The sequence below is a fragment of the Cricetulus griseus genome, chromosome 7 (genome assembly GCF_003668045.3).
Source record: "Cricetulus griseus strain 17A/GY chromosome 7, alternate assembly CriGri-PICRH-1.0, whole genome shotgun sequence".
Taxonomy (NCBI): Eukaryota; Metazoa; Chordata; class Mammalia; order Rodentia; family Cricetidae; genus Cricetulus; species Cricetulus griseus.
Genome location: NC_048600.1, coordinates 1,627,943 through 1,760,162, shown reverse-complemented (window position 1 = coordinate 1,760,162; position 132,220 = coordinate 1,627,943). Strand labels below are relative to the sequence as shown.

Below are 132,220 nucleotides of genomic sequence, written 5' to 3'. Positions count from 1 at the left end.
TCCGGCATGAACCACTGGTCACTAACAATCACCAGCTACTGAAACTATATCCAGGTCCTCTGTAATGTTCATGAATGCTTCTAACTGCAGATCAACCTTTTCAGTCCCCAGGTTTTTATTTTACTTATTTAAGACAAAAATCTCAAGAAGGAAAGGAGGGAGCATGGAAGGGAAGAAGAGAGGAAGGGAGGAAGGAAGGAAGGAAGGAAGGAAGGAAGGAAGGAAGGAAGGAAGGAAGGAGGGAAGAAAGGAAGGAAAACAGGCAGGCAGTTGGCTCATGAGAGTATTCCGGCTCACTGGGTGAATGTGGAATCTGTTTGAACTGTCCTGGTCTGTGACCTTTCACATACCTCTTTGTGAGTAGGCCATACAAAGACTATCATCTCGTTTGAATTTTCCATGTGTGCTGAGTCCACATCTCACCCACAAATATAATGTGCACAGAATAGACAGTTTTTCTCTTGCTGGCTTCAGATGTTGTTATTGTTGTTTAAAGCCTCTTCCTTGGGTAGTCTATTAATCAGGGTTCTCTAGAGGAAACAGAACTGATAGGATGAATCTATACCTTAAAAGGGGATTGTTAGAGTGGTTTACAGGCTGTGGTCTGAGTAGTCCAACGAAGCTGTCTCCTGATGGAAAGACCAAGAATCCCACAGTCGTTCAGTCTACAAGGTTGAGTATCAAAATGGCTGGTCTTCAGTAAGTTGGAGTTGCAAAGAAATAAGATTCTAGTATTTGTGAAGTAATGCCTCAGCTGCAGGATAGATGCCAGCAAGTGAGGGCAAACAGGTAAAGAGCAAAAGCTTCCTTCTTTCATGTTCTTTATGTGGGCTGCCTCCAGGAGGTGTGGCCTAGATTTAGGGTTGCTCTTCCCACCTCAAATGATCCAATCAAGAGAAAAGACTCAAAGATGTGCCCAGTTGCCTGGGTTAACTTAACTTCCCTTTACCATTCCCATGTATGTACTTACGTTCCAGGATCGCCAGTGAATACTTCTGGTGTTGTGGATTGCCCATCAATGCTAACATCCTCTGGGGCTGCTATGACTTTGAGCCTCATTGCAAAGTCATAGCAGACTTTGGTTAAGACCTTTGGTTAAGGCCTCTTCTTTGTATGCAGCCATCAGTTTTCCTATAGTTTGATCAGGTGATCTGAGACATGCTCACTTAAAATTCATTCTGTAGCCAATAGTGGCTTTGATCTCCTCATCCTCCTGCCTCCTCCTGGGATCACAGTTGAGTAGCATACTCTGTTTAGTCTTTTGGCCCTCTAAATGCAGCCAGAATGTCTGCAGACTTCCCTAAGTCTCAGTTCCATCTGATCAGTGCGGTAAGGAAGGTCAGGCCGCTTTTCTCAAGGACTGAGGACCTAACTCTCATCACTTCTCCCCTTAACTCTCCCTTCCCTCAGTTTCCAGACTGAAAGCCAGATTCCTCTGTTTATTTCTTTGTTTTCCTCTCTCTGTTGTCAGTTGCTGCAGGTCTGCTCAGTTCCCCCCAGGGACTAGAGTTTGAAACTCTATCTATCTATCTATCTATCTATCTATCTATCTATCTATCTATCTATCTATCATCTATCTATCTATCTATCATCCATCTACCTTATCTCTGTCTGTCTGTCTATCATCCATCTATCTCAGTTGTCGCCTGCTGCATGTTTCATTCTTTCATTTTGGAATTCTTACCATCAGTGGTAAAGTGAAAACACACACTCCATGACAACAATTGCCCTTTGCCCCGTTGATGTGATCTTTCATTAATATAGATTCTAGCAAAATGACCACATTTATATATATGCCAGTCTTAGGTTTGTGTATGTACATGTAGGCACGCTGCAGGCTCTGTGTCTGCGGGTCCAACTCCCTGACTCTGAAACGCACCTTATTGCTGGATTATTTAGGGGAGAAGATGTATGCTGCATCCTCACATGGTGAAGGAATGGGAAGGCAACAGATGATATCTTAGTCTCATCCCCGAGGGAGGATCCCTAGTGGTTTAATCTTCTAAAGCCACCAGCTCTTAACGTTGTTACATTTGAGATTAAGTTTCAGTGTGAATTTTGAAAGATTCCATTGGCTAACCTTGTTAAAAATCTTTGGTTTTGCATAGAGAATGCTATTTTCAGCCATATTGTTAGGAAATAAGATTATTTTCTCTTTTAAACATTCTTTTGTAGAACTGAGTCACTACACTCTTCAGGCTACAGAGAAAATGGGGCCAGGCTTGCTCCTCTCTCTTTCCAAGAAGTGTCAAAGACACCACACAAGAAGCACCTAACTCCCCCATTCCCATGGTCTGAACTCTTAAAGGTGCTGCCACCTTCAACAGTGCCATCGCCAGAACCAACTCTTCAGCCTGTAGTGGACCTTGAGGGCCCAGACTGTTTTCACGTTAATCCACCAGATGGGAGAAGAAACCTGGTCTTTTGTTTGGGAATTTGAGAGAAATTTCATGAAGGCAACAGAAGGGTAACACTTCGTGCTTATGAAGGCATCCTGGTAGCCGGTTCTGCTTCCTCAGTCATTGAGTAGCCAAGTCTGCCTCCTTTGGAACTTGAAACTCTCTTCCCTCTGCTTCTAAGATCACATACACTCTAAAATCTCTTTTAGATGGATTGTATTTTAGGTTTATTTTTATTAATTGATTGCTTTATTGATTCAGTGTGGTTGCATGTGGCCCAACCCAATCTTGAACTTCCCGCATAGCTGAGGCTCCTGATCTTGCCTCCACGTCCCCTGTGCTGGGATTGCAGTGTGTGCCATCATGGCTGCTATGATTATCTTTTTTTTCATTCTTCAACTCCTCTTTCCATCTTTCTTTTCACTGTCTGCTCATCCCTACTTCTAAATTAACTTCTCCAGTGTTCTCTTAACAAATGCTTATTCTGTTCTTATTATATGCAGATACCACACCAAGTAAAGGAAATAAAAATCTATCCAAAAATACAGTCTAGTATGGAAAACATACCAGTCATTAATTATAGCTCAGTGTGGTAGGACCTGTGAAAGGGCAGGCTCAGTGTGTGTGTGTGTGTGTGTGTGTGTGTGTGTGTGTGTGTGTGTGTTTAAAAAATCAGCTTGGAAACTAAGAAAACCTTAGAGAAGGAGATCTTTTTTGGGGGGTGGTGGTTTTGAGACAGGGTTTCTCTGTGGCTTTGGAGACTGTCCTGGAACTAGCTCTTGTAGACCAGGCTGGTCTCGAACTCACAGAGATCCACCTGCCTCTGTCTCCCGAGTGCTGGGATTAAAGGCATGCGCCACCAACACCCAACAAAAAGGAGATCTTGAATGGAATTCTTCAAAGAAGTTTGGGATGAGACAAAGGAAGGAAGGCCTGGAGTAAAGACAGAGTGACACTCACTCAGGCTCGGCTGCCATTTGCTGAACTGGTCAGTCAGTTTGGGGTGTGTTGGAAGAAGTACCAGGAGCTTCTACAAGGAGATTCATGGGCCACAAACAAAACTGTGTATAGAGGTTATCCAGATAAGGCCAGCAACCAAAGCAGTCTGAATTTGTTACAACAGAGCACAGACTGTGACAAACCAGAGAACACATCTTCGGTCCAGACGGGCAACTGCTTCTCATTCCAGCTTAACGTCGCCTCTGTCTCCAATACTGCCAGATTCTTCTTGTTGTTTTCCAAGGGAAGGTTGAAACTGCAGATTTTTATATGAGAATTTCCCCAAGTATTAAAGACTCATGGAACCAGAAAGAATACATCTGCTTGCAAGACCCAAGTCAAATAATGACTTGTACATGTAGATTAAGACACTACACCTATCTAAACATGGCAGCAGGGCATTGCTGGACATTTGGATGTGGGGACTGACATCTCAGACTTAGGTTTTGTAAAGATGATAGTATGCTTGTACAAGCTAGGAAGGAGAGAGATTAGAAAATGGTTACTTGCTACAATCTTGTGGTAGGAACCCAAATACAGCAGTGAGAGAAGAGGCTGTGGTGGTGGTGGAGAATGCAAGGTCAGTGTGGGATCTGCAATAGGTGGTGGCAGATTAAACAGAAAAGATAAAAAGAAAGGAACGATCCAGAGTAAATCCTTTGTTCTGTGCACAAAAATAGTGTGTAGAAGCCCATGGGCAGTTCTTTTTGAAGAAGAATTCTGCAGCTGAGATAGGAAACAGCAAAATAATACAGAAAGTTGTGTGGTGAAATACCCAACCATCTGTAAGTGCTTTATGAGCCCAGTGACAAGGCTCTGCTGGGCACAGTGTCCATTCTGCATGGGAACTGGTTATACCCATGGAGTCAGTGAATTTCCACTACACAATTTTCCTTTCAGAATGCCCATGTTCTAGTTTCATTTCTGTTGCTGTGACATATGGTTACAGTCTTTCATCAATAGGAAAGTTAAGGTAGAAACTCAAACCAGTTAGTCACATGATATCCACTCACAGCTGAGAGCAGAAAGGAGCACATGTATTCCTGTTGCCTGCTTACTTTCTACTCTGCTAGCTTTCTCTACTGTGACACAGCCCAGGATGCCTGTCTAGGGAACGGCGCTGCCCATAGTGGGCTCAGTCTTCCTACATAAATTAACAATCAAGACAGTCCCCCCACAGATAGGGGCCTGCAGGCCAATCTGATACAGGTCATTCCTCATTAAGACCCTCTTCCTGGGTGATAGTCAAGACAGTCTTAGACACACCCAACAGGCCAACTTGATCTAGGTAATTTCTCATTAAGATTCTCTTCCTGGGTCACTCTAGGTGGTGCTGAATTGACAGTTAAAACTAAACAATATAATATGTTCCAATACTTTTGCTTAATTACTTATTTTAGTTGTGCTATGTGTGGAGCCCAGGCCTCACAAACGTGTTAGACAAACACTCTCCCACTGAGCTCCATCTGTAGCCAGGTTGTCTCTGCCATACAGCAACCAATTTAGTTCATATCATCAGGCCTTGGTTATGACAAAGGAGACCTCATTAAGTCTCCCTGAGTTCTAGTCTCCATTCTTTAACTGGTCTTCAATGCACAACTTCTTTCTGACCATGTCACAGTGAAACTCCATTTTCTGGTTTTCAAGGCCCTCCAAATATCCATACCTGACCCTTCCTATATATTGGCTTTCTAATTCTTCCTATAAACTGTTTTCCCAAATGTGGTCTGTTCTGTACTTCATGTTCTTTGTACATCAGTCTCAGCAAAGCCTTTTATCTCTGTGACCCAACTTTCTGGTCCCCCTAGAATTCAAAGTTTGCTCCTTCTTCCTGGAAATCCCTTGCTTGCCTTCTTATTGTTCCTGTGGCTTCCTCAGGCAGGCTGTGGCCTCTCTGAAGCATTAGTCTGCCTGGCCCAGGGGGGACTGGCCAGCTTCTTCTTTCTGTGTACCCTGTAGTCATTTTAGTAGGAGGAGTTCTGTGAACTCAACTCAGTGTCTCAGCCACAGCTGGCTGGACCAGATGCATTGGCTCAGCCAGCTCAGAGATGGCTTGTCATGAACACATCCCACTGTGGCCAGTTTTCTTTTAGGAAAGGATAACACACTAGGAGAATGGCTTATTTGCCTTGGGCTTATTGTGACAAATACAACATTCTTGATTCTTCGTGGCAGCCACTACATCCACCAGTACCGGATCCAGGTTCTCCAAGTGGCCTGGGAAGCAATCCCCTCTGCTACTCCAGAGTTCTGCATATTTTTTAATGATCTCATTCAACTACAGTAAGTCAGTGCATGTCTTTTATTTAAGTCAAGATGTGGGTTTTTTTCCCCCTCAGAAATATTTCAGATGGAAAGCACTTGGGTGACTCCAGGCAAGATCAATTGGCTGTTTTCCAAGAGACTCCCCAAGATGAATTATCTCGGTGGATTTATCACAGCCCATACGCTGGTTCTCAGCCTATAGATTTAGATTCTAGAGACTGGATTTTATCAACACAACAGATCTATCTGTCATTACTGGCACACATTAATCAGCTCACAAAGACCGATAGGAAAAGCCAGTTTACGTATGTATTAGTAGCTGTCCTGAAGACTGGAATGCTGGATGGAGCATCACATTCTGCAAAGATTAGAGTAAGGAGAGTCTCTGTGCTCTAACATCCAGGGAGGGAGGTGGGTAAACTAATCCTAGGAACTGCACAGAACCTTCTTCAGCTTGATGTTATTGCTGAGGAAGCTGGCAGCAAACCACCCTGTCCGGCAGGTTCGTTGTAGAAGTGATGATCTTTCTTGGGTTCAGTATTTGGCCATGGATTATCTGTAATGGAGATTTATCCATTCCTGGGACAAGGATCTTCTTGCATCTGTGTCCAAGGGTGCTTTCTCTTCTAGATGATGACAACACTAAATCACATCTAAGAAGTTGACTCAATAATCGGGTCTGGGGGATTGAGGTAGAAGTGGGGATTAAAGGTGCCCCCTCCCAGTTGCTTGATGAGTCAAATATTTGGATGCACAATAGAGCTGTTTTATTTATGTCGAGATAAGATTGTGGGTTTGATTTTGGACACAGAGTGATATAGGGATGCCTTTGATTATTTCCAAATTGAGTTGTGGTGGAGGCAGTTCTCTATGCGGACCTGTTACTCAGAATTGGGAGCTGTGCCAGAGACAAAAATTTGGGATTTGTCAGTATATATAAGACTGAAGTCATAGGAGTTGATATAGGAATCTATGGTGTTTTCCCCAGAGGACTGCACAGAGAACAAAGAGTAGAAGGCCTAGGATAGGATTCAGAGATCGCCAGTGTTTAACTGTTGGGAAGAAAATGAAAAGCAGGCATAAGAGACTAGGAAAGAGTGGTAGCCAGCAAATCTGCTTATGTGGACACCAAGGTCTGAGACGACTTGCACAAAGTGTATAGGTGCTTTGGATAGATGCAAGTTCTGAGTACAAAACAACAACCAGGTACCGCCAAGAATAAAGTGTCTGAGATTTAGCACACCAGGCACTGTTATAGACCAGACAAGGAACTCACAAGCCTCCTGTTAAGGACTTCAAGGAGACCACATTGCATCTGCCCTCTAAGGTCCCTTCACTTATTTGCTACATACATATGATGAGGAACTTAACAGGATTAGCAACAAAGGAGCGAGAGAAGTTGCTGTTGGTGACCTCCCAAGAAGTAGTATTAGCAGTAGTAATGGGCAAATGAGGGTGAGATTCGATTAAGTAGGGAAGCCCAGCATTTGTCTAGAAGAAAGAAATGTATTCGTGTGTGCACACATGCATGCATGTGTATGCATGCATGCCTGTCAGAGAGACAGAGTCAAATATGTGTTACTAAAGAGTGTGTTGGAGGAAACTAAATCAGAGTACTGCAAAATACCTTTTAGAGGGTTGGAAATTAGTGTGGGAGACTTGGCATGTAGCCTAGGGTGGCCTGGAGCTAGCTCACTATGTAGATCAGGCTGCCCCTGAACTCACAAGCCTTCCTGTATTTGCCTCCTTGGTGCTGGGTTTACAAGTATGCGCTGCCAAGACTGACTCAAAATACCACACACACACACACACACACACACACACACACACACACACACACACACAATGTTATTATGTGTGGGCACCTGAGTAAGCATGCAAGAGTGTGTGTGTGGAAGCTGGTGTCTTCCTGAAACACTCTCCACCCTATATTTTGAGACAAGGTCTCTCACTGAACCCTGAATTCACCAACTAGCTAGACTGGCCTGCTAACTAACCCCAGAGACCCTCCTGTTTCTTCCCTAGCCCTGAGAGATCACACTTGGGTTGTGAAACTCCAGCTACAGGCATTTTACCAAATGAAACCCTGCCATTCCATAAAAATACCCTGTATGAAGTTACTTTCTAATTTAGCTATAGGAACTCTGATGTGTAAAGTAGAATTTACTCTTTAAAACAATGGATCATTAATCACTTTACTGCCCAAAGAAGAGAGCTTCGTTGGAGACAGTTAAAGTAATTTTCAAGGTCTAGAGATATAAACTAAATCACAACCATGCAGGGGAGCTGAGTTCAGTGGGGTAAGTGGTTAAAAGTGACAAATTAGGAAGCCACCAGGGCACATGCAGAAGCAGAAACATAACCTCCAGGAGGTGACACTGAATAAAAGATTGGGTTGGGAATAAAAAAGGAAAGGCGTATCCACTTAGCTTGCAGGCCATGAGGTGGTAGCAATGGAAAGGAAAAGAAGGAGAGAATGACCAGGATATCATGTAGGAGACACCATTTAGGGCTCCTGACCACATCTCTTTTCTTGAGAATGTAAGAATACCCCCAGGTCGCTGTATTTATGTTTCTTGAGTCTGTGCCTTGTCCATAGTTAGCTCGGCCAGGCAGAAATCTCTGATCTAAACTGAGCCAGGTACCTACCTGTCTTGAAATCTGGAATTTGAATCAAGACATCTGGTATGTCTGAAATCTCATAAATGGAGGTGATACTAATTTAGAGGTTATGTAGTTAAGAAAAACAGGGAAACTTTGGAAGAAAAGTAGTGATGATGGGGATTTGTCTTATTATTGCTGCAGTTTTAGGAACTGTCTTGAAGGATGCTAAGATTGGTGTTAGAGAAAGAGGCAAAATTGGGAATACTATCTGTCTTAGGGCTTCTATTGCTGTAGGGGAAACCATGACTGTGACAACTCTTACAAAGGAAAACATTTAATTGGGGTGGCTTATATTTTCAGAGGTTTAGTCCATTATCATCATGGTGCAACATAGTGGTGTGAAGACAGACTTGGTGCTGGAGAAGAAGACAAATGTCTTACATCTTGATATTCAGGCAACAGGAAGTGCTCTGAGACCTCAAAGTCCACCCCAACAGTGATACGCTTCCTCCTAAAAGGCCACACCTCCCAGTAGTGCCATTCCATTTGAGCTTATGGGAACCAATTACATTCAAATTACCACACTCCCTGGCTCCTGTAAGCTTGTAACCATATAATAATGCAAAAATGCATTCATTCCAACTTCAATAGTCCTCATAGTCTATAACTTATTTAAAAATCTAAAGTTCAAAGTCCCTTCTGAGATTCATGCAATCTCTTAACTGTAATCCCCTGTAAAATCAAAAAAAAAATCAGACCACATATTTCCAACAAATAATGGTACAGAATATACATTATCGTTTCAAAATATAGGGAAGGGAGTATAGTGAGGAAATACTGAACCAAAGCAAGACCGAAAACCAGCGACGCAAACTCCAAACTCCAAACTCCAAACTCTGATGTCAAAGTGCTCTTCAGATCTCAGCTTTGTTGACCGTAACACACTTCTCTCTCTTGGGCTGGTTTCACTCCCTGTTAGCAGCTCTCCTCGGCAGGTATCCCATGACTCTGGTCTCTCTAACATCTTTGGGGTCTCCAAGGCAATCCAGGCTTCAACTTCACAGCTTCAGGCTATGGCCTCTTTAGGCCCCGGACAATACCTGGCCTCAGTCGCTTTCTTTAGTCCATGAGGAAGGTTCCATAATTCCTTTCTTCTATCCTTAAAGCCAGAACCATGTGGCTGAAGCTGCCAAATTCTGCTGATTTCTAGGGTTGGATACCCCTCCCCTAGTTCAATTTCATCTTCACCAGCTTTCTGGTTTTGATGGTTTCCTTCACTGCCTAAATTTGGCTATCCTGAAACTTGCTCTGTGACCAGGCTGGCCTTGAACTCTGAGTGTTGGGATTAAAGGCGTGAGCCAATGCTGCCCCACCTAAGCTTTTCTTTAGTTTCTTTTCACAAGTTGGAAACTTAGCTGGGTGGGATCTTGTCCTGAGATTGACACTCCCTTCATTCCATTTCTTAATCTGTTTATCTCTTTGAACACAGGGCTTAGCTCCATTCCACTTTCTTGTACTCCTATATATTTTTCCTTGTTCAGCTTGTTCCTTTTCATTATATATCTTCTTTAGAGTTAACACTAGTATCCATACAATAGAGTCTATACTAGGTTGTTTTGAGATTTTTCTCTGCCAACAGAATCAATCCAATAAAAGCAAGTGTCTAGACTATTGCTCAACAGTGGAGTGCTTGGTTGGTATGTATAAGGCCCTGGGTTGCATCTCCAGCAACACACACCAGCTTTATAAAGTAGACTGTATTTGATCAAACTAAATGTTAAAGCATGCAAGTCGCTTTATAATGGCTAAGTTTTAGTGTAACAGATTTAAAATTTTGATATATATATATATATATATATATATATATATACTGAAAAATAAAATTCCAAATAACCAAGGTTTATTAATTGAATATTGATCAAAAAAAACCTGTTAAACACTGGTTACTCTGCACTGGGGACAGAAATATAAATGCGTAGCAAAAGTCTAAACTCAATGGGTGTTAGACATGCAGTGGTTTTATCTCCTTCTGCCCTCGCTTTTGCAGGAAAATCTATAACAGAGGCGCTTGGCCTAGTCATCTTAAACACCGGTCTTATCTTTTTTGCTTACACAGCCTCGGCTTGCTCGTCGCTTGAGAACAAGGTCAGAGAACCAAGAGCCTCATTACCTCCGCTGTCTGCTCCCTCATCCTCTGCCAGGTTTCTGGGCTTGAGGGCAGGGAGGAGAACTGAAGCAGAAAAGGCATTATTCTTTTTACTTGGTTGAACCCATTGCTGAAAACCCTGTGCATAACTGCTTCTCTCAGAAATGTTTCCTGGCATCTGTGCCCTCTCTACAGCAGGTTTCTAACGTCTGGTGTCTGTGGGGACACCTGTGGAGTTCTTTAAAGAAATTACTTCCATGAGACACTCATGGGAGTTATAATATACTGCTTCTTACTGCTGGCATCCCTTCATACCCATCCAGCAGGGATACCCACAGTATCACTCTAGTCCTTCTGCACTATTAAATTTCATCCATGGGAAACATGTAGTCTTGTTTTTTGTTTGTTTGTTTGTTTTGTTTTGTTTTTTCAAGACAGGGATTCTCTGTGTAACAGACCAGGCGATCCTGGAACTCACTCTGTAGACCAGGCTGGCCTTGAACTCACAGGCATGTCTCAGCCTCCTGAGTGCTGGGATTAAAGGCGTGCAATACCACTGCCCAGAGAAACATGTATTCTTGTTATGCCTATGTGAAAAACATCTCTCTGTGCCCATCAGTTGACTCTCATAGTTACAGAGTGGGCTAATGAGACTCCTTCCTAGGAAAGCATCCACCTGAAGAATGAGATTCTAGTTTACTTGCATCGTGAGCACCCCAAATGCTAAAGCTCTTTTCTTGGTACCCCATGGTTTGAGTGTTGTGAGCTCTATGAGAGTTTATGGATCCCAGCACAGGGAGGCAAGAGTTAGATGGAATCTGGGAGAGTCTTTGAGTTGACAACTGAGAGTATAAATTAAGCTTCACTTAAAATGACACGGTGGGGGCAGGAGGGAGCAAGAGATGCAGGGGAGGGGGGAGTTCGGCTGGACACTGATAAGCACAGTTATTGACGGAAAGATGTCCCTATGCCAGGGTTTGATTGAGAGGCTTTGGCTCAATGAATAAAGTAAAAAGTGATTGAGGGTGATTTCCCAACATCAGTGCCAGGTCTCCATGTGCATGTGTGCACACTCATGCTCCCACACATATGCAAAACATACATATACACATATGACTAACACACTCATAAAAATGGAAAAAGAAAAAAGTTTTCTCATGTTCATATCACAATTAGAAAGGAAGAACTCCTTTAGTATACATATGTAAATAGAGACATACCTTCTTAAATATAATAAAACTTAACTTTTCATTTTTAACAAATATTTGATAATATCACAATTAATAACAGAATAGCCCTCACAATGTAATTTACTGTGCCAGGCTCTAGTTTTGCAATTGCAGTTCATCCGCACCGTTTGAGGTGGGTATTGCTTCTTATGTTTCATAGGTGAAGAAATTGGAGAACAGTGAGCTACAACACGGTCCAGATATAGCCAGTGCTCACACTCTTAGTCACAGCCTGTTTCTCCCCACAGCCCCTCTCCAATAACAAACTCGGTGATAAGTTAAAACAAATCATTTACCCATTAAGTGTTATTCCAAGTCCATAAGAGTTTCCAGGATAACCTAAGACAGTGATGTCTCTGTGAGAAGTAGGAAGATTATCCTTATGATCTCAGAGGAAGTCTATCAACATGAATTTGCTAAGCACCTACTGTGTGCACATTTTCTGGAAAACCTCATTTCAAGTTTAAGTTCTCCATAATAGAATTTGGTTGACTTAATCTTTCTTTTGTAGGAAATCAAAATCTGTGAACTTCTCAGTCATAGAGAGTATGGATTTCAGAAGATCTTATTGTTGTGCTTAGGTCAAAAGTAAAGTATAGCAAGATTTCTACTTGTTTTCATCCCCTTCTAACAACAACAACAAAATGGTCTGAGGACTTATGATAAAATTACTGTAAACCCCGAGATGAAACAAAGAAGCACACTGAGCCTGACAGAAGTGTACATAGATCCCAGCAGCAAGTATCAGCTGTTCCTGTGAACCCCGCAGATGGTGAGCTGAGACCACAGGACCTAAAGAAACCCATCAAAGCAGGAATTGTCTGGAGGGAGCAGAGTAACCCACCCATCTCCTAAGGTGTTGAGCTTAAAATATTAAAGACGAGGCTGTGCGTTAGCTGTAGCTGCTGTGAAGACAGATTTTGCTCCAGGACTGTGGTTCAGTGCACCAAAGCTGGTTCCCTGAAGCAGTTTTATCCTATCCAGTTCCTCTGTTCCAGGAACACTGTGATTAAAGGGCTACAGACTCACAGAAAACTTGGATGCTGTTGATTCCCCCTCAAATTTCTTTCAGACGGAGTTGGGCAACACATATTTTAGAATAAAAAAAGATTTGTTGAGGTCACGAGTTTTAAAAAGATAGATGTAAATGACTGTCAGTTTGTGCCCTTTTGGCTCAGATCGAAGGTAGAAGTTGTAAATGCAGTGGCATTAGCTGTATTGCAGATGTGCTGTTTTTTTGTTTTTTGTTTTTGTTTGTTTTTTATATATATATTATGACTCTCTTATACAAAAGTTGTATATTGTATTTTTCTATTTATGTAGATTATAGAAGCAATGACCAACTGAACATTCATTGACTCTTTGTGCTGGAGACTGTACTGTGTTTTTAGGGTTCCTTCTGCCACTCAGATTTGGGAGGCTTTCCATCTTCTGTGACCCTGTGGAGCCTGTGTTTGGTCCTGTTCTAGCTTGGACTACCCATGTTGTTCTACTGTTATTGTTTGGTTGTATATCCTTCCCTAAAGGGCCTCGTTGCCCTCTGTCCAGGCACTCAGGATTTAGCTGGTAGAAACTGGTGCATCTTACTGTCTGAGTCAGATGCGCCCACTACACTTTCATCGGGCTTTGTTGGCAGGAATTCAGACACATTGGAGTGCCTCATCCCATCCCTAGTATGGTGGGCCTAGTCATAACTTCATTTGTATGGAGGAGGAGGAAATGGACTTTAGTGAATATTTGTTAGTATTAACCTGGGCAGAGTAGAGAGAGGAAACAGAATTGTTAAGATTCTGTACATAGGTTGTATTCCCAATCCCCGTGTATCTTTAAATGGCCACGATTTATAATCTACACCCTTAATTTCCTGCCTCATCCTATCCTAAATCAAACCATTAGGATAAAAAGCAAACATTTTGAATTATTCAAGAGATGAGGATAATATAGGAAGAAAACAGAAGTTGGGTGTGATGACACATGCCTGTAAATCCAGAGATCAGAGGATTGTCATGTGTCTGAGCCGGGCTGGGCTACACATCGAGGTCAAAACCAGTGTGTTTGAGATCAGCCTGGGGTATCCAGGCAACAAAAGTAAAAGAGAGAATAAGGAGATATCCCACTGACTACTAAGAACTGACAGATCCCAGAGCAGACCCCAAATGTCAGTGCCACTGGCAATGTCCTAAAATGATGTCCAGGAAACAACCAGGGCAGATTCTTTTTTCTTTTTATTTACTTTTTTTTTTTTTTGCTGATGTTTTTTGTTTGAATTAGAAACAAGATTGTTTTACATGTCAATCCCAGTTCCCTCTCCCTCCCCTCCTCCCCTCCTAGCCCCCTCAACTAAAACCCTACCTATCCTTTCTGTGCCCCCTGGAGGGTGAGGCCAGGGCAGATTCTTACCCGGAAAACAGAATCATTCTTGTTTTTATTATTGTTGTTTTTTTTAAAAAGTCTTTATTTTATTTTATGAGTCTTTTGCCTAAATGTACATCGTTGTACCATGTGCATGAAATGTCTGCAGAGTCCAGAAAAGGTCACTGGACTCCTTGGGACCAGAGTTTCAGCTAGTTGTGCCCTGCCCTGTGGATGCTGAGAATCAAACCTGGGTCCTCTGAAAGATGAGCCAGTGCTCTTAACCGCTGAGCCATCTCCCCAGTCCCCCAAAGGAGGACTCTTATCAGGTAAACATAAACCCAATGGACTGGAGAGATGGCTCAGGGGTAAAGAGCATTGGCTGTTCTTCCAGAGGTCCTCAGTTCGAATCCCAACAACCATCTATAATGGGAAAATAAAATAAACAAGCACTTCTAGAAATATGGGATATCTGTATGAAAGAAACAGCAAAGACAAGCTAGTTTTACTTCACACTGCAAAAAAATTAACTCAAATGCTTGAAAGACCTAAAGGTAAAGCTGAATGTATAAACCTGCCAGAAAATAAAGTGGAAAATATCTTTGCCAACTTGTGACTGGCAAAAAACACAAGTCACAAAGTTAAACAATCATGAACCAAACTTTCCCCAAATGAAATATTTTCTGTTTTAAAGAGGAAAAGGAGGCCACAGTGTAGGTGAAAGTATTCTCTATCAGACTCCTGTATCAAAGGACTGACTGATATTCAGAGAAAAAAGAATTCAACAAGATCACAAGCTCACTAGCAGCTCGTGAGAGCATGTTGAATAATGGAGAGATCTTTAATTTCATTAATTATCGGAGACATGAAAAGATGCCATTGCAACCATTAGAAACAGCCTAGTCGGGGCTGGAGAGATGGCTCAGAGGTTAAGAGCACTGACTGCTCTTCCAGAGGTCCTGAGTTCAATTCCCAGCAACCACATGGTGGCTCACAACCATCCCTTATGAGATCTGGTGCCCTCTTCTGGTGTGCAGATATACATGGAAGCAGAATGTTGTATACATAATAATAAATAAACTCTTTAAAAAAAAAAAAAAAAAAAGATTAAAAAAAAAAAAAAAAAGAAACAGCCTATTCTACAAAGTGAGTCTACAAAGTGAGTTCCAGGACACTTATGGTTGCCTCACTGAGAAACCCTGTCTCAAAAATGGCAAAACAGGAAAGCTTGACATTAAGAAATGTTATCTGTTTGTCTTAGTTACTGTTATTAGTTACTGTTCTATTACTGTGTGGATACTCCATGGCAAAGACTGGAGTTAAATGCCATGGCATTTAACTGGGGGAGTGCGTATTGCTTCAGAGGGCGAGCCCATCATCACCATGGTCATGCAGGCAGGCAGGTATGGGGTTGGAACAGTAGAGAGCTCTACATCCTGACCCAGGGGCAGCAGATCCACCAAATTCTGATCCTGGGCCTGGCATGAGCTCTTGAAACCTCAACTCCCTCTCCCCCCAGCTCCCAGAAATACCTGGTCCAACAAGGCCACACCTCCTAATTCTTATCAAACAGTTCATCAAACAGGGACTAAGCATGCAAACATATGAGCCCGTTGGGCCATTCTTATTCAAACCACCACACAGCTGAAAATAAAATCATATGGCCACTTTGGAGAACAATGTAGAACTTTCTTTTTAAAGTGTAGAATGCACTGTGGTACAAACATTCGTTCTTCTCCAATATACAAACAAGAAAATGAAAACAGATAGCCATCTAAATACTTTTACAGAGAGGCTGGAGGGATGAGTAAAGACTCCTGCCATCAAGCCTGATTTACCTGAGCTTAATCCCTCAGACCCCCAGGGTGGTGGGAGGAGAGAACAGACCCCTGCAAGCTCTTCTCTGGTCTCCACACACATGCAGTGGCACATGTGTTCATCCCTCTCCACCCGCACATGCACGAAACAAATAAAAATACAGCAAAAAGTTTAAAAAATCTTTACAGCTTTATTCGTAACAAGGCCAAATTGGAAACATAGGTGAATGGACAAACACACTGTAGCATATCCATACAAGCACTGTATGGTCAACAGTAGTAAAATGAGCAACACGGAATAGCAGTAATCCAAAGGGTTAAGGTGCTGGTATACAAACTATAGGCTGAAACTGACAATGAGTAGGCAGAAAGAGAAACCAGACCCAAGATATCCACTGATGGAGAATAAGAAATGTTCCTTATGGATGAGAAGCAGATCAGTGGTGGCTGGGAGACCAGGGTAGGCAGGGCAATTGATTGAAGAAAGGAAGGTCTCAGGGGTCCAGGAAATGCTCTGTGGTGTTTTCTATTAAGATAGTGACTTCTTGAATCTATACAGCTGTTATAACTCATTGAGATGTATTTTTAAGTGGATAAAGTTTAAGATACATAGATTTTATACATAAATTTTATGATAAAAAACAGAAAGGCTGCAATCTACTTCTCACTCAGCAGTGGTTTTGACTCGGCAATTCTGGGTCTGCTTTCAGAAACCATGCCAATGAAAGCATAGCCAGAGAATGTTCATCCTGCTACCAGAGTCCCTTGAACATCTGAAGGAAGCCAGCTATCTCCTGAGTCTTTTCTCCTCTGTATTACATACTTCAGAGTTCCATCCTCCTAGTCTGGGTTTTAGATATTCTTTAAGCCTTCGGCTGCCTAGTTTTCCTATTTTCCCATGGTAGTTTATCATCAGTCCTTACAGAACGACTCACCCAAAGTTGAAGGCAACACTCTAGGAATTAATTACCTGCAAAGTCTTGCTCAAGAGGAGTGGCAAAAGAAGAGCCAGGGCCAAATAAACAATGTGAGTTTTCTGGTTCTGCTCACGACTACTCTTTTTAGTCTTTATAATTATTTTATTTTAGTGTTCTATGTATATGGGCTTTGTGTCTACATGCATTTCTATGCATTGTGTGCATGCCTGGTTTCAGCCAGAAAAGGGCATAGGAGTCTCTGAACTGGTGTAACACACAGTTGTGAGCTGCCCCACTGGTGCTGGGAATCAAACCCGAGTCCTCTGGAAGAGCAGCAGCAGTGCTCTTAACCACTGAGCCATCTCTCCAGGTCCTAGTTTCTAAATCTTAAAGAAATTAATTATAGAATTAGCAGTATATTTCAGGAGTTAAATTATTTATTTTGCTTAAGTTTTTACTCCATTTTAGAATCCAGATATGAAAATAGATAAGAAAGTTCTGAGAAATCTTCTCTTTTAAGAACTAGAATCAGGCTGGATAGATGGCTCAGAGGTTAAGAGCACTGACTGCTCTTCCAGAGGTCCTGAGTTCAATTCCCAGCAACCACATGGTGGCTCACAACCATCCCTTATGAGATCTGGTGCCCTCTTCTGGTGTGCAGATATACGTGGAGGCAGAATGTTGTACGCATAATAAATAAATAAAATCTTTTTAAAAAAAGAACTAGAATCCACCAGAGATAAGCTGTTTATAAGTGAGGCCTAAAAATTGGTTTTGTGCTGAAAATTCAGTGCAGTAGCGGCAGCAGCTAAATGGTGGTGACAGGGCTCACTTGTCAATGCCCACTGCAAAAGGATTTTGGTGGATTAATTTTAGCAAGGACTCATTATGACCTCTTTAACTTCTTTTGAATTTTCTTATATTTATAAAATATGCAACTGACTAGATAATTAATTCCCCAATTTTATAAGAGACATAGTTAAGCACTGAGCTGAACTCCTAGAGTCCAGTAGTAGATAGGGAGAAGTGATAATATGATCAAAGGGGTCAAGACCATGATGGATGGGGAAACCTGAGCTCACTGACTCCAGACTGACAGGTGAAGAACCTACAAAAGACCAAATTAGGCCCTCTGAATGTGGGTGACAGTTGTGTGGCTTTGGCAGTGCGTGGGGCCACCAGCAAGGGAAGCAGTATTAACCCTTAGTTCATGAACTGGGTTTTGGAGCCCATTCTCTTTAGAGGGATACCTTGCTCAACCTAGATAGAGGGGGAAGGGCCTTGGTCCTCAAGTGATGTCGATTCCCCATGGGAGGTCTCACCCTCTCTGAGGAGTGGATGGGGGTGGGGTGCAGAGAGGGTAGGGGGAGCAGGAGGACAGGAGGGAGATGGAACTGGGATTGGTTTGTATAATAAAATTGTTTTAAAAATAAAGAGAAATACAAAAATTAAAAAGGTTTTGTGGCTTGTGAGGGTTATTTGGCTTTGTGTCTGATCTGCAGAGGTTTGCATTCCCATTTGCATCACAATTCCTACCGCTTGCAGCTAGACTTCCCAGCAGCACCTTGCTCTGAGCCGGGCTGAAGAGGCCAGAAAGCTGTGACCATGTGCTTTATACTAAGGTGTGCAAAGCAATCTCTGTGGATTGGAAAACTCAAAGCATCTGGTGGCTGGGATGGGTGGTTGTGGAAAATAAAATATTAACACATTTCAGAGCTGCTTAGAGGCTGCTGTATCACATACATGTTTTATGTGAACCAAGCTTATGACTTGTATGGTGGGCAAAGCTGCCACTTAGGAGTAAAGTCAAAAGGAAAAAAATACTTTGTATACTTTATTGAAATCTACCCTAAATAAACAGTAGAAGTTGCAAATACAATGGAAATTTGTTTCAAAGTTTTTAAACTTTTTTTGTTTTGTGTTTATTTTTTTTGAGACAGGGCTTCTCTTTGTAGCCTTGGCTGTCCTGGAACTAGCTCTGTAGACCAGTCTAGGCTACTCAAAGAGATGCACCTGCCCCTGCCTCCTAAATGCTGGGATTAAAGGTGTGCACCACCACTGGCTTCCATTATCAAATATTTATAAGAAGGATATTTTCTAACCTACCTCTGGATAAAATGTTTGAATTCAGTTTTGCAGCTTGCAAGAAGCAAAGTCACTTTTTTATTTATTTTGTTTTCAAGATTTATTTTTATGCTTATTGGGTGTCTTTTTTTTGTTTGTTTGTTTGTTTTTTCCTGTGTGCATGTCCCCTGGAACTGGAGTTACAGACAGTTGTAATCCACTACATGGGTGTTGGGAATTGAACCCAGGTCCTCTGGAAGAATAGCCATTGCTCTTAACCACTGAATCATCTCTGCAGCCTCATCTGTGTTTGAGACAGGTCTTGCTGTATAGTGCTGGTTGGCCCCGGAGCCCACTCTGGAGATAAGCCTGCCTTTGCCACCTCAGTGCAGGGATTAAAAGCAAGCACCATTAGGGACTTGCCATGCCCAGCATTTTACTGGAAGGCTCCCACTGGCTGCTTGTCACTCACAGCATGTGTGAGTAGAACAGGAAGTCTCTGCAACAAAGTCTGCCAACAGCCCCTGATGAATTCCCCATTGCCTAAATTCCTTTTTTGCTTTTGACTAGCATTTCAACCTTCTGGGGTCCCTAACTTCGCCCCAAAGTCAGCAGGAAGTAACTTGGGAAAGAATTCACAGCCCATTTTCCCTGGTTAAAATGCTAAGTCAGGAGGGACTCCCTTGCATGGGGATGCCAATATCTCTCACTCCCTGATGGGAGAGTGAGAGACAGCAATTCCATGATTGGAATTTCCAAAAAAGAAAATGAGGGAATGAAGGGACCAGCTCCCCTTTTGGCAGTCATAACGGCCGAACACGTGCTTGTCTGATCTTGTCCTAGACACTACAAAGTCAGATGCCTGCCTCATGACAAGGAACCAATCAGAAGTTAGCTGGTGGCGCTATGCTCGCAACAGCACTTAGGTTATACCAGGAAACAGAACATTTTAAAACCAGTATACATAAATTACTTGAGAAATAAACAGGACTTTTAAAACAGAATTAGCTTAATATGGTTAAAATTTTAACTTATATTACTATTTTTAAAATTTACTATTTGTAGACATGAGAAACCATAGCAAACAGTTTACATTTTTCTCTTTTAACAACCTTTTCTCTGACCTTCTACGACTTGCTTTAACTCTCTATAACTTTATATACCTTTAGTTCATTCTTCTGATTTTCTTAGACATTCTTAGACAAATTTCTTTTTCCCTTTCCCTCTTTATTACTTTAGTACATTCTCATTTCTCAGTCAACATAAAAATTCTTATCAAAGTCCTTTCCATAGTTTTCAATAACTTTAAGGCCCCCCCCTTTTTTTTTTAGAACATCTAAATTAGACCAGATAGTTCACCCGCTCGAGCTCCACGAGTTTAGGGACGAGAACTGGGGTGGGGGTGCTGCTGGTAACTCCAGACCCTCGGCCAATGCAGGGGTGGGAAAAAGACCTCCGTGGCCCCCCTGCATACCATGTGTGTGGAGCACAGAGAAGGCCGGGCAGCCAGGCAGATGGCGGCCTTGTAGCCATGTTCCCTCAGAGCAGGGAAACTCCCGAGGCAGGCAGGACGGCAGCTGGGGCAGAAACAGCCCCACTTGGCATGCCTCACAGACCCGCAGGTGGGGATAGAAAGGGGGTGGCGTGGTGGATCCTGAATTGAAAACCAATGATGATAACACAGAATAGACAGGAAAGAACAGACGCCAACCCAATCCACCCGCGCCGCTTATAAGGCAATGGTGCCGGGAAGACGGGCGGCAGAAGCCGGCAGCTACAATCGCTGCTAACTGAGGAGGATCCAAGTGTCCTTGGCCTCCGTTCATACCTCCTGGGTGTCCTCAGAGCAGCAGTCTGTAATCCTCCTGGCACATCTGCCGATCACAGTTGAGGTGGAATCCAGGGATGGGGTGGTTAGTATGGAGACAGATTCTAACAGCTAAAACAGGACAGACATCAGACAGGACAAACCGAGCGGCAAAGAAATGGTGCCCCAAACCAAAATTACAAACAACCCTCGGACTTTCATCCAGGGCGGAACCAAGGGTTCTAGAAACACAGTTTCTCACATGTCTGCTTTCCCTATGGTCCAAATTATACAAATATGAGTCATGAGTCCTGCGCAGGCTCAGATCAACAAAACAGCAAATTCAAGTGGCACCAAACCAACAAAACAGCAAATTCAAGTGGCATCAAACCAATAACACAGCAAGAGACATAACAAGCAAACATATAACATTGAACATATAAGTTACGAGCTCGAATCATCTTACCTCCAAGATTGAATCCACTCAGGTGAGGGGTGGTCGCAAATGGCGGACATGCCCCCAAATGTTAGACCCCCGGAAAACTCAGGAATCCGGGGTCCCAGGCCATGATCGCGGTCACCCTAATCACCAGGCAGATTCGAGAGCTTGATGCAAACTGCATGAGGCTTTATTGTAATTTAATGAGCTAACCCCATGTTAGCTCTGGTCTTTCACCCACCTGCCATGGCGGATGGCTAGCAAAGACAAGACCTAGGGCCTCTCAAGAGGTCTTGTAGGGCATCATAAGGGGAGTGTCTAGGGGTACGCACAGGCTCACTATTGGTGTGCCTCCAGCCTTGGAGGGTTTGCCCTGTGTTGATTGGTCAACTGGTTGTTATAGCCCATAGGCCCTCCCAGGGTGGTTGCTATGCTCTGCGTCATTGCTGGTGTGCTTGTCCGTAAAGTACACACAGGGTCGTAAAGCATAGCACCACCAGCTAACTTCTGATTGGTTCCTTGTCACGAGGCAGGCATCTGACTTTCTAGTGTCTAGGACAAGGTCAGACAAGCACGCGTTCGGCCGTTATGACTGCCGAAAGGGGAGCTGGTCCCTTCACTCACTATGTACTAAATGAGAAAACGCTTGTAACTTGTTGAGGGGTCTCTTGTGTCCTTTTCCTGCTTCAGCTCCCAGCTTCGGGGGACACAGGCAAGTGTCCCTGCACCCACCAAGCCTTCTGATTTCCTATAGGGCCACAAATTTTACTCACAAAAGCTCTACTTTGAACTGATTGTTCCTCAAAGACTCCACCTCTAAATACCATCATATTGGGAATTGGATTTCAACATTTGAATTTTATAAACACCTGGTCCATAACAAATGGATCCTATTTTGCTAAGACACTTTCCTTCATTAAGCATAATGGGTCCAGCTTCTGGTTTAGTGCTTAGGAGTGTTAGCTGTTCTTGCACAGAACCTGAGTTCAGTTGCTAGCATATATTACATCAGGAGACTCCCATTTGCCTGCAACTTCCCAGAATCCTCTTTGACTCCTAGTCCTGTCTAACTTGCTGTCTCATTGGCCAAATAGTATTTTATTTAACTATCAATAATTAAACATATACAGTACATTCCCCATCACTCTAGCTTGAGTGGAGTCATTTTCTAGCCTCTGAGAGCTCTCCATGAACATATATGTATTATTTTAATCCTAAAATCAAATGAACAAACAAACAAACAAAAACCATATATAAGGGTCCAATGCCTTTGAAAGAAATGGTAATTCAGTCTTTCTACTATGAACTGTTTATGGAGCCAAGTTTTCTACTTATAAGAAATAGTCAGGCCAGGTGGTGGTGGCTCACGCCTTTGATCCCAGCACTTGGGAAGCAGAGGCAGGCAGATCTCTCTGAGTTCAAGGCCAGCCTGGTTTACAGAACGAGTTCCAGGACAGCTAGGGTTACCCAGAGAAACCCTGTCTCAACCTCCTCCAACGCCCCCCCCCCCCCGCAAAACCCAACAACAACAAAATAAACAGAAGTTAAGTAATAGTGAAGGGACCAGCCCCCCCCATTTCGGCAGCCATGACAGTAACACATGCTCACTGTGACCTTGCCTTAGTCACTAGAGGTTAGGTGCCTGCCTTGTGACAAGGAACCAATCAGAAGTTAGCTGGTGGCGCTATGCTTTACGACACTAGGTGTACTTTACGGACAAGCGCACAGCAATGACTCGAAGAGCACAGCAACCACCCTGGGGGGGCCTCTGGGCCATAACAACCAATTGGCCAATCAACACAGGGCAAGCCCTCCAAGGCTGGAGGCACACCAATCCTGAGCCTGTGCGTACCCCTAGACACTCCCCTTACGATGCCCTACAAGATCCATCGGCAGCCGGTTCGAGGGGTCTTTGCTAGCCATCCGCCATGGCGGGTGGGTGAAAGACCCAAGCTAACATGGGGTTAACTCGTTAAAAAAACAATAAAGCTTCATGCAGTTTGCATCAAGCTCTCGAATCTGCCTGGTGATTGGGGTGACCGAGGTCCTGGGCTGGGATCCTGGATACCTGAGTTTTTCCGGGGGGGTCTAACAATAGTCCATTTATCTGTTTATGTTATTAAATAGTAGGTTTCTCAACTTACAGGGGCTGATTTTTATAGTCTAGGAGATTTGAAAGAAATTTACATTACTGAGCATTTGTTATGTATTGAATCTTTGCAAGAACATTTATAAGTTAGGAATTAATGTCATTAAGGATCACAAATTAAGAATTGAAGTTTTTCTCAAAGTTTATAGGTTATATAGCTGTTAGGCATCAGAGTTGCAAAGAAAAAAAAAAGGAATAAGTCAGTTACAGAATTTTGTGGGGCCTAGTGGACAGATGTGGAGGAGTTTTAAGAAGTCTAAACATCTCTGGGGGAAAAGATGTCATGGAATTGCTGCTATTTTACCAGCTATAAATTTTCCTATGAAGATAACCCCTGCCAGTCACCACAAAACAATTTTGCCAATGTAATTTACATTTGTAATTTGGTTTTGCAGCTTAAGAAACACCACTCTTGACTTTGTCATTCACCTTTAATCAATTTTAATTCATTGTGACTTTTAAATTTTTATTTAGTCAGGGTTTCTCTGTAGCTTTGGAGGCTGTCCTGGCACTCACTCTGTAGATCTGGCTGGTCTCGAACTCACAGAGACCTGCCTGCCTCTGCCTCCCGAGTGCTGGGATTAAAGGCGTGTGCCACCAACGCCCGGCTGCACTGTGACTTGTAAAAATACTTGTTTCTGAAATAAATTTGTCACGGTAGCAGTACCTAATGCTTGCCATTTTAAGTGAGATAGCTGACATACTTCCTTGGTGACAACAGGGCTCCCAGAGCTGTGGCCTAGCTAAAGCCTGGCAAGCTCAGAGGCTGGGGGGCGGGGAGGAGCGGGGCTGTCAATCCACTCCTCAGACTTTGATTAAACAGGCTTGGCGGTCCTTCCAGGAGCCAGGAATTGGCGCTCGGCTTAGGCGCAGAGGCCTGGGGACCAGGTGTGCGCGGGGTCGCGTGGGCGGGGCTGAGGGGTCGTGTGGGCGGGGACTGACGGCTCACGGGGGCGCGCGGTCCCTGGCGCCATCTGCTGGGTCGGCGAGGGTGCGGATTCTACTCTTGCGTTCCTGTAGTAAGGGTGAGAGGCCAGAGCAGAGCAGGGCTGCCCTGGGGGAGAGGGTAGGGGTAGGGGTGAAGGGTGAGGGGCCAGGGGCGAGGGGTGGAGGGGGAGGGGTGAGGGGCGAGGTGAGGGTGAGGGGGTGAGGGGTGAGGGGTGAGGGGGCAGTGAACGCACACCCTCACTTACCCCTGCCTTGTGGCGGTACCTTTATTATCCTGGCACGGGTCTCCTGATGCCTCTGCACAGGCCACGCCTCTGACTCTGCCCTTCCTCCTCCTGTCATAGCCCGTTTGGCTTTCCCGCCCAACTGTATCCTGGTCCGCTATTGGCCAGCCGGCCTGTCTATTCAACCAATCACAGTGAGGTGTGTCTACAGAGTTTGCGGGGAATCTCCCACGGCAATGGACTTTTGCCATGAGATGGTATTCATGCAGTTGAAAAATGTTTAATTTCTGTCCCGAGGACGGCCACCACACAAGAAATGGAAATGTGGTTTATGTCTTAAGATTTGTGCATCTAACCCATGTTTGATAACTTAGGAAAATGAGATGTAGTTTTGATGTGCAGTGGGGGTGATAGCCGAAATGAAAAAGCAGCCGTGTGTGCTTCTAACGATGGTGACACTGAGGGTGCTCTAGAATTTGCCAGGGGAAGAATGGAGCACAGTCTAAGCGTTAGCGCAGTTGACGAGAGGCGGGAAAACACATGCATGAGCAGAGAATAGTAGGCATTTTCTGTTGAGGCATTTTCAAGGAACCCGCAGAAGACAAAGAGTTGTCTGTGATTATATTTTAGGAAGCATTCTGGGAAGTTAATGATTCTCATTTACTACATCCCTGTAAACAAGTATAAACTTATTATTATTATTATTATTTTGTATCTTGTAGATTTGAGACAAAGTCCGGTTTTCAACAATGCTGAAATCAAACGATTGCCTTTTTTCCATGGATAATTTGTTTTTCAGTAGTCCAAATGAAACTGAAAAGTAAGTGTGCTGAAAATAAAAGGTTATCTAATGTATTATTTTCAGTTTTATATTTAGGGGCTTTTAACTTTTAATAGTTATAATCTAGAATATAGTAATGGTTATACATATTGATAACCCATGATGATAGGTGAGGTATGTCACAAGTAATTGGTTGTATTCAGTAGTTCAAATGCTAAAGTTTGAGTGAGGAGAAAATGAAGTGGAGTCATAGCTATCATTTGCTTATTTATCTATTTATTTACTTAGTTTTTTTGAGACGGGGTTTCTCTGTGGCTTTGGAGGCTGTCCTGGAAGTCACTCTCTAGACCAGGCTGGTCTTGAACTCACAGAGACCTGCCTGCCTCTGCCTCCCAAGCGTTGGGATTAAAGGCGTGCACCACCACACCTGGCTATCAAGCTATCGTTTCACTAGTGTTCCTCACACAGCGGTGTGTATCAGTCCTGTGACACACAGGGAAATGATGTCGAGAGCATTGCCACACAGGGATAAAGCAAAACCATGATAGAAAGTTTACTTATGGAAGCTTTGTCTGAGAGTTTGTGTTTGGATAATGTTAAATGGATTTTGATAGCCTGTCCTTACTAACGTATACTCACATCTTGTTTCCTGTGTAGCCTTCCAGTGAAGGAAAAATCACTGGATTGGTTTCTCCCTCCAGCTCCACTCATTTCAGAAATTCCAGACTCTCAAGAGTTAGAGGAAGAAATTGAAAGTTACAAACTATCAGGTAAATTGTCATGTTTTCTTGTGAAGTCAAACTCATGCAGTTTATGTCTGTATAAAAGAGTTACTAATGTATTTAAGTATTAATTCCTTTTGTGTGTGTTCATCAGATATCAAGATCTAGAACTTTCACCTTCTCTACAAACACATTCACAGAGTGCATAATACACACAGTGCATAAACAATAGTGCATAATATACACAGTCCATAAACAATAGTGCATAATATACACAGTCCATAAACAATAGTGTATAATATACACAGTCCATAAACAATAGTGCATAATATACACAGTCTATAAACAATAGTGCATAAACAATAGTGCATAAACATAGTGCATGAACACATAGTGCATAACACACTATCACATGCTTGTTTGTACTGCTGATCTCTGAATAGGTTTCTCCTCTTATTACTAAAACTTTTGCTACTGTAATTCTGTTTTGTTCTTTGCAAAAAGTAAAGTTTTCTGAGATCCAGATATCTAAGTGTTCTCAGTGAAAACAAACAAGATGCAGAAGATTATCTATAGTTTGAGATGAGTTTAAACATGACTGTGTTAATGATGAGCAGAGTGTGTATAGCATGCAGGGGGCCTCAGTCATGCCCAATGCTACAAAAGTTTCTCCCCCAAACAAGTTAGTTTTCATTGACAATACTCAAAACTTTAATGTTTTATTATGGTTCATAATTTATACATGTTTGCATATGCAGTTTCGTATGTTTTTAAAGCAGGGCCTCTTTGTGCAGCCTTGGCTAGCCTGAAACACTATGTAGATGAAGCTGGCCTTGAACTCACAGAGGTCAGTCTGCCTTTGCTTCCAGAAATAGCCATCTTTATTTCATGACAATAGTAGTACAGATTATCTTATTAATGTTGAGTCTTTTAATTTTTGTAGTTATCTAGTAAGCTCTTTAGAAAAATTTTAATTTTGTTAATGTTTACTAAGTATCTGTGTGTATGAGGGCTACAGTATTTGTGGGCTCAGAGGACAACTTGTAGGAGTCAGGTCTCTCCTTCCACCATGAGGGTCCTGGGGACAGTAGTCAGATTTTCCGGCTTGACAGCAGATATTTTTACCCACTAAACCATGTCACTGTCCCTCTTTAGAAATACTTAAATGAAATTTTTGTCATTATTTAGAAAATTTATTTTCACTAAGAACATGTAATATAATAATTAATAATTAGTATATATTTTTTCCGTAGGTCAAGGAAAGATGCCAAAAATGTTAACATCAAATTTGAAGATCATTAATGAAGACAAAAATTGTATTTTGCCAACACAAAAATTCCATTTTCCCTGTAATGTGCGTAAACAGGATTACCTAAATTTAGGAGGATCAAGTAACAAGGACTCATCCCGTGTTGCCGGCAAGCTGGTGTATGGCTCTTCTCAGAAATATAAAGATCACATGGGCACTGAGATTCCACCTGGTGATTCAAGACTGCCTAAGGCTTCAGAAGATATGGGGGAGGGCACGCAAGCATTCAAAGAAAGGTAACTAATTAGTTAAATAACACTCTGAGAAAATCTGAAAAGAATTAAATTTAATAGGAGGTGGGTGAGGAAAACAGGAGCAACAAATAGTTTATGTGCTAGACGTTATCAGGTCTGTAATTATGCTCATAGGAGTTCTAAGTTCTTGCCTTTCAGGGGCATAAGATTGACTGGAGGCATGACCAGTGACTAAAACTGACTCATTGAATGTGTTGTACTGTGGCATTTATTTTAACAACATATATGGTTAGAGAAAGATTCTCAAGCTTTTCTTATTAGTACCTTTAATATTTAAACTTTACTAAGAAATATCAGTTTTTGTTTAGATGCATTATGTCTGTTATTACTTAGCCATTCTGAAAGTTAAAACTGAAAGCTAGAATTTAAGGTTTAAGTTCACCTTAAAACAATGCAAAACCTGCCTATAGTTAACCTAACACACACACACACACACACACACACATATTTTTATTTTGAGATGGGATCTCATTTTGTAGTGCTGGGTGAAATGGAACTTATTATGTAGACACGGCTGAGCTCAAAATTATAGAAATACTGTCTTTACCCCTGAATACTGGCATTAAAGTCCTCACCCCTGAATACTGGCATTAAAGTCCTCACCCCTGAATACTGGCATTAAAGTCCTCACCCATGAGTACTGGCATTAAAGTCCTTACCCCTGAGTACTGGCATTAAAGTCCTCACCCCTGAGTACTGGCATTAAGGACATGTGCTGCCATGCTTGGCTCTAAATGATATGTTTCTGACTATACTCCAAAAGGACCCTTTTCATACATTGGTGGATGAACCGATTAAAAGTAATGTGACAAACCAGGGACAGAGACTAAGTATGTATATTGTATGATCTCACATGTGTTAGCTTCATACTGCTTTCGACATACGTCAGAAAAACAACTTGAAAACAGAAAAATTTTACTTTAGCAGGCGGATTTTGTCCTATTTTGCTCTTGGTCTCTTGATTTTGAGAGTTTCTCTGCATTAGCCTCCTGAGAGCTACAATTATTTCAGATTATATTTCTGATTGTATTTCTTTTTATTTTATTTATTTATTTATTTTGGTTTTTCAAGACAGGGTTTCTCTGTGGCTTTGGAGGCTGTCCTGGAACTAACTCTTGTAGACCAGGCTGGTCTCGAATTCACAGAGATCCGCCTGCCTCTACTTCCCGAGTGTTGGGATTAAAGGCGTGTGCCACCACTGCCTGGCCCTGTATTTCTTTTTAAAAATTATCTTTTATTCTTTGAGATTATAATAAATTACATCATTCCCCCTTCCTTTCTTCCCTCTAAACCTTCCCTTAACTCCTTGTTGTCTTTCAAAAGCATAGTCTATTTTTGTTGAATGTTATATGTATACATACTTATATTTACCTAAATATATAACTACAGCCTGTTCAGTATGATGATGTTACTGGTATGTATGTTTTCAGGCAGGGCTGGGATTTGGTACTGGATAACCTTGGTTTGCTCTTGCCTAGGGAAGACTATTTCTCCCATTTTCAGCATTCCTTAGTTGCCTGTAGTTCTTTGTGTAGGGTTGAGGCCTCCTGGGGTTCCTCCCATCTCTCTCTTAGCATGTCTGTTGTCCTTGTTCAGCTCATGTTTTCACAGTTACAAGAGTGAGATTTTATGGGTTGTAGCTTCTGACATTCCTAGGAAACACAATCTCACTACAAAATCCCTGATCCTCTGGCTCTTACAATCTTCCTTCATCCTCTTCTGTGGTGTTCCTTGAGCCCTGGGTTTGGGAGTGTTTTATAGATGTATCCATTGGAACTGGGCTCTACAACTCTGCATTTTGATTAGTTATACTTTTCTGGAATGGTTGAAGTGTGTTACAAAGAGAAGTTTTCTTGATAAGGAATGAGGACCACATATTATCTGTGGGTATAAGGACTGACAAATGTTTCTAACAATGTTAGAAGTGATGCTGGTTTAGTAAAATGGTGGTTGTAGGTTCTCCATAAAGATTCATGACTTCACTAGCCCTGGGTAGTTGGTTAGGTTTCTGTTGAGCATGTCTTAGCATCCAATTAGAGATGTGAGACCCAGCAGGTATGAGGGCTGCTACTGCACCCATGTTGATAGTTGTTGTGGTTCATAGGTATCATAGCTGGGTAGGACTGTTGGTTCTCTCCCTTCTGTGGGAGTTTGCATGGATCTTCTGGTACCAGCAAAGCTAGTCCTTGGGGAGGAGCATTTCAGGTCAGATCCAATATGTGTAATTCTTTGTGCCTTTTTTTCCCCCAGTCTACCTTTAGCCAAGCTACATCCTTGTTTCTTTTGTTACATGTTTCTGTTTACTTTTATGTCCTCTATTTCTCTGTGTGTAATCCTAATACTAACTACTTGTTTTTCTCACTTATTATCGCCAAACACAGTACTATCAGTGTTTCTCTATTTCCTAAAATTATTGGAGTTGAGATTCTTTTTAATTATGACTGTATTTTCATGTGGAGGCTATGGTTTGACTCTCTTTGCTGTTATATTTAAAACACTAACTGTGAAAACAAAGACACAAAAGTAACCCTATCAGAGCAGACTTCTCAATAGAAACTGAAAACCCAGAGGGCATGGAATGAATTATTTAGATCATTCAAAGTTGCTAACTGCCAATACAGATTACTATATCCAGAAAATTTGTCTGTCGTAATTGAAGGAGAGAGACTTTACACCATGAAAACAAGCTGAAGAATCCATGCCACTCAGTCATCACCATATAAGGTACTTGAAGGAATTCTCTGGATATAGAGAAACAAACCTGTCTGTAAGGTTGAAGGCATGTGTGTAATGATTTCACTAGACCCAAGATAAGTGATAAATGGATGCTTTATTGGGGAACAATTTAAACAGAACAATAAAGAACACGGCAGCATTTCTCTGCCTTTCTGATCCCATCTACAATCCAAGAGAGAGAGCTCCAAAGAGAAAGACAGTGCCTCCTCATGTTTTCCTGTTTCCAATTCCTTCTGACCTGAAGCCACGCCCAAAGGGGTGTGGCCACTGTTACAGGTTGACAGACAAGATGCTGCTACATAAGGCTGTAGGAACTATAATAGAGGAGAAAGCTGTAGTGCGAATTCTAATTCATCCTAATAATAAAAACCCAGAGTCAGCTATGGGGTAAATGCTGAAAGATCAGAGAAGTAAAGGAGCCAGCAACTAGAGAGACTTCTTACCTGTCCCAAATCCTTAGACCAAAGGGGTGACACTCTCTCTCCTCTCGCCTTATATTTCTCTCTCGGAGCCATATCACTTCCTGTTTCCATCTCCCTGGTGCTGGGAGGCCTGCCTCCCACGTGCTGGTATGAGATCCTAAGTGCTGGGATTAAAGGTGTGCGCCACCACTGCCTGGTCTCTATGGCTAACTAGTTGCCACCTCTGTTCTCTGATCTTCAGGCAAGTTTTGTTAGAGCACAAACAAAATACCACTACAGGAAGCAGCTGGGCTTTCTCTGCCTCTGGCTCCCAAGTGTTTATTGATAAAATAGAACAATAGGGACTTAGTTAAAAACAACACAAATATAAATGGCATCAGAGATCAAAGATCTCAGAAACATCTACTGAAATCCCATCAAACGCTGCTGAATGCACAATGAAACATTTTCTAAAGTAGAACACAAAGCACATCTTAACAAATGCATAAAGGCTGAAATAATTTCTTATATTCTATCTGACCACAATAGAATAAGACTACAATTCAAAGCAAAAGAAAGTAAAGAGCATGCAGAAACTCATGGAGATTGACAACATACAAAACATTCCTGAATCAAATGAAAACAAAATGTTCCTAAAATCAAGTGAAATGAAAACACAACACACCCAAGCCTACTTAATACAGTGAAGGTGGCCATAAGAGGGAAGCGTATGCTTCAGATGCCTACATAAAACAAAAGAAACAGAAACAGGATAACTCTGGCAAGGCAACATACCTGTTATATCAGCACTTAGAGCCAAGAGAATCATCAAATGTTCAAGGCTGACTGGATTTACAGGGCAAGTTCTAGGTTAACCAGGACTATGCAGTGAGACCATATCTCAAAAACAAAAAAAATGAAAACCATAGTTCAAGTAAACAGTGATGAACTCTGAGGTATTGGAAAAGCAAGCCAAAGTCAGCATCAATAAGTGGAAAGAAATATCAGGGCAGATGTTAAGAAAATGTGAACAAACAATACTCATTCTTTAGAATTTTTCAGGGCAGAGCCATGTTTTTTTAAGACGATGGCTAAAATAAAGCATCTGTGAAGTTGAAAACATAAAGGACTTCATAGAGTGGGATTTTTAGAGGACTAGAAAGCTCCATAGAATGTTGGTGGCTGGTGGTGTAATTTAAGAAAAGCTGTGTATGAGAGAGGAAGATGCCACGTGTCAGGGTTCAAACAGAGGTTTTTTTTTTTTTTTTTTTTTTTTTTTATTAGGGAAAGGGATCATAAAAAGGGGAAAGGAAAGGGGGAGACCAGCTTCCAGAGACAGGAGCAGCAGGAGAGAGGGAGAGTGGGGGAGAGAGAGAAGAAAAAGGGGAGGACAGGGAAGGAGGAAGGAGGGAGGGAGGGAGGGAGGGAGGGAGGGAGAGAGGGAGAGAGAGGGGGATGGGAGGTGGGCAGGGCTCTTTTAAAAAGGGAACATAGTGAATATTCACAGGTGGTGCTCTTAGTGGCTGCAGCTGAGGGCGTATCCTATCAGAACCCCAAGGACAGGCCAGTACAGATGCCTGAATACTAACAGCTGGGATCTACACCTTTATAGTTTATTAGGCTTATGTAAAACTCATAATAACTTTGAAATCACACAGCTAGAAAGTGGACGAGCTTTGTACTTAGGTCCAGATTTGCCTGGTTCCAGTTGTTGATTTTACCCAGGATCCCAGCACACTGTGTGCAGTTAGCTATGGTGTTAAGTTAGTTCCCATTCCCAGGATCATTTTATAATGAATCTGTTTATCACCTGTCTGCATTTGGAGTTTCTGTCTTCAATGATAGAATTGTTGGCAGCTGAGTATGAAATTTCACAAAGTTTATTCTCAACTTTTTTGTAGATTTTTGAAAGATTTGGGGTTTTTTTCTTACACAAAAAATATATCAACTAAGTAAAAAAAATTTTTAAATTTAGAAATTCTATCTTTACACAGTGCTCCTTTGGATTTATACCTATAAGGAATAAATTATGGATAAAAATTCCTATAAGGAATTTTATGTATGAAATTTGTTGTTGTTATTGTTTTTTGAGACAGGGTTTCACTGTGTTGTGTAAAGGCTGGCCTCAGATTCAGAGATCCTGCCTGCCTCTGCCTCCTGAGTGCTGGACTTAGAGGTATATGCCACCACCACCTGGTTAAGTATGGAAGAAATTTAATGAAAAGCTTTAAAAGACAGCAACAAAAAATAATTTTGATATTTACAAGTACATATTCCAAAGTAATGTTGGCTAAACTTACTTTGGACAATAGGAGAACAATATTATTTCATTCTTAATCCTTACCCTGGATAATTTCTGTAAGTTGTGAATGTTGTATTAGGAACCTTGATTATTTCATTTTAAGGCTATCATGAACAATTTATTTTGATCAGCTAGATAACAAAGAATAGTTTTAAAGATGGTGTCTCCTTTTTAGTTATTTTTCTGATTCTGTAACAAAGTACCATGACCAAGGCACCTTACATATGAAAGTATGTGTTGGCCTCTAGTTCCAGAAGAATAAGAGTGCATCATGACTGGGAGGTGTACAGCAAGCATCAGGAGTGGGGTCAGGGACAGGAAGCTGAGAGGTAGCATCTTCAGATGCAAGCACAAAGTAGGAGGAAAAATCTGGAAATCCTCCAACAGGGCTGCATCATCTAAACCGCCCCAAACAGCTGGGAACTAAGTGACTGCCCTCTCAGAGGACCCAGGTTCAACTCCCAGCACCCACATGGCAGCTCACAGCCATCTGTAACTCTAATTTCAAGGAATTTCTTGTGGCCTCCATGGCCAGTGTACACGCTCACTCACATAGACAGACAGACAGACAGACAGACACACACACACACACACACACACACACACACACACACACAGATATACATGTAGGCAAGACATCTGCACATATAATTTTTTTTTAAAATCTCAAAAATCTTTAAATAAAAAATAAGAAGAAATATACTTATTTTACTTCTTTTCCATTTGTAGGGAAGAGAAGTTGGGTATACAACACAGACTTGGTTGACCAGGAACATATAGATATATGTGTCATCATTTTCTGGCACAAATGGCATGATTGATATCATATGCTTTATAAATGATGTTATGCTTGTTGGTAATACACTTTTCAGATGTAGATAACAGGCACCTTCTCCCCAGAGGAAACACACACACACACACACACACACACACACACACACACACACACACACACACAAAGACTGTGTTAAAGACAAAATCCTGTTTCATAACCTAAAGACCAGCCTAAGGCTGAAAAATGAAAAGAAATATGACTGAAGGCAATATATAAAAATGGGAGGTAAAACTGTCCCCTTAGAGCATTGCTTCTTCACCTGTGACTCATGACCCCTCTAGGGGTCCAATGCCCCTTTCACGAGTGGCCTAAGGCCATCAGAAAATACATACAGGTATTTTCATTATGATGCATTACAGTAGCAAAATTGCAGCTATGAAGTAGCAATGAAAATAATTTTGTGGTTGGGGTCACCACAACCTGAGGAACTGTGTAAAAGGGTCACAGTGTTAGGAAGGGTGAGAAATCCTGATATAGAGGGACATAAACTAATGCACACCAGAAGCTCCTCCCTCCATTCTGACTTTAAACTCAAAATGCCGCCCCCTCTCCCTCCTCTTCTAGTTCCTTCCTCACAGTTGTGGAGACAACATGCTTGGCTGCCTTATAGTTCTCTCCCTAACTTCCATAAGCCACCCTCATATCCCCTCTGTGCTCCTTTTGAATCCTTTCATCTGAAAGGCCAGGACCTTACTACAGGAACCCAAATAGAGAAACTGCTGTGGTTATAGTTTAGTTTGTGAGTCCCTCACCTCAGCACTTCTCTGGTTTCCAACAGTTTAATTAGATACCTATTGATGTTTACTTCAAAGCTTAATATCTTAAAACATCAGTAAGTTTTGTTAGTTTTCATGGGTTAGGAACAAGTTAATTAGTAGTTTAATTCTGGGGTCTCCCATGAAAAGCATAATTGGGGTTTTGCAAAGGGTCACAAACAAAATGCCACATTGTATGCTGTTACCTGACACTTCCCAAGGACTCTTGGTCCATTTTTGTCAGTTACTCAGTTTGTCTATCAAGTTGGTGTTGATTGTTGACAGGAGTCTTCAGTTCCTCTCCACATGGGCCTGTCCACGGTTTTTAAGTGTTTCCATGGTATGCTAATTCTTCTCAGCATGAGCTATCCAAAAATCCCTATGGAGGGAGAGTGTCTTTATGACTTAGCTTTGGAAGTCACCTGCTGAAAGTACTACATACTAGGGTGCTCTACAAGTTATGAGGGCCAGTTCTGATTGAGTGACTGAGTTTGTAGACATAAAAAGCCTGTGGCTACCAGGAGACATGAATCACCAGAGAGCCATCTTGGAGACAACTGCCTTAAAGTCTTAGATGAGCTTTGGGAAAATGAAGAGACAGACATCAGTGGTAAACTGTAGTTATGGACATTTTTAAGAGGATATTTTGTGCTAGCTTTTAAGCAAATGTTAGAAGCCTAAAATGTGTGGGTTTTTTTTTTCAGATTATTTAGAACATGTGACAATATACATGAATGTGATTATGCCAATGGAAATACTGACTTGGATTCTCATATCAGCTCAGCAAAACTTGCCCAAGCAAAAATAAACAAAGAGAAATCATGGAACTGTGGCAATAGTAAGCAGAAACTTCAATATTCTACAAATAAACTGAAAGGAAATGACACCTTTTCTGCTTCTGGAATTGGAGAAAATATATTCCCAGTACCTTCTTTTTCTGTTGCATCTCAGCCTTGTGACAGTCAAGGTAATTCCTATTCAGTTGCTTATTTGAGTGCTTTTTATGAAAATTCAAACCAATTTGCATTTCTTAGCATAAGGAAGAATAAAAATAGAGTTAAGTTCTCTCTCCATGTGCAATTTATGCATTTCTTTATTGTTGCATTATTTTGTAGCTGTATCTCAATATTTTTAACATACCTCTTAGTAAAATGTTGTACAAATTTTATTGAAAATGGTTAAAATATCCACATAAATATGTAGTATCTTTTATTTATTTATTTTTTAGGTATTTTAGAACCAAATGGCTTAGGTTCCTTGAAGGCTGTCACAGAAATCCGTATCCTTTATTTATTTTACAGTAGCTACTTTACATTTATGAAATCGTATATTTAAAGTATTTTGTTTCAATGTACTCCTGTGTGTATTTACTTAAATATAGATAATTTCTTTTGGTGGAAAAGAATAGATATTGGATTAAATCAAATAGGGGAACTCAAAAGTTTTGTGGATTTGAGGACTTTTTTTTGAAGGGATGTTGAGACAGGGTTTTTCTCTGTAGCTTTGGAGCCTGTCCTAGAACTAACTCTGTAGACCAGGCTCAAATTCACAGTGATCAGCTTGCCTCTGCCTCCCTTGAGTGCTGGGATTAATGGTGTATACCACCAAAGCCTGTCGAGGACATTTTTACTGTTTTAGAAGGAATCTTGTTTGAAGGTTATAAATAATCAAGTTTGTATGCTTGGCTATTTCTAATATGAATACTTGAGTATATTCAGAATATTCTGGTAATAATATCCCTTTTACATCTGAAAAGCAGAAAGTGAATTTCAGTTATTGAGCTCATAATAATATCTTTATTATTTTTTATTGCTGTGATAAAACAGCATGGCCAAAGCAATTTATAAAAGAAAGTGTTTAATGTGGCTTACAGCTTTAGAGGGTTGAGAGTCCATCATGGCAGGGCACAGTGGCAGCAAGCTACAGGCATCTGAGAGTTCATATCTTTATCAGCAAGTGGAAGGCAGAAAGAGAGCCCGAGAAAGGTGGCCATCTTTGAAACCTGAAAGCCCATCCCCCAGTGACACATCTCCAACAAGGCCACACTGCCTAATCCTTCCTAAACAGTTCCACAAACTGAGAGCTAATCCCAGAATCCAGTAAAAGCTGGATTGGCACCATAGCCTGTCATGGAACTAGAGAGGTGGAGACAGAATCACCAGAGCAAGCTGACTAGATAGAAAAGCTTGAGACAGCAAGCTCTAGTTTTAGCACAAGCCTGCCTCAACTTATGAAATAGAGAGCTAAGAAAAAGCACCTGAGGTCAACTTTCGGGGTTCCACATTGTGGTAGTTTGGAAGAAAATGGCCCTCAAAGGTGTGGCTTTGTTGGAGAAAGTGTGTCATTGTGGGGGTGGGCTTTGAGGTCTTCTGTGCTCAAGATATGCCCAGTGTCACAGACCTTACATCTGAATCAAGATGTAAGGACTGTCACATGTCTGCCAGTACCATGTCTGCCTACATGCTGCCATGTCCTGTCATGATGATAATGGACTGAACCTCTGAACTGTAAGCCACCCCGATTAAATGCATTCCCTTTATAAGAGTTACTATAGTCATGGTGTCTCTTCACAGCAATAGAAACCCTAAGACACACATATGTATTTGCACCAATAGAAGAGGAACCTAAGAAATAGTTTAGTAGCAGGCAATTAGCTATTGTCTAGTTAGACCTAAATATCCCATCTCTGAGGACTAGCTTTCATAGTACCAGAAAGTACTATGCAAGATTCCAGAAGAGAGAGCAACCAATTGATGAGCTATGATGCTCATGGTACAGTAACTGTAAGGGTGTATACCTTGGTGGTGACTAACAGCTCTCTAGTTGGACTTTAGACCTACTCAATAAGAGAGAAGTCATGCTGGTACTAGAAAGCTTGCAACTCAGTTAGTAGCACCAGTACTACTGTCTATATGTGTATCCATTGATTATTTTTTAACAGTTTCGTATGTTTATAATAACGTCATTATTTAAAAGCATGTGTCCGAATTGAAAGACAGAAGAGTTTGTAGATCATTTGGACACATATATTTGCAGATTCTTTCTCGGTATGCTACTCTAATTGAATCTTCAGGACATCACGAGTTTTACCATATAGCTCTGTCCGTAGTGCTGCCATCTTCAGTTGTGCAGACATCTCCAGTAGGACAAATAATTGCAGCAGTGCTGCTGCAAGTTTATGGAACAAAGGAAAAATTTGATTTTGAGCATTCACAGTTATCATGATAGATGATATATTTAATGGCTGAGGTTTATCGTGCACTGGGAATCAGAGATTCAGTTTTGTGAATATAAATTGGCACAGGCCTATCTAATGAGAGAGAAACCAGCATGATAGGCCATTCTTAGGCTTGTTATAAATAAATATTTTATGGGGAAAAACATTCCTTGAGGGAAAATGATTCTTTAAAAAGCCAATGGACTCTAAATTTTGTGTTTATTTTGTCACATATTTTCAAATATATTTTTAAAGTTTTCATTTTCACATGTGTGTGTGTGTGTGTGTGTGTGTGTGTGTGTGTGTGTGTGTGCTTGTCTGTGTGAATTATGACAATATCGTGACATGCTAAGAGTAAAATGAAGATTTAGAAATTAGCCATATGGCTTAATAAGTGCAAACCTACAGTCAGTGAGGCACTGTGCTGAACTTGTGGAATATGCCAATTAAGAAAAGAGATAGTGAGTCTTCACCCTTGAGTTACAATGGAAGATGGGGGTGAGGTAGATCTGAACAATAATAACTGTGTAAAAATAAGTCATATGATATTTTAGAAGGTGAAGAGTACTATGGGGAAAGAAAATGTAGGGTAGGGTAAAAGAATTAAATGGAGACTGCTGGAATTGAAGGCTCAAGATACAGAATTTAATAAAATAAACAGGGCAAACCTTAAGGTGGTGAGAAGTAAGCAATGAGATGAAAGAGCAAAGAAATTGGAGAGAAGAATGAAGCATAAAGGCAGAGGAAAAATGTCATGGCAAGTCCGTGGCTGATGTTTTTGAATAGTAGAGCCCATTATAACTAGAGGAGATGAGCATGGGGTTACAAGAACAGAGGATCTGAAACAGAGCCGGTGGGAGATTGGAGGGAGAGAGATGGGAGATAGGATGAAGGATCTTGCAGGGAAAGGGGGAAATTTAGACAGAAAAGTCATATAATTTGTTTTAAAAATTCTTAAAGCATTACTACAACAAGCTATAAGCATTTAAATATCTCATAAAAATAGTTTTTAGAGAACTATGTTTGTTCTTACAAATATATATATATATATATATATATATATATATATATACAGTTTTTATTCATTTGTGTGTATGTGTGTGTACTTTCTTGTCTGTATATGCACTACCTGCATGAAGGTGTCCTTAGGGGCCAAAAGAGGGCAGTGGGTCCCTGGAACTGGACCACAGGTGTTTGTGAGCTGCATGATGTTGGTGCTAGGATGGAATTCAGATTCTCTGAGCCATTGTTCCTGCCCCCAGTAAATCCTAAAGACCTTACTTGTTGGAACTCATTCTTTTTTTGTAGTATCTTAGATCTAGTAATGCATTTGCATATGGTGCTAATAACTGGAGTTGACCAATTGCAACTTAATATGAAGAATGCTATTAAAATATTCCTGAATCTGGCAGTAGAGTCTCACCTTAGAGAATGGGATGATTATTTACTATCCTATTAATAGTTTTAAACTTTCTAATATGGGAAGTATAATCCAAGTTCATTTACTCAGCAAGTATGCTAGTAATTATAATTAAATCAAATAGCACAAGTAATTTAAAATGCAGAAATTCAATATTAACTAACCAGAAACACATCAATTAATAAAACACAGTCAAAATCAGTTAATAGGTGAAAATTTGAACATTAAAGACAATATAAAAATTAAGTGTCTTAGTCAAGGCAAGTAAGAAAAGGCAGACTAAAATAGCTCTAATAGGCATGTCTGCATATATTCAGATCTCCAAAATATTTAACTCTCAGGTTTTATTCCTTATATAACCTTTCATTTTTTTCCACAGGAATTTTATCAGTTATTTTTAGAATAAGGAATGTGGAAGCAGAGTGCAATAACTTCCATTATTTTTTAATTTAAAAATCACATTTGTCTGTGTGTTTTGCTTGCATGTGTGTGTGCCGTGTGCTTGGTGCCTAATGACATCAGGAGAAGGCATCAGATCCTCTGTAACTTGAACTATGGCTATGAACTGGTGCTAGGAACCAAACCCAGGTTCTCTGCCAGAACAAGTGTTTTTAACTGCCTTGTCATCTCTCCAGTTACCTTCCATTAATTCTTAAGATGCTAAAATAGCAAATGTTAAAACCGTATCATTGAATACTGTGAGTCAATAGCATTAAAATGAATTTTTAAATTAAAAGCAAACATTCTTAAATTCTGAAATATTTAACTCCTTAATGTTCTTCTAAGCGGCAAAATTTAGAAGCATATTCAAAGAATTCCCTTATTTCAACTATATACAGTCCAAAGCCTTTGATGATGTAAGTATTTTATAATTACTTATCTTTCTCTTCTTACTAACTGTGGCTCTCTGAAGAGAGGGAAAAGTCACCATCACATTCAACTACGAGTCCATTTCAGGAGATTAGGGAAGGCTTATTAAAGAGTGCAGGTGAGTCACATTGGTGGATTGGCTTGTATTTATTAAATTCATAAGAATTTCTCTTAAGGGTAAAGGAATGATTTTCTCTTAGGGCCAGCATTCATTTTGACAAAACAGGATGATGTAACACAATGTGTTGTTTTAGAGGTTGAAATGACTAGAGCAGGACCATACTTACAAGTTGTAGACGTAAACATATTTGAAGTAATATTCCTAATCTTCTGAAAACACATTTCCCAGAATATGGAACATGCATATAAAAACGCTACCTATTAATGATCAGTTGACTTTGTATCTCTCAGCTTCTTTACACAGATAGGAATTTTGTGATTTGTGCCCCCACTGGTTCTGGGAAAACCGTAGTGTTTGAACTTGCGATAACTAGATTGTTAATGGAAGTACCATTGCCATGGCTCAACATGAAAATTGTTTACAGTAAGTACATATTGTAAAAATGTTGATTAATTATAATCAAAGAGTGAAGCAGAAATGAAGTCATTTCAACTCTGATCATGAGGATTATTATATGGTAGCTCGGTAGCTCATACATTAGAAATATTAGTTTATCTAGTTGTGGTGCTGTGACTGAACCTATTGGCAAGAACTCTGGCAGTGAGCACTGCTCACCTACAGTCTCTCTCTCTCTATCTCTCTCCCTCTCCCTCTCCCTCTCCCTCTCTCCCTTTCTCCCTCCCTCCCTCCCCTCCCTCCCTCCTCCTCCCTCCCCCTCCCTCCCTCCCTCCCTCCTCTCCTCTCTCTCCCCTCTCTCTCTCTCTCTCTCTCTCTCTCTCTCTCTCTCTCTCTCTCTCTATGTGTGTATGTGGTGCTAGACATTGAGCTCAGGGAGGGTCTTGCACAAGCTAGGTAAGAGCTCTACCACTTAGCTGTAATCCTAGCACTCTGTACATTTTTAAGAAAGACATATTGCAGTAGGTTTCCTCTGTTACATTAAATTTGGGACACCTCTTCCCAGAGTTGTACATAAAAAAATATTTGAATCGAGGATTTGAACTTTACATTTAAAAAATGTAAATGAACAAATGGTCAAAATGAACAAATGGTCATGTATTTTACAATTCTAGAATTCTTCTTTTTGGGTGCATATTTCATTAAATTCCCCAAATTATGTACACAGTCTAAAAGAAATGACTAATCACAAAAGGCTTCCTGCGAAAAAGCATTAATCACTTGTTCCATCTCTCTCCATCTTTAGATTCCTTGAGCAATTATTTCTGTTTCAGATTTTAGTTCTTCTGGGTGATTGCTTTTTAGCCTACTATGTTTGTATTTTTAGCTTTTACTTTACCAGTATTACACAGCAGTGTGTTTTTAGACTAACTTTATTAATTAGAGCCTGAGAAAACAATTTTAAAATTACACTGGTGTTCAAAATAAATATATTATTTTAGTGGCACCAATAAAAGCCCTTTGTAGTCAGCGGTTTGATGACTGGAAAGAAAAGTTTGGACCAATGGGCTTGAACTGTAAAGAACTTACTGGAGATACAGTAATGGATGACCTGTTTGAGATTCAACATGCCAATATAATTATGACAACTCCAGTAAGTATTATTTATGTTTCATTATTTGCTTGAAGATACTTGTTTATTTCCATTAAGAAAATTTGTTAAAAGAAAATACAAAGTACAAGAATGCAATTGCAATGTAAAACCTTACCATAAAAGTACTAATATTCAAGATATGGAGAGAGTATCTATAGATAAAAAAGTGGAAGAGAAATGATCACATATATGAACGAGTAAAACAAACCAATATGTAATCTATAACCATGTTGTTTCCTTATATTCATTTGTCCAAGTATGCATTCTAGAAGTAATACCTTGGTGGGGCTTAAAAATATATAATTAGTGGGCTGGGTTCAGTGGTTAAGAGCCTTGGCTGCTCGTCCTACACGCTCCAGTCTCAGGAGACCCCATGTCCTTTTCTAGTCTTCACACGCACTACATGCATGTGTTGCACAGACATAAATGCAAGCAAAACACCCACACACATCAAATATGCAGAGGGTAATTAGATTCTGACTTGTGATTATTTCAAAGATTGAAGACCTTGTCTTTTAAGACTCTTAAAATCATTTAAATAACTTTTTATCCTCACCTCTTTGGTGAAGATTTTAAAGAATCAAGTAAAACCATGCCTTTTGTAATACGTCTGATAAGGTATATCAGACGTATTAAATACTTAAATTTAATACTTGTAAACAATACTTGTAATTCCTTATTAGAATAAACTGCTTGTATTTTTCCCTGTAGGAGAAGTGGGACACCATGACTAGGAAGTGGAGAGCTAACTCTTTAGTCCAGCTGGTTCGACTGTTTCTCATTGATGAGGTAGTGAGCACATTTACCTTCAGAGATAAACAGAAAGTGATCTTTAAAATGGATAGAAATGGCATTTTCAGTAAAATAATGTTTTTGGGCTTTCAAATTGGAAAATGCTTATTTTTCCAAGGAAAAATATTAATATTGTATTTTTAATTGATTAATTAGATTTTTAGTTTTATACTTAATGATTCTCTCTTGATTTCTTACCTAGGTGCATATTATAAAAGATGAAAACCGTGGTCCAACTCTTGAGGTTGTTGTTAGTAGAATGAAAACTATACAGTCTTTATCTAGGACCTTACAAAATGCCAGCCCTGTCCCTATGAGGTTTGTGGCTGTATCTGCAACAATTCCCAATGCTGAGGATGTAAGTCACAATCTTCACTTGCTTGACTTTATAATTTATGGAATTTATGGAATATTTAGTCAATTTGACCTCAGAGAAGATGGTATTTTCTGTCAGTCACTTAATAAGTTTAATATATAAAGTTAGTGCTAGATTTCATTGGCATAACAAAGTTATGGTGATAAATTTAATAAGATATTTTCAGTACAAATCTTTTATTTGCTTTTATCTAAAATTTATAGTTTTCATTTTTTTTGGACACCTTGTAATTTGGATAGAAATGTGTCATGATCGTTGAATGAGATGACACTTTCCCTCATTCTGTATGCCTGTATTGCAGCAGCACTAGTGACTGTTTCAAAAGGGACAGATGTTTGTACTTGTCCTTGTTTAACCAGGATGATGATTTCATGGTTATTGGGACATGGATGTGCAGGCCGAGACTTGTTTGCAGTATTATACTTTCTATAATAGATTTTTAGTTTTGATTAAAAATATGACTCTTTTTATTTTATTATGAGTATATGGGTGTTTTGCTGCATGTATGTTTGTGCATGCTTGGTGCCCTTGGAGGTCACAGAAAGGTGTTGTATCCTTTAGAACTGGAGTTACAGATGCTTGTGAAGCTTTCCTGTGGTTGCTGGGAATTGAATTCATGTCGTCTGGAAGAGCAGCCAGTGCTCTTATCTGTGAGCCATTTCTCCAGCTCCACAGCAAACTTCTTAAAAGCTAGCAGAAAATGAGGTGATGCCACGGCCACATGACAATACATAGATTAGTAGAAATGGGTTAATTTAAATGTAAGAGCTAGCTAGTAATAAGCCTGAGCTAATCCTCTGAATGGTTATTTGGGAACTGATAGGCTGGAGAGAAACCTCCGATTACATTTTATCTCCTCCATTGAGGAGAGGCCTCTGTGTGTTTAACATTCCTGGTTTCCATAGTGATCTGTGGGTGCAAGAACCTTTGTGCCCCCAACATTTATTCACTTGGGACTGAATTAATTGTTATCAGAAAACTTCTTCCCAGAATTGTGCTGTGCTTAAATATTGCTAAAATAAATCAATTGATGACAGATTCTTGAAGTTTGGCCCAGCACCACTCACCTAAGTTGGGCTGAATTCAGTTTTATTCTTCCCTCACCTGGATCATTTTCCTGTGGCTTTAGGGCCCTCTCACAACAGGGTCTCACTGTGTGGCCCTGGCTGGCCTGAACTCACAAAGATCTATGAGCCTTTGCCTCTTGAATGCTGGGATTAAAGGCACATGCCACCATGCCCTAGACAGCTTTGACTTATATAAAAAGAATAAACTTCAAATTTATAGATTGTTCTTCTATATCTACACGTGTATTAGCCTGTCTTCTGTTACTGTAACAGAATATCTAAAGCTGGATAACTGATTTTTAAAAGAGGCTTATTTCACTCACAGTTTGGAAAAATAAGACTTATTTGTTCAGCGTGGTACTGTCCTCCTGGCTACCTCAAAACATGACAAATAGCTCATAGTCAGCCAAAGAGATTTGGGAGTCAGACTCTCTTTTTGTTGTTTGTTCAAAGTGCTGGAGACTGAACCTCCAGCCTCACACTGCGGTTGAGCTCCATCCCTGCATTCTTTCTCAATCCGTTGTCTAGGCTGGGCTGGAACTTACCCTGTAGCTCAGGCAGACCTTAAATGTATTATCTTCCCATCAGAGCCACACAATCAAGTAGCTGGAATGACAGGCCTGCAGCAGACTCACCCCTTTCTAACAACCTGCTCTCGCTCTGTGAGACCAGCATTCTCTGCTCTAGGGCAGTTTCCTCACTGACATAATCACCCTGCACCAGGTTCTGTTTTTAAAGATTTCCTCTCTACATTGTGGCTACCCCAGAACCAGGCTTCTAACATATAAACCCTGGGAAACATACAAAGTACAACTTCACCATAGCAGTATGGAGTCATTATACATGTCATCAAATATTCTTTACTTTTTTTAGTCTTATTTTTATGTATTTATCTAACCTCATAGTGTTATTTCCACTTTTCTGTTATAAACAGTACTGAAGTTAATATATCTTTGAAAATATTCACACTCATTTCCGTAGCATGATATGGAGTAAAAGGACTAAGTGAAAGGCTAATTTAAACTTTCAGGAGACACTGCCTTCAATAAATGTCACACTCATTTATTTAAGAAGTCAATTCTGTACTTCCTGTTACCAGCCATTTTTGTATCCTAACATTAGATAACATAATAATGAAATTATTTTTATAATAATAAATATTTCTCAAATACTTATCTTTAAGATTTTTTATTTTATTGATTTTTTTTACTGAGTGAAGTATTTTAATGTATTTATCAACTACATTAACTTTTTAAAACTAAGTTAGTGATGCCCTTTGCTGTTTGTGTTTTTTTTTTTTTTTTTGGGGGGGGGACAGGGTTTCTCTGTGGCTTTGGAGACTGTCCTGGAACTAGCTCTTGTAGATAAGGCTGGTCTCGAACTCACAGAGATCTGCCTGCCTCTGCCTCCTGAGTGCTGGCATTAAAGGCATACGCCACCACCACCTGGCTGATTTATAGCAATTCTTGTAAAAATACCATCACATTCTTGAAACTTCCTTCATTGTGATAATCACTGGTTCTGTGAACACTGGTTTCTTTTTGTTTTTCTTGTCCTTTCTCTCAATAGTCCTCTAAAGTAATAATCTTTATCCTTGACCACCCATTCCTCTAGAACTGCAAATTTCTGTGTGTTTGAAACTTTGATTTTTATAACCAAATTGATTTTAATTCTAGTTTGGGCCCTTACGGGGGAATGTAAAACAAAATAATAATAATAGTCAGAACTTTACCACGTGAAAGTGTTGATGGTCTTGAAACACGGCTATTGGTAGCATTTACTAACACATCTATAGGGTAGTGTTAGTGAAGTATGTAATGTTGAAAAAGATGATTGGATCGAATACTTCCAATCTCGACTTTAAAGTGTTGTAAAGTTGTGTTATGTTTAGCTTTAGGACTTTCCTAGGAAAAAGTTGTAATGCACATGTTTTCCAGGTTGCAGAATGGCTCTCAGATGGCGAGAGGCCTGCTGTGTGTCTGAAGATGGATGAGAGCCACAGGCCTGTGAGACTGCAGAAAGTGATCCTGGGTTTTCCCTGCAGTAGCAACCAAACTGAATTTAAGTTTGACTTGGCCCTCAACTATAAAGTTTATGGTGTTATACGAACATACTCCGATCAGAAGCCCACACTTGTGGTATGGATTATTAGTTGCTGGTTTTGTGTGTGGTGTTCAGTGTTTAACCTGATTGATGCAGAATTCACTAATTTATTTTCAGTTTTGTGCAACAAGGAAAGGAGTGCAGCAGGCTGCTTCTGTTCTTGTAAAAGATGCTAAGTTTATTATCAGTGTGGAGCAGAGACTAAGGTATGTGCTTCATTTGTTCTCAAAAGTGGGAGGGATGAGAAAGTGGCTCACCTCTTAACCTTGGGCAGGTTACTTGATACCTTCAAGCCTAGGTTTCTTACCTGTACAATAGAAATAGTAGTGGCTTTACAAATTGAGTGAGAAAACATAAAAGTGGTATTTAAAAAAGTATAGGTCTAGGGGGAAAGAGGCTCTTTGTTTTCTGTGAGGGCACACAATGAACAAGTTGTGCTGTATAGGACATGGCCACTGAGAACCTTGTCTCTTTGTTCGCAGACTATTTCTGAAAGCAGTTTTGGAAGATGTGTGGCATTCTTGTGTTATGGGAGACTCATTCACACAGACTCCGTCCTCTTAGACAAACACGTACTGCTGTGCTCTTAGCTGAATTTATCTGTGAGAGGCTGAAATACACAGGCTGTAGGCTCCTTAGTCCTGGGGCACGTACCCGTCTGTCTGCTGCACACAGTGCAATTGTGTGTTTCAGATAGCTGTGGTATTGAACAGAGGCAAATGCAGTATTTTAGTTTTCCTATTTTCTCTTCTTGCCTCATTACTTAAGGGAAGTTTTTTTTTTTTTTTTTTTTTTACCTCTTTTCTTCACTGTCCCACCACTTTTTAATCTTTATTCCTTTTTATAGTTTTGAGCTTTTTCAGCAGTGAAATGCCAGAATAGGTGTGTGACATTAGAGACACAGATTTAAATTATTTGATTGCCTATGTGCCATCAGGCATATTATTTCTCTCAAGTTTAATTTATGAAACTTTCCCTTATCTTTTTTGCATTACATTTTTTGGCACTAGAGATGAAACCTAGGGCCTTGCTCACACAGGCAAGCAGCAGTCAGGAGTTACACACTCAGCCTTCAGCTTCAATTACTTATTTTATTTTATTTTTGAAAGAGTCTAACTATGTAGAACTGGATGGCCATGAATTTGCAATCTTGCCTCGGCCTCATGAATGCTGGAGTTATAGGCATGTGTCACCATTCTTGGCATCGATTAGCTTCAATATCTTAGCCAGGTCTCAATATGAGAATAAACTCCCTTATCACAATAACTTGATAATCACATAGGGCAACGTTTCTAAAGTTCTGTGTATAGCACAGTTTATCTTACTAGTAACATGGCATGTCTGTTTGCCTACTCTTCATTCTGTTGTGAATCCTTAAAGAAAGTCATGACTATGAGAAAACTATACTTCATAGTTTCATACCTGCAGTAAGAAAATAGAAAACAACGACATGGGGTTTCTTAGGTCCACTTAATAACCAAGCTTACCAACTGTCCACATCCTTGAGAGTCCTAGGACTCCTTCCCCAATGATCAGAACTCTTTCAGAACCCCCTCATCTCCTTTAACTTAGTTCTCTTTGCATAATAAACACATCCTTATGAGTCTATGCCAGTGGCAGGGAGAAACATAATGTAATAAAATGTTACGTCTGTTTTTGTTTCACTGACTAGTGATGCAGAAGGTTTAAAAGTTGTCCTTTCCATCTCTTTGACAGTAGGAGTTGAAGTGGAACCTGTGCCTGGATGGCGGGTGTGCCCGGATGGCGGGTGTGCCCGGATGGCGGGTGTGCCCGGATGGCGGGTGTGCCCGGGTGGCGGGTGTGCCCGGATGGCGGGTGTGCATGGATGGCGGGTGTGCATGGATGGCGGGTGTGCATGGCGGTGTGCCCGGTGGCGGGTGTGCCCGACGGTGTGCATGCGGGTGTGCATGGATGGCGGGTGTGCATGGCGGTGTGCATGGGTGGCGGGTGTGCATGGATGGCGGGTGTGGATGTGTGGCCCCCGGTGTGCCCGGATGGCGGGTGTGCCCGGGTGGCGGGTGTGCCGGGTGCGGGTGTGCCCGGATGGCGGCTGTGCCCGGATGGCGGGTGTGCATGGATGGCGGGGCGGGGCTTTACTGCTGACCTGTCTTTGCTTTCATTTTGCAGTGCGGGCACTGCCTGTTCTTGCAGTCCCTCTGCCTCCATCTTCTGTGCTGTCACCAAGGCTGGCTTGTAATTTATTTCTTACAAACATTATTAGACAATTTATGGGGTAGCTTTCTTGGTCTGACCCCATGCACATAGTAACCATTTTCATTGTGTTTTTAATGTGGAAAAGTGAGAGTTTTGTTTTTTTTTCTAAATGTTTGGTTTAGAAGTGAGCTTTTATGTTAACAGCTAATACATCCTGAATAGGAATGTATCTAGGAAAACTAGATATTCTATGCTAACCCCTGTTGGTATATATTTGTGAGGACATTTCATAGAGTGTGCTCTATTTCTTCTGCACACCAGAAGAGGGCACCAGATTTCATAACGGATGGTTGTGAGCCACCATGTGGTTGCTGGGAATTGAACTCAGGACTTCTGGAAGAGCAGTCAGAGCTCTTAACCTCTGAGCCATCTCCAGCCTGAGTGTACTCTATTTCTATCCCCTCCCCACACTCCTACCCTCCCCCTCTCCCCATTCCTCTTTGAGATAGTCCCTGCCATTTATTTATTTTATTTATTTTTTATTTTAATTAGAAAGAAGAGTATTTTACATGTCCCTCTCCCTCCCCTCCTCCCATGTCCCCCCCCAACTAACACCCTATCTATCCCATACCCTTTCTGCTCCCCAGGGAGAGTAAGGCCTTCTGTAGGGGGTCTTCAGAGTCTGTCATATCCTTTGAGATAGGGCCTAGGCCCACCCCCTTGTGTCTAGGCTCAGAGAGTATCCCTCTATGTGGGATAGTCTCCCAAAGTCCATTCCTATGCTAGGGATAAGTACTGATCCACAACAAGGGGCCCCATAGATTTCTGAGGTCACCTCACTGACACCCACATTCAGGGGGTCTGGATCAGTCCCATGCTGGTTTTCCAGCTATCAGTCTGGGAACCAAGAGCTCTCCCTTGTTCAGGTCAGCTGTTTCTGTGGGTTTTACCAGCCTGGTATGGACCCCTTTGCTCTTCACTCGTCCTTCTCGGCATCTGGATTTCAGTTCAAGGTTTAGCTGTGGGTGTTTGCTTCTACTTCCACCTGCTGCTGGATGAAGGCTCTAAGGATGGTATATAAGTTAGTCACCAATCTCATTATCAGGGGAGGGCATTTAAGGTAGCCTCTCCTCTGTTGCTTAGATTGTTAGTTGGTGTCATCTTTGTAGCTCTCCAGATACTTCCCTAGTGCCTGATATCTCTTTAAACCTATAATGTCTCCCTCTATTATATTATCTCTTATCTTGCTCTCTTCCGTTCTTCCCCCAACTCAACTTCCCTGCCCCATCATGTCCTCCTCACCCCTCCTTTTTTCCCCTTCTCATTCTCCTAGTTCCCTCTCCCCTCCCACCATGCTCAGGAGATCTTGTCCCTTTCCCCTTCTCCAGGGGACCATGCATGTCTCTCTCAGGGTCCTCCTTGTTTACTAGCTTCTCTGGCAGTGTGGATTGTAGGCTGGTAATCCTTTACTCTATGTCTAAAATCCACATATGAGTGAGTACATACCATGTTTGTCTTTTTGTGATTGGGTTACCTCACTCAGAATGGTTTCTTCTAGTTCCATCCATTTTCCTGTGAATTTCAAGATTCCATTGCCCCCCCCCCCCCCCCGCCCCCGCTGAGTAGTACTCCATTGTGTAAATGTACCACATTTTCTCTATCCATTCTTCAGTTGAGGGGCATCTAGGTTGCTTCTGAGAAGCTTCTGTAAGGCAAAGGACACAGTCAACAAGACAAAACAACAGCCCACGGATTGGGAAAAGATATTCACAAAGTCCATATCTGACAGAGGACTGATCTCCAAAATTTACAAAGAACTCAAGAAGCTAGTCTCCAAAACACCAAATAATCCAATTAAAAAGTGGGGTACAGAACTAAATAGACAATTCTCAATAGAGGAATCTAAAATGGCTGAAAGACACATAAGAAAGTGTTCAACATCCTTAGCCATCAGGGAAATGCAAATCAAAACAACTCTGAGATACCATCTTACTCCTGTCAGAATGGCTAAAATCAAAAACACCAATGACAGTTTATGCTGGAGAGGATGTGGAGAAAGGGGAACACTCCTCCACTGCTGGTGGGAGTGCCAGCTCATACAGCCACTTTGGAAATCAGTATGGCGATTCCTCAGGAAAATGGGAATCAGTCTACCACAAGATCCAGCAATTCCATTCTTAGGCATATACCCAAAAGAAGTATATTCATATAACAAGGATATCTGTTCAACTTTGTCCATAGCAGCATTATTTGTAATAGCCAGAACCTGAAAGTCCCTGCCATTTAAACATAGCTTTCAGGCTTCCCACTGCTATATAGAGCAGCTGCCACTCCCCTCGGAGTTCCCTTACTATTGTAAGCATGCCAGGACAGACTCGTAAAAAGTGTATGGGGAAGTTTTCCTTTAATAAAACTTGTCAGAGCTTATGGGTTTTTGTTTTTTTTTTTTTTTTAAAGATAGCTTCCAGATGATGGCATTGTTCACTTTATTTTTAAAATAATAAACTATTTCAGAATTTCCTGTTACAGAGAATAACTTATTAATTTCATGTCTTAATAGATTACAGAAGTCTGCATATTCTATAAGGGATTCAAAACTAAAAGGTAGGTTTAAAGGCAATTTTCTTTTTGTCCTGGAAACAGCTTGGAGCCTCAGGCATGCCAGGCCAAACATTCTACCACAGAACCACACCTCCAACCTAGAGATAACTTTTGAATAGCATGTTCAAATATAGATAGAAGGGTCAATGCTATTGAGGTGGGAGCAGTGGTTGACAGGTGGTGTATTCCTGCTGCAGATGTCTTGGTGTATGGTGTTGGTTATCACCATGCTGGGATGGAGCTCTCAGACAGGAAACTGGTTGAAGAACTGTTTACTTCGGGAGATCTCCCAGTTCTTTGTAAGTAAAACATATTTCTTGTATATATTAAAATATTTTGAAAAATTATTTTTAAGGGAAAAAAGCTGAAGTAATCTGATTAATTTCTCCCAAGAACTATAAATGAACTGTGAATGTATATATTACATTAAGCTCTTTGGCAAAGTTTAATTCTTTATCATTTTATTGAACATACTACAATTTGAAAGATCTTAAGCTATTTTATTTTTAGGGTACATTACTATTTTAGATTATAAAGTCCTCTATTCCTTTTTTCTAAATTTCTTAGAGTTTTTATTCCATGTATATTAGTATATCTCATATAAGAAAATATATTCCCAGGATAATAAAGTTATATGGCTTGATTATTCTTCATTCTGATAGTTACTACCAGCACTCTAGCTATGGGAGTGAACTTGCCAGCTCACCTGGTGGTTATAAAGTCTACCATGCACTACACTGGAGGCATGTTTGAGGAGTACAGTGAGACAGACATTCTGCAGATGATCGGGAGAGCTGGTAGACCTCAGGTAAGGGACACACACTGGCTTTTCTTTTTAACCGTTTAAATACAGCAAAGAAGGGGGGTTGCATGCTTTTTATTTGCATTTCATAATTAGATTGAAAAATAATGTAATTTAAAAATCAACTTTAATGGAGGACTAAACATAAAGAAGACTCACCAACATTATAGAAGTTTAATGTACTCTTCCCATTCCAACCTGTCTAAACTACTCTCTGAATGAAAGGGTGGATGTGCAAACCTGTGTACTGGTGAAGGGATTTTAAATGGATTTTTCAACTTCTTTCTATTCTGAGTAAAGATGTTTTGCCATTTTTATGTGTGTTTATTTTCGAAACTGGATCTCTATATGTAGCCTAGGCCGGACTCAAACTTGCCTCCTTTCTGTTTTTGCCTCCTAAATACTAAGATTGCAGGCATATGCCATATGTCTAGTTCTAGCACTGGGATGGGCAGCTTTTCCTTGTGAAGGACTGTTGTGCACCTCCGAACATGTAACATCCCAGGGTTGTAGCACTAAATGTTACAATTAAAATTCAGCCCATATTTATTGCAAAAATATGTCTGACAAGGGCTTGAGTGAGGAAGTCATTCATTTAGACACTAAGAAAATTCTGGAAAAAATATCATTTTCAAAGTTTCAAAATGCTATGTCACAAAGGTTTTAATTTTAGAGGATAAATTAAATACATCAAATTATGTGGCATCCTAGTTAGTGTTCCTGTTGCTGTGATAAAACACTGTGACAAAAGCAACTTGGTGAGGACAGGGCTCATTGCCCTACTCCCCCACATCAGTCTGTCATCAGCGAGTCAGGACAGGAACTCAGCAGGGCAGAAATCTGGAGCAGTACCTGATGCAGAGGCCATGGAGGGTGCTGCTCACTGCTTTCTTATAAAACCCAGCATCACCACAGCCCAGGAATGGCACTACCCACATTAGACTGGACCCTCCCACATTAGTCACTCAATAAGAAAATGCTCTACAGACTTGCCTACAAGCCCAGTCTTATGGAGGCATCTTCCTAATTGAGGGTCCCTTCTCTCCGATGACTTTAGTTGGTGTAAAACTAGCCAGCATATATGGAAACCACACTAAATCTTGTTTTTAATTCAGGTTACAAGATTTGATGTTAACATTGTCAAAATTATGTAATATTGAAGCAAAAGTATTTACAGTTATACTCTTGAGAAATTTTTTAAATTAATTTTTTTGTTAATATTAAAATTCAAAAGCAGATTTTAGTTCTTCCAGCCTACTGTTTAAGGCAAGTTCTGAGGAAAATGTTCATCCCTGTAATATGCTCTAGTCTTTGCTAATCTCTGTGATTTGGTTACTGTTCTAGTTTGACACTACAGCTACTGCTGTTATTATGACCCGATTAAGTACAAGAGAGAAGTACGTACAGATGTTAGCTTGTAATGACACTGTGGAAAGCAGGTAACAAAGAACAGTTCAAAAAGAAAATTAATATGATTTGTTGTTTTTTTCTATAACATATGGGAAGGAAATTTGGTTTGGGGATTTTCTAAGGCTATTTTCTTGGAATAGTCTTAACAGTTTAACTATAAAACTGTCATTTTAGGAATTAAATAGATTTATTTAAAGACAACAGAGTTTTATTTGGTGATGGTTCTTGGCACACAATAGTACATATCTTTGTTATAAAGTCCTAAAAGGTAATAAGATTTTACAGTTATCACTGCATTATAACTTATGAGTATTAAATTTATAATCATTCACTTTTAGTAAGAGAAATATTTTCACACCTGAAACTTTGTTTTATAATGAAAGAAAATATGAATACTGGAATTGTTTTCAGTATGTTGTAAGTACTCCTCTTTGGGAAAAATAGGATATAATCCACACTACTATCACCGTCCTGACTTTCTTATACAAAAATGTATCTTCTAGAACTATGAAGTAAGGAGAAATCTCATTTTTTAAAGATGTTAAACTGACTTTTTAAGATTTTCTCTTGTATTTTTGAAAATTACTTCTTATGAGTTATTGGAGTAGCAACTTGTATGTTTAGAAAGTAAGATTGATGTCTTGAGATTCGCATGAGTAATGCATGTTTCCCCTTCACTAGTTTGCACAGACATCTCATTGAACACTTGAATGCAGAGATAGTGCTGCACACCATCACAGACGTGAGCATCGCTCTGGACTGGATCCGTTCAACCCTGCTGTACATCAGAGCTCTGAAAAACCCATCTCACTATGGTTTGTGATTTGACCTGGAAATACAGGGATTGCTTTCAACCCCGTTCACTGTTAAAAATAGACTCAATGAAAAAGAACCTTAAGCACCTAAACTAATTTGAAATAAGTTGAAGCTTTGAAGTTTTGAAGCTTTTTTATATTTATCATTCAGTTGCCCTCTTGTTCTAAATTTGTGGCTGTACATTTTTCAATTTATAAGAACACAAAGCAAATAATAAAAGCAAATAGGGTATAATTTTATTTTTCAATTTTTAATGCAAACAGTGTCCATTGTATTAGTTTTCCAACAAATTACTTAGAACATAGCATCTTGGAACAGCCAACATTTATTATCTCATGGAAAAATCTGGTGTACAGATTACCATAATTTTTTTATCTATTCATCTGTTGATGAATAGATCAACAGATATTCCATTTTTTTTTATTGTGATGGTTCCATTTTTTTTTTATTGTGCTGAATGTAGCAATGTACATGAATGGGCATGTATCTCTGTGTAGTATGTGACTAAGAGCCCTTTGTGTATTTACCTAGAAGTGCTAAAACTGGGCCATAACATCATTCTGTTTTACTTACAGATTTTGTTTTGTTTTGTTTTGTTTTGTTTTGTTTCGAGACAGGGTTTCTCAGTGGCTATGGAGGCTGTCCTGGAACTAGCTCTTGTAGAACAGGCTGGTCTCAGACTCACAGAGATCCACCTGCCTCTGCCTCACAAATGCTGGGATTAAAGGCGTGCACCGCCGCCACCACCACCCAGCTAGTACAGATTTTTTAAATGTGTCTTTGGTTATATAAGTCTGTGTGAGTATACATGCATAGGTGGGTAGGGGTGAGTGCACCTATACTCATTAGAAGAGAGTGTTGGATGTCCCCTCTATAACTCCTTGTCCTCTTTTGAGGTAGGGTCTCTAACTGAATCTGCAGCTCGTGCTTTCTCAGCTAGGCTGGAAGATAGGAAGCCCCAGTCCTCCTGCCCCCACCTCCATTGGAGCTGTGTTTATGAGCTTGTATAGGAAGCTCAGCTTGTTATGTAGATAGTGGGATCCAAATTCCAGTTCTCATTACTGAACAACAGACACTGTTTTTTGTTGTTGCTTTGGTTTGGTTTTTGAGATGTGGTTTCTCTGAGTAGCCATGTCTGTCCTAGAACTCATTCTGTAGATCAGGCTGGCCTTGAACTCAGAGATCCACTTGTGGATCTCTGCCTCCCAAGTGCTGGGATTAAAGGTGTGCACCACCACCAACTGGCCAGCAAGCACTCTTTATTGAAGAGCCATCTCTCTAGCCCCCTTTTTTGTTTGTCTGTCTCTTTTGGGGGGAACTTCCATACTGACTTGGAAGCTTTTAAAAATATCTAATAACATTTCATTTTATCTGCATATTATTTTTATGTTTGTATATGGGTCATGGGTTGTGTGTGCACATGAGTGCATGTACCACAGAGCCCAGAAGAGGGTATCGGATCCCCTGGAGCTGGAGTTACAGGCAGTATGAGCTTCTGACATGGGTTCTGGGAACCAAACTCAGTCCCCTGTATGTCATTTCTAAGCTGTTCCAGTTGATGAGCATGTTCACCTTACAAACTATCTGCTATTATCAACAATGTATTTTCACATGTGTGAATTCATTTGCATGCTAAACTCTTAGAAATGGAGTTTCTAGGTAAGAAGATATGTACATTTTAAAATGTAATAGCTGTTGCTAAGTTGCTGTCCTTAGTGGTTTACAGAATTGTTATCAGTGTATAAGAGTACTGTATTCACAAAAACCCTGTAGGGTATACATTGTATCCTTTTATCAGTGTCATTTCAGATTCATTTATGTCTTAATTTATACTTCTCATGAGTAATTTATTTTTATAGTGAATTTTTATGTTGCATTATCACAGTAAATGGCACAAATCTTAGGTATAAAAGTCAATTAAATATACACATATAGACATATACCCACATATAATCACAATCCAGCTCAGTATATAGACTGTTTTCCTCAAGTCCCCATGCATTCTGTTATATCTTGAACTTGAGGTAAATGGAAGTATTTGCTTTTTGTCTTCGGTTTCTTTTCTTTTATCCCCCTCCCCTTTTCAAGGCAAGAGTTTTCTCTGTGTATTGGCTCTGTCCTCAAACTCACTTTGTAGACGAGGCTGGCCTTGAACTCACAAGATCTGCCTGCCTGTGCCTCCCAAGTGCTGGGATTAAAGGCCTTTCCTACCACAGCCCAGCTTGTCTTCAGTTTCTTTTAACTCATAGTATTCATGAGATTACTTCGTATAATTGAGTCTGTTAGTAATAATTCCTTTGACATTACAGTGTAATCCCAATTGTATCAATATAGCACAGTTTAATCAACTATTTTGTGGATGGAAAAAATAGATCATTTCTAAATTTTGACTAGGTACACCTGCCTCAAGTGTACTTATCCCCACACAAATATACATGCACATAGTTAAAAATCATAACACTAGATCTCTAAAACTGATTCTATATAGTTTTTGTTGAGATATTGTATTTCTGATTACTTATTACAGTTTTAAAAAACAAAATATAGCCAGTTGATAGTGAAAAGATTCTAAAATAGTCTGTGCTCTATGAATAGTTAAGCCTCTTTGAGCCCATCAAACTGTTATTAATCTGTATGAAATGTAGATGATCTTCTTTATGTCAAGTTTAGGTTGAACCTTTAAAGACTAATTAAGTACACTCCCATTTTTTAAATAAAGCTTTATGACTTACGCAGGTTTTGTATCTGGATTGAACAAAGATGGAATTGAAGCAAAGTTACAAGGTCAGATGTATTTCCTTCAAATATCTATCTCTCTATGTATAAGTTGCATAAATCTGAGGGAAAATGTCAGTTACTAAAGAAATAAGGATGCATAAATTATTTTTAAAAGTAAACTTGTCTGGAGAAAAATACTGAATTATTTATTCTGGCATATGTAGCTTTTCTACATTGATAAGTTCTGTCACAATATCTGCCCTTAAATAATAAGTTAACTTACTGAGGTTTTGTTTTTAAAATGACCCTGATCTTTGAAAACATTGCTACTAAACACTTTTTTTTCCCTTTTAGTTTACCTTTAATTGAAAATATAATCCTAGACTTAATGTGGGGGTTCTTATACCAATCTGTGTAATATTTCCTTTTCAAATTTCAGCCTTTTTAACTTTAATATTTTATTACCTGTCTTTAACTATAAAAATTCAATAAGCACTTATTAGGATTTAACATTACTGTGTCTTCACTGTGGTGAGACTGTCACTAAAATAATTTGTTCTCTGAATACTTATATGTGGCAAATAAAATGCAGAGATAAAATAAAGTAATAAATTGTCTCACTTAAAGAATAAATATATTTCTGGGTGTGGTACATAGACTTGTAATCCTAGTACTCAAGAAGATGCAGGAGGACGATGGTAAATGTGAGGCCAACTTATTCTACAGAGCCTACATCGTGAGAACCTGTCTCAAAACAACAAAAGGAATAAATATGTTATTTAACATGGTGACAAATAGTCACATATATTTATCATGATGCTGTCAAAATATATTTATAAAATAGTTGTATTATTCTCTTGAACCATTTTCTAACTGAAGATTTAAAACTAAATGGTCATTAATGGTAATGATAAATTGCACATAAGAAATCAGATAGGTAAGAGTATATCTTGCTCTATTCTGATAACTTTAATGTTTAATTTTCTGTTAAGTTAACACAATCACTATGAATGTTTGCCTTATCTTCCATTATTGGTTGATACGATGAGTTTTGTTTATATAGAAGAGTATCTGTTTATTGTATATATTAATAAAAACTGTGGTTATAGGAGAGGACAATTTTTGCTTTGTTTCTCATTCATTGCAAGGCCCATGGGAAATGACCCTATAACAAAAGAGTGAAGCATAGTAAATTTTTTAATGTTATAAGAGCCTTTGGAAATGAAGACCTCAAGACCTAGGGAAGATTGTGCTTCCTGCTGTTTGATGAAGAAGTGGATAGCTGTGATGCTGGATGACTAAGTAAAAAGGCTGTCTATCATCCGTGTTAATAAGCATGGAGGGACTCACCATGGCCTGTGTGCTTGGAGTTTTCTTGGCCTCTCTGTGTACTGTTTCTTATTCACCTGGATATGGAGTAGGACTCGTCTAGAATGAGAACAAATTTTATTAAACTCTTTGACTCCATAGTTCTGAAGCAAGAGAATGGGCCATAAGTGAGGTCTGTAAGTCTTGTACATAACTCTATAAAGGCAGCTATGAACAATTAGTTTGGCAAAGAGGATAGCAGTGATGGCCCCTTTTGCTGAGGCCAGCTTCAGTTGCCTCAGATCATTGTCCCTGGCTCAGAGGCTCTCAAGAAGTAAGTAGAGCAAGCCAACTATGGCTCATGATGCTAACATACACACCTCTGGGTAGAGAGTTAAGACATTAATGAGGCATGTCAAGCATGAAGCTGTATATAAAACTGCATACAACAGATAGACCATGCCCTGGGCTCCACTAGGCAAATGAGGCAGATAACCCAAGACCTCTGTGAAGCCAGGCAATGGAGCTGTGAACTTCCTTCCTTCCTGCTCCAGCCTGCTCCCTGCTTGGAAGTTTATCTGAGGCCTGACACTTTTCTTGCTCATGTCTGCATCACTGTGCATTTCTTTGATCTGGGACCCTCAGGAGGTGCCCTTTGAATCCTGGCATCAGCCTGTATCAGTTTGTGCTCTTGTACCTTTGGCAAACGTTTAAAGGAGTAACAGGGCAGTGATGGCACACCACACACCTTTGATCCTAGCACTAGAGAAAGAGGCAGGTGGATCCCTGTGAGTTCCAGGATAGCCTGATCTACAGAGCCAGTTCCAGGACAGTCAAGACTACATAGAGAAACCCTGTCTTGAAAAACAAACAGTGTTTGAAGGAAAAAAATTTCAAAATGGATAACAGTTGGCAAAGCAGTTCCCTAGACCTGAAAACAAGCTATTAAGCTTCAATTCTTTAGTTTCCTAATGTGTATGTGTAATATTTTTTCATTTTTAGAATTAACTAAAGTATTACATATATATCATTACAAATGTTCCAAGTGCTGAATGGTACTTAGCATATTAATTGAATGTTATATTTCAAGTTTTTTTATGTGTATGGGTGTTGTTTTTAAAGATATATTTCATGTTTTCTCTTGCTTTTTAAAAGACTTCAGTTCTTCCAGAAGTTATGTCATAGCACACATCTTTAGCATATATAACAGTAAATTTCTATTTTCATTTCTTCCTTATTTTACTGAACTTAAAGTGTGTTTTCTGTACTTTAACAGAATTATGTTTGAAGAATCTGAAAGATTTATCATCACTAGACTTGATAAAGATGGATGAAGATGTTTATTTCAAACCAACAGGTACTTTTCCTTAGTATGTCCCTGAGTTTAATGCTTGCTAAGGCTAAAATTTTGCTTTACTAAAGTTTAGACAACAGTGAAACTAAACTGAAATTCATTTTCAGTAGAATATCCTCATCAGTGCATGTAAATATGTTTTGATTTATCTCACCAATTCTGGTGACTCCTGACAGAGGATCTGAAGTCTTTAGGCATGTTATAACTGGTATAAAAAAACAAAACAAAAAAACAAAAAAAACTTTGCCCCTTGAATTCACAGCCGTGGATTGTCAGAGTGGCTACTTAGGTTCCTATATGCAGAAAAGTAACATCACCTTCTACCTGTCACAGGTTTGTAGACAAAGGGACTGTGAGCTCTGTGCAGTAAGCTGGGAGACACAGGGGGCTGTGGCCATTCTCACTCCTGTGCCTGTGCTTTTTCCTCCAGGCACAAGAAGGGGCCTTTCTGCTTCTGACAGTGCTTGCCTATGGTGCACTGTGTGAGCTCACTACAGCCCATGATGTCACCCCATGCAACACTTATATACGGCCTTAAAACACTTCAGATCTGTTGTATGTAGCATAATATATATATATATATATATATATATATAATATATACAATTTATATATTATATAAACAATTATAAATTATGGAAAAGAAATAGTGTAGTATTTTTAAAAAGAGGGAAGCTTCAGAGTGTTGTGACTTATTTTATGGGATAGTTACAAGTCCTTGCACATGCTGTTTCTCAGTCAGAGCATATGGTATGCCAGATGCTGTGTTTGTCCCGAGCTCACTTACTCACCAGCTTCCCCTCTCTCTCTCTCTCTCTTTCTGTCTTTTTAAATAAAATTCATAATCTATTGATTTTTGGCATTTATCATTCTGTTTTAATGTTTTGCATATTTGTGGCCATGGTGGAGTTGTGTCATGCTTTATTTAGCTGTGTGAAGTCAGAGTTTTAAAACAGTTTACTGCCAAGTCTCAGCCTTGTGTTTTAAGCCTCTCCAACTTTTTTTACTCTCTTCTTCTTCTTCTTCTTCTTCTTCTTCTTCTTCTTCTTCTTCTTCTTCTTCTTCTTCCTCCTCCTCCTCCTCCTCCTCCTCCTCCTCCTCCTCCTCTCCTCCTCCTCCTCCTCCTCCTCCTCCTCCTCCTCCTCTCTCCTCCTCCTCCTCCTCCTCCTCCTCCTCCTCGAGACAGGGTTTCTCTGTGTAGCTTTGGAGCCTATCCTGGCACTCGCTCTGTAGACCAGGCTGGCCTCGAACTCACAGAGATCTGCCTGCCTCTGCCTCCCGAGTGCTGGGATTAAAGGCGTGCGCCACCAAGGCCCGACCCTAGCTTCTTATAGTATCCCTTGGTACCACTGAAACCATCCTTTTGCTATTAGAGACATGTAGTGAATGATCACGTAGCATGTTTTCTTTCTCAGTTATTAATGGGATGCTACCTGGTTTTATCTTCTGGACACTACTGTGTCTGGTTGTGCTTTTAAATCAGAGCCTCTGTAGCCTTTGCTCACTGTAGGTTACGGAGGCTCCAGACTTCAGATCAATTTCCAGTTTATGTTTTGTGTGTCGGCAGCAGCAAAGCTGGAATAGCAAACATGGCTCTGTGCTGCCATGTGTAGCAGCTCAAGGAGTTCTCAGAGACCTCTGCTCAGGTGAAGCAGTATTGTTGACTCTCACTGTAGAAGAGAATATCAGGACAAAAGGAAGTGAAAGTTTATCCAGAAGCAGTTTTTGTATGGGCTTGGGCATGGGCATTAAGGGAAAGAGAAAGGTACTTAGGAAAGGATAATATGCATACTCACATGCGTTTCTCAAAAGAGAGGTACACTTAAGTTTCTTTAGCTACTTTGTTAAAAAGATTTGTTTTTCACCACAGGATTTCTATGTAGTCTGGCTGTCCTGGACAGTTCTGTAGACCAGACTGGCTTCAAACTCACAGAGATCTGCCTGCCTCTGCCTAGCAACTCCTGGGATTAAAGGCATGTGCCACTAAAGTGTTGCTTTTGTTTTTTATTCGTTTTGCTCTTTTGTCTTTTTGAAGGGCCCACCACCTAACTCCCAAGTAAATCACACACACAGGCTTATTCTTAGTTATGAATGCCCAGACCTAGTTTGGCTTGTTTCTACCCAGCTTTTCTTATCATAAATTAACCCATCTACCTTTTCCCTCTGGGCTTTTATCTTACTTTCCTTCTTACTCTGTGGCTGTCTGGGTGGCTGGCCCCAGATGTCTTCCTGTCCTCCTCTTCTTGTTCTCTCACTGCTCCTTCTCATTTCTCCTCCTGTGTATCCTCTCTGCCTGCCAGGCCCTCCTATCCTTTCTCCTGCCTCCCTATTGGTGGCTCAGCTCTTTATTAGACCACCAGATGTTTCAGACAGGCATAGTAACACAGCTTCACAGAGTTAAACAAATGCAGCATAAACAAAAGTCACGCACCTTAAAATAATAACAACACCAGAGCTTGTTAAAAAGATCTCTGAGGAATTCTTTTCCTCCTATTTTTCCACATTTTTGGTAAGCTTTATCAAAGGATAGTTTCACAGGGTCACAAGAATCAAAGGGATTTTTTGGATTTCAGCTCTAGCCTGGTAAAACATTCTATTCGTTCTTTGAGGGTTTATAAATGGGAGCTGTATTTCTGCTGGCTGTTTTAGTTGACTTTGGCAGAATGCCATTTCATAATTATTTAGACTGCCATTAGTGGTTCTTAGCTGATATTTCTAACTAATTCTTTGGGTTTTTAATTTTTGTTTTCTTTCATTTTGATGCTGGAATTATAGGTGTTTGCCATCACGTTTCAACTCTTTTTTTTTTTAATGACTTCTTGTTCCTTCATGTTACTAATATCTTGTTTTATCTGCTAGAGTTTATTATTTTATATATAAATTCTATCTGTATATTCAAATAATATGCTTCATATAGTTTTTGATTTTTAATTTCTAGTCATTATACTCAACTATTTGGATAGTTTTATCTGTTAGCATATCAAGGTTTTTCCTATTTTAAGAAATATTAGTCATTTAGAAACAGATGTTATCTATAAGAAACCTGCCAATCATTACATTGGGGTGTAGATCATCCATGGAAGGAGGAAAAGGAAAGAATGCCAGGAGGGCAGATTTTAATATGTGTTATAGTCCTAGGTTAATTTGACCAAATTGATAGGGAAATAAGTTGAAGATAAAGTTATCGTCAGCTGGGGCAGTCTCTTACCTGATACAATTACTCAAGTTTACTGTCACTTCACTGGCTGGGAGGAACTTATGAAAGTGAAATTTTAGTGTTAATTTCATGGTGATGGATTGATTTGTGCATGTGTGCAAATGGAGCCATTGGTCAGTAATATTCCCTGCAGTAGGGAGTCTCAGAGGTGCATTCTCATGGCTCCCATGCCTCCGCCCTGCCCACTTTGCTTTGGCTTTCCAGTTGATGTACTCTGGACTTACTATTGTAAGTATAAATGTATGTAAGTATGTAAGTATGTAAGTATAAATATCTATCCACTGATAGCCGCATAGCCGCATTAGCAGCAGAGTTGCCTTGTATTCTTGTTTACTTGGACATCTTTTTTCCATTTTGTTTCCATCCTTCAACTTGGGCTCATTTTCTTCATGTTCTTTGGGTTTTTTTTTTTTCTTACCTTAGAAGCTTCATTCCAATTAATAAACCAACAACTATTAAGTGCTTTTCTAAAGATTTTTTAAAAATATTTTGTAGTAGGGAGATTCTTGAACAGATGGTGGAAGGACCATTTTTAAATATATTCCCAAAATAACCATATTCTTGTGGTTCTTTCAGAAGCCCCCTTCCTGACAAACACATTGCATTACCTACATTCTCATTGTGCACACGCAGCAGACTCCTGGTTGGGACAGTGACTAGCTTTTTATGATATCCTCAAGGCCTGTCACTCTGTTGACTTGACAAAAATAATTCCCTTCTTTGAGAAACCTGTGGTTCGTATATAATACTAGTTATTCCCCTGAGATCAAGTATGACACTTTGTATGTTTGTAAGGTCTAGGATCTTTGAAATGCTTTTGGACAACTAATAATTAGATCCTGTAGCTTCTGAAGTGAATTTCATTCCATCAGTTCTTCATCTCTGCTTCACTCATGCCCCTCCTCCCAACCATCTGCTATTTTATTTTCAAAACTATTTATTTTGAAACTCCAATTTAATAAAAATATTGCTCAAGAATTGTAAGTGGTCCTGTTACTTTACAGATCTGATCCAAATTCTGAACTCCTTTGAATAACCTCAAAAGCTCCTTGAGGCCATGCTAGTTTATTGTTTATCATTTCTTAATTTAAAAAATTGGGCAACATTTACTAAGTATTAGACACTACAACCAAGTTTTGAGGTATGTACTTTTATTACCCCAATATATTAAGAAATGTGCACATGATCTCCTACCATGTACTAAACAGAGATTCATGCTAGGTCAGCTGACTGGAACTCATCATGATCATCAAGCCATATCCTTTTCTAAAGTATTCTAAAGATAGTCTTCTTAATTTTTCCATTTCGATAAGTAAATCTTGATTCTCCCCAAGGTCATAATGGCTTTGTTTCCTTTCTGCCAAGTCATATTAATCACTTTTTTGTTTGTTTGTTTTGTCTTGTTTTTTGACAGGGTTTCTCTGTGGTTTTGGAGGCTGTCCTGGAACTAGCTCTTGTAGACCAGGCTGGTCTCGAACTCACAGAGATCCACTTGCCTCTGCCTCCCAAGTGCTGGGATTAAAGGTGTGCGCCACCACTGCCCGGCATATATTAGTCACTTTTAAAACCCTGCTTAAAACTCATTTTTTCTATTAGGCCATCCCATGCTGACCATTCTCTTAGGGTTAATTTCTTTTCTACTTCAGCTTGTATGTAAATATTATCATTCAGTGGATTTTGTTCTCTATCTTACTTGTGTTTACATCTTCCAACAACTTGTAAGGTCCACAGATTGTGTTTTGTATATCTTGGGGTGTCTTTGCTCAGGGGTCATACAAGCACACAATACCCATTAAGCAAATGTTAAGGAAATGCTTGTTTAACTATCTCTTAAAAAGGAAGATATCAGCTAATGTGGAATTGTTTATTTTTCTATCTTTTCTAACAGAGGCAGGAAGACTAATGGCTTGGTATTATATTACATTTGAGACAGTGAAGAAATTTTATACAATCAGTGGAAAAGAAACTTTATCAGACTTAGTAAGTTTTCATTAGAAATTAATGATTGTAGGATAAAAATAATATTTGAGAGACAACTGATTTATATATCTCCTATAATTTAAAATTGAATGAGAAGAAAGGAAAGTCACTTTAATTGTTATGTCTCCTGAGATAGGGAATATAATTCCTAAGAATACATTATATTTCATTTGTGTTTCTTATCAAAGCTAAGAAGATTTATATACAAATAGGTGTGGCTACTGTTTCTGCAACTTACAATTTACTTGGTAATGATGATTACCTCAGGAGTGCCTCTCAAATGTAATGTGTGAGAAAGAGAGCATAACATGATACGTTAGCAAAATCTGCCATGAATGAATGACTGTGACATATAACATGACAGCATGTTGCTGTGGTACCATGTCTGCATCCCTTCCCCAATCACTTTCCTAAGCACAGCAGTAACCATGGAAATAGAATGGTATTGTGATGGCCCAGAGAAAAGAACTGAATTTGGAAAAAGAGAGACCAATATGTAGCACAAAAAATAAAAGACCCAGACACAGATATTGGGGTTCAAGCTTCAAGCTGAAGATCAGAGATGCAAAGCAGCTGGCCACCAGCTCTTATTTTACCTTAGACTGAAAGGCAAACCTGGCTCCACCAAAACTCAAACTGCTGCCTCTCCTTAGTGTGGCTGGAGAATGAATTCCTGATACTGAAACCTTGCTCCTGTCTTGCGTACCTCCCTAATGCTGGGACTAAAGGCAAGAGATCCCAGGTGCTGAGATCATCTTTGTGTGAGCTGTTTCTCTTTAGGACTGGATCAATCTTGTGCAGATCTGGGTGGCCTTGGACTTACAGAGATCCATCTACCTTTTAATTCTGAGCCCTAGGATTAAAGGTGTATACCATCACCTCCTAGTTTCTGTCTGCTAGAATTAAAGGTGTGTATCTGACATCTGTGGCTTGTGGCTGGCTTTGCTTTCTGAATCCCCAGGCAAGCTTTAATAAATCATAAATAAAATATTACCACACCAATGAATAGATTTTGCTTAAAAATCAGCAGAGGAACAGTTTTGCAGCTACAGCAATGAACAGACCACAGGTCTTCTGCTGGGACAGAAGAACTGCAGTGGTCCTTCCCCTTTTGTGGGAGACATGAATATAAAAGAAGAGATTGGTAGAAGAAGATATTCATTCTCAATTTTAAACAATGTACTTCTATTTTCATTATCAATTAGTTACCACAGTAAGGTTGAAGGGACCAGTCCCCATTTCGACAGCCATGACAGTAACACGTGCTCACTATGACCTTGCCTTGGTCATTAAGAGGTCAGATGCCTGCCTCATGGCAAGGAGCCAATCAGAAGTTAGCTGGTGGCGCTATGCTTTAAGGCTCTGGGTGTACTTTACAGACAAACCCACAGCAATGACACGCAGAGCATTCTGGGAGGGCCTATGGGCCATAACAACCAGTTGGCCAATCAACACAGGGCAAGCCCTCCAAGCCTGGAGGCACACCAATCCTGAGCCTGTGTGTACCCCTAGATACTCCCCTTACGCTGTCCTACAAGATCTTTGTGCAGCGGGTTCGAGCTGTCTTTGCTAGCCATCTGCCATGGCGGGTGGGTGAAAGACCCGAGCTAACATGGGGTTAGCTCGTTAAAAAACAATAAAGCCTCATGCAGTTTGCATCAAGCTCTCGAATCTGCCTGGTGATTGGGGTGACTGCGGTCGTGGGCTGAGACCCCGAGGCCTGAGTTTTATCGGGGGTCTAACAAGGTTATTTATAGTAAAGACTGCAAGGTAAAAATTCTAGTTATTGTTAAGGAGTCATGTGAAAATACTTTCATGAAGTAAAAGGTTTGTATTTCCATGTAAATATTATTATTCTCTAAGAAGAGGTCAGGATTAACAAATATTCAGTGTCAGCACCATCTGGCTGAGTTTGTCGTGTGAGAGATTTAAAAAACTTAGTTCTGTCTCCCAGAACCAGTCTGCAAACCCAGATTTCTTAGCACCTAAAACATCTGTCCATTACTAAGTCATTGGGATGGCGATTTGCAAACTTCAGAAGGATGAACAGCAGTAGCAACAGTAAGAAGAGTCCCACACACTGAGCGCCTCCCACTACGCTAAGAAGAACAGATGTGGTCTTGTTCATTGTTGTCATTTCACTGGTATTGTCCTAATGGCTGCTCCCATTACATGTCACAATGTCTAGCATACAGAAGCTTCTAAGTGGTTGTCAGTGATTGAATTCTTAGAGAAATAAGATGTAGAAAGCCGTCTTTCGATTCTGCTTTGCTAACGAATAAAGCCAGGGTGCCCCTGGGTAGCATGAAACATAAGGAAATTCAGAGAAGGGGTAAGAAAAACATTTAAAATGTAATTTGTTAAATTGACAAACAAATTAACTTTTATAGATTTCCATGATAGCCAGCTGCAATGAGTTTCTAGATGTGCAGCTGAGGATAAATGAGAAGAGAACATTGAATACTTTAAACAAAGACCCGAACCGGGTAACGATCAGGTATAAAAATTACATATACTTTATATAACTTCAGGACTTTTATTTAGTTAAATAATAAAAGTTTTCCATGTGTTTTTATTCACAGATTTCCCATGGAAGGGAGAATTAAAACAAGAGAAATGAAAGTAAACTGGTAATGAAAGTTTATTTTTTGACATCCTAAAATATAGTGTACCCGTTCATGATTCATACAGATGAGCGTTTTTCTCCTACCCACCCCCAATTTTTCTGAGACGAAGTCTCATATATAGTTCCAGCTGGCCTCAAAACCCAGTTTTCTATGATAGCCTCCTGTGTGCCAGGGTTGCTGATGTGAGCTATCATGCCCAGCTTCTTCAGTTTTTTTACATTTATTTGTAAAGATTTATTCATTTATTATATATTCAGGGTTCTGCTTGCATGTATGCCACCAGATCTCATTACAGACCGTTGCGAACCACCATGTGGTTGCTGGGAATTGAACTTAGGGCCTCTGGAAGATCAGTCAGTGCTCTTAACCTCTAAGACATTTCTCCAGCCCCCTTCTGGAGAAAATACAAAAAAAAGTATTTTCTTTAATGTAAAAAATAATGTGTTTATAGAAAAATAATCATACTTCATATGTGACATTAATTTCCAAGAACTTTCAGATGTTAGTTAAAATAAACTGTGTGTCTGGGGATGTAGCTCAGTGGTAGAGTGCTTGCCTAGGTGTGCACAAGGCCCCGCCTTCTGCCCCACTATTATGGAAGGGAAGGAGAAGGGAGAGAAAAGAAGGGGAAGAAAAGCAGAGATGTAAAGAAAGAAATGAAAGAAAAACTTCTGATTAGACACATCACTTGTTGGCAGTATATTCTGGTGAGGCAAAGTAGACAACAGAAAGACCACCTGCTTATACTTACCAGGGTCTTCCGAGTTAGCATGAATGAAACATGTATGAAGATAATTGGCAACACTAGAACACAACTAGTAAATGCTGGTTCAGGAGTAATGGAATTCTAGGAGAGAAAGTAGGAAAAATCCCCCAAGTGCCTGAATGCATATATGAGTGGATAACTATTCCGTCAAGAATGGGGCGCTTATATAGAAGAATTGCTGGACTTATAAACTAAGGTACACTGTCACCTCTGACCTTTGCCCAGTTTGTAATTGCAAATGCAAAGATTTACTTTTCTGCTGTGAAAAGTGATTTCCTTGGTATTTAGGCCTTGATACTTAGATCTTTTGATTTAAGTGACAAGACTCAAGGTAAAAAGTTTTTGTTTGTTCATTTTGTTATTTTTTTGTTTTGAGACTGAGTCTTTCTATGTATCTTTGGCTGCCTGGAACTTACTTTTAGAGTAGGCTGGTCTCGTGCCTACAGAAAGCTGCTTGCCCCAGTCTCCCAAGTGCTAGAATAAAGGTGTGTGCCACCATGCCTGGCCAGTAAAATGTTTTTTTGTTGTTGTTTTTTTTAATTAGTGCAGTAAATCCAGTTAACTCTGGAATCTTTTCTTCTTTAGCTAGAGAAGGTTATTCTTTCTTTAGGATATTTTTCAACCTCTTAGTCAATTTTGTCTCCCAGATATTCAGAAAGCAGTCTTCTCACTACAATTCTTCATGCAAGTCTAGGTTTGGAGAAGTTAATGTGGTTTTTTAACTATATTTCTGCAGCAATTCAGAAACCTTAGAAATCATATATGTGGCCAAATCTTGTTACTGCACAAATGAAATGGCATTCAGATAAGCAGTGGCTTGGCTAAGTGTGTTGTTTTGTGGGAAACTAAACTACAACTAGAGCTCTGGTGTTTTTCTCAGGATACCTTCTTGTATCAATTACTAAATCAAATCAAGATTTTTTTCACAGACAGCTGTAGAATATTTTTATTTGAAGTGCCTCTAGCAACCCTGTCTTAAGTTAGATAGTATATATATATATATATATATATATATATTATATATATATTGTTTGAGGCAATGAACTTAAAAGTTGGTGACTTTACAATTAGTTTTACACATATTGTAATATATATATATATGTATATATATATATATAATATATATATATATATATATAATATTCTACCTTTGTACATCTTACTGGAGTATAACCAAGGAAAGAGAGTGTGTGTATATGTGTGGAAATGTCTTCTAATTCAAAGTTTATATACATGTGTTCAATAGATACTGATGTCTAACTGAATTTCAGATCTGTTCACCAAGTAGATGTGAATTCTGTTTTTTTGAATGTTTTTCTGTAAGTTTCTAGACATTTAATCCCTCTCCATTTCATAGCTTTGGTTGCTAAATCTTCCCTCTTCAGCACTAGTTACTTTCTTCAACTTGGGTATTTTGTTCAATGGACTTTTGGGATATGGCATGGAACCATACACTGACTAATTCTATAACCATTTTTATTGAAACCAATGTGGTTTGATATGCTGAAATTAGTCCTCACTGACTCAACACTTTATCCCAATTAATCCATGTAATTGCCCCATGTCTGTCATTACTTAACTGCCATGCATCTCCATTTCCTGAAATGACAGAGGCACCACCTCTCCGGAGAATGTGAGGTTTCTTTTTCTACTGAAGACAACACAGGAAAGTAAACTCATATAGCATTACTGTTTAAATTTTTCTTTAGAGACAGAGTCTCTTTGTGTAGCCCTGGATATCTTGGAACTTGCTATGTAGACCAGGCTGGCCTTGAACTCACAGAGATCTGCTGTTCTCTGCCTCCCTTCCATCTCTGTTGTTGCTGGTTCTGATATGGTTTCCAACAGGAAAACATGATTTTGAAAAGTGTTCTACTTATTAATAAAGTACTGTTATTAAATGTAAATATTACTTTAAAAAGGATTTGCCCCAGTAGTTTTACACATAGCCTACATTTGTGTGTCCATAGATAGCTTCACAAGGACCTTCATACAGCGCTTAAAAGCACCTTATCCAGTGCTTTATTCATTGTTTGCTCAAGGTTTTGAGATTTCTGAGATGGTGAGAAAGTGAATAAAAAGTATAAGAAGGTGACAAGAACTGAACTTTTGAGGTTGGGAAAGGGCAGTCAAAAGTGACCTGCAACAATAATGAAATAAGCAGTATCTCATAGCACCACACAGATCAAAGCAGAGAGACCCTAAGGAATACCTCAGTCAGTCATGCCAAGTCCTGTGTGATGTAATCTTTAATGAAGTGTGTTTTCCCCAGTCTTATTCAGGCCCAACTGGGATGCATTCCTATACAAGATTTTGCTTTGACACAAGATACCTCGAAGATTTTCAGAAATGGCTCACGAATTGCAAGATGTATGTTATATTACTAATGGATTTTCAACTTTTTCCAGTAGATTAATATAGTATATTTAATATTGGAATCTTTTTTTTTAGGGTTGTCAGATTTTGTAGCTTCCCAGGAAAAGAAGTTTGCTGTGCTTTTAAACAGTGTGATCTTAGCTAAATGTTTTAAGTGTAAGCTCTGGGAAAACTCTCGACATGTATCTAAACAGCTGGATAAAATTGGTAGGTACTCAATACAGACAGGTTATTTGTTATTGTCTGCAATTTCGTTTATATTTTGCTATTAATAATACTATTTTATGATGATATTTAAGGAAAATATGCTTTTATAAAGTACTATGCTTATGTTTGAAAACCAGAGTTTTATTTGTTCTTGCTTAAATGATTACCAGTGAGAGTGGGGGAGATGGTTTGTGGGTAAAGGTGTTGGCTACCAAGCTCTATGACCTGAGTTCAGTCCTTCAAACCCACATGGTGTAAAGAGAGAGCCTGGTAAAGTTCTAATGCACATGCTCCTGTTTTCTGACTCACAGACATCAGCCTGCCTCTGCCTCTTCAGTGCTGGGATTAAAGTGTGAGCCACCATGCTCTGCAAGTCCTACTTCATAATTTCTATGAAATTCAAAGTCTATGGGATGACAGAGAACTGACCGAAAATCCCTGGGAACTGGAATAGTGGTGGGATTAGCTGATGAAGTAAGATAGGAATAGAAAAATTCCTATTGGAAGATTCAGTGTATTAGCTACTTACCTCATTGCTCCGTCCAAATAACCTACAATAGCAACTTAAGAAAGGAAGAATTTGTTTTGCTCATGGTTTTATGGGATAAACACCATTTAAGGAACAAAATAAAAGCAAATGTTACTGGAGAGTACTGAATAAGAGGAAAAGGTCAAGAAATTAGATGGAATGATTAGACTAGGTCAAGTTATACAGTTAAGAGAATTAATCTATAGAAACAAAGTTGAAACTTCACTCTAAATGCATCAAGTTCTAGGCAGAGACATAAACCATTACTATCTAGGCTAGGTACACGAACAGTGAGCTTTATTTTTAAGACAGAACCACTCAGCAAGTCACAACTTCTATTATTTATGTATTTATTTATTTATGTGTCTATTTATTTATGTATTTATGTACCTGAGGGTGGGTGTTTACACACATGCCACACTGCATATGTGGAGGTCAGAGAACAATTTGATGGAGTTGGTTCTCTCCTTTACCATGTGAGTCCCAGGGATCAAACTGAGGTCAACAGTCTTGGCGGTGAGCCCCTTTCACCACTGAGGTGACTGTGTCTTAAGAATGAGTATGGGAATTTTCCAAGAAGAGTTGGAAATTTGAGTAAGGACATAGGGGTTCCATACTTTCTTTATATTTAGTAAAATTGAAGGTTGAGTCATTATATAGACCAGAAAGATTTTGTTTCTTTTGCAAAACATAAATTCTGAATCTTAAAAATAAGTTAGTCAGTTTTATGCTGCTATAACAAGACATCAGAAGCTGGAACTTTTAAGGGAAGAAGTAATTTATTTTGCATTTCTCGACGAGCATGGCATTATCATCTGATTCTCATTGATGAGGGTCTTGTGGTGGATGGTGTTAAAATGGCAGGGCATGCATGTAGAGGTGACATGGAAAGACAGGAATCAAAGGCTGGGGAGATGCCTGGAACATGCTCACTGTGTGCAGCCCCACCCAAGCCGTTCCAGTACATTAGCATTAGTCCACTTAGGAGGTAGAACCCCTCCTAAGTGACATCTTCTACCTGCTCAGCCCTGCCACACTCAACAGTATACACACCACAGCAGTTAGGTATCTGATTGAATGTTTTTAAAGGGATTAATTAGCAATTAGTTTTTGCAGCCCTGGGGATTGACACTAGGGTCTTACATATGCGAGGTAAGTGCTTTACCACCAAGTACATACACAGCTAAAAAAGTGTTTGTTAATGTAGTTGCTTAAGTTTTGGTTTCATTAAAATGGCTTAAAATTACTCTTCGGTTAATTTTCTACAGGAATATCATTGTCAAATACCATGGTAAATGCAGGTTTGACTTCTTTTAAAAAAATAGAGGAAGCAAATGCAAGAGAAATTGAACTGGTATGTAGTATTCTCTGTTCCCAGTGTTACTGAATTCTATTTAAATCCCAAACCCCACTATGTATTCTATTCTATTGAAACTATTTGTTTACATGTGGGAGATGGCTCTGTCAGTAAAGTAAATGGCACACAAGCCTGAGGATTCAAGTTCAGAGCAGAGCTCAGCACCTGTGTCAAAAGCTGAACCTAGAAGCACACACCTATAACTCCAGCTCTTAGGAGGTGGAAACAGGAAGGCACGAGGCTTTTTTTGTTGCTCATGTTTCTAGAGGAGTCAGTGGGCACCAGGTACCATAAGGACCCTGTCTCCTAAAATCAAAGGTGGTGAGCTGTGGAGGACCTCTGGTCTCCTCACACTTTCGCAGACACTTGATTCATACGTGCACAACTGTATATATCATATACACAAATATTTTCTTCTTCATAGTCATAAGTATTTCAATTGCAGACGTTTGGGGTGACAAACCTAATTAATCCTATGAATTCTAAGGAATATTTCAATAAGAGTTTTAAGTGTTTGGGTTAGAGTATAATGATGTAAATATGTTTAGATTTTAAGTAGACATCCACCTTTCGGGACCCAGATAAAAGAAGCTGTGGTGTATCTACCTAAGTATGGACTTGAAGTGGAGCAGGTGAATATTCTTTTTCTTTAATGTTCTCTGTCTTTTTAAAAGCAAAGCTTTCAAGGACTACAATTGAAGCTGAGTAGGAATAGTAAGACTATTTTAAAGCATTTTTATACTTGTCGTTGTTTTTGAAGATTGCAAGATACAGTGATATCAAGGCGGAAATACTAGTGACGGTTACATTAAGAAACTTCAAACAGCTGCAAACTAAGAGAACAGCACCAGATGCTCACTATACTACTTTAATCATAGGTGATGCAGATAACCAAGTCGTTTTTAAGCACAAAATTATGTAAGTAATTATGAAATACCTACTAGATTTTATTTTTAAGTATATTAAACTTGAAATTTTTAGTATAAGATACAATAATTAGATTACACAATCAATTAAATTACAATTCCCTGATGTAATAATGGGACAAGTTTCCCGCTTGTCTATTAAGGAAGGGTAATGCTAACCTTAGGTCATTCTATTTAGAACTAGATGAAGAAATTATAAAATCTGCCACCATGGAGGGATTTGGTTTTTTTTATCATTTTTTTTTACTTGAATTAGAAAGAAGATTGAATTACATGACAATCCCAGTTCCCTTCTCCCTCCCTTCCTCCTCTACCACCCCCCCAACTAAAACCCTACCTATCACATACCCTTTCTTCTATTCTTACCTGACTCAACCTTTCTGCTCCCTCATGACCTCTGCATCCTTCCTCTTCTTCCCTTCTCATTCTCATAGCTCCCTACCCCCTCTTCCCATGCTCTCAATTTGCTCAGGGAATCCTGACCCTTTCCCCTTCTCCAGGGGACAATGTTTGTCTCTTTTAGGGTCCTCCTTGTTTACTAGTTTCCGGTGGAGGGATTTGTAACAAGAGAACAGATGGTCTCTGGGGCCTTTCTGATGTTGCTGTTTTTCTTCTTTTATAGCCTTACTCTTTGAATACAGGCTTCTATTCAATTCAGAATATAGCCTCTACTACAGATTCTATCTCCAAATTAACATGTACACAGCTACTATAACACCATTGTAGGATACAGGCAATCAGATCAACCATATAAGGAAGATCCCCTCCATATGCCTAGTTCTCTAGTGTGCCTTTTATAGTTTTTACTTCAGTGTTTTCTGTATATCATTTTCCCTCACAATGTCATAACTAAATTAAGATATCAGTTTTTGTGATTGCTAGTTCTTTTAAAGTACTTAGTAGGCCCAGAAAACTGAGTTACTTAATATTTGTATGAGATAGGTAATATCATAATTCACATTTTATAGAGGAAGAAATTGAAACAGAGGTTTTAGTCACATAAGCCAGCATCATGTTGATATCAAAGTCTAGATTGACCCTACCATTCTCATGTTAGAGCCTGTGCTCACTGTATTACTACAGTGCTAAGCAGTGTAATTGTCAGGAGACTGAAGATTCTACAGGAGCTGCAGCATGAGGATGCTCTTCTCACAGTTACTGCTCTCCTGCAGCTGGCCTGGCACACTTAGAACACACCATTGTACACATCCTTATTCCTGGGGACTATGAGAATGAATTAAGCTCAATAATTTTTCTTGTTGTCTGTGTCAGTATTAGATACAAACTATCTCAAACTCAATTTAAATGGTAGTTGAAGTTGTTTCTCACAAATAAATATGACTTGTGCACAGCCACCTTAAAGAAGAACTCATGATTATTAATAACAACTGTTTATTTCTGTTTGGTCTCGAATGAGTTGGTGCAGCTCAGGATCAGCTCCTGCTAAAATAGTTAGTTCCACTGTCATGTGTGGTAGCTTATACCTGTAGTCCCAGGACTGGGAGCTGAAGGCAAGAGTGTCAGTAGCTCTAGTCGTTCTTGTTACTTAGCAAGTTTGAGGAGCAAACAACAAACAAACAAAAATCCCACTGATGCTTATTCTTTCTCCTCACAATTTGGTGAAAGTAGTTTTCAGCAGTTGTTTACCACTATTGAAGATCATCCCTGAAATCAACATATTAGTTCATTTTGGGTTTGGATTGTGTTAAATTTTAAATTAATGTTTTTCAGGGATTCTGTTTTGTTAAAAAGTGGAAATTGGGCTAAAAAAATTGATGTGAAGAGAGCTCTGACATCTGAAGATCTTAGCATAAATCTAATTAGTTCTGATTATGGTAAGTTAGTTGAAATAATGAAGATTTCAATACAAAAATGACAGCATTTAGACACTGTTTCCTTTATGCTAGCTGGTACAGAAAAATAATAAAGATAATATACTTACTATGAATAAACATTAAGGGAAATTATGTTATATTTAGGTAACATAATTCAATTTTGTTTGTTCACTTATCAAACTTTTTTCTAAGATAAATTTCAGTTATAGAAATTTTTAAGTCATATTTTAATCCTTTCAAAATATTAAAATATTAAAATTATCTGTACTTCTTCCCTCTAGTGCTACAATAATAAGAGATATGAAATAAAATAAATAGCCTCATGTGAAGACTTAATATGGTTTTACTAAACATTTGCATACATCTTTTCTCTTTCCAGTTGGTCTTGATATTCAGCAGAAATTTACAGTCTTTTATTTAGGCACCAGGATGCCTGTAAATCAAACAGTTATGCAAAGAAGATTAGAAACAGACATTTCTCATGCTAAGTACTCAAATAGAGCCATTGTAGCGGGATCCAGTCAAGGTAAACAGCACTATTAATTTCTGCTTCTAGAAAAACATCAATATGTCCTGGGAAGAGTCAGGATGACTTCACTCAAATTGTTGGTCTCTGAAATTACATATTTAGGTTTCAGATAAACATATTATACTAATATAGTAGGAATTATTCTTATGGTTAATATTTTTCAAATTGTGATGTTAGTTGGACAACAAATTATTTGATTAGTTTTATATACATTATGCTTTTTCATTCTTACTTCACTTTTTGAACCATTTTGGGGTGGGAGGGGGAGGATGGTGATGTGTGGGAATCCATAGACTTGATGAAGCAGACCAGTGAAAATAAATATAACTTTTTATTATGAGTAATTTTAAACATAACACCGAAGTGTGTAATGAACTCCTAGATACTCAATAGCCTCCTTAAACAAGAGTCAAAGATTTTACTATGTACCCAACACCTGGTTTGTGTTCTCCTTTTATAATCTGAAGCAAATGTAAGATAGCACCCCATTCCCATGTAAATGTCTCATTGTAAGTTTGTAAATGGTGAAGACTTTTAAAGTTACTTTTTACACATAAAAATTAATGCCATCCATGACTGAGTCAGTGTTCAAATTACTGTCTCATAGTCATATGAGGAATATAACCTCTTGATATGACGTAGGTGTGCCAGATTGGCTCCTGAACCCTTTTGGCTTGCTGATAGTTGTTTCCACAGTTCTCATGCTGTGCCACAATAGGGGGCCTGTGTGAATCACTGGGAGTTTGTAGTGGGACTTGTTGCTGTGTCCAGTTGACAGAGCTAAGCTAACCCTGGGGCTGCTGGCAAACCATCACAGTGGTTACTTCAGTCAAGTATTCTCCTGAACATGAATCCAAGTGAAGATAACCCAACCAGGAATAGTCACATTTAAAAAAAAATAGGAGAGAAGGGGAAACTACAAACAAGAGGACACATACACTCCAGAAAATATGCAAAGCACAACAAAGAAAATTCTAAAAAAAATATGAGATAGCTTTCCGTTATAACACCCCTACAAGCTGGTGGGCTCTCAGTACCAGAAAAGGAAGATGAAGAGCTAAAGGCCAGTGACTAAAGGACTCAAACAGATGAGGAATTTAATTTAGGACCTAGCCAGGAATGTTAAAATAAATTAACACTTAGAGAACAAAGTTACCAAATTAGATGAAAGAATCAATAATGAGGAGGATACTTTTAAAACATGGAGGAAAAATCAGCAAGGAAATTGAGATGCTTAAAACAAAACAATAAAAACCCCAAATCCTAGAAAAACTAACGACAGCAACAGCAGGATCTATCAGCATCAGACAAAACCAAACAGAAGAGAGCTCAGGGGTGAGAACAAGCCTGGCACAGTAACACATACAGAGTGACCCAAAACTTCCAAGCCTCAGAACTCTCAGGGTGACTGATGTCATAGAGTTTAGACAATCTATTAATGAAATTATAACTGAGAATGTAAACCTACAAAAAGAAATAGACATTTAAACAAAGGAAGCATTTGGAACCCCAAATAGATTTGATCAGGAAAGAACCTTCCTATGATTTATCATAGTCAAGGTGTCAACAGTTTAAAAACAGAATAAAACAAAAAGCTCTAAAAGCTGCACAGGTTAGGGGAACACAGAGGGAAGAAGATCAGAATAACATTTAGATCTGTCAGGGTCTTCAGTGTTCAGTATCAGGCATTGAGTCTCCTGCTACACTGAGGATAGGAAGGCTCGGTATCAAGGAGAATAGGAAGACATTGCAGTCTCAGGATTCTCCAACCACACTGAGGAGAGACAGCAGTCTGAGGCTTGGTGAAGGGCTCATGTGTGGATCAGCCCTTTCAACCTGAGCTTGAGATCAGAGCTGGTGGCCGGGCACTTTGCTTTTCTGATCATCAGCTTGAAGTTTGAACCCTAATATCAGTCTCTGGGTCTTTTATTTATCATGTTACATATTAGCACCCAGTGTGGGGTATAGATTGTAGCACTAAAAATAAAAGACAAAGAGACAGATATTGGGGTTCAAGCTGAAGGCCAGAAAAGCAAAGTAGCAGCTCTTACCACGACCTCAGGCTGAATGGGCTCATCCTGCTGCCTTTTCTCAGCGTGGATGGAGAATGAATGCTCCTAGATACTGAACACTGAAGACACTGCTTCTATCTTTTTACCCCTCTAGTGCTGGGATTAAAGGCCTGTGATCTTTTACTCTTTTAGACTGATTCAATCTTGTGCATCCCTAGGTGACTTTGAACTCAGAGAGATCCATCTACCTCTTAATACTGAGTTCTAGGATTAAAGGTGTGCACCACCACGTCCTAGCTTCTGGTTGCTAGGATTAGAGGTGTGTGCCTGGCTTCTATAACTTGTGGCTGACTTTGACTTCTGAATCCTCAGGCAGGCTTTAATAAATCATAAATAATATATCACCACATACAAGCTAAAGGAATTTATGCTAAGTCAGAAACACAAAAAATCGGCTGGGTGATTGTGGTGCACGCCTTTAATCCCAGCACTTGGGAGGCAGAGGCAGGCAGATCTCTGTGAGTTCAAGAACAGCCTGGTCTACAGAGCAAGTTCCAGGACAGCCTCCAAAGCCACAGAGAAACCTGTCTCGAAAACCAAAAAAAAAAAAAAAAAAAAAAAAAAAAAAAAAGAAAGAAAGAAAATTCTTAAAAGAATAGCACATTCAGAGGAATAAGAAGGACAGTTTTACCCACTAGAATATTGAAAGAATACACTTTATATGAGCACAGACAAGCATTAGGGAGCTGGGAGAGAATTAATCTTGTCTAGACCAACAACAACCAAACCCTTTACTAATTGACATGCTTTAAAATAAAACAAATTATAGAGCTGGAGAGATGGTTCAGTGGTTAAGAGCACTGGCTGCTCTTCCAGAGGACCTGGGTTCAATTCTCAGCACCCACATGGCAGCTCACAATTGTCTGTTACTCCATTTCCAGGGTACCCGATACCCTCACATGGACACACCTGCAGGCAAAACACCAGGACACATAAATTAAGAAAAATTAAATTATGGAAATGAAAGAATAAAAAACAAAACACAGCAGAGACCATTCTCAGCACCTTGAATGAAAATGCTCTTCACTTACCAGTGAAAAGACATAGCCTGTCCTATGTTGCTTCCTTTTGCTGTGATGAAACACTAACCAAAAGCAACCTGGGCAAGGAAGGTTTTTATTGGCTTACAGGTTATGGTCCATCATCTAGGGGAAGCAAGCAGAAACTACAGGCAGGAACCTGCAGACAGGAACTAAAGTGAAGTCCATCGAGGAACTCTGAGTACTGGCTTGTCTCCTAGCTTCCCACTCAGCTACCTTTTATGTAGTTCAGACCCTCCTGCCCAAGACTGGTACTGCCCACAGTGGGCTGGGCCCTATCATATCAATTGGCAATCAAGAAAATGTCCCCACTGACACTCCCACAGTCCTCTCTAATAGATACAGTACCTCAGTTGAGAGTCTCTCTTCCCAGATATGTTAAGTTGACAACCAAGATGAACCATCACAAGGACTAAATAGATTTTTAAAAAATCCAGTTACCCCTTGTCTCCCAAGAAACTCACATAACTAGAAAAGACAGCCAAGAATTTATAGAGTCACAGGTTAGAAGTAAACTTGCCCAGCAAATAGAAGCTATAAACAGGCTGAATTCGTGATTCCCATACTGATAAGTAGACTTCAAATCAAAACTACTCAGTACTACAGAAAAAATATTAACTACATATTAATAAAGAGAGCCATTCATCAAAAGGATATAACAATTGCAAATATTTATGTACTGGATCTTGTAGTCCACAGTTTCATGAAGTAGACAGTAACAACATCAAAGGTCACATAGGTCCTGACACAATAATAGGAAACTTCAATAACTCATATCTACAGAGGCCTTTCAAGCTAAAACACATAGCAAAGGAAGGAACTTAAGAACAAATTATATCACCAGTCAACAGGGCTTAACAGATATCTACAAAATTACTTCATCAATAGAGCATATACTTCTCACTCCTGACAAGACCTTGTATAGATGAACACGAATGGAATCCAAGATAGGTTATTAACTGGTAATTTATTGGGGAGTTATACTCACACGAGGAATCAGTAACCAGATTGGCACTCTAAGCGGTCCAGTCCCGGAATGCTTCCCAATGCTGGCTCAACCCTGAGCGAGAGAGTGTTCTGGCTCTCTCTCTCTCGCCCATTTCTACACCTCCTGGGCATGGTCATCAGTACAGATGTTGGGATCTCTCCCTACAATTCCCCTTTTAGTATAAAAAGGATTTAAACTTGAAACAAAAACTAAATTGTGTACAAAATGTCTTAACATATGTAAGAGCATCATACATCATCTATCTTAAGTAGAGAGGAGACTATACACAGTAAGACGACTTGTGACATACACATTATACATAAGTTACATCATACAAGGATCTATAACAGTGTAAATTGTCTATAGTTAATAATCATAAAGGTGAATCACAAGAAGATATAATAATCTATCTATATCTCATCCTAACCATATCTATTCCATCTAAACTCTAAAGTCATCTGAAAGAGATGTCCAAGCCTGAACACCTCCTTCCAAACCCAACCCTAAACAATAGGAAACTAGCCCTAACTAGGTATACATTATCCTTAGTGACAACAGTGGGGAAAGGGGGCATAGTATTCTCAGAGTTACTTCCTGCTGAAATGGGACGATGATAGCCTCATGGGGTCCTGTAGGAAGAAAATGTTAAGAGTAGTGAAAGTCTTGAGTGGACTCTCTACAACACTTGTATCCAGTCTGTATTTGGCGGGAGATGTTTGATTGAAGTTCTTGGTTGAAACCCTTATCTAGATTGAAGTCCTTGTTTTGATTGAAGTTCTTATCTGAAGCTCTGACCAGAGTGTAATCAGAACATGCATCATCTCAGCTAGCTGTTCTGGAGTTGTCTAGAGCGATGTAGTCCAAGCCAAGTCTAGAGTGGTGATTGTCAGTTCAAATGCATCAAGTTGGATCTAGTGGAATCGATGAGGTGGAGACCCATTTTCTTTCCAGAGAGTTCAAAGATTGCTGTTAGGAAGTTCTTTATTCACTGTGGGGAACATAAACATTAATGTCAGCAGAGAAACATCAACTGGGAAGGGCAACAATAGGGAAGACAATAATTGTGAGGGAATTTAGATTTTCAGAGAAAGAACTGAGAATAGACAAATGCCAGTCCCCATTTTTTTTTCTTTTTCTGTATTACATCAACCTTGGAAACCTGCCGTGATATACTGGGGAACTCATAGAATTCCTGTCAGCCTTCTAGACCCCCCAGATAACATCTGCCAAGGGAAGCACAGGCGCATACACTGTCCTGATGCACCATCTTGTGGCCGTGTTTCAAATTGCAGCATTCAAAGCTCTTCAATTAAGAGGCTTTATGACAAAAAGAACAATTTACAAGGCATTTTCTCCTAGTCATGGCATCTTTCTCTTAAGTGAATTAAATGAACCCTTTGAGGGAGAATCAACACTGCTAATATAACTCAGGAGGTGGAACGGCTGAGAGACAGGACTCTGGAAGTTGCTTACAGAGCTCAGAGTCTCCCACTTTCTATGTATTAAGCCTGTAGTTTGAGCACCTATTCTGCATCTGCTACAAGTCAGGGCCTTGCATGCACATTGGATATACAGTAGGAAGACAACTAAGGATGACCAGATAGTTGAGGAAAGTGTGGGACATGTAAAAAGTCCCAAAGTAAACAAGAGTGGATAAAAGAGCAATGGGATAATCCCAGAATGTAATAAATATAGAAATTAAGCAATGCATTGCTACTATAAAATGTACTAATAGGCCATAAATAAAAAGAACAAGAATAGGCACAGAGAAGTCAAATCTATGATTTGACTGGGCACAAAGTACAATTTAAATGAAAGCAAAATGGAGACCAAGGAAACAAACCATCTAGAAGCCTAGAGTCAAATGAGTGTTCTAAAAAGAGAAAACAAACAAACAAAAAAATCTGAGAAAAAAGTTGAGAAAATTTTTGATACTTACCATGATGTATAAATTCGCCCACCAGAAAAGAGCACCTCCTGTTAGGATGAATGAAAGAAAATCTACTAACAAGGCATACTTGCAGCTTTTCCAAAGACCTTGAGGATCAGGAGAGGTTGCTCAATGGGTAAGAGTGCTTGCTGCCAAGCCTGAGGACCCGAGTTTGATCCCCGGGATCCACATTATAGGAAAGAACCATCTCAGGCAAGTTGTCCTCTGACCACACACACACACACATGCACCCACACCCACCCATACACACACGCACACACGCATGCACTCACGGGCTTGAATAAATCTTTAAAATGAACCAAAAAAGAATGATGAATTTCTTTGTAAAAAATTTTTTTTTGCTTTGCTTTTTTGAGACAGGGTTTCATGTGTAGCCCTGGCTGTCCTAGAACTCACTTTGTATACCAGGCTAACATTGAACTCAGAGATAACTGCTTCAGCCTCCCGAGTGCTGGGATCAGAGTCAGTGCCACCATACCCGGTCTTAACACTTTTTAGTTTGAAAGCAGATATTTAAAGTTAGTCATCTGTATTATCCAGAAGATGGGGGTGTTCCATTATTTTTGTGGTTCTTGAACATTCTTATCTCTAGCTTCAGAAATAATTACACAGAAGTCTTACAGTTCCACTGTGGTCACAGAATGGCTTTATCTGAGTGTTGTTTTTATTTTCAAAGTCAGTTTAGTTGAGAGCGCTATGGTGTTCAGATGCCAAGGATTTGATAATTTTATTATTATTAATTTATCAGCAACTGTGTGTGATGGTTGTTCTTCACTGTGAATTTGACTGGATTTACGCTCACCTAGGAAACACATTTCTGGTTTCAGAGAAGTATGTATTTCTGTGTTCGGTCTGTACACATGAATGCAGGTGCCCACAGAGGCTAGAGGCATTGAATCTCCTAGGAGCCAGGATTACAGGCAGTTGTGAGCCACTCCATGTGACTTCTGTGAACTTGGCTTAGGTCCTCTGCAAAGACCATGCATGCTTTTAACCACTGAGCTTTCTATCTCTCTGGTTGTCAGATGCTTTGTCACAGCAACAAGACACACAACTGATACACTGTCAGACAGGCTTCTTGCTGTGACTCTTGAAACAATTTAACAGTGGAAGGCTTTCTTTCAGCTCTGTGGTTTTAGTCTATGCTGGCTGCAGTGATTCTGTGCTTTGTAGAGAGGTAGCATGCCACAGGGTAAGGGTGTGGTAGAACAGAGCTGATCACCGAATGGCATCCAGAAACAGAAAGAAGCAAGTAGGAGCTAGAGATGAGTTAGGTCCTTCAAAGTCATTCCTCCAGGAAGCTTGTAGACCTAGACCCTGCCTCCTAACACCTGCCTTGGATTATAAAACCATGGGTGGAGTAGTCCACAGAGGAAACCAAGAGCCCCTAGGCATCAGTCCCATTGCAACAGTTGTTCTCTGCAATCAGGGACCAACTCCTGGACTTTGAGGGGGAGGGAGCTTTTATACCCAAACCATAATAGTGCCTCTTCTTGGTCCCCAAAGAGACTAGACATGTGCCTTTGTAGTGAAAAGCCTCATCTGCTTATCCCAGGCTGCTACAGATGTAAGTACCTGGGAGCTGTAGTGGTGACTCAGTGGTTAAGAGCACTGGCTGTTCTTCCAGAGGACCTGGGTTCAAGTCTCAGTGCCCACTTGGCAGTTCACAATTGCCTATAATTCCTCCTCCAGGGGATCTGACACTCTCACACAGACACATGTAGGCAAAATACCAATGCACATAAAGTAAAAAATATAATAAAAATAAAAATCATTTTAAACATATATAAATATCTAGTTGTGCCCTAACTTGAAAAAGATTGATTGAACAAGGACACTGGAAATAAAAAGGCCAAGGAAGGTTGCAAAGGTCTTCATAGTTGTCCAGTTTTTCCAGATCACTTAAAATTTGTGTTTCAGCAAAAGCAGGCAGGTGTTAGTTTCCAGTCTGTGGTTTGCTGGCTTTGATTATTGTGACCTCTATCTGGACTATCTTCTCCTTGTCCCCTTCCCATGTCCAGATCCTGTCTCTCCTATAAGGACAATTAAAACATTCTCCCCTTCTCAATGTTACTAATCAGAACTAAGATCAAGACAAATTTATTTAAAGCATAATAAATGTGGTAGGCCTGTAATTCTGTTTGGGGGAGTGAGGCAGGAGGGTCATGAGTTCATGGCAGTAGTGAAGTAGTAGTACAGTGAAGGCAGTAGAGTTGCTTATTTAGTGCACACAGAGCCCTACTAGAGCCCTAGTACTCTTAACAACAACAAAAGAAAACCCACATATAGGTGGATATCATATACATATGTAATAAATTATATCTTTGGATACATTGGTTACAGTTTAGAGCCACCAATCTGGTATCGTTCTTCTCCTTCTTTGAATTCTTATAGCAAATTTTATGTCCCTAAAGCATGTATTTATAACTCACTAAACAGTTACAATGTCCTGTCTACTAACTAGTCAGGGCACCATCACAATGTTGTGAGATTTGCTCGTTTTTCAAATGCCTAGCCTTGAGTATGGAACAAAGTTTTAAATCCCCATCTTCATTTTTGCTTCCATAAGGACAAAGTTTGTTGTTGATATTAAAGCAGTTTATAGGTAGCTAGATGTTCCATATGAAAAGCTGGGATGGGGCTAACAATGGGAAGAGAGTGCTATTAGAAATATGTTTTTGCTGGTGGTGGCGCACACCTTTAATCCCAGCACTCGGGAGGCAGAGGCAGGCGGATCTCTGTGAGTTCGAGACCAGCCTGGTCTACAGAGCAAGTTCCAGGACAGCCTCCAAAGCCACAGAGAAACCCTGTCTTGGAAACAAACAAAAAGCCAAACAAACAAACAAAACAACAACAAAAAGAAATATCTTTTTTTTAACTGTATAGGTTTATATTTGAGGAAGTATGAAAGTCATATATTTGCTACTACCTATGAGATAAAAGTGGATCAAAAGTACTTGTATTAAATTTATAATAGTAGATGTAATAACAAATGTATTTCTTTCTCATATTAATTTAGGAATGGCTACCTGCAAAAAACCTGGAAACCGGGAATGCAATCATCATTGTAAAAACAAACACACATGTGGACATGACTGCTGTGAGTTCTGTCACGATTTTTTCAAAATTGAAATGTCTTTGGTGAATATGGGCTGGAGAGATGGCATAGTGGTTATGTACTGCTCTTGCAGAGGACCTGAGTTCAGTTCCCATCACCCACAGTTATCTATGACTTCAGTTTCAGGGCTCTAACACTGTCTTCTGACCTCCAAGGGCATCTGCACTCATATGCACACATATACACATATATAATTAAGGATAAAAACAAATTTAAAAAGAAATGTCTCAAGTGAATAATAATGATATGCTAATTTTATACATATGATATTTATATCATTCAACTTAAAACTCTACAGATAGTTTTCCTTTGTGGTAGGGAGAACAACATGAGAACAAGTAAATGTTAGATTTGGTATTTAGTTTTGTTTGTTTTTTAAATACTGCCAGAAATGTAATACAAAAAATTCTAAAATTTCACTGGCTGTTAGTCAAATCTATTATCCAGTACTTGGGAGGCTGAGGCAGGAGGATTGTGAGTTGAAGGCCAAATTGGACTGCATAACAAGTTCTCTGCATCACTTAAAAAACAAAAACAACAAGAAGAGATTCTACAATTTCTTTTAATAGGTAAAATCGGAGTTTCACAAAAACCAGAAGTTAAAGAGTCAGCAATGTCTTCATATTTGTCTGACTTAAAAAGCAGGAATGCTGTCTCTTCTCTCCCTCCAGTTAAACGACTCAAGGTTAGCTTTAATAGCATTTATCCTTTGTTCTGCAATTAGATGAATGCAAATGTCACTTGTCCTGTGTACCATTAAGGTAGGTAAATATCTACAGTGTTCTTTAAATTTATTTACCAGCTTGACTAGGAATATGATCACTATAATCAATCTAAAAATCCACTTTTGGAACATAACTGCCCAGCCATTTCCTCACCTTAGTCTAGTGACCATTTAAGCCAGAGAACTAGAAAAAAAGAGTCTGAGCTTGACTTAGCTCAACAACAGTTGGAACTAAACAGTCTTGCCCTGTCTTGGCTTTGAGCCGGACTGAGTTGGAAATTCTGAAGTTAATTTAGATTCTTGCCCCTGAGAATGAACAGGAGATTTCCTTCCAAGTGATGAAGAAATGAGTGTCTACTACTTGGTAGGATAGTCACAAATAGACTTTGCTTAAGCTGAAGTCATCACATCCTAGAAAAGCCCTTTTGTAGGCTTTTATGCAATGGCAGAGTGCATTGAGGCTAAATAAAGGGAATATTAGGAAATAAAGAGAATATGAGATTTAAAGTGATCATCACATGTCTTCTGAGAATATAATTTGGGGTCCTGATGATGGTGAGGGTGGCTTACCTCTTTAATCCCAGCACTCAGGAAGCAGAGGCAGGCAGATCGCTTGAGTACGAGGCCAGCCTGGTCTATAGAGCAAGTGCCAGGACAGGCTCCAAAGCTACACAGAGAAACCCTGTCTCAAAAAACAAAACAAAACAAAATGCTGGGTTTAGGGCTGGGAATAGTAAAGTGCTCAATGGTTTAGTGTTAACCTAGAGAATGTGTACTAGTACTTTTTTCTTGATGTGATAAAACATGGCAAAGGCAACTCACAAAAGCATTGATTTGGGTTTGTGGTTCCAGAGGGTAAGATTTACCATGGTGGGGAGGTGTGGTAGCAGGCAGCAGGCGCAGTGGCTGGAACAGAAGCTAAGGGCTCACATCCTGAACTGCAAGCATGAAACAGAGAGAGCAACATGAAGTGGTAGGATTCTTTAAATTCTCAAAGCCTACCTCTAGTGACCTATTCCTCCAGCAAGGCCATATTTGGTAAACCTTCCCAAACAGTACCACCAACTAGGGACCAAATGTTCAAATACATGAGCTGGTGGGGGGGGGCATTCTCATTTGAACCCTGAGTTTAATTTCCCAATACCACCACCACAAAAAATAAGTTTTCCATGTAAAGGTGTCCTAGAGGCAGCTGGCTATAACTGGAAATCAGAAGGGAAACTGAAGTAGAAATACAGACTTGAAAGTCATCGGCAGAAAGATAATAACTTAAGCCGTGGAAGTCAAAAGATCTTTTTCTGAAAACATCACATATAGAGCAAGAAGAGAAGACCACATTAAAACAAAACAAAAATAAAAAGCAAAACATTTGAATTGAAAACCAGCTGAACACTCACCTAATGCATTGATCTCTGGGCTTTAATTACCAGCAGTAACTTTACTATTTGGTTTATTTGTGAAAGTAATAGTTGACCTTGGAATGGCATTTTTAATTTTTATTAACAGATACAGATGAACAAATCTCAAAATGTGGACCTTAAGGAGTTTGGTTTTACTCCAAGGCCTTCCCTTTCCAGTATATCAAGGTACAAATACAATGTTAATATCTAAGATTAAAGTATTCATTTAAATGTTGCTCCTTCAGATGACCACTTATTCAAGGGAAGTTAGTCACTGACTACTCAATGAATATCACAGTAATCATTTAGTTTCATTATATAGCAACACTATCATAATGGCTTCAGTGTCTCACATGTTACCATTCCTTGGATCTCCTCTTCACTAGGAAACTATCTGTCCCTTATGTCATCTCCTGGTTCTCTGCTTTACAAGGAAGCCTGCGTTGGTATACTCAGTTTAATCTTTCCCTGCAGGAGCTCATTCCATACCAATAATACCTTAGGCTTGAAAAGTACTTTGTAATTTGAAATTTTGCTTGTGCAGTATATCTTTTGACCTTCATAACAACATAGCTCATAAAATAATTTTATCTTATGCTATTTTATAATATTTATTTACTGGTTGGTGTTTTGAGACATCGTCTTGGTATGTAGCCAAGGCTGGCTTTGAATTCATTATATAGTCTACACTGGTTTCAAATTCATAATCCTATTGTCTTACCCTCTCAGGTACTGATTCTATTAATGGTATACCTCAATACACGATGTTTATTTCATTTTATTAATTACAAAGCAGACCTCATATTCGAAGTTAATAAGTAGAAGACCTCAGATGATCATACATTATTCTTTTCTTATATCATGATTCAGAGAAGAGAATATTGTATATAATAATTTCCTGTTCAGCTTAGCCTATTCAGTATATTCTTTTCTGTATTTTTAAACTAATTTTTCATTATTTGGCAGTTTAATACTTGCATATAATGGGTTTTAGTACCTTCACTACTTACTCTCCTCTCCCATCCAGTTTCCTTCTCCCACTGAAACACTCCTTTCCAGCACATCCCCCTACTTTCTTATCTTTGTTTCCTGTGCGAGCCACTGAGTTTAATTAGGGTTCTGTGCATAATCATTAGTGGGAGGTTATTTACTGAAGCCTAGGCAGCTCACCAGTGGCTACCATTGAAGAAAGTGGTACCCTCCCTCCAACCTTTCCTCTTTCCAACATGGACTGCCAATGTCTCTCAGATAGGAGGAGAGGTAGGAAGTCCTATCTGCTGAGATGGCGTTCTGTTTATTTATCAAGCTGTATAGAGCAAGTGCCAACGGATCAGAAGTCTAGAGATTTCAACTTCTGTTATCTAGCTGAGAGTAGCCGTGTCAGTAGATTTTAAAGACTGTATAATGATGGCAGGTATTTACTGGGGCATGTAAAGTGAATAAGTATTGGCCTCGTCCATCCAACATTTGCTTTTACCCTTTGCTACCTCAGCTAATAAGTTTATCATAGGATTGTCAAGTAAATAAACCAGGCTTTTTAATTTATATGAATAAGTAGTTTTCAAGGTCAAATTCATTGCACTTCTTTTTTTATGGTTTTGTTTATCTTCATAAAGGTCAGAATCTTTGAACATCCCTCAATTGCCAATATTGGAACAGTGGACTGAGCATGAAGTCTATGAAAAAGTTCAGGAATCATCTGCATATCATGACAAAGGTAAAGTTGTCATTGCTGTTGACTGATGAGGGAGTTTGATATTGCTAAGGTTAACAAGTCATTTAAATGAAAATCCAGCATCTAAAAAGATTGTGAGTATCAGCTGACAACAGTTTTCCCTTGAAGTTTTGAACTGATTTCAAATTCTTAGGTTATTTCAAATTGTCTTGTGTGTCAAAGATTCTAAGTATTTTCTCTACAAAGTGTTGACTATTTTATTTAAAGATAATATGAGGAAGAACTGGGAGAATTAGAAATCCTTCTGTGAACAAAGTATTAAAATGATGAATTACTACTTTTGTATATTTTTAGACATTCAAATAATGACTTTAAAATTAGTCCAGTTTTGACAGGCGTTGGTGGCACACGCCTTTAATCCCAGCACTAGGGAGGCAGAGACAGGCGGATCTCTGTGAGTTCGAGGCCAGCCTGGCTCAAGTGCCAGGATAGGCTCCAAAGCTACACAGAGAAACCCTGTCTCGAAAAAAACCAAAGAAAAAAATTAGTTCAGTTTCATAAAATAGCTATGTGACCTTGGGTAAATTGTTTAACATCTTTGGGTCTTAGTCTCATCTTTAAAAGGAAAGTGTTGGGAGCCAGTGAGACGGCTTAGTGGGTAAAAGTGCTTGTTCCTGGTGACCCGTTCTCTAGACTCACTCCATGGAAGGAGAGATCTCACTCCTGCATGTTGTCCTTTGACCTACACACACACTCACACATGCACACACAAATAAATAAATGTAAAAATATTAAAAATGAAGGTATCACACCAGTCAGTGGTGGTGCACGCCTTTGTTCCCAGCACTTGGGAGGCAGAGACAGGTGGACCTCTAAATTCAAGGGCAGCCTCTTCTAGAGAGTGAGTTAGTTCCAGGACAGCCAGAGCTACACAGAGAAACACTGTCTCAAAAAAAAAAGACAGAAAGTATAAATAAGTAAAATAAAATAAAAATATGAATAAATAAAATAAAAGTATCAAAATGGCTGACCACTAGTATTTCTTCTATTCTTACTTAGCTCCATGATTCTTACAGTTTCTAGAGGCATTGAGACAATAAACTAGTTTAAGAGGCATAGAAATTTTGTAATCTAGATTTGCTTTTATCTGTGTCTTGACATTACAAATGCAGCAATAGACATGAATTCTTCATCACTATTATTTTGGATCCCTGTGCTATTGCTATTATTTCTCTGGTTCATTCTATTAATAGGATGATATATTAAAGATGAGAAATATCCCTAACCTGTGAGTCATTTGCTGTTCTTAATTGTGGCAATTAAATATGTTTATTATAGTTTCCACACATTAGTCTTTATTGTCAAAACATTTTAAGTGCTGAGAATGTTTTAAGAAAAACATGGTAATTTTATTATCTGTATTCCAGTTTCACAAAGAGAAAAAGAAAAAAGTATTAGAAATTATATGAGAAAGCATTTTGAATCATAAAATTTAATTTGGAAGGGACCTTTGTGCAGTTTCTCATTTTACAGTAAAGGAAGCCAAGATTCTAAGAGATTAAATGACTCGCCCAAAATCACATACCTAATTAATGGCAGGGCCAGAAATAGATTCCATATCTCCTGATTCCCAGTCCAATGCCATTTCTAGAAAATGAAATTGACTTTTAGTTATCAGTAGAAAATTGAGTGTTGAACTTATAGTATATGAACTCTTTGAACTTCCTATCGTCTCATCCCACCTCACTGATGTACTTACTTCTCTAATTTTGCATCTCTCATTAACCCTCTGTTGTCTTAAAAGAAGAATTATTTTTTCATCAATTCAAAGCATAATGTGAATTCTATGTAATCTTGCTTTCTCTGGGAATTTAGAAGTTATTCTCTGTTCTATCCAATATTTTCATTGTCTACATTTTGGTTTGGGTTTGGTTTTTTGAGACAAGGTCTCTCCTTATACCCCTGTCAGGGTTGGGACTCACTATGTTGTCCATACTACCTTCTAAGTTGTTATTCTCTTGCCTCTGCCTCTCATGTGCTGAATTACAGGTGTGCATCCCCACACCCAGTTCACTATCTGCTTTCTATTGTCTTTTTCCTTCTTACCATATAAATATGCTTAAAGTCTTTTCCTTCTTCAGCCATGACCAGTTTCCATCTAGCTATTGTGGATGCACACAAAGAGATAACTGGTTATCTTCCTATAAACTGGAAGTCCAAGTAGGCATTTCACTTTAATCTTGCTAGCTCCAGTCACTCAGATTATCTCATCAAACCTCTGGCTTTTTCTCAGTCTTTTAGTTATGTTTATTGTTTGTTTTTTTCTTTTTTTTTCTTTTATTTTACTTTATTAGTTCAAATTAGGAACAAGCTTGCTTCAGATGTCAATCCCTTCTCCCTCAGTTATGTTTGTTGTTAATTGACTTTACTTGTTAAATAGACTTTCTCACATGGCAAATCCTCAAATTTTCATCCTTTCAGTTTAACAATCTCAATAAAAAAGATAGTTTTCACTTGTAGTTGTACAGACTTGAAATCATTCAAAGTATTCTATCTTGAGTAATGTATTCATCCTGGGTAAAGCTCTATCGATGGGGAATGTTCATTCTGTTCCTGTGGCCCCAGGGAAAGCAGGATATCATGATCAATGACCTCATCAAGATTACCTTGAATGGCAGAGGCAGGTCTTCCCCAAAGGAGAAGAAAGACGCTTCTACTGATAGAAAGTTCAGCATGCCAGAAAGGTGGTGATGATGATGATGATAAATTAGAATGCTGTGATTTTCTTTATATCTATATCTTGCTTTCTTGTCAAACTAAAAAGTGCTGAGAGAGAAATTCACACATTTCTTCCACATTGGTCACTACACAGTGTTAAATTTGGATTCTTCATCACGACTTTGAGACTACTCTTCCTTGGAGCATTTAGTGACTTGGTGCTCAATCCCGTGAGCTCTTCTCTGGAGGATTCGCCATTGTGTCCCTTCCTTTGGAAAGCTTTTCCTTTAGTTCCAGTTAAACTGTCCATTGATTCCTTCTCAGAATCTTGTTGGGCTTTTCTTCTTGCTTGTTCCACATGACTCCATCTGTCTGTCCCTCCCCCTCCTCTCCTCTGCTTCCTGTTCCTCTCCAGCTCCCCCTTCCTCTCAAAATTCTTTTTACTGCAAAACTTCTATACAGTACCTCTTAAGCCATATCTGAAATCATCAGCTAACTCTTGGTGATTGCTAAGTCTGTCTTTTTCTAAGTACAAATCCACTCCTATAATCACCCTCCTGGGTACAGCTGCCTAAACGTTAGCAGTTCCTACTGGTCTCCTTTGTGCTGTGTTCCATACCTTCTCTCTTTCCTCAGAGCAGTGCACGACTCTTCTGTGCTACTATAGGCAGAGAAGGAATGATTCTAAATCTTACTCTACATGTAACTTCGCACTAAGACCTAAATATTCTGTGTTATACACCACTCCTGCATTTGTTCCTTCATCTGCTGTTTTTACTGCTATTTAGGCTTAAATGTTCATTTCCTCTCCTTATTTCGGTAACTTCCTTACGTTTCCCCCTACTTCAGTCTCATTATCCTCTGATCCATACATATTCCAGGGGAATCAAACAGGCATCTGATCACATAACATTCTTGCAGAAGCGTCTTCAATAGCTGTCTTGTGCTGATAAGAAGAACGAAGTCTTAATGTGACAGATTACTTTTAGCATGATCTGACACGTGCCTGCCTGTGCAGTTCCAGTGGATCCTTCTTTCTCTTGCTTTGTGCTCCAGAAATTCTGAAGACTCCTAGCTCCTGTCTTCTCTGACCTCTCATCTTCTTTGTGCTGTTCTCCTCTATAGAACATTTTGCTTGACAGGCATAGCTCTGTCAAGCAGAGAGAGAGAGTTACTACTGTTCTTTCATGTTTTTAATCTTAAAGGGTTTTTTTTACTCTAATTGTTCCTTTCACTGTATTTCCTTGGCATTTAATGTTACTTCTGTTTTTAGTACGTATACTGTGCATCAACATTCAGAATGAGCTGTACTTATAGGCACAACTGACAGAAGAAGTAGGTGTGGATAGATGAAGAAGAGAAGAACTAAGGATTACACTGTCTTACAAGACATTCTTGTTAAATTTTCAGAAATCTTTCAAACACTGTTAAAGTACTAATAAATTTGATACTAAACATTTTATGATAATTTAAAATAAATTGATAAAAGCAAAGATGATAGTACTGAAAATCTAAAGCTTCCTAATATACTATATGTTACTATAATTGGTGTTCTTATAGGAAAATACTGTAGAGTGCAGTGCAAAAAAATTATTTACTGTAGGAATTAAAATCCATTAAAATTATGGGACTGTCAAGGTTGCTTAGTGGCTATAGGAGCTTGTGGTGGCAAGTCTAGAGACCCGAGATCAATCTGAGATCCATATAAAGGCAGAAGCAGAAAACGGACTCCACAAAGCTGTATTCTGCCCTCCACCAATGTAACGGGGCATGTGCAGCCTCAAGAAGCATACCACACACATGTATACACAATAGTAATAATCATAAAATTAATCCATTAAAAATCAAGTCTAGTGGATCTGTCACTTCATGTAATCCAGTAAATAGAATTATCTGAACAAATATCCATCAGTGCTTAACAATATGTGCTTTTGAATATTGGGGCTCAAGATCTCTGCATAGCAGTTGAAAGATGTGTCATGTATCAGTTCAGAACGATGCTCATGTCATTTAACAAGGACATGCACTCTTGTACGAATATGACAGGTCTTCTCAGATGGAACTCTTGTATAATTTCAAATGAAAAGATCCCCCAGACAATGATGTTCAGCAGACATGCTAGAACGTCTGGAAATCACAGTGTTGAAGAGGGGAGCAAGCCTTCTGAAGTTTTGGATGTGAACTTTGAGCTGGGAAATGAAGTTTGGGATGACTTTGATGATGAAAGCTTAATAGAAGTTATGAACTTTTCAGCTGGTGCCGAGAATACAGCTGTGTCAGGTACAGTTGTGCTTCCCACAAAGTCATTTCAAGAGAAATTCTTTGAATATTTTTATTTTGGTCCTTGAGGCTTTTTTTTTGCCTTTTTGTATGTGTTTAAGTAAGATTATTATTTTTATGAAAACTAAAAAAAGAAGTATCTCTTCCACAAAGAGTGTTTTTCCCTGGGGGCAAAGGCCAAGGTTGTTTCATGGTGAATTGAGAAATAAAGTGGAATGTTTTCTACTTTCCCCTCTTTTTTTACAGTTTGCTTTATTATTTTACCTAGTATGTATGGGTATTTTGCCTGTATGCTGTGTACTACATACATGCAGGGGCCAGAAGAGGGCCTTTGATCACCTAGAACTGGAGTTAGAAATGGAATGAGCAGCATGTGGGTGCTGGGAGGAAAATCCAGATCCTCTGGAGGAGCAGCCAGTGAGCCATCTTTCCATCCCTGTCTCTTCTTAAAGACCCTATTTCAATCCATTCTGTTTATTAAACAGTCCCTCATAAAACAGAGTACCCTAGCCTCCCTTCTGAGGTCACATGGGGCCCACTAGTCTGTGAAATAAAAAGTATTCTATTTAAGAGTATTCATCTGCTTGCAAGAAAAGAAAGTAGCCTTAACTTCTAGTGGAAACACTAGGTTTTCAGATATAAACAAAGAAGTAAGTAAGTAAGAAGGGCTAGTGCTTTATTGGAAGGGTGTGTTTAAATCATGCATAAACCCAAAATCGTGAGTCTTGCATATTTGAGTTACAGACAAATCCTCACTGATTTACTAAAACAGAGACTTGAAACTCTTAGTAGTTATTTGCCTAGAAGAAAAAATGGTAATACTTTTCCCATTTGGGCAGACAGAAGGAAGCAGTTTCTCAACCTGTAGAGCATTCTTTCTCCCACAACTGCTTCTTGATGTGTCTCCCCCCACTCCCCAGACTGTCTGAACAGTCAGACAAAAATCAGCAACTGCAGGAGCCAGTGAGGAGTTAAATGCTATTGTCTTGGAATCCTAAAGAGCTCAAGCTTTTCTCAGGAAGATAGAACTTGATTATCTAACCAGACTAGGCCTGGAAATCTATGGTGTTGGGGTATATTTCTTATATCACTGAACAACTACGAATCCCTAACTCAAGACTGTTGATGTGTCCTGAAAGCTAGAAGTCAGTGTTTGCTGATCCACTCTTTGAGCTGACCTAATCCTGTGAAGGCACAGCTCTGTCACTGGAAAACCATTTTCAGTAAAAATCTTTCTCCCCATGTGTAGAGTATTTAAAACAATTACATGCAGACCATTGAGAATACTAAGCTTCAATTTGTTCATATATTTGAATTATAAAATATAGTAAATAGTGGTGACCTTTAAACATAGTGGCTAATAAACTGACTTTTGTGTTTCATAGTTTTATTTCCTTAACTTTTGCCCTTATATTCTCTATGTAAACCAGTTTTGATTATTGAGAATTATCTATTGTGTTGGTTAGTTTTTTTTTGCCAACTTTACACAGACTAGAGTCATCCAGGAAGAGGGAGCCTCAATTGAGAAAACACTCCCATTAGATTGGTCTTTGGGCAAGTGTGTGGGGGCATTTTCATAATGACCAATGTGGGAGGGCCATCCCGTGGGCAGTACCATCCCTGTGAAGGTGAATGCAAACTGAATAAGCCACAGGCAACAGCCCACTAAGCAGCGCTCCTCCATGGTCTGTGCTTCAGTTCCCACCTCCAGGGTTCCTGCCCTGACGTCCGTCCTTCATGATGATAAGCTATACACTGAAATAAGCCCTGTCCTCCCATGTTGCTTTTGGTTATAGTGTTTTGTCACAGCAATGAAAAGCACACTAGGACATTCCTTCCTTCTTTCCTTCCTTCCTTCCTTCCTTCCTTCCTTCCTTCCTTCCTTCCTTCCTTCCTTCCATCCTTCCTCACTTCCTTCCTTCCTCCCTTCCTTCCTTTTCCTCTTTCTTTATTTAATTTTTCCTCCTTCTTTCATTTTTTGTTGTTATGGCTTTACCAAGTGGCCAGTGAAGTCATGCCCAGATTTTTGTGAGCTCTGGGAAAGCTGAGTGTAGTCCTCATTCCTGCACAGAAAGCGCGTTACCCACTGACCCACCTCTTCAGCCCCTCATATCCTTATAAGCAGTCCTGGTTAGAGTGATCCTTTGTAAAACTTGTGCCACACTGCCATTAGCTGTCAACTGACATTTCATTCCAAAATGTTCTCTCTTCTCTTAGGATTTGGAGACTCTTGTGATTCAAGTCCTAGGGGAAGTAAGCTACCCTTCCAAAAGTCAAGAAGCAAATTCCAAAGAGAAATCTCAAACAGGCAAGCTTCAGAACTTTGGTCTATAAGTCTCAGAACTTTTTATTCTCTTGAAACATAATTGTTCATTAGATGTCAAAGAAGTGTTAATGTATTAACCAACCTAAACTTTGTTAGCATTAGAGGTTTTTTTTGTGTGTGTGTTTAAAGTTCTATTGTCAAATCACTTTCATCAAAACCATCTAGCAGTGTTTATTAAAGGTAAGAGTTCTTGTCCCCACACCAGATCTACTGAATCATGGTCTCTGCAGTGGAATCCAGGCATTTTATATTTTCTAAAATAAGTTGTAAAGAGGCAAATATGCCTATTTCTAGATTTAAATTGTTTTAAACAAAAGAACATAGGGCTTTAAAAGACAGGCCATGCACAAGGATCATTTGAGGCATGTTTTGTGTGGCCATAGAAGTAAAGATGAAATTGCTGAGTCTGAGTGTGAGGTTCTTGAATGCTGTAGTAAGCAGTGCATCTAGTAGGAAAGATCTACAAACTTCAGGATTTGGGAAACAAATGCTAACTATGTGTTACATATTGATGTCCAACATGGGGCACAGATCCACAACCCTGAGATTAAGAGTCTCATGCTCTACCGACTGAGCTAGTGGGCTGTCCCAATAAAGGAAAAAACACTACTAAGCTCTAGCTAGTGATTGCTGTCTGTGAAATACAGGTTCAGTGTTGGTGGATGTTGTGATTTTTCAAGGAAAGTATGTGACGTTTCATAATGTTTAAATTTTGAAATGTAGTTCCTAGAATCTCATGTACTTGGGCCATCACCTCCATCAAGGTGCGACTGTGATCTCTGTAGCCAGAGTTAGCTTGGGAGTCTCCAGCAGTTCCCTCCATGACAGATGATGAAGACGCCCAACTTAATTGTAATAGAATGACTCTAGCAGCAGATTAAGAGTGACTCGTAGAGGGTAGGACCATCGAAAGATGGAGCATGGTGAGCTCTAACCTGGCAGATGTGATGGGGAAAGATTAGGGTTGGACTTCTCACGCATCTCAGAGAGGCTGAAGTGAGATGGCTGACTGGGTAAGCATTTGCCACTGAGTTTGGCAAACTCAGGTCACTGGGTGACCTGAGTTTGATCTTCAGAATGCACATATTGGAAGGAGACAGACATCTCCCACAACTTGTCCTTTGACCTCCATACAGGTGCCTACACATGCACAAACGCAAGCTCAAAATGCATGTTCACGAACCTATACACATACAAAATAATTTTAAAGATAAAATTTTTTAAATCTCAGACATAAAGTTCATTCAGTTTGATAATTAATATAATATGATAATGAAGGAGAGGAAAGAATAAATGGCAGCTAGTTATATGGAAATAATGTCTGAGAATACAGGAATCACAGATTTAGAAAAGGGAAAATATCATCTTAGAAATGTTCAATTTGAAAGAGTTTTGCCAAAATGAAAAGTATATTTGGAAATACTGGACTTGATTAGAAATTTCTTATCCAAAGACAAGAAATGCTGACAGCCTTTTATTTGGGGTGCAACATTTTAAATAAGCAGTCACTTATTGGTTATGAGCATTGGTACACAGGACCATTGGTTCCAGAGAATTGCGGATGCTGGCTTTGCTCATGTGCTGTTCCATTTTCCTGCCATTGGAGCCTTAGACCAGCGCGCTCACACTAGCAAGTCTCTCACACATCTATCAGGACTGCTCCATTGGCCGGGAGCTCGTCCACCCTAAGTTGCTATGGATTTGGACCTTCTAGAGCATCTAACAGCTTTTTAAAGTTGCCCTTTGTCCCTTTCATTTATTGATTCTAAGTTCGAGTCTGATAGGATAAACAGATATAATTAGCAAAAGAACACAAAACTGTGGGTAGAAGGGTAAGAAAAGAAAAAAAAACAGCATGAAAAACCATTTTCTCATTAAAAAAAAACCTGCAAATAATTTAGGAATAGTTTAGAAGATAAGTGGTTTAAAATGTTTGCTCACAAGAGCCTGTAAGAAGTTGTTGCAGGGGTGAAGGCCATGAGAGCTGAGGACCTGGGGTGGAAGGCAGCTTGCTTTTCCTCTGATGCCCCTTCTCTGTCTGTCTTCCTTTGCATGTGTGCATAATATTTATTAATCAAAACTAAAAAGTCAGCTGTGTGACTTTTCCTACTGTATCCACTGCTCATTGCTCTTTACAATGCTATCAACTTTAAACTTTAAATGACATCTTAATTGCTGCCCATTCAAAAAGGCATTGATGACCAGCTTTCAAAAACAGGTATATGTCTCCACACTGCCATTCCCCATGACGTTACTCAGATCATTTTCTCACAAGCGTCAGAAACCTGTAATTGTGTATATAAGTATATAAACACATATATAATGTATAAGTGTATGCAGGTGTTGTGTGATATTTTGTTTGTGTTCTGGCAAATAAAGCTTGCTTGAGTCAGAGGGCTGAGCTAGCCACTACTTAAACATAGAGGTCTGGGGGACTGTACAGAGAGACAGGAAGTGATAAGGTGGGGCAGAAAGAGGATCTTGGGCTTTTTAATTGGAGGAATGGCAGAGGTAGGAAGTCACTGGTGGTTGTTCCCAGTTCTCTGATCTTCAAGGTTTTTACCCCAATATCTGACTTCTGGTTTTTATTGATAAGGATTAATTAGATTAATGCTTCATCTGGTGCCCAACGTGGAGTTGTTTAACATCTCTTATGGGAGAATCATTCACTGTTATCTTTTAACAGACTGAGAATTATTTTAAGTTGGCACCATGAAGCCAATTTTTTCCTTTATCCTTTTCTTGTAAAGGTATAGTGAAGAAACAGTCTTTTAAATCAATAGCTATAATAGGCCATTCTTTAGGTATCAAGAAGGCATGGGTATTCCAGGCTGTAGAGAGCTCATCAGCTGAATTACTTTATTTATGGCTCTCAACTCTGGTAACATTCTTCATTTTCCAGATTTCTTTTTAATAAAAAATACAGGAGAATTCCAAGAATTGGTCAATTCTTCAATATGTTGAACATTTATCTGCTCCTGTACCAGCTGTTCTAAGGCCTGTATTTTTGTGATATCAAATGGCATCGTTCCACCTATACAGGTTTGTCCATTAACCATTTTAAAGATAGGGCTGTTGATACCTTTGGAAGGCCAGCAGCTGTTGTGCTCTGTTTTTGTACAGCCTGGATGGTCAGTGACTGTTCTTTATAATAACTTTTCATATTTTCCCAGAAATATATGTTAGTTTATGATTTGTTTCTGAGATTGGAGGAATGTTAATCTGAGTATTTTATTGCTGTATCAAATCGCATCCCCATAAATTCATTGTTATGTTAGCCACATGTGTCTTTAATCTTTCTCTCTGTCTCTCTGGCCCTATGCATTTGACCCATCATGAGCTCTGTTTTAGCTGAGATAAAGAGGCCAATTTGAATGCCAAGATTCTGGTGCAATTATTGTTACATCTGCACCCGTGTCTACAAGACCTTCAATTACAATGTCTTTTGTTCCTATTTTTAGCTTTTGTCTTTGATCACTTATAGAAGTTTGCCAAAATATTTGTTTTATGGTTTCTCACAAAATTTTTATTTTGTATTCTAAAACTCTTCTATCATTCAGAGCAGTATTTTTTTTATAATAGGTATTAGGTCCTTTAATTGCTCTGGGGAGGAGTTTCCCACATGGTGACAGGGAATGACTGAACCATATTTGACATGGGGGGCTTCGAGAGTCCCCCCCAAGGTGTTTCCCAATGGCAAATGGTTACCTTGTCTGTCCCTTGTTAATCTTCTTTCATTGATTCAATGTTGGCCTTTGCCACACCTTCTGCATACTTCAGAAGGCAAGGGCCTTCTGTTTAGATTAGAAGAAACATTGTTTCTAGGAATGACTTGTCCAGTTCTAAATAGGTCTTAATAATAAAAACCCAGAGTCAGATATTGGGGTATATGGTAAAAGGTAAGAGAAGTAAAGGAGCCAGACACTAGAGAGACTTCTTACCTCTCCCAAATCCTCAGACCTCTGTGGAATCCTAAAACCAAATGGGAAATCCTGTCTCTTTTTTTAATTTAATTTTATTTTATTAGTTCAAATTAGGAACAAGCTTGCTTCAGATGTCAATCCCTTCTCCCTCTTCCTCCCCTCACCCCCAACATCCCACATGCCCCTAGCCATCCCCCCTCTACTTCCCAGGCAGGGTAAGGCCCTCAAAAGGGGCTCCCCAAAGTCTACCACATCATCCGAAATCCTGTCTCTTAGAATCCTCAGAGTGAATGCAATGAGCTCCTGTCTCCTCCTGCCTTTTATTCCTCTCTTCACCCAGCCATCTCTCTCCTGTCTCCACCTCCCTAGTGCTTGGGTTAAAGGCCTGTGACTTGAAAGTGCAGGGATCAAAGGTGTGAGTTCTATTTCTCTTTTAGACTGGATCAATCTCCTATAACACAGGGGGCCTTGAACTCAAGAGATCTGTCTCCTTCTGCCTCCTAAGTGCTGGGATTAAAGGTGTGCACCACCACTGCCTGGCCTCTATGGCCAACTAGTGACTAGCTCTGCACGCTGATCTTCAGGCAAGATTTATTTGCTAAAATGCAAACAAAATATTATTATAAATCCCTTTTTAGGTGATATTGTTTGCCACAATTATAACATCTGACATTTTGATTTTTCTTTAAGCCTCTGGAAATCACTTGTCCTATTCAATTATCATCATGATTATGATATTCAATATTGACTGTATCTTGGCTCCACTATGGGTACTGATCTTGTCTTTAAAGGCCTAATTATCCTTTTGCATTGTGAATTAGCATTTTCAAAATCTAGAGATTCAATTATTATTTGTCTAGCTTTTGAATTTGGTATCTTTCTATTTACTGCTGAAAGTCAGTCTTTGTAAAAAAAAAAATCAGTGAAGGATTCCTTTAGGTCCTGTATAACTTTAGTAAATGACTCAATTCTCTTTCTGACTTCTTCAGTTCTGTCCCAAGCATTCAAAGCTGCTGCATAGCATAGAACCAAGGTGTGGCCATCGTACACAGATTGTCTTTGTACATCAGCATAATCGCCCTTTCCAAGAAGTTGGACTTAGGAAATTTCAATACCTCTAACCCTATTTTGTTGTTCAATGGTCCTAGCCTCATCTTTCCACTAGGTTCTCCACTGCAATTGAGGTCCAGGCTCCAATACTGCTGTAACCAAGTCTTTCCAGTCTTGTGAGACAATTCTATTACTAGTTGACCATGAATTTAGCATTTGCTTTACAAAAGGTGAATGTGTACCATAGGAGACTATTGCTTCCTTAAATCTCCTCAAACCTAACATTTCACAGGAGTCCACTCAGCTCTTGTACAGCCTTGGGGATATCTGTCATTTGGCAGTGGGGTCTATAAGGTGACTGGATAAATTAACATTGGTTGTTTTAAAACCTTGGGCTGTTCCTCTCTAACTTTATAATGTAGTGCTGAGGTTGGTTCTCCCCTAAATCCCTCTGTCTTTGTCTGAATATCTCTTAAGGCTTGTAACTTATCAATCAAAATGGCATTATTTTCCCTAGTAACTTTTTCTAAGGCCTGCATCTTGGCACTCATATCAACCAACTTTCTTAGGAATAAAACAAGACTTATCAAACTGATAATGTGTATAATTGACATTACATAAATGTAAGTTAGTTATCCCCTCATTTAATTGTTCCATTTTTTTAAAGATTTTATTTATTTATTATGTATACAACATTCTGCTTCCATGTATATCTGCACACCAGAAGAGGGCACTAGATCTCATAATGGATGGTTGTGAGCCACCATGTGGTTGCTGGGAATTGAACTCAGGACCCTTGAAAGAGCAGTTGGTGCTCTTAACCTCTGAGCCATCTCTCCAGCCCCTAATTGTTCCATTTTTAAACTATCCATTGTGTAATCATACAGAGACCTAACTCCCTCCATCATAATATAGTTTCCCATTTTTTAACATGGGAAAAAAACTTAAAACAAAACAAAACAACTAATTCCTGTCTTTAAGAATTCCCAACTGTCTCACCAAATCTACTGACAATGATGGTGGAGCATGAGGCTGGTTGCACATCTGAATGGAGAATACAGACAGTGTACAGCTTGGCTGAGGACAGGTTCAACTGCTAGAGTGTACTGTGAGCTGAGAGTGTGTGACAATTGCAACAACAGTAAAAGCCTGAGCGGGTGTCAAGGCAGCTACCTAGTGTGGCAGCAGCCTGGGGAGGGGTCCAGGGAAAGCTGGCAACCCACAAGGGAGCCAGCTATCTGAAAAAAACACACACGGGATCTTGTAGAAGCAGCACATGTGGCTGGCTGGAGCTGCCTAAAGGGAGAGCTGGCTGGTGGTGAAGGGCTAACTACAAGTGTCTGTGGAGATTGCTGTAGAGAGGCTGTAACAGAAAAATCCCAGACTTGCTCAGAGGGCTTAGGGAAGAAAGAGAAAGGCAGCTAGCTATACAGGTGCAAACCCTGCCACGTGCAGCTCAGGCCGGTGCCAGTGGCTGCAAAGCCATGGACAAGCAGCTATTTTGTGAATTTGTGCCCCAAAAGTTGGATGCCAGGTGCTTGTACACATTGTTTGTGTGCGCCTGTTGAAGTCAAAGGACAATCTTGGGTCTCATTCCTCAGGTACAGTCCATCATCTTCTTATCATCATCATATATATTTATATATGATATATATACATGCACAAGTAGAAAAGGAATGCGTTAAGCACATATTTGATCTTCTTTTTATTGTCATCATTATTATTTATGTATGTATGTGTTTCTGTCTGAGCATATATACACAATAGGGAAGGAGAGTGTTAAGCACATACAGGCCAGAGGAGGGCATTGGTTATCCTACTCTATCACTCTCCATCTATTTCTGTGAAGTGAGTCTCTCCCTGGAGCCTGGGGGCTCATGTTTCCTTGGCTAGACTGGAAGTCAGCAAACACCTGTGTCCCTTCTATGACTGCCCTGCGCAGAGCTGGACTCAGGTGTGGAGGGCTCTGGGATCTTAATTCCAGTCCTCGGGATTGGGCAGTCATCACTCTTAAATGTCAAACCATCAAGACATGATGTCTCTGTATAGCCCTGGCTGTCCCCAGACTCACTCTGTAGTCCAGGCTGACCTTGAACTCACAGAGATACATCTGTTTCTGCCTCCCCAGTGCTGGGATTAAAGGTGCTCACCACCGCCACCCAGCTTGTTTTGTTTTTTTGAGACAGGATCTCTCACTGGTCTGGATCTCTCCAAGTAGGCTAGGCTGGCTCCCACAATCTACCTGTCTCCATTTCCCCAACACTGGTACAATCATGTACCATGATACTGAGCTGTTTTTAACTGGGTTCTAGAGTTCAGACTCAGGTCCAAGCGCTTACAAGTCAACTAAACTATTTTCCCAGATGTGATTTTTATTTTCATAGATGATTTGTTTCTGTGCTTGATAATACTCCACTGATGGCTTGTTTACCACTTTGTATGTAGCTCCCAGCTAATATATGGCATATAATAGTAAATAATAAATGTATGGATTTAATAAAATGCTATGAATTATAGTATGTGGTTATATGAAGAAAGATGGTAACTCTATGGACCCAGAATACAGAAAGGAAGACAAAGGTTAAGCAATGGAAGTTTAGCAAAGATTGACAGGTTTCTAGGTTACAGAAAATTAAGCATAACCCGGAATCTTAAAATTGTTGAATGATTACTTCTTAAAATAGGACTTATCTAATCTGGAATGTGTAACTTGGTTTGTTCCTAAAGAAAAAAATAGCCAGGTGTGGTCAGCACGGCTCTATGAGTTGAGGCCAGCCTGGTCTACATTGTGAGTAACAGGACAGCCAGAGTTACTAGTGAGACCCTGTCTCAAAGAGAAGGAGGAGGAAGAGGAAGTGGAGGAAGAAGGAGGAAGAAATGAACCAGTTTCTCAATGAGTATAGGAAACAATATCAACATTTTTATAATAAATTTAAGCTTTATATTCTCCATAGAGTAACTATTAATGTAGAACAGTTTGTTTTTCTTGTCTTCATATTTCATAAACAATTTACTTTAATTTTTAGCTTTGTTTCATCACATGAGAAGCCAAGTATTTATCTATCAGATTGTGCCATGTCCAAGTTTGGTCCATCTCCTGTGGCAGAATTACCCCAACAAGCTGGAAATGCAAATCTTGTAAGCCATGTATTTTTTGTTTTTACTTTATATTTTGCTTGAATAGTTAACTTTCAGTGGTTGCTGCTTTTTACATTAACACTTAGGTCAATTTACAAGAGAGAAGACAGCCACCTCTCTCACCAGAGATTGAGAGGATATGCTTTACCCGCCCTAAGAACATACCACAGTCTCTCAACTTTAAGGAAGTGGATATTTTTATTGGAAACAGCGATTCTAAAAAGGAAATTGATCTCAGGTAGGAATTCTTTAAATACATTTCAAGGCTTTACAGCAAGAATTCTTACAAAGAAATTCAGTGTTCTTTTTTTGGTTCATTACTTTTTAGTGTGTATGTGTGTGTGTAGGTGTGTAGGTGTTTACAAGTGAGTACAGGAGTCGGGTCCTTCTGGAGCTAGGGTTATGGGCAGTTGTGAGCTGTCTAGTAAGAGTGATGGCATTGAACTCAGGTCTTTAGAAGAGTAATGCATGTTCCTAACCACTGAGCCATCCCTCCAGACCCTCCTTTGTCCATTTTAAAGGTCAGAGACAAAACCTTTTACTTATTAAAAGCATGGAAATTTTAGATCTCTGAAAATAGAGATCCTTAGAGCCATCAAGAGTAGATATACTAATTTTTAAAACCCATATGTTTAATGCTATTAATTGTAAAACACTGAGTTGATAAAGTTGCTTTTACTCATTTGAATGCAGTGTTTTATTGACAATACAAACTGTAATGTCATTGGAGACATACAAATGAAATCAGCTAAGTTATAGATGTTCAAGTTGTAGTTTAACCAGTCAGCTATTTCACAACTCAACAGGTTCAATGTCACAGTCATAATAAATCTAATCAGTGCCGTCACTGCTGGCCATTTTAAAGAGGGGACCTCTGCAGCAGTTTCTCTCTCCTTGGAGAGTCCAAGCTTAGAAACCTGCTGTTGCTTTTATGAAGTAGCTTTACTTTCCAGTACATTTAAAGAAATAAGAGGTTTGTTCTTTACCCTTTGCATTTGCAGTCTCTTGTAAGCTTTTACCCACAGACAAGATTATCATGCTAAGTGTGTTTGTTGTGTTAGCCTCACATCGATCTTCAAGTTTGACTACATTGTAATGTTACATTATTTACTCTGTGTTTTAAAATAACTGGTTTATAAAAAAATCATTTTTATTTTTGCTTTTCCCCCAGTAAGTATTATCCTGATGATGCAGCTGAAGAAATGAAGGCTCTTCTGGGAATATTTAATGGCATTTTCTAAAAACAAAGTTAATAAGCAAAGTATAAACATGTCTAATCCCAAAAATGCTTTTTATTTTTAAAAATAATTGATAGTCATTCAGAATTTTTCTCTTAGATTTGATTCATTTCTTGACTTTCTTACAACAAAAATATGAACTGATATATTTTTATTTCTGTTGTAGCTTCTTGAAGAATGGTTTTGTTTCAGCAAACTGATAATTATCATTATAAGCAATTTTTTATTAAACCAACTTTAATAGAAACTAATATTTTACTTTTTATTTTCTTAAGAAAGGTATCCGAGAAAGCAAAACACTGCTGTCAGTGATCTGCTTAACATTCGGCTTGTTCATTAACACGGTTCTCATGTGTCCTGTCCTGTTCTTTACTCTTCTGGGTTTTCAAGAATCCAGTAGCTTTTGAAAATATTATCTCATTTTTGAGCAGTAATAAATGAAGTATTAATCGGTATGCATTGTTGTTTTATTTACCTTGTTTTTCTATTTAAGGTATTTTATTTATTTATGTGTGTATGTGTGATGCCACATGAGGTTATTTGCACCATGTGAGTGCAGGAGCTCACAGAAGCCGGAGGAATGTATTGGATCCCCTGGAACTGGAGTTACAAAAGGTTGTGAGCTGTCATGTGGGTGCTGGGAACTGACCCTGGGTTCTCTGCAAGAGCAGGGGGCACTCTCTCTCCAGTCATGTTTGCCTGACTTTGCAGGGTTCTGGGATCTAAAACGGTCGTGCAAAAAAAAGGTAGTATCTATTTTTTACCATTAAGTCTTATCTCACGTTTATTTATTGAGAAGAGTTTAGGCTAGTTTCTAATGTACTGTGTAAGTGATAGGTGAAGTTGAAACCACTTAAGAAATTTTAGAACAGTGTAGAGGCCAGAGAAGAACAGAAGAGGAGCCTGTTAGTAAAATGATGGTTATCGTTACTGATGAACATTTTTAGGAATGCTCACCCCCATCAAATCTGAGAAAAAAGCTAAGAAGTGTGTTTCCTGGTAAGGACAGCCTGCCTGCCATTATGATTGGTGCCTCTGCATCTAAAGCCATCACATGCAGCCTTTAAAGGCTCATCAGATCCATTACAATGAAAAATGGATGCACTAAAACCTGTTTATGTTCTACTTTGGCACTACAGAAACAACAATTTAATTCAGTGTGATGTGTTAAGTGACAGTACTGTATTTGGTCCTGCAAGGGATGAGGCCACTCTTCTGTTCTTACAGAGTTTACATGCTGGTTGAGACAGTAAGATGTTGTAAAGTACAGACATGCCTCAGACCTCTAGCATAAAGTGAACCTCATAGTGAAGCAAGTTGCATTAGTTTTTTGGTTTCCTGGTGAGTATAAAAGTTATGTTATGGTATGCTGTAGCCTATTATGTATGCAATAACATTAATATCTTTAAAAGCAATGTGGGTATCTTAATTTAAAAATACTCTATTGCTAAAAATGCTAGCAATCATCTGAACTGTTGGAAAACAGGTAACAATAACTTCCTTGTGGGGTGGCATGACCTGCAGCTTATAAGCAATGCAGTGTCTGCAAAGGACAATGAAATAGAGAAAAACAGGGTGAAGTGTGCCCATAGAGGTGGCATACAGAGGATGCTGGGGCAGTGCATTGCAGCACTTGGAGGGATTGTTTGTAGACAGGCTGCTCTGTGGTGTACCCAGAATTTCTGACTTCAGTCTGGAGTGTTACTAAGTGGTTTATATTTCCAACAATTCCCTCAGAGGTGCCATGCTGTAGATTCAGGGACCATACTGTGATCAAGGTTTTAAGAACTGTGGCATATGGTCTTGGCTATGGAGTTAAGGTGGCCTTCCTTTTTAGAGAAGTAAAAATTGACCCATAAAAATATAAATGTATAAGTGAATGAATGAGTGCATAATATACCAGGTTATGTCTATTCAGAGTCTTCTTGAATTAGTTATCCTTGGTTTTCTGAGAAGTTTATACAATATGCTTTGATCATAATCATCAGCTTACCCAACTTCTCTCAGATGCACTTCCCCTAGCCTACCCACCCAGTGTTTTGTCCTTTTCATTTATTTCTACTCATGCACCGGGTCCAGTTTGTGCTGTCAAATTTTGTTCACTCCATGGCCCTCTACTCACCTATCAGGACCCCACTCTAAAGAAACATGAGTCTCCACTGCTAGCAGTATGGACTCCCCACAGCTCCTAGGCTATGGATGGGTCTTTATGAATATTTTCATAGAAATGTGTGCATTCCCTAAGTTAGTCATGTGGATTGTCATGTATCTGGTTGAATTATGAGGACACATACACACACACACACACACACACACACACACACACAGTGGTTGTTTCCATTTCTTATATTTTTCCCTCAACAAAGTTGTTTCCATTTTTATGCCCTTAACTCTATTGTTCAAATTCATTTATCTGACTCCCTAAGGCCTGCTTCATCCCACTGCTAGATTTAGCAAATATTATCACTCTCAAGACTGGATGCTGATAGTACTTCGATGACTTTCTGACTTGTTGAGGGAAAAAATATAAGAAATGGACATTCTAGAAAGAGATACCAGTCTGAGCAAAGCTCCAAGGAGGAAAGTATCTGTTTTGTGAGTAGATGCTTGTTAATATAGGTTAACATATGCTATATGTTATAGAGGGTTAGGATGCAGCAGTACCAGACTGTGAAGGTCTTGAAGTGAACACAAACTTTAATCAGTAGATGAATGTTGCTCAAATTTGCATTATCATAAAAAGTATGTGTAGTATATTAAATATACAAATTCCTGAACCTTACGTCAGATCTAATGATTCCCTCCAGTGGAGGGATTAGGAAATCCTATAGATTAAATAAGACCATCAAATGATTTTTTTTTGGGGGGGGGCGTTAGAGACAGGGTTTCTCTGTGTAGCCCTGGATGCTCTAGAACTCACTCAGTAGACCAGGTTGGCCTGCCTCTGACTCCCAAATGCTAGGATTAAGGCATGTGCCATCACCACCCAGCACAAATGATACTTGTAATCAAGTCAGTTAGGAAATTCTCACACATTAAATTTTTATCTCAAGTAATAAAAACCAATGTTAAGTTGGCAGTGTTGCAGCTATGTATCATTTTTGGTTGTGAGCCTAGCCTTTAATGGCTGAGCTATTCCTCTAGCCTACTATGCATCATTTTACAAGAGTTTCCTGGACAAGTGTTGGTTTGTTAAATATGTGCAACTCCAACAGAAAACCAGTTTTATATACTAGCCTCTTATAGAGAACAATTGCTGCCGTTCTTTCCATAAAATGAATAATCACCCTAAATATTCCTATTTACAAGTTAGGTTTTGTTTATTCATTGAATAAACCATATGTTAGAGCTGTTAATAAAATCTCTTTGTTGGGCTGGAGACAGTCAGTGTAGCATGAATTCTCTTTGGTCTTAATAATAAAAACCCAGAGACAGTTATTGGGGTTAAAGCTGAAGATCAGAGAAGCAGAGCAGCCAGTCACTAGAGAGTTCTCACCTCTGCCAGTGCTCAGACCAAAGGGCGAACCTGTCCTCAGACTGTTATCTCCAGACTGCGTCTGTCTCCACCAAACCTCAGACTGCACTGAGGTCCTCTCTAGTGCTGGGATTAAAGGCGTGGGATACCAAGTGCTGAGATCATCTTTGTGTGAGCTCTGTTTCTCTTTTAGACTGGATCAATTTCGTGTAGCTTAGGGTGGCCTTGAACTCACAGAGATCCATCTGCCTCTGACTCCCGAGTGCTGGGATTAAAGGTGTGTACCACCACTGCTTGGCCTCTATGGCTAACTAGTGTGGCTAACTTTGCACTCTGATCTTCAGGCAGGCTTTATTTGTAGATCATAAACAAAATATCACCACAGCTCAGTGATTAAGAGCCCTGGCTACTCTAGAAGAAGACTAGGTTTGGTTCCCAGCACCTACATGGTAGTTTACAACCACCTCTAACTCCAGTTCCAAAGGATCCTACAACCTCTTCTGCCCTGCACAGGCACTACATATATGTGGTACACAGATATACATGCAGGCAAAACACCCATACTCTTAAAAACTCTCATTTGAGACTTAAATGTTTTCAAAAGCTTTCTCATTTTCAATGTTCCTCAGTAGATTATATTTTTCATCTTGTTAGCATAGTGACATCCACCTGGCAAGTGTGTATTAAGAACTTAATGGGCCATTGCATAAAAGCTTCTAGTTCAAAGATGGACGCATAGTTTGTGTCCAGTAAGTAGTAGCTAATTGCTTGAGCTCGTGGAGACACACACACACACACACACACACACACACACACACACACACACATTTCTGAAAGACCCTAAATGTCCTATTGAGCAGTGGGTTCGGAGGAGATAATGGAATATTCCTTTGAATTACACAAGGACTTGAGAAACAAACCTTCAATAGATGCATTATCCATATAAACATACTGTTCCTCACTCCTATACTTTCTAGTCCTTTCAGACATATCTCACTACACATACCTGCTCCTCATCAACACTATTAGTTCATATATGATCACAACATAAAAATTGTCATTATTAGCATAAATAAAATGTAATTGCAAAATAATTCTAGAAATTCTATCTTGAACCAAATAAATAACTTGAATTGTTCATTGTTGTAAATTTTGGCTTTATTTACTCCTTAGTAGAATCACTTTTCAGTCATGAGCCTACTTCTAAGAAATATCCTCATCAGGCATAGTAGGAGCCACTCTTTGAGAATCCTTTCCTGGGGTCATAGGGGTCATAGTCACCTGTGGAGTTGTAGAAACTAACTGGTATCTGCATTTGGGAGCATTTACATTTGGGGGGCTATAAAAGTGCCAGTGAAGAAGGTAGGGGCTTAGTGTCAAACAAGGTCACCAAGCTAGAAAGCTCATCCAGGCTGTGGTCAGTAAAACAAAGCAAACATCCTTTAAGATGGGGGACAGGAGGCGGGACAGGCAGGCCTCAGCCAGAAAATGAATGCTAACAAGGTTCCTGGTGAATCTATGCATACTCAAGTGTAAGAAGCTCCTATATGTGAGAGATGGAAGGCAATATCAGAACTTTAAGGGAATCCATTCCAAAAGACATATCTCAGAGTGGCAGTTATTCCTGTTTTTCTGCACATTTTCTGCTTTGTTATTGTTCTTCTGAAGCAGGCTCTCACTATGTAGCCCTGGCTGTCCCGTAACTCCCTCTGTAGAGCAGGCTGGCCTTGAACTCTGAGATCTTTCTGCCTCTGCCTCCTGAGTGCTGGGATTAAAGGTGTGAGCCACTGTGCCCTGTTTATGTTTCCTACTTATAATATAATGACAAGGCTCTGTTTAATTGCCTTTCAGAGTAGGTATTCTTCACCAACTGTGTGATTACATTTGTAATTCTCAGGCATCAGCTGGATGTGTGAGCTTGAAGGGTACTCAAAGTTCTAGCGGGCTCTGGAGTTCTCTTTTAATTAGCATAATAAGAGCAGATAATTCAGAAATGTCATCTTTGTTTCAGTGTGAAACCCTTCTCCTAGCCCAATGTATTCCTTAAAGATCCTTACACACTTCAACAAAAACCCACAGAAGCATCTGGCAGTGGTGGCACATGCCTTTAATTCCAGCACTCGGGAGGCAGAGGCAGGTGAATCTCTGTGAGTTCAAGACCAGTGTGTTCCAGGACAACCAAGGTTACACAGAGAAACTGTCTCAAAACAACAACAAAACCACAGAAACAAATGACAACCTCATACTGTTCATTCCAAATGACTTAGAAAAATGTGCATTAGCTCAAAGAAGCAGACACCCACAACTAAACACTGAGCAGAACTCCTGGAATCCAGTTGCAGAGGTGGAGGAGTGATGAGCAGAGGGGTCAAGACCAGGCTGGAGAAATCCACAGAAACAGCTGAACAAGGGGAGCTCATGGACCCCAGACTGATGGCTGAGAAACCCGCATAGGACTGATCCAGACCCCTTGAACATGGATGTGAGGGGGCCTAGGCACTCTATGGGGCCTCTGGTAGTAGATCAGTATTTATCCCTAGTATATGAATGGACTTTGGGAGCCCATTTTACATGGAGGGATACTCTCTTAGCCTGGATACACAGGTGAGGGCCTAGGCCCTGCTCTAAATGATATGACAGACTCTGAAGATCCCCATGGAAGGCCTCACCCTCCCTGAGGATCAGAAAGGGGATGGGATAGGGGGGGTCACTGGGGGGCAGGGGAGGAGGAGAGGGAGAGGGAACTGGGTTGACAGGTAAAACAAGCTTGTTTCTAATTTAAATTTAAAAAGGGGGGAAATGTGCATTAGCTTGCATTTGTACATACATGTTACAGCTATAGATTTTTTTTTATTTATTTTATAAAAGGAATTAGGGTGCTGGAGAGATGGCTCAGCCTTTAAGTGCACTGGCTGCTCTTCCAAAGGATCTGTCTGGGTTCAATTCCAAACACCCACATAGTAGCTGACAGCTATCGATAACTCCAATTCTAGGGGATCTAATGCCCTCTTCTGTAGGTATACATGAGGTACACAGACATATATGCAGACAAAATACTCATACACATAAAATAATAATTTTAATAATAAAGAAACTATAGTTAATTATAGTTGATGTTACCTCTTATGATAGCAGACTGGCTTTGATTCTTTATGAACTGCACATACAATGTTACAGTACTTTGATTTCTTTTCTTTTGTAAGCTTCTGAAGTAATTGGTTTGGGAACTGAAAGCCTTTCACCAGTAAGAAATTAGAACCCTTGCATATACCCTGGGTTTTAATCCAGGGCCTTAGGCCTTCCAAGCAAGATGGACCACTGGGCTAAGCCTCCAACACAGAAACATTTCCTTAAGCCCAAATAATTTTACTACTTTTTTTTTTTTTAGTTTAAAAAAGCTTACCAAAATTTTTAATTTTCAATTAGTTTTTCTTATAAAAATATTTTTATTCTTTCTCTCATTAGCTGATATAATTCTAATTAAGGGAACTAATTGAATGGTGTACCAAATGACACTTAGAAACTACTTCAAAGCTTTAATTTAGGTGAGAAAGAACCCTTCAAACTACTAAATTATTTGCCCTTGAATTCTTAACAAATAACTAGTAGGCCCAGAACTGGAACTCAGGTTGGCTCCACACTTTTCTAACCTTAGTTCCTAATACTAAGGCATATAGCTCAACGCTCACACTTACAAACTTGGTCTGAAATGAAAAATTAATTCTTCTGCCCTTGTTGTTCTTAATGGTGTGAAGGGTTTATTTTCTAGCTGTGAACTGTAATAAGTCAGTTCTAGACACAATTTTTGTCTATAACCCAAGCTGTGTTTACAGCTTTGAGGTTCAGACATATATTGTGTGTAATTATTTGCATATTCAAATTCACTTGATGTGCTTTATCTGAAAATAGACAAACATCTTTTCTTTTATTCAGTAAATAATGACTAAACAGTTACTATACATCAGGCTAGACAAAACTGGGACTCAGCCAACTAGACCATATCTGGGCTTTCTCAAAAACTGCAAATGTGTCAAATGTCAGGTAAGAAACGGTCCAGACCAGGCTAACTGTGTTTCAGGGTTTGGAGTGGGTGCCATGGTTACCTGGCAGCTCAAATGGCATTTAAAACCAAGATGGCCATAGTTATATCAAGCTGGATCTCCACAAAGTCCTAGAAAGATGAATGTAACCTGGTCATAGATAATAGGTGACTGATCAAAATCCGATAAAGATATGGGTAATAATATTATTAGGAGTTTGATTTTTGCTGGGCAGTGGCTGCACACACCTTTAGTCCCAGCACTTGGGAGGCAGAGGCAGGTGGATCTGTGTGAGTTCAAGGCCAGCCTGGTCTACAGAGCAAGTTTCAGGACAGCTAGGCTGTGTTCCACAGAGAAACCAAGTCTCTTCCATAGAATTCATCTTTTTACCCTCATATAGCCATTACCCCTACCACCACCACCCCAAAGGAATTGTAGTCTTCAGGATTCCCAGGGTCAGTATTTCAACATTTTAAATTTTCTGGATTATGACTTAGAGAGCATAATTGGCACAGGCTGGGAGCCTCAAATTGGCTGAGGTTGTTTCCCAACATCTAGTGGGATGGGGACTTGAAATAGCATTTAAAATGTAATGTTTCTGTGTGTTAGTAGTACTGATGGTGCTATTGTTGTGGAGAAGCCACAACTCATGTGCAGGTCAGAGGATGGGCAGGAGTCAGTTCTCTCCTTTCCCCACTCGGGGCCCAGGAGTCAATGAAAGTTGCCAGGGTTGTGTGTGGCAACCTGAGAAGATGGATGTCAGCTTTTTTGGAGGACAAGCTGGGATCATTTACCAATGCCTACATTATGCATCTTCTCTGCTGTATAAGCAGAAAGGAAAAGAAAATGGTCTTCCTGATGTTTTCTGCCATCACATCACTTCAGCAACATGTGGTGTGACATAAATCTTCTTAACATCTTTTCCTCACAATATAGTCATACATGACTTTTAGACTTCTCATCTAGCCGTAGGATATCATGCTGAAGAAAAGTTTGAAGGTTAAACACAAATCATTCCTATTTGACAGCTATGTTATAAAAGTATGACTGGATAAAGTTACTCTCGAACTTCCACTCTGTCCTTAAATTAAACTTAAAAAAAAGGGATTAGCAGTTATTATTAGATTCTTAAGTTTAAAATTATGAACTTTCAATATATAAACTTCGAGGTTTTCCCAATTGATTTCATTAGTTCCTCTGTCTGTTCATTTTCTTGTACTGTCCATCAACTTTCCCACCCTTTGGGAATCTTCCTTCATTTTTGTTTGCTTTACAATGTCATGTTTCTTTTATTTTAAATGATATTCATTTCATTTTTCATATATAGTGAGGACACATTATAATAAGTTCATTTCACTTTCAAAATAACTTTGTCTTTTGAAATTTTTGCCTCTTGGGATCCATCAAAGACTTCAGAGTCTACATGGGAGAAATGTATGCTCTTGTTTTGTTTTGCATTTTCTACACCTACTATGATAGGTTTTTTTTTTTTGCCACTAAGAAAGCAGCTAAGAGAGGAGGAATTTATTTTCAATCAGTTTGGGGAGTGTTAGTCCATGGTCCTTTGGCTCTGTTGCTTCTGGGTCCATGTGCGGTGTTGTGAAGCAGCTCACCTCTTGGCAGACCAATGGCAGAGGGACCAAAAAGACATGGGGGCAACATATACATAAAACCCATAAGGTTTGTGAAAGATGCCATGTGGATGTGTGGGGAGGGTGTGGCAGGGGTTGGGTAATCTAGATAGGAAGTGGGTATAAAAGAGAATAAAAGAGTTTTTAGGCAATACAGAAATATACAAAGGAGGTAAAACCACTCTTGATCTCAGGACATGGTAATAATCATAACCCATCAAGATACACATGCACACATAAAGGAACACATTATAAAGCAATGTAAGTTGCATTTAATCTTTATTTAGCAATATAGTATGAATGTATTCATATACATAACCATTTTTCATGCAGTACTTTCATGGGTATGCCTAATTTATCTACTGACCATCCTATTGACTTGTGTTTAATTATCTCGAGATCTTTATATAACCAGTGTTGCTAGTGGGCACTGTTATAGATACAACTTTATTTTTCCTTTGCTGGAATGCACATTGCCTTTTTGTTTTTTGTAGGTGTTCTGGTTTGAATAAGAATGGCCCCCATAGGCTCATACATATGAATGCTTAGTCACCAGGGAGTAGAACTATTGGAAAGGTTTGTAAGGATTAGGAGGCATGGCCTTGTGGGAGTGGGTGTGGACTTGTTGGAGGTAGTAGATAACTCAGGGTGGGCTCTGAGGTTTGAAAAGCCCATGTTAGGTTCAGGCCATCAGGCCATTCTTTCTCTCTCTCTCTCTCTCTCTCTCTCTCTCTCTCTCTCTCTCTCTGTCTGTCTGTCTGTCTCTCTCCTCTCTCTCTCTGCTTGCAGATCACAATGTAGCTGCTAGCTGCTTTTCCCACTATGCTCATTGCTGCCTCGCTTCCTGCCAGGTTGATAATTGACTAAGCCACTGAAACTGTAAGCAAGTCCCCAAATAAATGCTTTCACCTCAGCCAATCTGAGTCACCTAGATCATGGTGTCCCCTCACAGCAACAGAACAGGGACTAGGACAGGAGGCCATGCTAGCATTGGTCCTAGTCCTCCTGCCTCAGCCTCCCAAATGCTGGGCCTACATGCATTTGCTACATTTACACTTTGAAACCAGTCATCAAATTGCTATTTATACATGTGTCATTCCCACATTCCTAGTATGATACTTTCTGACTACTGCAAAATTGGAAAGCCTTTAGATGCTTGTTACAAAAACTCAAAAACCAGACCAGACCTGCTAGTGTCAGGTCCAAAGGAAACTCCATTTCCTCAAATTCTGGCAGGCAGTCAGACAAAAGCCAGCATTGCTGGGGAACTTGTGAAGCTAGTTCCAGTCTACCAAAGAAACCATTTCCCTCCTGTGGAAGGGACAAATGGCTGTCTGTGGTGCCTGCTAGCATACCAATGTGCACTCCAACCTCCAGGATCTCTCCGTTTCACCAATACCAGGCTCTTTCGCCTCCTCCCTCACCATAAACTCCTTCCAGCTCCTTCTCATTCTCCTTACAACCTGCCATTTCAGCTATGCCCTTTGCTGGTGCTGTCCTTGTCTTCCTCTTTCTGTCTCCCTCCTCCTCTCTCTGCTCTCCCTCCCTCTCCCTCTCTCTTTCCCTCAGCTCTGCTCCTGCTTCTCTCATGGCCAGGTCCAGTCTGCTGGCCATATTCAGTCTGCTACTTTCTCCCTCTGCTCTGAACTCTTCCAGATGCGTCTGGTATTCTCTCATATCTCCAATAAAAACATGCCCTTAACCATATCATGAAGCAGTTATGTTGTCAGTTTATAGACTGGCTCATGCCTATAGTCTCAGCCCTCAGGAGACTTGAGGCAGGAGACGTATCATAAGCTCAAAGACAGACTGAGCTACAGGGTGAGTCCAGACCAGCCTTGGCTCCAGAGTAACACTTATCACAGCCCTCCCCCGTAAGGAAACAGCAATCAAAACCCAAATTACCCAGGTATTCCTAGTCATCCAAATGCCCTGTTCTCAGCAATCAACTGTGCTTACACAAGCCCTCCCTGTTGATTGTTAAGTGGAATGGAAGACTGTGAAGCATGTGACTGTGAGTGCACAGGGAACATTTTAGTATTGTCTACAGCCAACTTAGACATCTGGGATTGAGAGAAACAGAAGGGAGGAGCCCAGGACTGCATCCTGCTTATATAAATTCCCTTCACAACACATCAATGTTTTTTGCACTGTTTTTATACTTCCAGCAAAATCCAAACATTCAAACGGCAAAGGCTTTAACTATCAGTAGATAGAGGTAATGGTTGTATTTCCCAACCTTATCCTAAAGTGTCTAACTCTTTGGATAGTCTTGTACCTTACACAGTTGAATGCAGTTTCAAACATCCTGACCAAGCTAGTCCAATGGACCAGTCAGAACAGCCCAATGGGGTAAACTGGGCTACCCCATGACAACAGTCAGACTCAGGGGGCAGAGGGCTGTGGCTCACACCTGCATGTAGAAGGGCCTTGGAAAAGTCACTTAATTCCTTTAATTTAGTTCCATGAGGTCAAGTATTTCAGCTGGTTGCAGCTCCAGCTACTACAGCACATATTTCAACAAATAATTATGAATGAGCTGCTCGAGAAACAGGAACAATGAGTGTAAACTAACACTTAGGAAGTGCTCGTCATGTGGTGACTGTACTGAGACATGAAGGAGAGAAGCAGAGAGCTAACAACTTCAAATGAGGAACTACTGTTGACAGAGGGATGTCCCCGAGCCAGGCTGAGCAGGCAGGGTCACCAACAGCCCCTCTGAAGAATCAGCGAATCAAGGCAAAGTCCTTAGATTGAGCTCCATCCACCTAATAAATATCACCTAATCCCAAAGTCACACTTCAGGAGGACTGCAAAATGCATGTGCCCTTAGTCCTACTGTGTGGCTAGATTGAAGCTGCTCATCTCTTTTCAAGGTGCATCTTCATTGAAAGGATAGTATTTAAAGCCATCAAATGGTAATTACTGTACAAAGGCTAGTTGACCTAGTTAATCCAATGTGGGCCAGTGCCTCAAAATAGTACCTGAAAAGAAAGTTAGAATGAAAAACAGAAACTCCAAAAGGCATTTCTTTAAGTGACCAACCTTAAACCTAGTGGCTCTGGTTCATCTCCTGCATGTAGATGTTATATGGTAGATGTTGCACCATTGGAGGGCTGAGATTGGTTAAAAAGAAATGAAGGCTAATTCTCTGAGGGTCCCACTCTGCTCAGCACGGGGGAGTCACCACATGAATTTTAACAACAGTGCCCTTTCTGTTAACGGCACAGAAAGAAGGCTTCTTTGTCACAACCAGAAATCAAATTTACCGTCATACTGTTTTGATTCTCTCTTGGCGATACGATAAAGTGTATGCTGATACCTGCCTTTTATTTGATTAACTTCAGGTTCACAGAGTGACAGCTTCTCCCCATTAGAAGTCTTACTGAAAAACATACACTGGGGTTGATAATAATTGGGCCCTATTGTTTGCAATTGCTGGCTGGAGCCCTTTTGTTCTGTGGAGGATAAATGGGGTAGACAAGAAGTCCTTCATCTCTGCTCTCTGGCAGCTCCTGTGTCCCTCAGCATTGGACAGCAGTAGGCAGACAAGGGGAGTGACAGCAGGTCCCACTCTTGAGCATTAGGGCTCTCATGAAGGTCTTTTACTAAGACCCTTAGCTCTAATTTTGCACTCTTGTGTGGGTCTAGGAAGTAGGAAGTCTTTAGTCCTTGGCAGCCACTGTTCTTTCAGCTTCTAGGCAGGTATAGACATTGAAGGCAGTTGGTATTACTGCTCCTGAACGTGGGGTGTTCCAGACAACTATGATGGGCAGGAGGAAATCACTAATCCTAAAGAGAGCCCAAAAGTTCAGAAGTGGGACCTTCCATGTTGCATATGGGGCTAGACAGGGCTGAATACCATAAGCCTTCTAGTCATAGTCATGCTGCCACCACTTAGCTTCATGGGCGGAGGTTGGGTAGGTGGTCGGTCCCATCTATGATCATTTTGTGAGCTGGTGTAGGGTGAGACAGAACAAAGTATAACTACAGTAACCAGTGAAGACCATAGGGAAGTCACAATCACGCCTACCAGATCTCAGCTACCATCCCTTTGCAAGAGAGCTAAGCTAGCCCAAGCTGCCATCTACTTGTGACAAGGTTGAGAGAAACCTCCTCATTCACTATGTATTTCAAACAGGGAGTTAGCTCAAATCTGTGTGTAGACATTAGAAAAGAAACCCTGTGGTTGACAGTGAATAACTGATGAGCTTTCCTCGAGACTTCAGTGTCCTTATGTCTTACCAGGGCATCTCCATAAAATGATGATCCTGATCCAGAAAGTCTCTCGTGGATCCTGAGATTCTGAATTCTAAACTCTCAGGCAGTGGTTGAGAAGCACAAGACTAACATTTTAATGGATTAGGTCAGCAGGAGCTCACCATGATGGACGCACTAGTACCACTCAGGAACTTAAAAGGTACTGATACTGGCCCCTATGAAGACAAACTGAGCCAAGTGTGGTAATATATGCTACAGTCCAGCACCTGCAGACTAGAGTGATGACTGGGAGGTTAAGAGCACATACTGCCCCTGCACCCCTGCACGGGACCCTAGTTCAGTTCTCACACCCCTGTTAGGCAACTAGAACTCCCTGTAACTCTAGTTCCAGGGGGACTCAATGTCCCTGGCCTCCACCGGCATCTGTATCCATGTGCCCACAGCCACATATGAGCACACACATTTGTATATACAAATGATTTTTTTTTTTAATCTCAACACTCAGGAGTCTGAGGTAGGAAGATCAAAAGTTCAAGGCCAGCTTGAGTTACATAAGGAGACCCTAGCAGGAGACAAAGAGGGCACAGAAAGACAGAGGGGAGGCAGAAGAAGAGGAAGGCTGGAAGAGGAGATTCAGACAGACAGACAGACAGACAGACAGACAGACAGGAGATTGAATTAGAAACTTTGGGAGCTGAAGATCAAGTGCCACACACTTTAAAATTTTCCAGTGACTCTTCCTGTCTAGCTTAGGACTAATTGATATACACTGGATGTTTTCACAAGTGTATATGTCATATGTATGTATGTCACTAATGTAAGTTCATTGATGAATGAAAAATGAGGACATGATCATTCCCGGGTATGTTTGAGGGGAAGATTTTATCGTATATATGAGGGAGAGAACAGTCAGAGGCATCTAAAATAGTCCACACTGAACATGGCCAGCAGACTGAATCTGAACCAGGGGGCAGGGGGCAAGAGAGGAACCAGTAGTCAAGATGCCAAGAGAACTAAGCAGGCATGAAGCCAAAATGTCTGAGTTCAGAGAAGCTGGAGGAAGGGAAGTGAGGCTCAGGGGCTGGAGAGGTTTAGGGTAGGGGTAGAGTGTGCTAGCCAGGTTGACTGTGTCCTTGTGAGTAGGGACTGAAGGAGACTGGCCCCCAGAGTCAGCTTTGATGTGGTAAATGTGTGCTTACCTCAGTTGGCCATTTTCTTTGAGACCTAACAACTAAAGAGCTTTGTAATGTCTTAGGTATCACTATAGAAAGAGATAAATTATAGTCTATATAATTAGAAATATAAATAACTTGAGAAGCAAATTCCACGTTGGGTGTGTGTGAAAGTCTCAATTACTCTTTACTGCAGTTGCAAATGTACTCAGATTGTTAGCACCTAAGCGATGGATAAAAATTAATTGCAAATGTGAAACGTTCATGATTCCACTAAACAAAATTTTTTATACATTGCCGCATTAGAAGGAAAACCAATATGTAACATGTTACACTCATTTGGATGACTACTATACAATTTTTAAGAAAAGAAAAAGAAGGTTGGAGAGACAGTTCAGTTAATAAAGAAAACATAAGGTCCTGAATTGGGTTCCTTAGAACATAAAGGCAGGCATGGTAGTGTCTGCCTGTGACCCCATACATACAACCAGGCATGGTGTGTCTACCTGTGATCCGAACCTTGGGGAGCAAAGACCCGGGGATCTCTGGGGCTTGCAGCCTGGTCAGTCCAGCTGAATGGGTATGTTCTCTAGGGTCAGTGAGAGACCCTATATCAAAAGAAAAAAAAAAAACAAGATAAAGAGAGGAAGACATCCGGTATTGACCTCCAGCCACCCCCTCCACACCTACACACACACACACACACACACACACACACACACACACACACACTAAATGTTGGCAAGAATATAGAGAAACTGAAAGCTTTAAAAAAAATCAGGCAGAGTCTCATTCTGTGGCCCAGACTGTCTTTGGACTCAAGGCAATCCTCCTGTCTCAACATCCTGAGAACTGGGATTATATGAATAAGCTTCCATTTCTGTCTCAAAGAAACTTGAAATCCTGTGAGCCGTGGATGGGAGTTTAAAATGGCAGTGCTATAGAAATGTGCTGCTTCCTCAAGAAACTAAACACAGAATTATCATGTAAGTCAGCAATCCCACTTCTGGGAATGCAACCAAGAGAAAGAGAGGCAGAACTCACTGTTCAAACAGCCAGAGGAAGAAGTGACCCAAGAGTCCACCTGAAGACAGAGGAGATGCAAGAGTGTATGGACAGAAGAGGGGAGGGCTTTTTAACATATTACAACATGGATGACTCTTGAGGGTAGGCGGATAAGATACATTGTTGTTAAGTTTCTGATACTTGTCCTGGCTAGTTTTATGTCAACTTTGTTGTAATTTAAGAAAAACAGAGCTTGAGGGAAAGTGCTATTCGATAGGGTTCAGGCAGAGGGGATTTTTATGAGGGAACGGGATCATAAAAGGGGGAAACGGGGTGTGAGAGATGGGTCTCCAGGGACAGGAGCAGCAGGAGAGAGGAACGAGGGACAGAGAGAAGAACAGACAGAGAGAGGGAGAGAAAGAGAGAGAGAAGGATGGGAAGTGGGCAGGGCCCTTGTAAAAGCAAACATAGTGAATATTCACAGGCGGTGCTCTTAGTGGCAGCAGCTGAGGTCGTATCCTGTCAGAACCTGGAGGACAGGCCAGTGCAGATGCCTGAATACTAACAGTCTTGACACTAACTAAAGGCGTTTGAAAGGATGGAACCTTAACTGAGAAGATGCCTCCATGAGATCCAGCGTAAGATATTTTCTTAATTCATGATTAATGGTGGAGAGCCCAGCCCCCTGTGGATGATGCCATCCCTGGGCTGGTGGTCCTGGGTTCTATAAGAAAGCAGGCAGAAGCAGGGCAGTGGTGGTGCATGCCTTTAATTCCAGCACTTGGGAGGCAGAGGCAGGAGGATCTCTGTGAGTTCTAGACCAGCCTGGTCTACAAAACTACACAGAGAAACCCTATCTTGAAGAAAGAAAGAAAGAAAGAAAGAAAGAAAGAAAGAAAGAAAGAAAGAGAAAAGAAAAGAAAGCAGGCTGAGACGTGGGAACCAAGCTCCCCTCCACAGCCTCAGCATCAGCTCCTGCTTCCAGGATCCTGCTCTATTTGAGTTCTTGTCCTGATTCCCTTCAATGATGGACTACAATGTGGAAGCCAAATAAACCATTTCCTCCCCAACTTTCTTTCTGATCATGGTGTTTCATCGAAGCAATAGAAACACTAAGACAATACTTCTATTGTGAAAAGGCAGGACAGATACATCTGATTTTCAAATGAAAGAAACCGAGGTCAGGGAACACAAGACAAGAGTACTCAGTATCCCACCCTGTCTACGGAGGCCAGACAGCCTTCTCTTCTAAGTTCCCTTGAGAGAGGAGGGTGTTTGTTCTATTTTTCAGATTGTTTCCTGGATGCTTTTGCAATTATAAATACCTCTGATCAGTCGACATGGCAGGGCCATTTTGCTCCTTTCCAAGCTGATGACAATGTAATGATAGTATTGTTAACTGGTGTCTTCAGCGATGACACCACTTATTAGATGGCACAACCATCTCTGCCGAGCCAGTTGCTCACAACCAGAAGTGAAGCTTTCAGAAACAGCTTTTACCTGGACCAAGAAAATAGGTTATCATTACCAAATCAGCAGCCAAAGCTTTAAAAATACAAGCCAAGACCCTGCGTCCAATCACTCTGTTTCATGGGCATCTCATGCTTACTGTGTATCTAACATTGAAAGACAACAACCTATTATATCATTCCACTTTTAAGAGACATGTCCTAAATGGTCTTAAAAAGTAAATGAGGTGTTTCTGGTGACACCAAAGTAGAAGCATGGATAGTTTTAAGGAGGTTTAGTAGAAAAAGAGTAGAATTTGTGGCTCATGCACACCAAGTCCAAATAAATGTTTCTCCTTTTTTTAGTTTTGTTAGGGAGTGTGGCTCAGTAGAGAGCACTTCTTTCCTGGCATTGACCCCTGGGTTCAACCTCCTGAACCACAAACAACAAAGGGACAGGAAAAGAGAAAATCTACTAGTGATATCACATGCTATTTTCCTGGGTGGGCAACCAGAGTAAACAAATGGGGCCCATACAGGGCTGCTTCCCTACAGCCAGTTTCCAAAGGAGAGGCTCTTAGCTCCTAAAGGGAAAACTTCTACTCCACTGGGTTGGGGCTTTCCCAATGGACTCCTCTTACCTGGCTTGGACAGCAACTCTGCAGGCCATGGAGTCTGGATTAAGTTACCTCTTCTCCCCAGAAGACCAGAGTTGTACCGACCTACAGCTACGATGGGGAAGCGCTTGCCATCCATGAAAGTGCTTTTTTTTCCCTGAGGCGAGAAAGATCTTGTTTCTTGGCAACTGAGAACCATTCTGTTAGGGGTGGCCAGTCTGCTTTCAAAACAAAAAGGAGCTTGTAACTGTAAAGGGCGACTGCTGGCTCTTGCTCCCCCACCCACTCACAAGCAAAACCTATTTATGAGGTTTTATTAAGTGCAAATAAGTCCCTGGGCTTCAGCTGGGACTCAGCAGCTGCTGAAGATGTGGTCATTTGCATATAAATGACATGATTTCGGCTCAGAGAAGAATATCAAAAATATCCCTGTCGACAATGGAATCTTGATAGATTCACACATATTAAGGTCAGATTTTGTAATTTTTAAGGCTGCTGCATGCTGATGACTGCATCCTATCACACATTCAATCTTGTTTGGGTTATATTAGTTTTATCTTCTATGAAATGGAGAATTTTTTATTGTGAATTAATTAAACTACTTTTTCCTCCTTAAAGATGAGAACATTTAGGTCAATAAGCTAAATGCTCTACAAATGCATCCGCTGTGTGATAGCCAAAGTTACTGACTCCAAACTTGGTTCTCTTCCTAGCTATTGAAGAGGTACGTGCCCAGGTGTTCACATAGAGAGAATACAGAGATTTCCATCACGTCAGTCTCTCCACTGCAAGAATGGCCTTCCTTTGAACAATCAAGGAAGTTCTGTTTTCATATCCTTCGTGCATGTGTGCACACCCTCCCATGCATATATATATATATATATATATATATATATGTGTGTGTGTGTGTGTGTGTGTGTGTGTGTGTATGTGTGTATATATATATATGTATGTGTGTATATATATAGTATATGAGACAGAAGACAACATTAAGTGCCATTTCCTGTGAGTTTTCCACCATTTCTTTGTTTGCATTCTAAAAACAGGCTTCTCACTAGCCTGGAACTTACCAAGTATGCTAGGTTGGATGGCCAGCCAGTCCCAGAGTCCTCCTGTTACCACCTCCCCAGTGCTGGTGCTGTAAGTGCAACCCTTCACTCCTGTCTTTTTTTGTGTGTGTGAAATTAAAATATAATTAGGTCATTTCCCTCCATTCCCTTTCCTTACTCCAATCCCCCCCCATGTCTGCCTTCATACCTCCCCCCAAATTCCTGGAGTCTTCCTCCCTAATTGTCATCTATAAATATGTATGCACAAATACAGATACAACCTGCTGAACCCATTCGGTTTTTCATGTGTGTGATTTCAGGGCTGACCACTTGGTATTGGAAAAACAATGAAAGAGTCTTTCTGTGGAGAAAGACTCCCCCCTACAATAAAGGCTATTGCCATTGTCCTGGGTTGCCTCCCAGAGGTTTCAGAGAAGTCCCCATTGCTGAAGACACTGTGCATTTCAGATTCAGGATCAAAGGATCTGAGCTGGTTCTGACCTGAAAGCCTTCTCCCAGGAAAGTAGCCTCCATAGAATCAGGAGGCATTACACAAGCTAACAAGGGAGGGAAGCCCACATGTGAGACCCATGCACCACACAATGATGGGCATGGCAATTTATCCCAATGGTACAATAGTGGCACCCATATCTCAGTGGTAACCAGCAGTTGTCTAATCATACTGAAGGCCTACGAAACAGTAAAGAGATTATGCCTGGGACTTCAAAGCTACCCAGGGCTGTGATCTTGGAGGAGAACTTAACTACCCACCTTTGCACATCCACTGTGTTCCCTTTTAGAAGAGCCCCTCCCATTCTTGTCCTCATCTTTCCCCCCTCTCCCGTGCCCCCCCAGCCCCTTTCCTCTCTCCTGCTGCTCCTGTCCCAGGAAGCCTGTCTCCCCCCACCCCTTTCCCCTTTTTATGATATCTTTCCCTAATTTAAAAAAAAGAAAAACCTTCTGCTTGAACCCTGCCGCATGGGGCCTTTCTCTCGAGCGCTGCTTTTCTTAAATTCTTCGGCTTAGAAAGAAGAATGTGACCATTGATGGCTGAGATACTCAGTACATTCTCTTGAAGTGATCTGCGGAGATACATGTGCAGATTTAAGTGTTTAAATGATTGAAAACTACAAATTTGACAATCTTAATCCTGTAGTCAACCAACTTTTACAGGTTCACAATGATTGCATTACCCAACGTTGGTAGTCACAGATTAGGAAAATGTGACATATGCCACCCAGGAGAGGATCTAGGCACTGAGGGCCTAAAGTCCATATAATTTGTATATATGTATGCAAATGCATACAGACTATATCTGTTATCACTAGTTTAGAAACACTTCCTTTGCCTCACAACTGGCAGTGGCTAATTTGATGTAAAGTTTCTCAGGGTCATTGTCAAACTCAGAAGCCTTGCCCCCTGTCACCTGTTTCCTGTGCAGTGACTGATCCTAAATAGTGCCACCCTCTACAGTTGCCTAAGGACATGGGGTCCATTGCTTTCCACCAGTGTGCTCTTGGGCCCTGTATTTTTGTGTCTCAGAAGTTGTGTTTCTGGACACCATCCCTGAAACAGAATGGCCAGCAACACCTCTGCTAGTAGACAGGTCCATTTAAACTTATCCTTAAAAGAATGCATTTCTAATTCAACTTTGCCACAGATGAAGAGGAAAGAATTTTTTAATTAATTTTTTATTCAAAACTTATTTTTTATTTTACATACCAACCCCAGTCCCCCTTCCCCTCACCCATCTCCCTGCTCACCACCTTACTACCCCATGCACTCCTCAGAGGGAGTAAGGCCTTCCTTGGGGAGTCCAAAGTCTGGCATACCAAGTTGAGGCAGGACCAAGCCCCTCACATCTGTATCAAGGCTGAGCCAGGCATCCTAGCATAGGGAATAGGTTCCAAAAAGCCAGTTTGTGTCCCTGTGTTAGGTCCTGGTGCCAGTGTCAGGGCTTCCTCCCAACAGATCAAGTCACATAATTGTCATCCACATTCAGAGGGTGACAATTCAGTCCCATGCACGTTCCCCAGCTGTCAGTCCAGAGTCTGTGAGTTTCCACTAGCTTTGGTCAGCTGTCTCTGCGATTTTCTCCATCATGCTTTTGAGTACTTCTTGTTCATATGATCCCTCCTCCCTCTCTTCAACTGAACTCCAGGGGTTCAGCCCAGTGCTCAGCTGTGGGTCACTGCAACTGTTCCATCAGTTACTGGATGTAGATTTTAGGATGACACTTAGGGCAGTCACCAATCTGATTAAAGGGAAAGGCCTGTTCAGACACCCAATTCCCTATTGCTAGGAGTCTTAGCTGGGGTCATCCTTGTGGATGCCTGAGGATTTCTCTAGCACCAGGTTTCTCCCTAACCCCATAATGGCTCCCTCTATCAAGATCTCTCTTTCATTGCTCTCCCTCTCTGTCCCTTAATGAAGAAGACCAAATTGGGGGAGGAAAAGTTTTTTTTAAAAGAATAAGCAAGCTACCTTTGGATAGGTAAGTCAAGTGGCTCTTTACCTCTTGGTCACTGCTGATTTTCCAAATATGGGATTTGTGATATGCAAAGGAGGGCAGAGAAAAGCAGGTATTTGATCAGAGCCCATCTGGCAACATTGGTTAAAATTAAGTTATAAAGGCTGGGACATGGCTCAGAGAGTGATGAGCTTCCTGCACAGGCTCAGGGACCCATGTCAGCTCCACCTCCCATTTGAAAAGCTAGGCACCATGGCAATGTTCATCCTGCTAAGAGTCAGAAGCAGAGGCAGGAAGGTCCCTGGTGCTAGCCTAGTCCAGGGGGTGAGCCCCAGGTCCTAATGAGAGACCCTGCCAGAAAAAAATAAAGGGTGCCCCTAAGGAACACCACTCAAGGGTGACCTGGGCTCCCACATGCACAGGCACATGCAGGTACAATAAATAATCAGATTAAAAGTTAATTAACAACCATTTTCCTCCCTAGCTCCATGGAAACGAAGCTACAGATTCTCCCCATGCGTGGCACCTTGGTTCCACCAGTGTAGAACTAAACCCAGGAAATGCCAACAATGAAAAAGTAAGAGTCCCAAAAGGAAGCCAGTCTCTCCGGGGTGTGACTGACAGATCACAGCCAGTTTTCTAGCTGGTCAATAGCCATTGTCCCCTGGAAGAGCTTTGCTAAAAGCCATGTGTCCCGGAGCCACCAGAGATGGTGTGAGCTCTCCACTCTGTACTGGAGTGAAGATGGAGCTGGCAGTTTAGATCACCGAGAAACACTTTGAGATAAGCTTGTCGTTCCATAGAAATTAATCTGGGCCTCTAGACAGCACGTAGGCCTATTGGAAAGCTTCTTCAACTCAAGCAGTTAATAATATATCAAGTCTTGTAGCTTAAGGGATACAATTTTGAAAATTATTGTACTGAGGGAATCATAAATCCCACCAAGGGGAAGGCTGGAGTCCAGATATTTTATTTTCGATTTCCATCCAGGGTGTATTATGACACTCTGTATGAAAGTCAAATCGTCCATGTAAAATGGTTTTCAGGTGATAAGTTTACCCCTTGGGGTCCCGTACAGTAATGCATTCAGAGTTATATCTGACTTTCACAATCTATAAAGACTAGTTATCAATTTTTTGAAAGATTTGATAAGCAGGAACAAAAACATAGCTTATGGATGCTGACATTTGTCTCATTAATGGGGGCAGCGTACGGAGCATGAGCTCCTACTGGATTTGGCTGTAAATACAGCACTGACATACATTTTGGAAGGTTGCTGTTCTGTGCTGGTGGGAATGTATTTGTCTAACCTTGCGCTGACTATAATAGACAGGAGAATTGGAGAGATGACTGTCAGTCACGTTCAGCTTCTGAAAACAGGGGCACCCAGTCTGCCAGGATCTGTCAGATTCCAGGCCACTGCATATTAAAAATTATGTCCCATCAACACAGTCTGGCCTGGTATAAGTTTTATTAGGAAGTAATTCTTCTGCTGTATTGGGGAGAGGGCTCTTGACACAATAGAATTCAAAGGAAGAATGACTTGTGTCTGTCCTCAGAAGGGAATGGCTAACACTTCTCTGACCAATCAGATGGTCTTCTATCCCCAGCTTGCTAGGAATTAATATTAGACGTAGGCAGGAAGGAGACTAGGACACTGAGAAACCACCAGTCTGGGTATCACCTGCCACACCATTCTACCTTCTGTGGCGTGATGCTGACTGTATGCTGTTCCTGTGTTGCTGGAGAGAAGGGCTAGAGGCTCAGGCCGCTAACATCAGTGTTCTGGCTGAAGCCCAGTGTCACAACAATAGCAGCACTGGACGGGCTTGGGTCACATGATCCAGGGAGGAAGTTGCTAGCCTATGCAGAAGAAATGATTGGCACTGCCTCAAAGCCTGGGTTCATCTGATGAAATACAAGACTGGCTCCATTATTCACCTTCATAATCCAACACTAAACACTGTTTAAAACTCACACTCATCCAAGCATGGTGGCTCATACCTTTAATCCCAGCACTCTGGAGGTAGGGGCAGGAGGAATCTCTGTGAGTTTGGAGCCAGCCTGGTCTACCGAGTGGGTTCCAGGACAGCCAGGGCAACACAGAGAAACCCTGTCTCCAAAAACCAAAAACTAAACCAAACAAAACCAACCAACCAACCAAACAAACAAACAAACAAAAAAACCTCACTATGTCCTTAAACAAAAGCAGGTAGGGGTGCCTTGCTTATCTAATCCATCAATAAATAGAACATTCCCCTGAAAAATACCTACATTGTACTTTCTTTTAAACCATACATTGCAGCCACATTGCATTGGAGCTTTTCTAACAACACCATCTTACCCACCCATGGAGCTGAGGGACCCTGATTTTCTTCAGTGAGAGAATGTCTTAGTGTTGCAATGACCTTCCTCGGGCCTGGCACACAGAGCTACCCTGAGGAAAGTGGTTCCAGAACATAGCCTTTGAGGTCTCCCCTCCATTATTGTCATCTTTTCCTGCTCACTGCTGTGTGTACTGACCTACAAATCTCACTCACTTCCTCTAACCTGAGGGATAGAGGCAGATGCTAACTGGTGAGGCCTGGTTGGGTTGTCCTGGGGATCTAAGCTGCTCTCCAGAGGCCACCACACACCACCTGGATGACCTTAAACTATCAGCCCCTCTTTTGTAAGTGCAGAGGTCCTCACCCTCTTGGCTCTCCTGAGATGTTGCAATGCTTCCAGGGGAGAGACCCCAGGGGCTGAGGCCCCAGTGGTCAACTGTTAGTGTCTATCCACTACATTCAAATTTCCCAGAGGACCCTGGGGCTGCGTGACAGCTCATCTGAGTGATGGCCAGGGTTCTGTCTCCTGGCTTGTATGTTCTTTGCTAGAGTCCTAGCATATGGTCATTACGAGATGCTGACTACAGACACAGCCAGTATCTCCTTCTGGGAACAGGAATTTTTTTTTTTTTTTTTGCTTTTTTGAAATTTTTTTGAACTTTATTGTATGATATTCAGCCTGCATGTATGTACGTGTGTAGTTCCTGTAGAGACCAGAAGATGGTGTCAGATCCTCTGGGATTGGAGCTACAGATGCTGGGAATCAAACCCAGGTCTCCTGGAAGAGCAACCAGAGCTCTTAACTGCTGAGCCATCTCTCAAGCTTTAGGTTGTCAATGTAAAGGTTTTGATGTGTGGTACAGTAGTGTACCCACCAACTTTAAGAGAAACCCCTGAATGCTATACTAGCCCAGTGGGGCCTGGCTGTGGTCTCGGCTCAGTGACAAGACAGCCCCAAGTCTGTTCAAATCCCCACCAATGGAAGGGGACTAGACCTGGGAGTTCACTGCGCTGCTGATCTTCAGGGAGCACTGGGCACATTTAACAGTACAGGAAAAGATGGCCTGGGTCAAGGTTACATCTTAGCAGTCCTAGGGCATGTGTTCGGCATGTGTGAGTCCTCAGGTTCCATCCCACCATCCTTGACACAAACCACACATGAACACACAAAATACGCGCATGCACACAAACACACAGGCACGCACACACACACAGGCATGCACATACACACACACACACACACACACAGGCACACACACACACACAGGCATGCACACATATACACACACACAGAGGCACAGACAAAGGGGTGCCAAGGTGACTTCTGAACCCGCAGGGTTATAAGCAGATGATGAAATCAATAATTCTTGTTAGTTTTCCTCCATCTTTATCAAGCCTTCTCTAATCTGAACAAAGTTCATTTAGTCATAAATATTTCCAGTGAGACTTGGGGCCCAGCTGTGGCCAGATGTTGGCACTACCATGGCTATCATAAGGCTGATCTCCAGCACTGGTTGCTCCACATAACCCCCAAGTCTTCTCTGGACCTGTGTCTCCAGCTTTGCTCAACAGGGGAGTTGGGCTAACTATATCTGACATGGAATCATGTGTTCAGACATGCACACGCAGACTGTGTGTGTGTGTCTCTGTCTCTGTCTCCCTCTCTGTATCTCTCTGTCTCTGTCTCTTTGTCTCTCTGTCTCTGTCTGTCTCTATCTCCCTTGCTGTCTCTCTCTGTCTTTCTGTGTCTGCCTCTGTCTCTCTCTACCTCTCTGTCTCTCTGTGTGTCTCTGTCTGTCTCTCTATCTGTCTCTGTGTCTCTGTCTGCCTCTATCTCCCTGTCTGTCTCTGTTTCTGTTTGTCTCTGTCTCTGTCTGTCTGTCTGTCTCTGTCTGCCTGTATCCCTCTATCTGTCTCTGACTCCCTCTCTGTCTCTCTTTGTCTCTGTGTCTCTGTCTGCCTCTCTCTCCCTCTATCTCTCTGTCTCCCTGTCTATCTCTGTGTCTGTCTCTGTCTGTCTGTCTCTCGCTGGGTATTGTTTCTGTCTCTCTGTGTCTCTGTATCTCTCTGTGTCTGTCTCTGTCTGTCTCTCTGTGTGTGTGTGTGTGTGTGTGTGTGTGTGTGTGTGTCTGTCTGTCTGTCTGTCTGTCTGTCTGTCTGTCTGTCTGTGTCTCTTTCTCTCTCATCAGGAACAGTCAGTACCCTCATGTCTGCTGCCTGGGGCTAGGGTTGCAAGGCACACAGTTGTTTTACCTTTGCCTACCGTTTGAATGAGTTCAGCCATGCCTGGTTAAGGTAATATTGCTTTTCTCAGACTCGTTCTTAGAATATTTTTCTTCCTTGACTTAAAATAGCTTCAAAACATACACAAAGGCATTGCATCTGCTTTCTTCAGGGCTTCTGTGACAGTCTGCCTCAAGCTTTTTGCTTGCTTTCATTTTGTTTTGAGTTTTTTATTTAATTTTATTTAATTTGAGAATCTTATACAATGCATTTTGCTCATACCCACCCCTCCTCCCCACTTTTCTTTTTCAGTACTAGGGACTGGTCCGAGGGCCTTGACCATATTAGTCAAGTGCTCTATTGTGGTAGAATATTATTTTAAGGTGTGTGACTTTTGTTTATGCTGCATTTGTTTAACTCTGTGAAGCTGTGTTACTTTGCCTGTCTAAAACACCTGATGGTCTAATAAAGAGCTGAGTGGTCAATAAAGCGAGGCAGGAGAAAGGATAGGTGGGACTAGCAGGCTGAGAGTATAAATAGAAGGAGAACTGAGGAAGAAGAGGAGCATTAAGAGAACAAGGGGAGGAGGACACCAGGGGCCAGCCACCCAGCCACCCAGCCCCAGCCACCAGCCACCCACCCAGCCACCCAGCCACCCAGCACCCAGCCACCAGCCGCACCCGCCACCCCGCCACCGAGCCACCAGCCACCCAGCCACCCAGCACCCAGCCACCCCGCCATCCAGCCACCGAGCCAACCAGCCACCCAGCCACCCAGTCACCCAGCCACCCAGTCACCCAGCCACCCAGCCACCCAGCCACCCAGCTACACAGCCAGGCACAGAGTAAGAAGAAAAGAAATGCATACAAAAATAGAAAAGGAAAAACTGACAGGCAAAAGACAGATGGGTTAAAGGTAAGGTCGGGCATTCCTAAGTAATAATAAACCGTGTGTGTGTGTGTGTGTGTGTGTGTGTGTGTGTGTGTGTGTGATTTATTTGGGAGCTGGGTGGCTGCTCCCCCACCCCCCACCAAAAAAAGCCAAAAGAGTAAAAAGCATTTCTCACAATACTCTGTCATTCAGCTACAATCCCAAATCCTCTTTTTATTTTTTTTTATTTTGAGACATCACCTCACTAAATTTCCCAAGATAGCCTTGTACTCACTCTGCAGCCCAGGAGGCTGCTGGACTTGGAGATCCTCCTGTCTCAGCCTCCTGAGGAGGTAAAATTACAGGCCTGCACCACCAAACCTGACTATGCCCTTTGTTCCTGCTGGTACCAGATAAGACTTTGAGAAACACAGCCTGGCTGATTACTATAGGTTCCTTGCCAAAGTCACTGCCACAAACAGCTTGGGTGGCCATTCCAAGTCTCATCCTTACTGTGGTAGAACTGGGG

General features: G+C 40.3%; 1 protein-coding gene across 1 annotated transcript; it reads left to right on the top strand.

Annotated features, from left to right (window-relative positions):
- The first annotated feature begins 25,108 nt into the window (after nucleotides 1-25,108).
- Hfm1 (helicase for meiosis 1) lies at nucleotides 25,109-105,146 on the top strand. Its single transcript, XM_027425870.1, has 38 exons — nucleotides 25,109-25,179; nucleotides 25,798-25,910; nucleotides 27,116-27,407; nucleotides 35,159-35,421; nucleotides 35,683-35,733; nucleotides 39,878-39,948; nucleotides 40,373-40,505; nucleotides 41,480-41,631; nucleotides 42,343-42,420; nucleotides 42,626-42,781; nucleotides 45,804-46,004; nucleotides 46,087-46,175; nucleotides 50,705-50,748; nucleotides 50,943-51,044; nucleotides 51,408-51,553; nucleotides 52,892-52,986; nucleotides 53,639-53,772; nucleotides 56,510-56,557; nucleotides 59,076-59,156; nucleotides 64,259-64,350; nucleotides 66,741-66,847; nucleotides 66,933-66,980; nucleotides 70,016-70,113; nucleotides 70,195-70,326; nucleotides 72,124-72,209; nucleotides 72,761-72,844; nucleotides 72,973-73,130; nucleotides 74,870-74,973; nucleotides 75,353-75,499; nucleotides 84,573-84,653; nucleotides 85,241-85,356; nucleotides 86,902-86,981; nucleotides 88,412-88,517; nucleotides 93,348-93,468; nucleotides 95,686-95,776; nucleotides 103,794-103,905; nucleotides 103,992-104,143; nucleotides 105,077-105,146. The coding sequence occupies exons 1-38, from the start codon at nucleotides 25,109-25,111 to the stop codon at nucleotides 105,144-105,146; spliced, it is 4,305 nt and encodes a 1,434-aa protein (XP_027281671.1).
- Nucleotides 105,147-132,220: the final 27,074 nt, after the last annotated feature.

What these genes read in the sequence shown, in the direction of transcription:
- Hfm1 (XM_027425870.1), top strand. Translation starts at nt 25,109, where the DNA reads ATGCTGAAATCAAACGATTGCCTTTTTTCCATGGATAATTTGTTTTTC. An exon ending in TGGCTCACGAATTGCAAGAT is followed by an intron (nt 70,114 to 70,194) that starts GTATGTTATATT and finishes CTTTTTTTTTAG; the next exon opens with GGTTGTCAGATTTTGTAGCT. An exon ending in TAAACAGCTGGATAAAATTG is followed by an intron (nt 70,327 to 72,123) that starts GTAGGTACTCAA and finishes AATTTTCTACAG; the next exon opens with GAATATCATTGTCAAATACC.